Source organism: Pseudochaenichthys georgianus, chromosome 15, assembly GCF_902827115.2.
Source record: "Pseudochaenichthys georgianus chromosome 15, fPseGeo1.2, whole genome shotgun sequence".
Taxonomy (NCBI): Eukaryota; Metazoa; Chordata; class Actinopteri; order Perciformes; family Channichthyidae; genus Pseudochaenichthys; species Pseudochaenichthys georgianus.
In genome coordinates this window covers 3,497,405-3,641,583 of record NC_047517.1, presented here as the reverse complement: position 1 = coordinate 3,641,583, position 144,179 = coordinate 3,497,405, and the positions used below count along the sequence as shown (strand labels likewise).

At 43.0% G+C, this 144,179-nt stretch overlaps 2 protein-coding genes and 2 long non-coding RNA genes across 5 annotated transcripts in view; 1 reads left to right on the top strand and 3 right to left on the bottom strand.

The window, feature by feature from the left end:
• The window catches only part of LOC139435209 (uncharacterized), a 2,297-nt gene extending 666 nt beyond the window's left edge, over positions 1-1,631 (top strand). The window contains exons 2-3 of the long non-coding RNA XR_011644490.1: positions 1-923; positions 1,286-1,631. The exon at positions 1-923 is cut by the window's left edge and continues 286 nt beyond it. This is a non-coding gene — a long non-coding RNA (uncharacterized lncRNA). The remainder of the gene's footprint in view (positions 924-1,285) is intronic.
• The window catches only part of galm (galactose mutarotase), a 75,493-nt gene extending 44,261 nt beyond the window's left edge, over positions 1-31,232 (bottom strand). Inside the window, exons 1-8 of the mRNA XM_034101153.2 lie at positions 31,147-31,232; positions 30,839-31,022; positions 30,428-30,582; positions 29,291-29,404; positions 28,878-28,970; positions 22,538-22,619; positions 17,138-17,288; positions 16,873-17,044 (exon numbers count right to left, since the gene is read on the bottom strand). Coding sequence (XP_033957044.1) covers positions 16,873-17,044; positions 17,138-17,288; positions 22,538-22,619; positions 28,878-28,970; positions 29,291-29,404; positions 30,428-30,582; positions 30,839-31,016 — 945 coding nt within the window. The 5' untranslated portion in view covers positions 31,017-31,022; positions 31,147-31,232. The remainder of the gene's footprint in view (positions 1-16,872; positions 17,045-17,137; positions 17,289-22,537; positions 22,620-28,877; positions 28,971-29,290; positions 29,405-30,427; positions 30,583-30,838; positions 31,023-31,146) is intronic.
• Positions 25,049-28,859, bottom strand: LOC139435179 (uncharacterized). Its single transcript, XR_011644439.1, has 3 exons — positions 26,678-28,859; positions 25,887-25,966; positions 25,049-25,335 (listed from the first exon to the last, which is right to left on the bottom strand). It is a non-coding gene; the product is annotated as an uncharacterized lncRNA (long non-coding RNA).
• A 17,066-nt stretch (positions 31,233-48,298) lies between the features above and the next one.
• On the bottom strand, positions 48,299-127,363 carry LOC117459993 (rap1 GTPase-GDP dissociation stimulator 1-B). Of its 2 annotated transcripts, XM_034101189.2 has the most exons (14): positions 126,973-127,363; positions 116,831-116,935; positions 116,259-116,381; positions 114,949-115,074; positions 61,146-61,274; positions 60,146-60,271; positions 59,512-59,655; positions 59,047-59,178; positions 58,172-58,306; positions 57,976-58,101; positions 57,275-57,414; positions 57,065-57,191; positions 56,624-56,752; positions 48,299-51,343 (listed from the first exon to the last, which is right to left on the bottom strand). In XM_034101189.2, the coding sequence occupies exons 1-14, from the start codon at positions 126,983-126,985 to the stop codon at positions 51,216-51,218; spliced, it is 1,683 nt and encodes a 560-aa protein (XP_033957080.1). In that variant the 5' UTR covers positions 126,986-127,363; the 3' UTR covers positions 48,299-51,215. The 2 variants fall into 2 exon arrangements, with proteins under 2 accessions (XP_033957080.1, XP_071061787.1); XM_071205686.1 differs by lacking the exon at positions 116,831-116,935.
• Positions 127,364-144,179: the final 16,816 nt, after the last annotated feature.

Sequence of the window (144,179 nt, the reverse complement as noted above, 5' to 3'; positions counted from 1 at the left end):
GTCAGGTTGCAGGCTAAGAGCTCAACTCAGTGAAAGCACTGCCTGCTGACCAATCAGAGCTCAGTGTGCGGAGTTTAAAGCGATCAAGTCATATTACAGGAGAAAGGAAATACAGAAAAGCTGCCGCTGCAGGAAAGACGGCCGGCAAAAATCAGCGACTGTGTGAACGTGAACATGAATAGAATATCACCTCCATCTTCAGAGCAATCTGACTATTATAACATTAGCGTTAAGAAAGCTTACTTAAATATCTGCCTCAACATCAGTAACCGGATCAGAGTACATTAAGTACAGTCCGCGGCACATCACTTCATAATGTATCATATATCTCCTTATCTGAGTCAGCTGAGCCGTATCTGGCCGTGCAGCACTCACAGCGTCACATACTGTATGCAGAAGCATTATTTTAAGCAACACATTAAGTTGAGGAAACACTCGAGACAAATGTAATTAAAGTCAGATGGTGTGTTAGACGGGGCAGTGATATCATGAACCTGTTGATGTACGCATTCAAACACTTTTTCTTTTTCCAGCTGTGTTCACCTTGCAGGTGCAGCTCTGTGGCTTTGATCCTGATCAAGTGTTTAAGTCATGGATGTTTAAAGTTTAACTTCTTCATATTTGACTAGTATTAAAGTGCACTTTTCATTCAGGAAGTATGACGCTGCACTGTCAGTACGCTTCTCCATGTTTGTGATTGGTCTAATGCTCCAGATACCACCCCTTTCATGTGAACGCGCACCTAACTAGATAGGACACGGCTGGCTGAGCGATCCACTTGATAACCAGCGTCGAGAGCGCGTATGTTTGGGATTAGGCCAACCGGCTAACTCAAACATATCCAGGTTAGGTTGAACCGGCTTCGTAGTACAGGCCTCTGGACCCTATGACTCGGACACTAGTTCTACCAAGGCTTATTAGAGGTAAGAGTGGTAGGAGAGGAGTGGAGTTATCTTTGTATTTAGGCTGAAAGTCGACAAAGGTGATCAGATGCTAATAATGATCCGATTCATTTGATATTGATTGTCTGCCAATACCGAATCCTGATCCGATTCTTCTATTTCCCAGATAATACAGCTGCACCGTGTACACTAGCTCTATTTGTTTTTGCCATTGTAATTCACCATAAGCAATTGTTGACTGTAACGTCTAGACTCTATGCCAACCAACTGTAATTTGTAATGTATTATACTTTAACGGTTCTGGCAACCACAGCAGCCCAAATGTTAACGTAAATATTAAGTTTTCTTTTACAGTGTACTTATATCTGTACATTTCTTTTCAGTTTGCTTCAAGAAGTGGCTTCAACAGACAGAAGTGCAGGTCAGATTGGGAAAGGCTGGACGCTACACAACGGGAAACATTATAGACATGAACAAGGAAAAACAACAAACACTTTCTTTGTTGCCTTGTTCTTATCATACATAGTGTTACGGTTTTTGTTACCATTTAAATATTGAATTCTATGTATTACTTTTATTTTAAATCAAATGCACCGGTTTTAGATAATATATTTATTTTGATGTGTAGGTTGATTTGCAGGTTGGTTGTTATTTGTATAATTATTGTATTGTTACTGTGTATTTTATTATATTAACTAGCTATTTATTAAATTAAAATACTATTGTGAACACTATACAATGTCTTTATTTTGTAGATACCAGAATACATGACACAATGAATCTTTGTAATATATTTATGTTCTCTTGTTTAAATAATCATACCAGTATTTAATGTATGCTGGTCACCTGGAATCCTGGTAAGCTCCCAGCAGGGTATATTCAATACTATTATTAAACATAAGCTGGTGATAGATGGATAAACCAGCCATCCTGGCCAGCTGAAGTGTCCAAAACCCCTCTCCAGCCAACCATTCCAGCCTAATACTGGCTGGTCAATTTACAACAGCCTGACCAGCTACATGTATCTAAACTGGTTATTTCAGCAGAGTCATTATTATTTATTTACTATTTTTTGAGAATCTCTGAATTTTAGTCAAATGTATATACCAGTCTGTGTTCTGTTGCCTGAGCCAAGTTTGCCTGCTACATTACGATGTATTATTATTTATTTACTATTTATTGAGAATCTCTATGAATTAAAGTCAAATGTATACCAGTCTGTGTTCTGTTGCCGCATCGGATCTCCGCCAAATGAGTCTTGACTGTCACTCGATTCTGTCTCCAGAGTCCGACATCAGCCACAGAGGTAGTGTATTATTCAACAGGTGTTCTACTCGTGACGTGCGTGACGTCACTAACCGGCGAAAGCTGTTTTGTTCGGAGCGGTCGTGTAACATCGGAAGTGAGCATGGAAAGTTGTAATAAACCACGATTTATAAATACTGCGGGCATATTGTCATGAATGACATGATTTCCCATTAATAATAGTATATATATTATCGTAATAAGAACAGTATTGTCCTTCATTTCGTAAGCTCTTTAAAGGGGACATATCATGCTATATTTGAACAATATATTGTAGGGCCATACCTATATAAAGTATATAAATAGTTTTTCTTTCAAAATAACAAACAGATCCTGCATTTTGCCTTCTGATGTGATTTAGCATGTTTGGCGTGTGTTTCCATTAGCATACCACACCGCTATCGAACAAAGCCGACACACCGTCCTCTTCCGATCCACTGCGCATTGCTTATTGTTTTATAGATCTATTCTCATACACCATCTTTGTTTGTGACGTAAAGAGTGTAAGAGTCATGTTTCTGAATCGGGCACTCTGAGTGGATGCAGTCACAGCCAATCGGATTCAGACTGTTGCCTGTCAGTTCCGTTGCTATGGTTCCGTTGTTATGTGTACTGAAACCAGAGCCGGTATAATTCCACGCGGGAAAACAAAATTAAAATTGGAATAAGTTATTTTAGTGTCTTAAAAGTAGACTGAGGTATGAAGGGTTAACGTTACATCTTAGAATAATTTGTAGTCATGTTCTGTATACATACTAACATATAGGGGTATTGACATAGTGTGGTTTATCTTTTTGTCGCTGCTTTTAATTTAAACTGAGCTGTTGTGTTCATCAGTAAAGTGGAACTTCTGTGTGAACTATTCATATCTTAAACTGCACTGTAACTTCGTATTCATGTATTTTTTCTTTTAATGTTTCTTTTATTATCTTTTACTGTTTTTAAATGCCTTTGTCTGAATGTCTTTCATTTTTGTAAAGCACCTTGAATTGCCTTGTGTTGAAAGGTGCTATATAAATAAACTTGCCTTGCCTTGGTTACTCCATGTTTACTAGCTATAAGATTAACGTTACAGTACATCACTCTTTTTCACTTCTTACTCAGTCAGCCAGAGTGCAGATATCACCATTATATTCACACACCTGAAACATCATCCATTTCTTCACTGCTGGTGATGACATTGTTGTCAGTTGCTGATACTGCTGCTGCAGCTTGTGGCGCCTGCTTCGATGAAAATAACTTTCTAATATCCATAACTTAGGCTATTAGCTTAAAACTCGTCAGGCACTAGGAAGGATCACTTCTTCTTCAGAGCAGGGAAGGCTACGCAGTACGCAGGCTAATGTCACGTAGCGGCTGCCTCTCTGGTGGACTCCGGTACTGCACATTACTCCCGAGACATTTAAAAAAAAAAAAAAAAAAATCTAATCTTTTTTAAAAAAAAATTTTAAGTGAAACATCCGGGGCTTTTCAGAAAACATCCGGGGCTTGAGCCCAAGTAGCCACCCCCTAGCGCCGCCTCTGCTGAAATCTCTTTGAACATTCTTCTACAGGAAGTAGGCCACAACGTCCCCAACAAAGGTCAGGCCAAATTAGTGACAAAGATGGCGTATTGATCACAGACACCTCTTTCTAGAGACATTTCACATTTTTAAGGGTGCATTTTTATTCAGATGTGGGAAAGCATAAACAGACACAGAACTCTTTATTTTTTGTATTTACCACACACCAGTGGCGGTTTTGTTTTGAAAGAAAAGTTGTGGCTCATCGGATATTTATGAGAGAAAACCCCTCCCCCCCTGGCGCGAGCATGGAAATATGATTGGCGGCGATTTCCTTTGAACGGGGGACAGTGCAAAACGAGAAGCATTTCGGATCCAAGTAGACGGAAGGAATTAGTTATTTGCAGTCAGGGTATGGCTGGGGTAGGCTACAGCCATACCAAGACATTTCTTAGCCCCACCTTAGCCCCACCATGAACAATGATGTTAAAGTAAGCAAAATAAAGTCTGCCAACTCGCGCGGAGTAAATTGCACAGACAGTAGTTAGTAAGATTGATTTCAGTAGCCGTCTTCTCAATAGAACATCTTTGATAATGTCTTCTGACCAATCAGAATCACGATAACGGCGTGGTGTTGTTGCAGGAAGTCCCGACACATCGTACATGTATACATCGATACAAAATTACGTGTTGATTTCTGAAATAAGACCCCACGGTTTGATGATTGATAGGTGTGTGGTCTGTCTTTCATTTTGACACAGAACAATGGGGGCTAACTATGGGATTAGTTTTGTATCATAAAGATAAAGCAACACTTTCTCAGAATAAAGAAAAACTATGAGTTTAAAAGAAAAAAAAACTAAGTCAAGCAAAAAATAAAATACATTTCAAAAATAAAACTATAAGTTGGAAACAAATCTTTTGTGTAATCATGTAAACTATAAGTATTTTTTCTTTGTTTTAAAGATGGGGTAGGTAAGTTTCAGAAACCGGATCGAGTGCACTACAATTTAAAAGTACACAGCCGAAAAGAATCCGCCCCTTCCTTCAGACTTCCTTACAGAGCACCTCCTCCAAAACACATGAACGCGTACATGACGTCAGCAGACTGGTGAAAGTGGCCGCCTGTTGCTGGCGAGTCATTGAAGTACTGCTGCAATGCACGCCCAATGACGGCACGAGATACATTTCTGCGTGCACGAGATGGAAAGCTGACAGACAGGGCGGCAGTTGTACTTTTTACAGTATTACGGCTTCCACAGATGAAGTTTTTTTATGGATTTTTTGTCAAAGCACTTAAGATATTCATTGCTATCGGGATGTTAAGAGCATTCCATGGAATATAACAAAAAGTGTATCTCGAGCCGGTTTCTGAAACTTACCTACCCCACCTTTAACATAGGTTTTTGTTTTCAGTTCTTGTTTCTTCTTTCTCAATGATCAGACTTTTGCTCTCGCTGCAGCTCTCTCGTTTGCGCTCCCTTATTTTTTGTTTGAGATTTTGACACAAACATCCCAGGTGGGCGGGACTTTCATGGGTGTGTCCCCATTGGGTACTCAGCTTTTGAGTGACAGCCCACTACACCACAGATCATACAGTGCAACTCATGCAGCAAACTCCGGGCTGAAGTCGAATAGTCCATTTAGCTTAGGAACCTTCCTAAAGGAGTGAAATGACCCGGAAGTCCCTCAGTGGCAGCCATGATAAGTGCCGTTCGAATTCTCTGGAATGATGAGAATGATAGGAAAGGAGGTTTCAAACTTCCTTTATAACCTCCTTTAGCTTAGGAACCACTGGACCTCCCTAACTGACAGGAGAAGCGAAAATGCTGCCCCACAATGCCTTGCAGCCGCAGCATTTGCCGTCATTCAACAGTCGGCCGTTCACGGAAACAACCGATTATGACCGAGAAATGATATCATGAAAGTTACGGTGCTTATTAAGCATTTTAAAACATAGGTGATAAGTTGCCAAAGTGCTTTGTTTTGAACGTTCAAATAGTATTATAATCAAAAAGAGAAATATGAACGTTAGTTTTTACTGAAATTATCAAATAAAGTCAACATTTCACAGTCTTTACTGAGCTGTGTGGAGTTTGTTCAACTTTTAAAAGATGTTTGAATGGTGATATACACAGTGATAGGTGTTAAGGACTAACTTTTATAATAAATACATTTGTATTGATTTTAAGATCTTTAGTTCATACAATCATACGTATTGGGATCATTGGTATTAATGTGGACCGGAGGGAGAGGGTGACGAGCATAAGTTTCACTTTCCTTTTTTATTTCAATTCCAACTTTGGTCCTGAAGAATATGTTTCTCTGTTGTCCACGTTCATAAAGCAAAGCAGCAGCATCAGAGCACGGAGCAGAGTCTCTAGATGAGTTTACAGTAGTCCCTCGTTCTTATTGAACATCCATGTTGTCGTCCACTGTATAGAAAACTGTAGTTTCCATAGTTCCCCCACAGCAGCAGACGCACATTCATGACGTCCGCTGGCGCATCATAAACACGTCGGATAGTGAAAGTGCATTCGGATTCTCTAAAGTACCGCAGTCTCTTCTCCTAAGTCCTTTTGAATTCTCCTATCCACTATCCCTTAACCCTGTGACGTTTCACTCAGAGGTCAAGGAATAGACGATAGGGTTAGAACTTAGGAGCTGATCTTTGGACTATTCGACTGCAGCCCAGATGTGTTCGGGCTACCAGATATGTTCGGGTGTATTTCCGTCACCAGTCATCCATCATATCCCTCTACCAGAGTTGGGTGTAACGCGTTACTTTGTAACGCATTACTGTAATAATATTACTTTGTCGGTAACGGAGTAGTGTAACGCGCTACTTTTATAATCCAGTAATCACACTACAGTTACTAACATTGCCCCGACACGCGTTACTTCGTTACTTTCTAAAATCAGTCATAATCAAACCTCAACAAACACCTGCAAAGAACACATGCTAGGTGAAGCTAACGCACACAGCTGTTGTTTATTTATATCACACACACGTAGTTCTTCTTCTCTGTTTTCCGGTTGTTGCTTGTTTTGAATGACGAATACACACTACCGCTGCCTGCTGGTAAGGAGAGTTATTGCCACTCATGCATGCGCAGTTCGTACGTGCTCGGCTGAAGTCTGGCTCCAGTGCAACACATGGCCAACACCCAGGAGAACACGCTGACGCAACAGCGTGAGCAGAGATAGACTGCGCAAAATATACAGATAGCAGGAGACAGAGGACAGCCACGGTCAGATAGCAGGAGACAGCCATGGTCAAACATTCAGGAGCTATCTGGATCAGTCTTATGCGACAATGGAAACTGAACTAAAGAGAACATTTGAAACTTTAGCAGTCTGCGTGATCTGCCTGTAGGGAGGGGCGGGCCGGCCCTGCGAGTAAAGTAACGAATTACTTTATGTAGATAGTAACGAAGTAGTGTAATATATTACTTTTTTTTAAAGTAATATGTAATATGTAATATATTACTTTTTTTTAGTAACGACCCCATCTCTGCCCTCTACTCACCTCCCTCTGCTCCCAGCGCTCTGCTGCCACACACCGGCCGTCTGCGGAACTGCAGCCGGAGGAACTCGGTACAGCTTGTTATGTGTGTGTACTTGTGCACATAAATAATGTTTCTAATTATTTACAATTAAAAAATATATATATTCTGCGTTACTTTAGCCAACACTTTTATAAGGCCACTAGATTAGATCATTACGAAATGTGTAGATAGAATACATATCTTTCAGGTTGTTATTTTGTCATTATGTTTCATGTTTTATTTACCTTTTAGTATTTTTATATAGTATCTGAACTTTGGAGAGGAGTTGGGAGACACACGACACATCAAATCACATCTACAGATCAAGACAAAGCGAATGGAAGTACTCCCATACTCCTAGCGAAAATGTTTGTGAAAACGTGTGCAAAGTCTCCGAAAATCCTAAAAATAAGCTCATATTTGAATTCCCCATAAAAAAACAAATCATTCAGTAAAAACAAGGCCCCACTGATCATCTACTCTCTGAGACGATTCCAGGGATGTCTGGCTTGAGTTTCTACCACCAGGGAAAGTGGACAAAAGTGCCCGAGATCAGCCTCTTAATTTACCCAGGGCCTAGTGCTTGGCTTTGGGCATGAAAATTCAGGAAACTCCCCTGAGTATTTTATTAAATATCTGAACTTTGGAGAGGAGGGGGACACACGAGACATCAAATCACATCTACAGATCAAGACAAAGCGAATGGAAGTACTCCTAGCGTGTGAAAAGTTTGTGAAAAACGTGTGCAAAGTCTCTGAAAACAGAGCAGTGGCTGTGATGCTAGCTTTGCGGCTAGCAGTTAGTTGTTGTTGTTTGAAGTTGTTGCTATGGAAACAACATGACGGAGAAAAAATTAATATCTTCTACATATAATAACGGACAAAGTAAAGAATGAAGTGTTGGCTATGTTTAAATATTCGGAATTTGACCATCATGGCCCTCTTGAGTTGCCGTAAAATATGACGGATATGACGGATGCGACGGAAATACACCCGAACACATCTGGTACCCCGAACACATCTGGTACCTACACCGGAAATGAATTTCAGCGCGCCATTTTGAAGGACGTCTCATTTCTCTAAATGCACACCGAGGACCGAGGATCGAGCATCGAGGAGGCTCTCTGGAGGAGCTATAACCGAGGATACATTGATGGTTCAGCTCCTCCGCGGATGCATTTCCGGGAACGGTGGAGGCGTGACGCACGGCCGGACTTATCTCAGCCAATGACAGCTCTGCATGCATCCCCTGGATATTATTTTAGCAACTGCTTTCATAGCGTCGTGCTATTTCCAGAGAGAACAACTGTGAGGTCCGTGCAGAAAGCAGAGCAGTGTGTAGAATGTATATCACTCAGTATAACAGGCCTACTCTCTTTATTTGCTTTAGTTTAGTAGATATCTACAAACAAAGAGTCAATATTTTTCTAAAACCATTTAGTGCTTCACATAATAAAATACACAACGGCTGTAGCCTGATTATGCTTTAGGAGCTGTAGGTGTGTGTGGTACAGTGTATAGGTGTGTGTGTGGTACAGTGTGTGCGTAGATGCGGCGGATAGACGGGTCTCAGTTGGTTTGGTGTCCTTACTTTTAATACTTGTAAATACAACTTTTGGCCCGTAATTTCAATTCCCCATTTCAGCGACCAGAGAGAGGGGGGGGGGATATATCCAGTCGCTGATTGTGTTACGTTATTATGAGAGTGCTCTCATACTTTAAATTGTATATATTTATATAAATATATTTGTGTGTGTGTGTCCGCATCTGTAGTCTGGTATTGTCTCATTATACCGCACTCTCAATTAATTCAAAGTAAATATGTGGGGGAACAATGTTCAGCTGATCTAACAGAGATTATAAAATACAGCTCTATGACAAAACACTGGACAGCTGATGCAGCTGTTGCCACGTAATAATTAACGGACGTCGCTTTAATATGACCGCTCAGAGGAGAGGAGTTCTCATTTCTTTAAACGTCTGCTGCTTCCCCTCCTCTCTCCTCGGTTCCCCTCCTCGGTCCTCCGCTCGCATCTCCTGTGGGCGGGACTAAGTCTCGAGGAGGGGAGTCGAGGAGGGGAAATTTAAGAATTGAGAAGCCTCTACAGTCACTGTCACTACCCGATCCGTCCCCCTGCCCGATCGGTACTGCGCATGTGCAAGATAGTCCGCCATATTGGACAACTCCGGACGGCAACCCAAGATGGACACTTGACACAGTGGCTTTTAGCAAAGCTCAAAAAGAAAACTAGAGAGAGATGAGTTATTGTTATTACAACGTGACTTCACTATTATTTAAAAACTCTTTTTATTGGGTTCTTTTATTTGGGGTTAAGTACATTGTCAGAATAAGTGAGGAATGAATTTAACTTCTGTTAGACAGCCATATGCCATACATTTTTGCATACATTCACAGTAAATATTTATTCAGTATGATAGCTGTCTAACAGAAGTTAAATCTATTTCTCACTTATTCTGACAATGTACTTAACTCCAAATAAAAGAACCCAATAAAAAGAGTTGTTAAATAATAGTGAAGTCACATTGTAATAACTCATCTCTCTCGAGTTTTCTTTTTGAGCTTTGCTAAAAGCCACTGTGTCAAGTGTCCATCTTGGGTTGCCGTACGGAGTTGTCCAATATGGCGGACCATTTCGCACATGCGCAGTACCGATCAGGCAGGGGGACGGATCGGGTAGTGACAGTGACCATGGAAGTGACAGAGGTAATCGTCGTAACCAGCAGACTTCATCCGCCTCTATCCAGTCTTTGACACTTGGAAAACAAGCACATGTGATACTGGTAAGGATAAACTAATGTATATATATTAATATAATTTCACATACCGAAACGTTAACGCTTGTCTGAGTATATCTTCCGTTGACTCTGGCTGTGGATCTTACCGGTGTTGCAGTATAACTTGAGTCATGACAACTGGCGACATTCTATTATTTTCGTCATAGGAATCCGGGGCGTGTACATTGAGGACCCATTGTTGACTTACCATGTCGATCGCCTCATTTGTCGTTTACGTTCATCTTTTGCTATATCTGCCTTCCTAAGATCACTTTGATGCACATTCAGTACTCGTACGTGAGGTTGTGGGTGAGAGGTAGATATCGTGACGCTTACAGGGAGGTATCGAACATTACAAAGTAGGTGCCTGTTCAAAATATTGCAAACTTGAATAAATCATTTAAATTATATATTTGTGTCCGACTTTCATTTGTACATCGTTCTTAATGTGATGTATAGTAGCTTTGATAGCTGTCCATACCTTCAGACAGCCTAAAAGTAAAACACAAGTTGTTTATTCACAGCCCGAACGCTCATCGACATGACTGGATCACTCATGACAAGTTGTGATCAGCTCCGATTAAATTGTGATATCAATTCTGTAGCTATTCTCCAGGGAGCACATTTTTTTTATGAAATACCTGTATCCCTCTCATCACAACAAGACTCTACGCTGTGCAGGAAAAACAATTACATACATGAAAATAACCTTGATACATGGGAATGAAACACACAAACTATCTTCTGTGGCTATACTGATATGTCACAGTAACGGTAAACTACAGAAACGTAAGTCCAGCGGGGCACCCGTTGAATACTACAGTAGTTCTATTATGCCTTTAAGCCTATACGTTTAACCCATAAGAACCCGGACCCATTGCACCCTGGGATATGGTAGGCCGCGGAGTGTACATCAGATGTATCCTTCAAATTGGGGAAAAGTAGGCTGCATTCGTGGGCCGCATTCAGAGGAGTCTCGTCTTTTTTTTAAATTGGGACAGCCTTCTTTCGGCGGAAGTGACGTATGCGGTCTACGAATGCACCCTTCTAAGGATACAACCCCTGAATTGAGACAGTGGGCCCTTCTTAGTGATGGCAAAATGAAGCTTTGAATGAAGCATCGAACCACTTGGACAATTGTGTCGGAAATAGGTTCATTTCTCGAAGCTTCAGTTACAGCGACCTCTCCTGGCGAAGTGCAAGGCTGCAGTGGGTTTAACGTATCTTTGCCTTGAAAAATATTCGATGCACACACACACTAAAACTGAATATCATGTTCTATTTGCAATTAAAGATTGATAATTGTGTGTATTGGGTTATTGAGAAGAGACTAGAGAGTGCTGGATTTTTTTTTGGGAGGAGAGGGCCTTTTATCAGTTATTAAAGTTGAAAAGCAATGATTAAAATACATCCATTCCGGGCTTTGAACCAGCTGCGCGGAGGACATCGCTGCATTCGGGCCACCGGCTCTACCCACTGGGCTATCTATTCCCTAAAATATTGAACTGTTTTTATATTACTGATATTTATCTTTTTGTTCACAACTTCTTCACATTTCGATGTGTTTCCCGAGCCAGAACGACCTATCTTTCTTCCTGGCTTGCTCTATAATGATACTACAATTCAAATGCAATACCAACAACAACTCAACAGCAACAACGCAAACTACGACAACAACCCACACATTGCGCATTGTTTAGAGCGGTCATAAAGTGTTGAAGCACTCAAATTTGAAACTGTTTCAACCTGTCACCTGTCAGAATCGAGACGAGGCAGTGCATTGAATCGCGTGAATGGACCGCGAACCAGTCAAGTGATTCATTCAGGAAATGAAGCAGTTGCTGCTTCTGACGTCACATGTTACGTGATTTGAAGCAGTTGCTGCTTCGGACGTCATATATCACGTGATTTGAAGCAAGCTTCGAAGCACTGCTTCTATGAAATAGGAAGTCCAGGGATGAAGCTCCGTTCGAAGCTTCAGTTTCAAACTGCCATCACTAGCCCTTCTCACTTCTCTTATTTTTCATTTCCTCGCTCCTCGGTCTCGGTCTCATCGGAAGTTGATTTGTCTGCGCCATCTTGAGTAGCGTCCCAATGGCCTTATTTTTGACGGAGGACCGAGGAGCGATAACGGAGGAGCTATAACCGAGGAACCACCAGACCATCCTTCGATGAAATCCTCAAACACTCGCCCCGCCCCCTTACTGTGTATCGCTCACTGATTGGACGATGCAGTGCATGCACTGATCTGATGCTTCTTGACATGAGAGCAGTTTCCCAGCGGAGTGAAGAAAATACATGAACCTCACGGGAGTCACTCCTCAGTTTATACCGTGTTTTGTTTCAATGAATGTATCATTTAGTTACAAATATGGGATATATCTGAACAACAACGTGGTCAAAAATCATTTTCTTCATTTATTGTTAACATTTTCATGATCGCTTTTTTCGTTTATACATTTTAACAATGGCATTTAACTTTTTTGAGAATGAGTTCTTATTTTATTTAATGTATTTGGGTCTACAACAGATGATACAAATGTTTGTGTCAGTAAATGTGTACTAACGTAGGGTACTAACAGAGGCGGGGGTGTGTGTGGAAATAACGGGGACAGAGCTGGCTGCTGTCAGACGATCAGCGTCATCACAAACGGACGTCGCTTCACGTGACGCTCCGGAGGAAAGGACGTGCTCTTAAAACTAATTTCCCTGCTTCTCGTGGTTTCCTTGCATCTCTCCATGCTTCCCTGGTGGGAGGGACTAGTCGCAGGGAAACGACGCAAGTGAGGGACGCAAGGAATCCATTTAACCGACGTGAGAAGGACCCAGTGTGCATTTCAGCTATTGGGACGTCCTTCAAAATGGCGCGTCTTGATCGATTTCCGGGTCAAGTCCCGGAGGAGGGGAAGAGAGGAGTCGAGGAGGGGTATTGGGATGAGGCTTGAGACTCCTGCCTTCTATTTCGTATATGGCTTCGCCCTCTAAGGCTATCGCTATTGGGCAATCCCCCTGCGCCCCCGCGCAGCACTGAAACACTTGTAGTCCACGCCCATCCGCAAGGTGGGCCCCACCCTCGGGCTTCCTTCCGGTAGGCTATAAATAGGAAGGAGGCCCGACAATCTGCTCCCTCTTTTCTTCAGCAAACCAGCACAGTTACTGAAGCACAGCAATTGAGAATCACATGAGCAACAACTGTGGCTCTGGGTTCATAATGAGTTATGACCAGCAGAGATAGAAGCAGTATACGAATCCTGCCTGGGGTCAGAGCACGCGTACGCGGCTCTAAACCAGCAGGTATGCACACACTGCGCTCGTCTCCCCTCGGGCGACAGGAAGCGGAGAGCGGACGCTCTTGCTGCTGTGGCCGAGGAGGACGATTGGCCCGTCCAGACTTACGAGCCCGCGGACGGGGCCTCGTGTCCCTGGGGCCGAGTGCCGGGCAGGAGTCCGAAGAAAAAAGGAACTCCTGCCCCGCCTCCCTCCACGGTTCACCGTTCGGTTCTCCCCTCCCTCCTCTCCCCCGGACGGGGGAGACAGAGTCGGAGCAGGGTGCCAGCTTGGCCGAACATGCTTTCCCCCTCTCCGTCACCACAGCGTGGCGGCGAATAACATCGCGCGGCTCTCCAACTCGGTGGGGACACTGGTAGAGCGGTCCACCACCGAGGCAGAGGAACTCGGCAAGGCGACCAGCACGGCGCTCATTCTGTGCGCGTCCGTCGCTGTCTCCCAGGCTAGGATTTCCGCGTGGGTGACACAGATCCAGCGCCACCTCTGGCGGAAGCAGGCGTCTGTTACGGAGACGGCAAAAAAGTGCTACTGGACGCTCCAATCAGCCCGGACGGGCTGTTCGGACCCCAGTTCCACGCCATGGTGGAGTCCATGAAGAGGGCCGCGGAACAGGCGGACGACATTCGCCAGCATGTAAAGCTGGCTCCAGCCGGCTGAGCTGCCACAGCGGCATCAACGCCCGCAGCAGCCGCGGCGTCCACACCGGCCACAGGAGGCCGCAAGCGGAGAGACGCCCACAGCAACCGCCTCGGTGTCAGACTCGCCCTTCGGCGGCTGCAGGGGCTCCGTCCCACGTCTCCACTCCCCCGCCACCCCAGAGACAGGGTCTCCCGGCGGCGAGTCAAAGGGGAGTGAGGCTCCCCCGCTCCTGGTCTGCTCCGCGAGAGCCTCTGAGGAAGCAGAGTCGGTAATTAAGCCGGCTGCCACTAATCTGTTGATTAAGTAGACGACCTGCTGGTTTTAACCTATCGGTTAATAACCTGCAGAGCTCGCGGCATTCCTCTGTCCAAGATACATGTTTGCTATGTTCCAGGGACGGTGATGCTCCATTACGCATGGCACAACAGGCAGGGGGTGTTATTGAGCAGGTGTGTCTGTGCTTCTAGTGCTGGACGGACCCAGTGGGGCGCAGACTACATCATGCTTCGCCTCTTATCCCAATAGCGATAGCCTTAGAGGACGAAGCCATATACGAAATAGAACTGAGGTTACCTACTGTAACCCAGCTTCTATGAGTAATGGCGCAGCCCTCTAAGCGCTGGGCCCCACTGGCTCCATGAATAGCTGAAGAAAAGTTATGTTGTATGGGAGCAGATTGCCGGGCCACCTTCCTATTTATACCGGAAGGAAGCGTGCACTACAAGTGTTTCAGTGCTGCGCGGGGGATTACCCAATTGCGATAGCCTTAGAGGGCTGTGCCATTTACTCATAGAAGCTGGGGTTACAGTAGGTAACCTCAGTTCCAGTGGGTTGCCAGGTGTGCGCGCATGGCGCTATAATGACGTTTTTCGAAAAAACTAAACGTAATATCTCACTACAAAAACAAACGCATATATTTAATTTTAAAAAGTCAAGTCTCAAGTCATGAATACCAAGTCAAAGTCAAGACTTTTATCAATGTTAGTCAAGCAAGTCTCAAGTCAAAAAAGATGCGACTCAAGTCAAGTCATGTGACTCAAGTCCCCACCTCTGGTCAGCTGGGGTCAGCGGCAGGGTCTCTGTGGCAGTGAGGCTCACACCGACCATTACATTTGATTTAAGCCTCTTGGATAGATGACGTATGTTGCAAAGCTACACAGCATGTCTCTCTCAGTGTAAGATGTCCTCTCACCAAAACCCGCCTCCTCACTTGATGTTATAGGAATAGCTCAGCCTGTGGAGGATGTTGAACACAGGGAATGCTCCTAACAGAAATGATGGCCCTCTAATTATTAATACTGGACCACAATATATCCATAGACAGGGACTGATCTGTTGCTATAAAGAACACATTACATCCAATAGTAACAACAACAGCAGCTTGGTTGAGAAGGCTCTTTATGTATTGTTTGTTCAAAGTAATAATTGTATGGCACAGGATGATACATCATTATAACTAACAGAGTTAGTCAGAGTCCCTCTCTGCATCACAGCTCGCTGCACTGAAATCATCCACATTCAAAACATCTGCATCACATGACACAGAGGGGAAGTGAGAAAGGCACCGTCTGATGAACACGATAGCCTCATCCCAATACCCCTCCTCGACTCCTCTCTTCCCCTCCTCCGGGACTTGACCCGGAAATCGATCAAGACACGCCATTTTGAAGGACGTCCCAATAGCTGAAATGCACACGGAGGAGTCAAGGAGGGAGGAGGGGTGAGGGAGGAGACGAAAGGAAGGATACATGCGAGCAGACTACGCGGAAGTGTTTTCACTACTCGTGTATAAAAGCCCCGCCCCCACCTTCACAGCTGGTCGGTTTCAACAGAGGAAAACGGAGAACTGGAAGATGAGTGGAAAAGCGTCACATAAATGTAGAAGTGCTCACAGCTCCGTGGGAATTATTATGTGCAATTCATTTCTAAAAGGCTTTCACATTACTATAATTATATTTTTATTTAAATGTAGGCTACATTTTACACCAAAACGGAACACAAAAGCAGGACCAACCATCATTGAATTCCTTGACTAACAAGAGAAAGACGGGCCGGTTCTAAGGGTTCTTCAGTTCAGCCCGATGAGAGGGGATACAGCTGTGCACATGGCATCATTAACAGACGTCGTTTAAAAGTGACGTTTGAGTGAACGAGGACATCCCAATTAATACCTGAGGACTCCTCTGTCCTCGCGCCACCTCCTCGTGTCCCTCGCTCGCATCTTACGGAGGCGGAGCTAAGATGCAAGGAAGGGACGCGAGTGAGGGAAAGGAGGAGTCGAGGAGGGGTATTGGGATGAGGCTTATGCTTCCTGATCATACTGCAAACAATTATATGTGCAATCAACAATTGGACGTCCTTCTCTAGATTTATTCTTGTCTGTCCTGCTGGAGGTCACACAGTGGTGAAGGTGAAGCGAGTCACATGATGGTAGTCCTCACCGGGACACAGGAGACAGGAAGGAAAGGGAGCCTTACGACACACACACACACACACACACACACACACACACACACACACACACACACACACACACACACACACACACACACACACACACACACACACACACACACACACACACACACACACACACACACACACACACACACACACACACACACACACACACACACACACACACACACACACACACACACACACACACACACACACACACACACACACACACACACCATTATATACAACATTATGATTCTGTGGAAACCAAGGTTGCGATCTATTGGGTCAACCCTATTCGACCTGTAGGATTGGAACACATCACCTGTACCAAAGCACCGATCTCTAACAAGGCAGCCTTTATAACGGATACAACAGATACAACAGGACCCTCTCAGTAACATGCAGTGTGTGTGGATGAGGAGCCTCTCACCTGGTTCACGGCATCAGGCCAGTTCTGCGTCTCCAGACAGAAGGCGCTGTGCTTCCTGTACCTCACCCCCCCCTTTCCTGTCAGGCCATCCAGGAAATTGGCAGTGTAGAACTGGACTCCAGGTTGACTTGTAGAAACCTCTAGGACCCGCCCACTAGCTGGGTGACACACTCTGAGATGAAGAAAGAAGTATTCCTGCTATAGACTTCATTAAAGACAAATGTGTGTGTGTGTAGTGTGTGTCAATGTGTCTTCTGCAGCAAACCTGGCAGCATCTCTCTCTGTCCAGCTGTCTCCAGGGAACGACAGGCAGAAGTTATGGTCAAACCCAGGACCCGGAACTTCCTTCAGCCGAGGGCCAATCAGAACAGGCGTGGTAAGGTCAAAGGGTGTGCCTTTCACCTGGCGGATCTCTCCTGCAGATAGAGGACATATGGTGAGAGAGTGTATCGCTGGAGCAAAGCCGACAGGACCCTTCTGTTCTCTGAAAGGAAGCAATCTGAGCAACATCACAGGACTCATGGGTTACTCAGTTATGTGTCTTAGCTAGAAGAGCCTTGTGTTACGTCTAAACTGGAACATACAGTAGACCAGGGGAATCCAAACTACGGCCCGCTGGCCATTTTTAATCGTCCCTCAGCAAATTAAAAAAGTATAATGACTTAAGTATAATAAACTTCTGCTCGTCTTATATTGTACTTCTTAAATATGTTCAAATATATTACAAAGTATTCATGTGTTAATAAGCCCAATTTTCAAATAAACTCAGTCAATTAAAGTTGAAAACATGTTCCAACAATTCTAAGTTGATAAGAAAAAGCCCAATAACTTATTTTCACAACAACCTTGATGTAAGGGAAACTTCTGCAGCAATGGAGAGTCAGGACTCCGGAGGAGAGCTGGAGCTTTGATGTCAAACACTGGTAGCTTATTACAGGTATCGGCCGGAGAATTCACATCACAAGTCACAGCAGCAAGAGGTTCTGACTGCCCGGGTGGGTTGCCACATCAATTCTGCCCAGCCTCTCCCTCGATAGACCTTTTAACTAGTTCACAGAGAGTTCTGGGAACACTGGAGATAGCCCCAACATCTGCAGACACTCAATCACTTGTCTGACTCTTAGGCTCTGTGACCGGTCACAAAACTAATATCAACATTATAGCTGAGGCCTCCCATTCCTTAAGACAGATAACAGAGTCAGGGTCGGTCACACGTCAACAGGCAGAAAGGTTACATATCTTAGGAGTAAGACAGAATTATTCCCTCACACTTGAAATATACCCTTCATGTTTCCTCTTATTATCAGCAATCTGAAGCTTCTGTTTTAAGAATGAGCTGCTAACAAAATAAATGAAACCCTATGGAAAGCTGTGATGTCGGCACTTTTTTTCTTAAAGCATTTTGAAGTACCTCTATCAAGAATAATTTACCTACATTGGAGGACTTTTTTCAACTTATAACTGAACTTACGAGGTAATAAACCTCTAGTGAGTGACCCAGCCCTTGTGTATTTTTCTGTATGTGGCCCTCGGTAAAAAAACTTTTTTTACCGAGGGCCACATATTACCGAGGGCCACATATGGCGACTGTATTGCGCCCAAGGAAGTTGACATACCATTGAATTGTTAACCCTGCTGTCACACAGCCCCCAGCTGGGACGAGGGTTCACACGCAGCCAGCCACACACACCCTGCAGCAGCAGCGGAGCATCAGGATGTTACCATCCCTGTGAGACTGCGTAGTGGTTCTGACTGACAGCCTCCTTAGCTTCACTGCCACAGACCTTCAGTGGGCAGCTTACCTCATTGTTTGTAAAACAATACACTGAATGACACAAGGCCATTATCAGATTGGTACTGCTTAAGAGAAGCTCCTCTTTGGGTGGGAAAAACAAAACTCCTCCTCACACTATCCTCCTACTTATCTGCAGAGAGCACAGAGGAAGCAGGCAGGCTTACTGCTTTACCTCTGCATGGCACAGCATTGCTTCCATATATTTCAAATCCGATTCTTATTCAGCCCTGGAGGTGGATTTCCATTCTAACAGAGATGCTGTGATAAAGATAAACAGTCATGCGCTCCTCTGTCTCCCGGGGAAACCAGAGCTAATTGCAGGGTAATAGAATGTTTGTCTGACAGAGCATGAAGCCCCCAACACAAAAGAACAAGTGATTCCACACTGCTGTACTCGCAGAACAAAAACCCATCATTAGTTTATACTGTGCATAGCACAGGGTGATGGTTGATTTAACATGAACACAGGGTATAAGGACTGAGTTAAGGACAATAAGACAAGGGGTGGTTGTTAGAGGAGGAAGTAAAGATGGAGAGGAAGCAAAGTCAGTCAAAGTGTTTCGTCTGCCAGCTTTTTGTGTCACTAACTGAGCTGTTGCTCCAACACAGTTTGCTCTGGGTGACGGCCGGCAAATAGTTGGTGCCCGAGTTGAACCGACTTGAGAGCCACAGCGGGCTCTGCTGCAGAGGACACACCAGAGGTTGCGCTCGACTTTTTCACTGCCTGTCATTTTGACGGACAGGATCGTAACATTTCCGTCAAGATTCAGTATTACCCGTCGGTCTTTATACTCTGGGGGGGGGGGGCACAGTCGTGAACTGTCAACGGGGGGCGGGGCGCACGCTTGTGAACTGTTAGCGCCGTGTTATGCCCACTGCACCTCGCGAGAGTAAAGCCAAAGCTCACAGACAGTTCAATGATTTGTAGGGCAAAGTTGGGTTTGGTATCATTTCCTTTTTGGCCGGCCTGCTTAACACCGGAGCCTCGCTGCGGGGAAACTTTAGCGCTGTTCCGAGTTTGTTTTAATCCGTGAAAATGACGGACTGCTTTCAGATATTTTTTCATAGACGGAAAATCTTCGGTTAAGCGACCTCTGGGACACACATCTCCAAATTGACTTGGAAGTGCCTCAGTGGAAAAGGGGTAACTGTTGTGGCTGCAGCTGTTGGAACAAAGCAGAGCAGGGCCAGCCCCATGCAGCGCCTCAGGGAGTGATGAAGGGACCCCATTGGTCGCTCGACTTTAATGTTCACACATTGGCCGCTGCTCTTCAAAAACAAAAGACGTGAACAATCCTCTGTGGGACTTCAAGTATCCATGTGCGGGATACTTCAAAAACTAGCATTGATGGAACCACTATAGGCACATGAGGAAAGAGTTTACATTATGACTAATACACACACTGAGACACACTGCCCACAGTCCAGCCATAGAGGACACCTCTTTCAGACCACGTGTCTTCATCTACATGTTAACACACACCCATTGTATTTTATTAAATGTATAATTGATATGATTCAACTTTTTGATATAACATCTTCGTCTATAAAGCTTGGATGCAAGATGTTACAGATTGTTTAGCGCCATCTGCCCTTTGTATTGGCTCGTTGCACCCAGTGATGTACCTGAACGCGTTCAATGAACGATCGTTCATGAACGCGTTCATATTTTGGGCGAACGTGAACTGAACGTACTGTATTTCCGCTAGATGAACGTAATTGAGAACGCGTTCATTCTCAGCGCTGTATAACGGCGTTCAAACGTGCGTTCATTCTCAGCACTGTATTATAACGGCGTTCAAAAGTGTGCCAGATTTCATATGCCTTTCAGCCGAAAACCCAGTTAAAACACACCGTAAACAGGCTTCAAAATAATGCGGAAAACCACCCAATCTGGCAACAGCAAGCTGCCTGTGACGCGTACGCGCCTGTCACCCCTGGCTGTCGCACTAAAATATAAATATACTAAATATATCAGACTCCTCACAACAAACAATGTGGAACCGCGGAACCGGCGAGCATTGAATGAATGAATGAATGAATGAATGAATTAGTATGGACGAAGCCGAGAGCAGCTGCAGCAGCACTCGCTCAGAGTGAGACTCTACGGCAGGGGTGGGGAACCTCCGGCCTCCGGCCGTATACGGCCCGCGAGACAATTTGGTACGGCCCTCGAGGTAATTTATAAACACACGCAAAAAATAAAAAAATGAAAGAAATCTAGACCGCAAAAAAATTAAACAAGCGAGTACCTGTTTTTCCTGGCCAAGGTCAGGGTCCTTGAACACAACACGAGCCTAACGTGTCATCACGTGGTATATGTCTCGACTGACAGGGGTGCAGTTCTGACGGAGAGCACCAGAACGCCACTCCAGCACTTCAGAAATTGCAGTACCGATAAGTCCGTACACATGCCACAGTTTCTGCGTGTCTGTGTCTTTAGTTGTAAGCCCAGTGGCGATCTGCTCATCTGTCATACTATAATAACTGTGTTGTTGTCATTAGCATCTGGTTAGCTAGCTATGCTAACGAATATAAGAAGCTTTGTCTACAACCAGTGAGGTAAAGGCACATCTTTATATGATCATTATAGTTATAAAAAAAATAAGAGAATAAAGTAAACAGGTATAAAATACTATAAGACAGTTATTAATAAAGAAGAATACAGTTTGAAAGGGTAGTGATTTGTCAAATATCCATAAATTAAAAGAAAATCTGCTTACAGTTGTGTTTGGGTGTTGAGAGATGTGTCCATAGATCTCCTAATGTTGCTCTCAAAGTGCAACACATCTTGCCAGGGGAGCATGCCCCCCGGACCCCCCTAGAGGAGGTTAGGTCCCCCCCACTTAAACCATGTTCACATGGATAGGAAACTAAATACATTTGCACACATCTTGTGTCCATAAATTATCTTTCTGTTTAAATGGTAAATGGACTGTACTTATATAGCGCTTTATCCAGTCTTTAAGACCCCTCAAAGCGCTTTACATACTACATGTCGTTCACCCATTCATACTGAGCAGTGTATGTTAGGACATGCACTAACATACATACACATTCACACACCGTTGGCCATGCCATCGGGAGCAACTCAGGGTTAAGTATCTTGCTCAAGGATACATCGACATGTTGACTGCACGGGCTGGGATCGAACCCACAACCTTCTGGTTGAAAGACGACTGCACTCCCTCGCAGCCACAGTCGCCCCAGTTTAGGTGGTCACGCCACACCCTGCACGTGCATGCATACGCGAGTCATGGTGAGATATCTGGATTAGGAGGTTGCTTTTTCTTTGCACAGAATGAAATGAATGAGCTGTGATTTTAGTTTTTTTAAGCAGAGGTCAATAACTTGTACGGCCCTCTGAGGATATTGTAAAAATTGAAATGGCCCATTAACATCGTACAGGAGACAAATAATAGCTCGCAGCAACGTATTGAAAAAAGAACTATGAACTATAAATTAGTTCATTTTTGAAACCATGAACTTTAGTTCAAAATGTTGAATTATGAACTATGAACTGAACTAGTTCATTTTAAAATATGTGAACTGTGAACTGAACTAGTTCATGTAGAAAGTGAACTTTCCCAACACTGGTTGCACCGAGCTGTAGTTTGCAGAAGTTAAAGAGCCCGATGACAGATACACATACATAATGAAACTGGGTTGAGCACATGTCGTGTCACTAATCTTTACTTAAATAACAAAAACTCACAAAGTCTATTTCATTTTATTTAATAATAAAACATATGGGCATAGTAGACTTTTCTTTTTGTTTAGGGGGAATCATTTTGTTATTTTTGTTCAAAACATGAACTTATTGTGGTAGTTAAGAGCATTGTAGATAATGTATTATACTTAGACATTTACCAGTTGGAATGGATGAGTCGTCCACAGGAAGGTAGGACTGAGCACTGATGGACACCTGATGGTCGTAGATATCCGCTGCAGCCTACACACACACACACACACACACACACACACACACACACACACACACACACACACACACACACACACACACACACACACACACACACACACACACACACACACACACACACACACACACACACACACACACACACACACACACACACACACACACACACACACACACACACACACACACACACACACACACACATCCCAAGTGCCGGTGGGAAACAGCGCGGGGGGTTAGGGAAGGTTTGAAATCAATATTCAGGGTTTAACATGTCAGAAAACAAAGTCTCAGATGCACATGTTTACTTCGATTTACGTTATATACATATTTAAATGTGTTTTATTCTAATATGGTGCATGTTTCACAAAACCTAATTCCTGCCTGGGAATAATGAAGTCTTTTGATGAATTCCTTGGTTTGGGTTTAAACTAAGTGCTGACCCTCGTTGGCAGGGATTGATGAAGTTATAAAAAGTTGAATGTTATAATATATCAAGAATAGTTTGGATAGAGGAGTTCTTACTTGAATGTATAAAAGTGTAGTTGACTTCTCTTTGAAGGTCAAATGTTAATGTAGTTTCTGTGTGTGTGTCAACATATGACCTTGTGTGTTGTTTGTTCTCGGGTTTCTCTTTCTCAGCAGATCTGAAACACCTACTGACCTCATCTCTCCCAGCCTACCTTCTTTACCCCCTAAACGCACCAGGAGCGTCTGCGCCACGCTGCGCTACGGCTGCGCCACGCTGCGACCTCCTCCTGCGACCTAACACACCAGGCGCGTTTCAAAACGTTGCGGAAGCGGAGCGTCGTGTGTGCAGCCTCGCAGTTGTTGTTGATTTTGGAATATTTCCTGGACATTTTGTACTTCTACAAGTCAGTAGGCTACGTAGTTAAATGGTTTATGTCTGTTTAAATCGTGTTTATTGTTGTTATTTCCTATGTTGTTGTGTTGTAGACTACAGACACAGTTAATAATAATTGTAATATTCCAGTTATAAACGACATGAATTAAAGATGTGTTGCTGTATTTTAGTGGTAAAAAAATATGCATTCATCATCATAATTATTGTATATATATTAGTGCTGTCAAAATTATCGCGTTAACGGCGGTAATTAATTTTTTGAATTAATTGCGTTAAAATATTTAACGCATTTAACGCATGTGCAGAATGGCCCGCCCCATACGTGCCACCAGTGGCAGCGCCAGGGTATGGCTGGGGTAGGCTACACCCATACCAAGAAATGGCTTAGCCCCACCCATAGACTGTATATATAAATGGACGTAGGGTCCGTGACGTCACCCATAGGATTCTGCAGAGTTGCCGTGAAGCCCTTAGTAGGCGGAGTCGGCCACTAACGGCTCAACAGTGAGGTCAGAGTTCAACTCCCGCCTTCTCCAGCCTGCTCCAAATAAGGGCAAAGAGGCGGAGCCGAGGCGGGACCTGCTGCCACCCAGCTGGAAGTTCCAGAGCTAGCTGAAGCTACCAAGCTAAGCTAACATGCTCCCCATCTGCACACAGCCGTCGCATTTTACGTTTCTAAGGTAAGCGGCCATGAAACTATTCAGCAAAACTATAAATAATAATCTAAGTTATTGAGTTTTTAGCATAATACTTCAGAATCTTAAAACCCCTTAACATTTGTATGCAATTGTGCTAAATTCAACTCTGGAATCAAGCAAATATTAATATGTTTGCATGACATTAGTTATTTATATTTTGATATCACTTAACCATACGTTTAATACATTTAAGTCAAGCTAAGGTACATGTGATGGTAGCTAATTAGTGCTCTTACCTGTGATGCCTCCTCCAAACAGCATAATAACCAGACTATCATTAAAAATAAGTACCAGTTCTAGATCCTTGACTTTAGACAAACAATTCAAAAGACAAAATGTATTTAAAGACCAATCTTTATTTGAATGTGCCTCTTAACCTGAGATATTAGTTATACAGTAATAGTATTGACAATCTAAAAAAACTGAGCAACTCAACAGTCAACTTTATGTTTCTTATTGTCTAAAGCATTTATTATTTTCATTTCCTCCCTCTCATATTCAGTGTGGACGGATTGAGACAGCATGGTGTCCAGAGAGCTGCAGAGACTTCAGGGAGAAACCTCCGTGTGATGGACGTCCTGTCTGTTGGTTTGGAGAGGACTGAGGGTCTTTCCTCAGCGAGGAGGACCAGGCCTGATGGAGGAGCCCATGCTGGGCAAAGCTGATACCAACTGCACAGGCCTAGTCTGTCACTTTATTTGACTAAATGTGTTTACTTATACATTTAATAGGTTTACACCTTCTGTCCATATGTGCTTTTTATTTAAAACATTTGATTAACTTTTGGTTCACATTTCAATAAATTGTATTTGTATTTGCACTCCTTTTGTCCATTATTCTTACTGAAAGTGTTAGATTACACATTCACGTCTGACTGAAGATTGGCCCCATTTATTTGTGACGTTGCAAACTCTGCGGTACAAGGCACAAGCAATGTGAAGCTCATAAAGTGAGGCAAATAGAAATAATCAGCTGATGGAGTGTAGATGTGGAAATAGGTGCATTCGATCAGCTGACTGTTTTTACAATAAAAGTAGTTTCTTAGTGAATGTCCTGTACTGGTCTTAAAATCTCATAACATCAGCCTTTAATGATCCTCTTGGATGTTCTTCTGGACCCTCAGAGAAGGAGAACATGTCGTGTCTTTCAGGCATGTCCTTTCCTAACAAAAATGACAGGAAACATAAAACATATTATTGCAGAACAAGTGTGTTATTTATGAAAGCGGTGTGTTTTTGTGTTTAGGGGCTGTAGATATCATTATTTTGTAATTGTAATGTTTTTTTTTTATTTAAACAATGAGCTACAAAGACAATCAGATTATGAATGAACAGTATGAAGTTCATCAACATTGAAATATATGTTATTATCAAAATAATATTTAACTGTTATCAAAACGTAGTGCAACTGTAGAAGCTTGCTCTGTTGTCTCACTGAAAGAATAACTTTTACCACGTTTTTTACAGACAATATTGAGAGATAAATCTTTGCCTTCAATACATTACATTAGAAAGCTGACAAAGTCATATTGCTAAATATCTAAATGTAACTTTTTGCATGGAATAAACCCTCAACTTAACTGATGTGTAGGTGATCTAGTATTTAGTATTGTTTATTGGAATGTATATCAGTGTATTCAAGTCAATACTTCATTCATTTAAACCAATATCTTTCTTGATTCTTTGTACAGTAAGAAAAAAAGAGTCGTTGTACCTGTGCTGAAGTTCACTGCTGTGAGGAGTCCAGTTCTGTCTCTCACTCTCTGGTCCAGCCTGTCTGCATCACCTGGACACCTTAAACAAACAGATATACGTAAAGTACCATGTGTACAAACAATATAACTGATTCTCTTCTGTTGAACATGTTGGATTGTGTATTGTCCGAGTCAGGGTCCTTTTTATTTTACTGTAACTTTGGAAGTTGTGTTACCAATGCTTACTGTTTATTTGATACCCATTTGGTAATGCAATTAATAAAAACAACAAGGTTTGGGTTCGTTCTTCAGATGACTGTGACGTTAACTTGTAAGCTCGATAATGAACTCCAGCTCAACCAACCATATTGTAATATCTAAGTAATCATCTTGAAATATGACATTAATAATTGTAATATACACATATCTTATTGTGAGGTTGATTTCACATAACTACTTCGATATTAACTTGTCTACATACTTGAGCATAGCCAATTTAAATTAACCTTAGCGGTGCATACAGTTCCTCCTACATAATAAAATATCTCTAAGTTAGGCTACAAGGATGTAACCTTATTTTATCAACCTCAAACAGAAGCCGTTTGTTCAACAGTATTATCCCACTTAACACTTGTCTATTTCGTTTTAACCTTTATATATACAGTCTATGATTTTAACTTGGAGGGTACGATTACAATCGTTAGCACCGATGTAGCTACCACTAGCTTACATGCTAACCCAAGCCTTACCATTCATTACGTAGCTGATTAAAATCATTAACACATAAATAAAGCACTCGAATTTCACTTACCGCAAAACCGCATTCATGCACCGTCTGTTTTAACGGCAGAGCGAGTCACAATAGTCCGATATATAAGCATGAAGAACAAACAACCACGGCCGGCTACAGGTTGTGTTTCCTGGATGAGCTGAGCAGGCAGAGTCCCTGTAGCTTCACGGAGCAGCTAGCAGAGAGACAAGAAGCTAACAGCGGCAGGCACTTGACAGAGCCGTCACTCAATGTGAGCACGCCCTAATTTATGCCCAAACTTTAAGACCTAATATAAATAAAAGGGTCGCGTTAGAAAACAATTCACTCACAGATCCATAATCATGAAGGTGGAATCTAACTATATCGATAATAAAATGTATGGAGCCAGGGAGAGAAACATGTTTTTTTCTGCTGTAAAGTTGGGCATTTTAACATGGGGGTCTATGGAAATTGCTCCTTTCTGCAGCCATCGCCTATCGGCCAATATATGAACTGCAGTGTGTGACACTTCCGTATTGGCTTCCCGGCTCTACCCCACAGTTTGCCGCTTGGCCCCACCATGAAAAATGATGTTAAAGTAAGCAAACTAAAGTCTGCCAACTCGCGCGGAGTAAATTGCACAGACAGCAGTTAGTAAGATTTATGATGATGATAGTTTTGTCACGTAGTGATCGTCTTCTCAATAGAACATCTTTGATAACGGCGTCGTGTTGTTGCAGGAAGTCCCGACGGAGAATACTCTTGCTGTAGTACAGGGCAGAGCCATATAATAGTAATAATATGGCTCTGGTACAGGGGTGCACATAACTGGTACGCAGGTTATGTGCGTAATCTGAAATGCGTACCGTCACATGTGTCACAAAGCGCATTTGCGTACCGACGTACTTGTGAAGCTTTTCCAGAAGGCGGTTAGATCACCGGACGACAGAGTCGGTCTCCGTGTGCACAGACAGGGCTGCTGTTAACGTCGGTCTGTGCCAAAACTACGCCAACCGGCTGCGGAGGGAGACCCCCCCCTTCACTGGAGAACTGCGCTAAAACAGCTGATCACAACGTTCACACACTGTGGTCACAAAGTACTCCACTAGCCCCCCCCTCTGTCGACTTTCCTGAAGTACTCCCCCGTTGATAGAAATCAACACGTAATGAATTAAGACCCCACGGTTTGATGATTGATAGGTGTGTGGGTTGTCTTTCATTTTGACATGCAGAAAAATGTTATAATAAACATACGCATGTTAATGGGTATATCCGCCTGCTTTCATTTATCTTTCCATTCCCACAACAATATACATAAATAAATGGCATATTTTGGACATAGTTCGAATGGTGATTAATCATGATTAATTAATTTTTAAGCTGTGATTAATCTGATTAACATTTTTAATCGTTTGACAGCCCTAATATATATATATATAATGTACAGTGCCTGTGAACCGGAGGAGAACGCTGGCATGTATTCTCCTACTTGAAAGACGGTGGTGGGGGGGAGGAGAAGGAGCCGGTTTTGGGTGCACCCGGTGCACCCCCTCAACCAGCAAAGCAGACAACAAGGTGATTTTCATCACTTCCTGCCTGCGCCTCGCTGCGCCGCTTCAAAAATAGGATTCATCCTATATTTTAGAAATTCCTTGCGACGAGGAGCTTCTGGGACGCGCGTCTGGTGGAACAGCACCCATTGACTAGAGTGGCCGCGATCTTTGCGAACGCCGCGGCGCAGCCGTAACGCGGCGCAGGCGCTCCTGGTGCGTTTAGGGGGTTACTGCTGCCTTCCTCGAGCTTCACTTTCCTCATTCTAACATGTTGGGGACATATGTTCCAAGGCCCTTAACGTTGACCCAGTGTATCAGTGTGTGTTGCCCTCGCTGAGCACAGCTGCCCTCTCAGTGCTCTGTCTCCCTGCTCCTGCCTGCTACCGTCAGCTGATGAAGGTGCTGTCATTCCATCTTGTTATGCACAGTGTTGATTCTTCTCTCAGAACTAGCTGAACACATGGGTCTGGGGTAGAGACTTCAGAATCCTTTGGCATCTACCGTGTGGTCAACTCATGGCACTTGTGAATTCTCCGGCCGAAGCTCCAAATAAATCATCAGTGCTTGCCATCAGAGTTCCTGCTCTCCTCGTGTCTCTCTGAGTTTCCTTTCCTTTGCTTCAGAAGCTTCCTTCACATCACAGGTGATCAGCATTATGATGACTGAGAGTGTATGTGGGATGACCTTCAGCTGATCGTGCATCTCACCTGTCCCGCCAGGTTGAAGTATGAGTGGTTGGTGAGGTTGATGGGGGTGGTCTTTGTAGAGCGGGCATGGTATTCAGCAGTTAGCGTTTCCCCCTGAACACACAACACAAACCTTACCTCTGTAAATAACTGGTTCACAATTCAAACCAATTTCATGTGTGGGTTAAAACATATTGTTTAAATATAAAGTCCAACAAGTTTCCTTTTTAATTAGTGGAACTAAATACACATTGAAGATGGTTTCTGCTATGTCTAAGCTAAATGTATTGAGGACATTAGAGGTCTTGCTCCTACTTTTATAAACAAATACTATCATTCCTCCACATCCTGGTCATCCAAAGTTGTTTGCACACTGTGCTGAAAAATAGAGAAGTGTTGGGGATGCAGGGGGGGGGGGGGGCAGATGTGCTCACCTGCAGGGTGTAGCAGACAGAGACCTGCACCTCTCCAGGATAACCCTGGTCCCCATCTGGACTGGTCAGACTCAGCTGTACTCCGCCTTCCACTGCTGTAGCCAGCCAGATCGCCTGCAGAGATGTGTCAAGGTTCAACGTTCTTTATTGTCAAACTAACATAGCTACAGAGTCATTATGTCGTTGATTAGGTCACAGGCTTCTCCAACCATGCAACACAATAATAAGATAAGCAGACAATATTCAAGTATATTATATTAAAAGTAATACAAAAGTGGAATAGTGCAATACGAGTCTATATACAAGTTATTGGAATGATATATTAGATAATTACTAAGTAGCAGATGAATGTTATGAAATAGTTTTCGGACACATACAGCATTATGAAGGGAAGTGATTATTATGACATGGCCCAATCCAAAGCACCTTACATGCATACACTCAATCCCGTAGACATGCCTACAGGAACAATGTGGGGTTCAGTGTCACGCCTAAGTACACTTGGACATGTTGACTGCAGAGGCAGGTTTGCAAGCTCCAGCCGGATCAAGGGATACAACACTGGTCCTGTCAAATGAATACAACACTAATCTGTGTGTAGCTCAACTTTCACTGAAGTGGATGTACGTGTACCTCTAGTTCAGCCATTTAGTGTTGTAGTAATATGAGGCATAAGAATGTACACACTCAACAGTGTGTGTCCCTCTGTTTCCCTGATAAAGCCAACGCAGCCCCAGCAGCTGCATGGAGCCCCCTCATGTGTGCTCTCAGATGGGGACACTGCCCTCTTCTGTCTGGTGTGCAGCTCGGCACCTTGGATGTGCACCGAGTCCCCGGAGGTATACTTACAGCCTAACAGCGCTGTAAGCATAGCTGATTAATAAAATGAATACATGATTATATGGCTCAGTCTGAAGTTATAGGGAGCACATTTGTTCCACATGGATTAATGAACATCTATCCTGATAATAGACGAGACCCAGCAGAATGTCTGTGACGCCATTCCACAGTTAGAAAGCAACATTTAGTGAGCAGTGTTCTCAGTAATAACATGTCGTATTACAGTACAGCAAAAACAGGTGAGTATTATCAAGAAATCCCCCGTCTGCACGGACGCTCATCCACTTCCTGTCTTACCTTATTGAAGCCTCGCAGCCCTCCATGCAGTGCATTGGGTCCATTATTGATATCTAGTCGGTACTCTTCCCCCTCCACCACAAAGCGCCCCCGTGCGATCCGGTTGGCCACGCGGCCCACCGTAGCTCCAAGGTAGCGCTGATCTGACAGATAACCTGAGACACAACAAGGATCTTCAGCCTCACCGCAGACATGCTGCCTCCTCTGAGCTCCACCGAGACACATCACTATAGCCCCACTATAATCACTGTAGCTCTCCCACAGGTTTCACAAAGAATAAATACATTGGAGAAACAACCTAAGCCTGAAACACCTCTTAACAGCACCAATATTAATGTAACGTTTTATATTTCAATCTCCACCAGGGACCACCTGACTCAGTGGACTCAGCCTCTGGAAGGTTCCCCTTACCTTCCAGCTGATCGAAGCCCAGCACCACGTCCTCCATGTGGCCCTCCCTCCCTCTGCAGCACACAGATCTGAGGATGGACCCCAGGCTGAGGACCTCCACCCGCACCTGGGTCGACTGCAGCACCCACAGGTCCACGCCCCCCACCTCACCCCACTGCTGCACACTCACATCAGTCATGGTGGGCTTCAAAGACACACACACGGTTTATATAGCACATTTCAACAAAAGTCAATTGAAAGGGCTTAGTAAAACATTAAGCATTAACAGAAAATTATAAAATAACATTTGAATAGAATATGACACTCACGCTAATTCACTTGTCCTCTCTTTATAAAGTCTCCCCGGTCATGAAGAGACTTCGGACCGGACTTGTTTACATCCGGCTTCTCCTTCTTCTTCTCCTGCTCTATTAGCGGAAGTAAACGCATGGTTTGAGGGGCATTAGCGCTACCTACTAAACTGGAGTGTGGACCAGAGACCGCTATTGCTATCTTTAGTCTCAGTAAAAAGAAAAACGATCTCCCAGTAGATTTCACAAACACAAATAAAGCCTTATAATTATTATTTACCATCCTCAATACTAATACATTATAATATTCTACACATACACCCCATTATTCTTCCACTCTTAAAGTGTGCCCCTTACACTTCCATGAGTGTGCTCATATACTAAAATAATAGATTTCAGTATATCTGCTCTGTTTCATGGTAAAGAATAAGATACCAGCACTGATATTAAATCACTGATAAGTGCCTTTCCGTATTTCTTACTTGACATCTGCACATTTTACACCTTTTAAACTATAAACTTAAAGCAGCAGAGTTAAACCCAACCCGGTATCATGGCAAAACGTGAACATGTGACGATTTACCATGCTGGGAGACATGAAGATGTCACGATTGGTAGATAGGCTGTATTTACACCATAACGGTGCACAGCTGATAGAAAGGGACACATAGTGGTTAAAGCACGTTATTGAATTTTATTATTTGTATTATTAGATATTAATAGGATCCCTATAAAGTATATTCATTACTCGTTATTCTATACTAATAGTTCATTAAAGACTGTATATAATGACTATTTTGCACATCCCTTTCAAGATTTCAAGATTTTCTAAGGTTTATTGACATATCATATTATACACAACTACGGTGTAAGAATGAATGAAAAACTTGGGTCGCAGGTTCCTCAACAGTGCATTACAAGACATCTATCAATATGTGTGTATACCTCCACCATTAAACTGTCATATTCTCCACATTTATTATACTATCTACATACATCTTATTCAAAAGAAGACCTTAACCTAAAGTATTCTTTGATGTTTGAATTAAGCCTTATTAGTTTGTCTGTTTTGCACATCCTCCTATTAATATATTTTTTTATCTTAAAAACAAAGACCGTTATGGTGTAAATACAGCCTATCTACCAATTGGATCAAATATAAAAGTCAGCCGAATTAGTGTTGATACTGTAAGGTAGGGGTGGGGAACCTCCGGCCCCCGGGCCGTATGCGGCCCGCGAGACCATTTGGTGTGGCCCTCGAGGTAATTTATAAACACACGCAAAAAAGAAAAAAATTAAAGAAATCTAGACCGCAAAATAATTAAACAAGTGAGTACCTGTTTTTCCTGGCCAAGGTCAGGGTCCTTGAACACAACACAAGCCTAACGTGTCATCACGTGGTATATGTCTGACAGGGGTGTAGTTCTGACGGGGAGCACCAGAACGCAGCTCCGCTCCGGCACTTCCAAAAATTGCAGTACCGATAAGGAGCCGTACACATGCTGCAGTTTTTGCGTGGCTGTGTCTTAGTTGTAAGCCCAGTGTCGATCTGTTCATCTGTCATATTGATCATACAGTCAATAACTTTATTGTTATTAGCATCTGGCTAATCTGGCTAGCTATGCTAACGAATATAAGAAGTTTTTTCTACAACCAGTGAGGTAAAGGCACATCTTTATATGATCATTATAATTATCAAAAAATAAGAGAATAAAGTAAACAGGTATAAAATACTATATGACAGTAAAAAAAATTGTGATTTGTAAAATATCCATAAAGAAAAAGAAAATCTGTTTACAGTTCTGTTTCATGTGGGTGTTGAGAGGTGTATCCATAGATCTACTAATGTTGCTCTCAAAGTGCACCAGATTGATGCTTTTAACTTCAACATTTAAAAAAAAATCTTCCCTGACCCCCCTAGAGGAGGTTAGGTCCCCCCGACTTAAATCATGTTCACATGGATAGGAGTCTAAATACATTTGCACACATCTTGTGTCCATATCTTTCTGTTTGGGTGGTCATGCCACACCGTGCACGTGCATGCATGCGTGAGTCATGGCAAGATATCTGGATTAAGAGGTTGCTTTTTCTTTGCACAGCATGAAAGAAAGGTGAAATGAGTGGGCTGTGATTTTAGTATTTTTAAGCAGAGGTTAATAATTTGTACGGCCCTCGGAGGATGTTGAAAACATTGAAAACATTGAAATGGCCCTTGAGAGGAAAAAGGTTCCCCACCCCTGCTGTAAGGAGACGTATTGTGTGAAAAGAAATGTAAAATGTTGTTTAATTGCTTATATATTTATGATCTACGTCACGTTTTCAGTTTTGGCGGCAGTTGTTCCTGTTTGTCTAGAGGTCTTCTCATCAGGGCTCTATAAATAGAGAACTACGGCAGATATGTAATATTTAATGCAGCCGAACCGTGTATTACAATGCCGTTATATGATGACTTCCAAAGAGAAAAGCAAGCACACTCGGAATAAAGTATTATTTTATTTAAACATTTTTTTTTCAGATTTCACTTCGCATAAACACCAAATCCCAGCGTGCATTGCGGCTAAATCATACAATCATAGAGCTGAGGATCTTGCCTACGTCTGTTTCCGGTTTCGTTTATCAACGATGTATTTTGTTATACACACATTCCTTCACATTTAAATTTAAATTTACATTAAAGTATTTCGTGAGGCCTTCTAACATGTGTTTAAATATAACTACGATTGTAGTTGAAGAGTTTGTAAATTAACATGAACCGAAGCTGTTGCCTGGCAACGCAATCGCACGACGTCACGTCCGTTAATTCCACATCCACACGCATGGATTAACAAATCGATTTAATACATTAATGTAGCCTTTGTTTCTGCTAAAAGAGGTGTCGACCATGGGGCAACAGATACGGCTCAAGAAGCTGACTCAGATAAGGAAATGAAATATGATACATTATGGTGTGATATGCCGTGGACTGTAATGTTACTCTGATCCGGTTACTTATGTTGTGGCAGATATTTAAATAAGCGCTAATGTTAAATAGTCAGATTGCTCTGAAGATGGAGGTGATATTCTATTAATGTTCACGTTCACACAGTCAGTGATTTTTGCCGGCCGTCTTTCCTGCAACGGCAGCTTTTCTGTATTTCCTCTCTCCTGTAATATGACTTGATCGCTTTAAACTCCGCACACTGAGCTCTGATTGGTCAGCAGGCAGTGCTTTCACTGAGTTGATCTCTTAGCCTGCAACCTAACCTGCTCCGGAGCAGGTTGGCCGCTCAGTATCAGTTACCATGGAGATCTATCCCGCTAAAAAGAGAACCAGCGTCGTAGGACCGGAAACCCTGAGTTTTCCCTGAAGTTAGCCCGCTAAGCGAAAATCCGTCTTCGTAGTACAGGCCTCTGGAAATACAAAATAACTGGTTTCAACAATTAACAAAACATAACAATTATTTCATGTCGGATGTACAACAGTGGCTCTTGGAAACTGGGAGGAGGCCCTTTCTGCAAACAGGTCATGTGCCAATAAACCAATCGCTGCAAACACAGGTATTCCTCTCATTCTACCAGACGAGGCACCCGCCAATATAAAGGAGCAATTTGAAGACACTGAGGCTCAGCAGGATGTTCTCTTTCCCCCGTTAAACATGAAGGGTACATCATGCACACACGATGATATACAACCTGGTGACAGCATATCAAACATTGGTAGCAGAAAAAGCAGGCAAAGCTCAAGATCAAGAGTTTCCAGCACCGCATCGGCACACATAAAAGCTGAGGCCGAAGTGGCAGCCGTGAAAGTACTCCAAACACTCCTAAAGGACGAACATGTCCTGGAAGCACAGGAGCAGGAGTTGAGGAGGAAAAAAGAGCAAATGGAATTAGAAGGAAACATTGCTGCCACCATTGCAACAATGAAAGTGTTAGCAGCCCCCAGGGGATCAGCTAATTGTTCTATATCATCCAATGGCATGCAGTCATATTTTGAAACGGGACAAAGGGAAATACAGTTTGTAGCATTAAAACAACCAATCATAACCCCACAGACAGAGCTGTCACTAACATTGATACAGCTCCCTAACACCCAATGCAGGCATCAGGAATCTAGATGAACATCTATATGTAACATCTCCACATCCAGTAACTGCCACAAGCAACAGTGACAAGTGCAATATATTTTCAGTCATGGAAAAACAAAATGAAATAACCGCTTTATTAATCCCCCAGAGACTGCCTCTACTACCTGGACAGTGGCGACTGGCCATTAGGGGCAGGTGGGGCACAGTCCCACCCAGGCCCTTTCTCATTTCTCTAACTCCCCTCCTCGACTCCCCTCCTCGATTCCTATCCTCGATACTTAGTCCCGCCCACAGGAGATGCGAGCGGAGGAGCCGAGGAGGGGAACCGAGGAGAGAGGAGGGGAAGCAGCAGGCGGTGAGAGAAATGAGAACTCCTCTCCTCTGAGCGGTCATTTTAAAGAGACGTCCATTAATGATGATGCTAATGCTAATGTGAACAACTCATACATATCATGTAAAAGAGTAGGTTTTTGTCACCACCGTCAGACATCACCACCGTCAGATTTTCTGTCTGACGTGGTGACCTACTGTCTGACGGTGGTGACAAAAACCTTCAAATTGTACTCAAGGGAGGCTAAAGTATATTTATTTACCACAATAACAATACACTGCATGCTACTACCACCATTGATGAACCATATATATATATATATATATACCATTGGTCTATTGCTCAATCCTAGGGGATGAGGTGTGCCTTCTCTCTTTCTAAATTCACTATTATGCCATGTTCATTTGGCTTACGTCATGGGGAATGCACATAGTGCACCTACTACCTACCTACATAGCACATAGTACACCTACAATATCCCTTGTAAGCTATGCATCTCCAATGACTAAAGCCAAATGAAAATGGCATGACAACATTTAACCAAATATATGTTAAAACAATATATTTCCACACTTGAATTTGTCATCTGGTATTGGTAAGACTACTCTGACTATACCTTATAGGAGGCTGAATTTCCACTGGGGTCTGTAAAAAGTAAAATGTGTCAGTGGTAACTGTCAAACCTTAAACTCTTAAGTCAATGTGTTCAATAAGTCGCTTATATAGTCATTACACTCAACTTTGACTTTATGTATTTTAGGAAGTTATGGATAGGCAGCAGCTATCTGTGGAGGAGAGAAGGAGAAGAAACAGGGAATATCAAAAAAGGCGGGGAGAGAGAAAATACACAGTGAGGCAGAGTTAAAGGAGGAATACCTCAGAACGGAAAGACAAAGATGGAAGAAGAGGGTGGAGGAAGGGAAGCTAACAACTGTCAATGACATGAATGAAAGGGAAAAGAGAAGTCAGAGAAAGGCTTGGAAACGTAGACAACAGAAATCAAGAGAACGTAAGAGAAAGGGCTCAGATCACCCCGTAACTCCCCCAGATAGTCCAGTGGATCAGGCCATACACGAGCCAGCTCGGAGTAGGCAGGCTATAGTAGGAGAAAGGGAAATAAAGAAAACAAGAGCAAGATACTCTAGAGAGATGAAAGCTTTGACAAATAAACTTCAAGAGGTAACAAAGGATAGGAACAAAATGAAAAAGCGTAAAAAACACAAGAATCACCAAGAAAAAAAACAGAGCAGCTGCTGCGGGGAAGCCAACTCAAAAACCCCTCAATCAAGAAAACTCTGCTGTTCCACAATGCACTCATTCATGAACTGAATCAAAACAAGTCTGCTCACAAGAACAAGAACTTGACTCTGTCAGGCAAGGTTCTGAAGAAATATCGTCTAATTCACCAGACAAGGCAGTTTGGCGTAACATATAACACACTGCGGAAGAGGAGGCTTACTGACAAAAAACCTGCATACATTCAAACAATAACTCAGAGGGTTCAGGATTTCTACCATAATGCAGCACGAATGACGACTGACAAACAGGACACAATAACACGGAAGAAAATAAAGCATCAGAGAATGATTCTGACTGATACAGTATTGAACCTCCACAAGGAGTTCATCAAGAAGGAACCAACAATGAAACTCAGTTACTCATCATTCTGTGCCTTACGTCCATTCTATGTCACAGCACCAAGACCATCAGATCGCAAGACATGTCAATGCCAGTACCATGAAAATGCTAAGCTGATGCTTGAAGTCCTAAGAGAAAATGGTGTTGTTAAGTCTAACAAATTGGAGGATAGTTTTGAACTTGTCTGCTGTTCACAGACAAGCGAGGCATGTCTTCTGCGCTCCTGCACACGGTGTCTCTACAAACATACACTTCCCACACCACAGCAAGAGCAGACCAATGTTGAATGGCAGCAATGGGAACGAGTTCAGGACCAAACAGCAGATGGGCTCCACTTCAACACAAGACTTGTAATGCACAGTGGCACGCTGGCAGAGCTCATCCAACTATATGAAGACAAACTGAAGAGTGAAACAACAACACATGTGTGCTCGGTTCAGAACCAGTCCAGAGAATAGAGGAGCATGATAGAGAACTGCAATGATAGCACAGTAATTGTGCATGTGGACTTTTCTGAGGCATGGAAATGCAAGTATAGTTCTGAGGTACAGTCATGCCATTTTGGTCAGAACCTCCCACAGCTCAACCTGCACACTGGCATGTACTACACAAAAGAAGAGAAGACAGGATTTTGTGCACAGTATCAGAATCAAAGTGACAAGATGCGTCTGCCATTTGGACTCACATGGAACCAGTCCTGAGAGATATTCGTTTAAAGTTTCCAAAAGTTGATACTATTCACTTTTGGTCAGATGGCCCCAGCAAGCAGTACAAAAACAAGAACAACTTTTTTCTTCTCTGCAGTGTCCCTCCAACACTAGGTTTACAGAGAACAACCTGGAACTTCTTCCCTACCTCACGTGGAAAGGGAGCCCCAGACGGCATTGGAGGAACTGTGAAAAGGACTGCAGACAGTCTTATACTGCGGGGGAATGACATTGTGGATGGCAATATCTTCCATGAGATGGTTGGCAGAAGCCTTTGCAGTCCTAAGCTCTATATTATTAATGAAGCTGACATGCCATATGATGCACTCCTTTCTCAACCACTAAAACCTGTACCTGCAACAAGGAAACTCCATCAGGTCACACCGACACACCAAAACAACTCTGAGATCCATTGCAGATCACTGTCCTGTTTCTGCAGTGAGCCACAGATGTGCGAGTGTTTCTGCCCAACAATATTCCAGTTGATTGCCAACACACCCAGGGTACAGGTTGAGGATGATGGTCCTATACCAATGCAAAAGAAGAAAGGTCCTTTGGAAATGTTGATGGAGGAAATGGAGCAGGAGGAAAGTGAGCAACAGCCAATGACCAGGAGTGGTCCTGACGGGACTATGACAGATCTATCTGCTGATGTAGTTCATTGCGGAGATTGGCTGGCGGTCATTTATGACCAGAACTGGTGGTTAGCAAAGGCTGTCACTGTGGATGCACCTCATCAAGATGTGAAAGTGGAATTTTTACACCCTCATGGGCCCAACACACGATTCTATCCAAAAGAGGTGGAAGGTGGAAAGGATATGTGCTTCATACCATTTGACCATATTCTGGTCAAACTTGTGGAACCGTCATCACCAGGTCGTGCAAGCAGGACGAGGGAGATATACAACCTCTCTGCTGAAGTCATGGACTTCATAGAGGAGAAACATATACACCATATAGGCCTACGTCCTGATAAACTGAATGAGTGGTGGAGTGATGTAGAAACAGTCAGGGAATACTCACAGGAGTTCACTTATGAATTATTATTATTTTTGTGCCAGATGTGTTTTGTGATGTTTACACAGAATGCTTTCTGTATTTAGAAACATTTCAGTTTATGGAAAATAGACTGTAAGATGTAGTTATTCATTTATCTGTTCTTCACGTCCAATATACAGTTTATAGTCCAGTTTACAGAAGAATATAATGTATATTATTTTTTGAGTGGGGGGCACGAGACGACAGTTCACAGTGAGTGATGAATTCTTATCTTATTGCTACTGGTATTTTTTACTATGATGATTATTAATGGGGATGGGGTACTTTTATTAATGATAGCTTATTGCTTCATTGAACCTATATTTTTCTTATTGAATGTTTGCCACAGTGTTCACAATTGTTATTTGTTATCTGTTCTTCACGTCCAATATACAGTTTACAGAAGAATATAATGTATTATTTTATGAGTAGGGGGCACTAGATGACAGTTTAAGATGATGTCAGTAATGAATTGTACATTATTGCAACTGGTAATCACTTTATTTTTTAACTATGATGATTTGATATTTATGATATGGGGCTGGGGTACTTTTATTAATGATATTGCTTAATTGTACCTTAAGTTACTTAATTAAATGTTTATCACAGTTCTCACAATTGTTCTTTGTTGTACCAAATTGTTAAATAAAGTTGTTAAGCAAGGTATTGACTTGAGTGGTATACATTTTGGAATTGTATGTTGTAATGAGGCCAGTGTCACCACCGTCAGATTAGTGTCACCACCGTCAGTTCCAAAGTCACCACCGTCAGAGGGAGTTTTATTTGTTTTAAATGAATATGCTTGTAATCTGTTTCCTCAGTGCTGTTGAGTTATTAAAGTAATACTCTCTTTTAATACAAAAATGTGTTTTTTAAGTAAAAAAACATTACTTTGTCTGTTTAAGCTAAAAGTAAACGTTGTATGATGTAAGATCTTTTAAAGGAGCACACGTGAAAACAGTATAAAAAATGAGCAAAAGTGAATATTCAACATTTTACAGCATATATGTGTACTTAGAATGCCGGATAATGATTTAAAAGCTCTAAATACATATTAGACTAAATACAAATAAAATATAAATCACTTTTTATTGTGTCTGACGGTGTTTACAAAAACAAAGTAATGACTGGAAAAACCTATTTTATGAAAAAAATACAAAATGAGGAGGTTGCACCGGTACATTGCTGAACAGCCAATACCTTGGTCTATAATGATATAACTTCAGATTTTGTAATTTAACAAACTTTTTATTTTGATAATTAAAACCTGTTTTATCCAAATTCCCAAGAATCAGTGAATGACAAAATAACAACCTGAAAGATATGTATTCTATCTACACATTTCGTAATTATCTAATTGAAGAGAATTAAATTAACATATTATAGCAGGAAAGTTTAATACAGTGTAATTTTTGGTATATTCATTTTAATGTCCCCTGATATATAAGAAGTGTGTTTTTATATATTCATGTGTGTACTTAACTACTTTGTATTTAATAGTAGCAGTTTATATGAACAAGAAGCTGGAAAGATGAGAAGTGAAAACTTCCCTGTCAGGAGAAAGGGACAGAGAGGAAATACCCTTATATAGACATATGCTATAGGCAGCAGAGAGAAGGGTGTGTGTGTTGCAGTAAGCCATGGTCTGTATAATAACTGCTCAATTATACTGGTGCTTGTGTTTTTATTGATTTCTTTCTGTTTCATTCTTTCATGTTGTGAGTACTAAATGTCCACAACATTGTGTAGTAGTTGGCTTAAATGTGTTTAAATTACTTATGTGAAATAAGGAGCAGGTTGGCATGACAGGAGACTAAATATGTGGGGAGAGGATACATTATTCTCTAAACACAGAATGCCAAGTAGCTAGAACGATACATGTCTAAAATATATGTGTGTGTGTTTAATTACTTTGTATCAATAATAATAGGGAGTTGTAAATATGAGGAGTAAAACCATTATTTAGAGTAAGATTACATTACATTGCATTTAGATGTGAGCAGGAGAATGCCCTTATTTGAAGATAAGCTCAGATCTCTGAAATGAGTGTGCGTTCTCTGTATATGTTATGAAGGGTTCGTGCAGGACACCCAATGTGTCTGTGTTACCTTAAATGGTAAAAGAAGGAACATGAGTGTGCGTGACACAACCTAAGGGAAAATGAGGGTGCGTGACACATCGTAAGGAAAAATGAGTGTGCGTTCTCTATAGAGGCTGATATTCTACTATTTACAACTATTTACAGCAGCTACATTCTACAGCTGTGCACCTTTATGGTGTAAATACAGCCTATCTACCAATTGGATCAAATATAAAAGTCAGCCGAATTAGTGTTGATACTGCAAGGAGACGTATTGTGTGAAAAGAAATGTAAGATGTTGTTTAATGGCTGATATATTTATGATCCACGTCACGTTTTCTGTTCCTCATGTTTGTCTTCTCATCAGGGCTCTATAAATACAGAACTACGACAGATATGTAATATTTAATGCAGCCGAACCGTGTATTACAATGCCGTTATGTGATGACTTTCAAAGAGAAAAGCAAGCACACTCGGAATAAAGTATTATTTTATTTTTAAAAAATGTTTTCAGTCTGTTTCCGGTATTTGTTAATGACGATGTGCTGTGAGATGTGAGAGTGGAATTGCACAGGGGAAAATAACGTATATTTAGATGCGGATTTTGTTAAACTAATATGTTTGCACTGTGGACCAACACTATACATTGACGGGGAAGGGGGTAGCAATAAAGACCATTAAACAGTTACACAACATAACAGAAATAATATCGATAGCAGCGTCCCTAGCAACCACCATGGTAACAATGAAAACGTCGCGATTTCCTGAAGTAATCTTCGTAATAACTAGCAAACTAAAGATCATGTACATCCACTGCACACATAATCTGAAATAACAACTCATATTTCTCGCATCAAATGACATCAAAACGCATTTTAATGGCCAAACTAACTTTAAAATAGGCATTTTCCACCGAGAATAAAACGAAGTTCGGCCATGTCTTCTTTTTCTGCAGGGAGAAATTTGAAGATCACGTGACATAGACGCCAGCCATTGGAATGAATGGTGAAAAAAAACGCTCCTGGACGCTTAGGGAGTGAGAGTGTGTTGCACTGGTCCCCTGTGTACAGAGAAAAGGCAGTGGTACAATCTCATCAGAGCCACCTGTCATCGGTGAAACCTCCTCACTGCATAACGTCTCATTATGTGTTATAATGTTTTTAATGCACGTTGTCCGATTTATAATCCTATGCGCCCGCCGCAGAGTCTGTTGATGTACTCTCCAGATTAACAGCAGTATGAAAATAACCTGCCAATGTTCCATGATGCAGGCTACTGTAGAAATTGCTGGGATCTGCATTTTATCCGCTTAATGTCCCGCCAATTGTTGAAAAAGCATCTCCGTACAATGACTTTAGTTTACAGTTCATAGTCTGTTTGAGGTTGCCTCGGTGAACGCCAACCCAACCTTCTGCAAATGAAACAATGTAATACACTTGCGTCTGGTGTAAAGACGCGGACTATTCGGCATGAATGCAATCTTAGAGATGGCTATTGCTCAGATCTTTGGTCCTTAGCCCCGCTGCGACGAGTGGAAGGTTATGTTCATTCTTTTATAATGACCTTGCGGTGTCCTCAGATCCTCTCTAGTTACTTACAGATGCTGCGCCTTCTGCTGGTTCGGGGGATTTCACAATGAGTGGTTTACCCCACCAGCTTGCCATGCCCTTCGTTCAACCAAATGACTCTGGATCTACACGTCAAGCCCTCAAGGATTTCCCATATTCTGCCTCCAACCAAAAGCATGATTCAAAGCATACAATTCAGCTAGGTACTTTATCTTCTTCTGTCCCAACCTCCTCTGTGTACTTATGCAATAGATATAATAGTTGATCATGCATTAATTGTATTTTCATTCGAATCCTGCAATCTTCAAGTGCTAAGTATTAAGCCACGCTAGAGTTCATTAATTTGCTCCTCAAGGGCCTTAAGAAGGCACGTCCTCCACGCAATGATAAAGACTGCCTCATAACTTTGCACCCGTGCAAAGGTTAATGTATAAGTTCAGGCAAAGGGGTTTCACTATACATTGATAAATGTCAGATGTAGTTGTTACAGCTTTCTATTGGTTTCTCAGGTGGTGAATATACACAGACCTCTCACCTTTTAATCCTCAGCATAATCTCTCCCTTACTGAATTAACTTTGGAGATCAAATATACACACTTTTTTGAAACATTCAATGTCTGACATTTCTGTTTGGGGAATGAATGAATGAATGAATGAATGAATGAATGAAAACTTTATTACAGACTCAGGGTCCAGATAAAAGACAAGACATTACATAGACAAAAGATAAGGCATTACATATAATAAATTACATACATAGCATAAAAAGAATTCATAGTTTAAGAATAATTTAATTCAGTGTCCTACAAAGAGACAACTATACCAATGTCTCCACAGCTGCGATGGGAGTCAAGGAACCCCGAATAATCATTGCTAAAACTAACACGGTTTTCTTTGTCCTTTATCTTCCATGCTGAACTTCTCGCATCATTGCCCTCCAGGCCCGGACTGGCCATCGGGAGGACCGGGAGGTTTCCCGATGGCCTGGCCTGTTAAGTGGCCTGCTGGCCTGAGAATCTTTTTTTTATGTATGGATTGTGAACGCAACGCTGCGCAAATGTGGGTCTGACTCTGCCTCACAGAGGGTGACTGGCTGTCTACATGATGTGGCCTGCCGACATGGCCACTTTCATACAGACCATACTAATGCCCTCGATTGGTCTTTGTGTGTCATTCAAGCTCGGGAGGGTGTGTGTTAGTGTGGCGCGAGAGAGAATACGCGTGCACCGGTTACGTGTATTGTTGTTGTTAGCATCTGGTGCTAGCTAGCTGTGCTAACGGATATAATGAGCTGTCAACAAAGTGGAGGAGAGTCCTCTGCTGTCAGACTGAGAGACTGATAACTACAGCTCAGGTGAGGTAAAGGACTCAGAGTGTTTAGATAGTTAACTTAGTCTAAGTTCTCTGTGGGTCTCAAACGGTTTGGTCACCATTTATGTAAACACATATTTCCATTTGAGGGGGAGTGATTAGTAAAATATGCATGAATAATAACAAAAAAATGTTAACTAGGTGAAAAAAGGTAAGATAAACTTTATAAACTTGTTGAGAGCTAAAACTAGTCTTTGCTGCTGCCTCAAAGAGGAGCAGGGGGAGAGGGGGGAGAGGAGGGAGACAGGTGAGGCTGATTCAGGAGCACAGACACACTCACAACTATAAATGAACCAAAAACAAATAAATAAACAAGTTTCAGTGTTTTACATATTGGATATGGTATGTTATTGGTTATGGCCATGTTCTTATGATTTTATGATTATTTAAATGTATACAGTTATGTTTCATATGGGTGTAGTCTCTTTAGTTCCCCCTCAAAGTGCACCAGATTGATGCATTTAAGTCCAACATTTAAAAACAAAATCTTACAGGGGGGGCAAGCCCCCGGACCCCCCTATAGGATTTGAGGTCCACCTCCACTTAAAATATGTTCACATGGATAGGTTCCTAAATAGATTTGCACTTTTAAAAAAAAATAGTAACCCATGTCCATATGTTTATTCTGGGGTAGTAGATTTAAAGTTTAGGGTTCTCTCATGGTCAGCAACGCTGTAGATATTGCCAAATAAATCCAGGAAAATGGTACAAAAGAAAACTGGTAGTGGCCTGGCTAGGTGTATAATTCCCGGCCTGACTTATTGTCCCAGTCAGGCCCTGTTGCCCTCTGACACATGGGTCGGCACCCATGTTTATTCGATGGCTGCAAACCCAACGACGAGGGTTCTCCTCCAAGCTACGTGATCTCTGCCTAAACTGCGACCTGCCCCCAGATCGATATTCCCACTGTTTAAGAATCTGCACAGCCACAACCGCAGCTCTATATCCGCCTACCTCAACCCTGAGTATCCTGGGCCGTTGGTTATCTTCTGCCCACCAGCGCTATATCATGCCTCACATGAATGAGATCCTTGCAGCACAAACAACCATGAGCTCTTGCGCTACTCGATGATGAGTAACGTTCAAAAATGTATATCTGTAGAATTCTGTTATTGCATACCAGGTGGTTGCTGGGTTAGATTATATTTATTTCATTATAGTATATTCCCCTCATAGCTGCATGCTTGGGGGGGAAAGCTCATTGTTGCTGCCTTAAAGACGTAGACACAGCAGTCTTGATAGGTAGTATATTCCCCTCAGCCGCGGTGCTGGGGTGGGGGGGGGTCGGCACTGGTCACTTCCAGGCCTACACATAGCAGTATCTCTAGGTAGTATATTCCCCTCAAAGCCGCGGTGCTGGGGGGGGGGGGTCGGCACTGGTCACTTCCAGGCCTACACATAGCAGTCTCTCTAGGTAGTATATTCCCCTCAAAGCCGTGGTGTTTAAGGGGAATGGCTTTTCGGGCTGTTCCCGGGCCTTCACATAGCAGTCACTAGGTAGTATATTCCCCTCAAAGCCGCGGTGCTTAAGGGGGATGGCTTTTCGGGCTGTTCCCGGGCCTTCACATAGCAGTCACTAGGTAGTATATTCCCCTTAAAGCCGCGGTGCTTAAAGGAATGGTCCACTCATTAGATAATTAATCAAAACTTCAGTATTTAGTGAAACATTATGTTTAAACCATACCCTGAAGAAATCAGCGATATTCCCCGGTAAATAATGATTTTATAGCTCTTTTTTATCAAAACCTGTATATTCCGTCTGGCCGCCGCCATTTTTGCCATTTTCAGTAGTCACGTGATGGTCGTGACGTCATCCATGCGTTCACTTTGTCAACACACGGAAACATGGCGGAGTATTTGAGTTCGGACTCGTCAGCAGAGGAAGAAGTTTTGACCAATGTGAAGAGATTGGATGGAGGAATTCGGCCATACATATCAGTATGACAATACGACACCCTCTGTCCTTAGACCCTCACATCGTACAAGGAAAAACTTCCGAAGAAAACCCACAGTTTAAAGGGAACATGGGAGAAACCTCAGGGAGAGCAACAGAGGAGGGATCCCTCTCCCAGGACGGACAGACGTGCAATAGATGCCGTGTGTAAATTGAAAAGATAATACATTTGCAACATAGGTAGTCCAAATGTTTGGAAATGCATGTGTGTATAATAGGAAGATGATATAAGATACTAAATGCATGCATGTAGTACCACCCTTGCTAGCGATTCCCTCTCTAGTTTAGCATACTCAGCTTCGTTGTCCCTGGCCATAGAATCACGATTTTATGGGGCCGGAAAAAAGTGGGGGAAAATACACACTAGCCGGTACTACGCTATATGGAAAGGCCACCCAAAACTGTCCTGGCCTGGACGCTAAAGGACGTTAAAACGGGGCTAGCCGCTGCAATGGAAATGCGCTATAACATACCTTATTCTTACTCCGAGCACTACTTCTGCTCCTCTGTCGCTTCACACTTGCAGAGGGCGATTTCTCAACTGGCCGAACTGGTGTCCTGGTCGGTGATGACACCAGAAAGACCGATGGTACTGCATCTCCATTAAGTAATGGTTGTTCCATAAATCCCATGTTATGTTTTATCATACTCTCAGAGTAGTCGTCCGGACATTTGAAATGTTCGCTGCATACATGAGCCTGTGAATCTTTCGGTTCGGGCCGGCCACATTTCGCTAGCCACTGCCTCCGAATGTACTTCTTACGCTTACCTTTTGGCAACAGATGGAACCGAGCATTCCGTGGATTGTTCCTATCAGAATTGTGGCAATATTTCGCGATACAGTGAGGCATATTTGAAGAGAGAAACTACAGTAAATAACATGGAGATCAACGTGTCTTCGAAAACCAAACGCATGGTTTACGTCACGTCCGGAAAATGGTGGCGCCCACAGTGTTGATGTTATTACGGTATATAATCAGTTTAAAATCACTGATAATGTCTCTCCATGCATTGCTTGATGCTGCTATTGCTGCAGCTACCTCTACGTCGCTGCTGCTTGCCTGCCCCACCACCACCCCAGCTTCCACCCCAGCTTCCACCTGTAGGCTCGGGGGTTAGTTATTTAATCATCACTCATCGTGCTATGTATATCTATGGAGTGATGATGCCCGAGCCTAGTCGCCAAACTCAACTATATGCTGCTTCTAATAAACATGACTGACATTGCTGCATTTATTTGGTCAATTTAAACGGTAAGTAACGTTATTATGTCAGGTGCGCGTGACCTGTGCCGCTGCGCGTTCCTCATCTGCAAGGTGCTTACACAGCAGTCAATGATGGACATCAGAAAATGGTTAAAACAACCAGCCCTTATCGCCAGCAGTAACACTGCATCTACTGCAGGTAATAACAGTTCAGATGATGGGGACATTACGTTACCCGCGGCCACTAACACTAACGTCCGACTCACCAGCTTTGCCCGCTTCCGCGCAGCCACAGCCGTCTTCGTTGCCCCAAACACCGCCACCCCTCGGCGGCCCGCAAGTGCCAGAAGACTTCAGCAAAACAGAGCCTGCCCAGGTATATTTAAAAAAGTACCCAACTCGCCTGTACAGTGGGGTGAGGCGATCATTTTGCAGCTCATGGTTTCAAAACAGAGATTGGCTGGAATATTCATGTAAAAAAGATGCCATCATCTGCTATAGATGTAGACATTTCGGTCTTAAAAGGGGAGTGATTTGTAAAATATCCATAAATATAAAGTAAATCTGCTTACAGTTCTGTTTCATATGGGTGTTGAGAGATGTATCCATAGATCTCTTCATTTTGCTCTCAAAGTGCACCAGATTGATGCTTTTAACTTCAATATTTAAAAGAAAAAATCTTCCCGGGGGAGCATGCCCCCGGACCCCGCCAGAGGAGGTGAGGACCCCCCTAGAGGGTGTTAGGTCCACTCCCCACTTATAAAAATAGCACTTTACCACTGAACCCTCTCTAATCTCAGATGCACCCTGAGTCATTTTGTTCTGGAACCGGGCCTGGAGAGGGCAGCTTGAAAAACAAATGGCCAGTCAACAGCTGATGGTACACGGATTAATGAGTCTATTTAAGTCACCTGTTTCATGTCGAGTGCGGATGACAGAGGGTGAGCTTGTGCTGTAATTTTTTCTGTTGACCGTTTTGTCCATTTTGTTTATTAAATATCCCAAAAACTATCTTGCTTCACTATGGACTTTCTCTTCGAAAACGTGTCACAGTTTATAGCCAAGTTTAGCCTCTCGGTGACTCAAACGTAACTGGGGATTGAGCCGCCACATGGGGTTTGTGCAGAAAGCCATTCTTGTGCATACTCTTTGCTAATATATTGTTGCAAATGAAAGAGAAAAATTATGAACAGACATCATGTGGGGGAAGACATTGCATATATTTATTCTGCAGTTTCTAGAACAAAGCTTACATTTTTTTTAAATATTCCCTTACTTTGAAATATACAGATTTTTCACAAATGTTGGTGTTATATATTAATGTATAGAGAAATACATCTTGATACAAATATAACATAAAATATGACAGTAAAACTCTTGTCCGCTGCATGATTGAATAGAACAGACACTCATCATTTCCTCTGGCTGCCAAACTATAAATGTACACTGCATTGCTTATTGCACTGTAACACTGTTATGTATTATGATAATGGATGCAGTTCAGATATGTTGTGCATGTGTCTTCTTCACATTGTGCTTCTAGGATCCCTCTGAGGGATTACAAATGTATGTTTGCGATATATCATCAACAGGAAGCTTTATTGAGAATGCGTTAGTGGTGGATTTTGCTGTCACGCTGCAGCCACATGTGCAGGCAGTTTGATAAGTTATGCTTTTGATCATCCCCCTATGGGTTAGATCTCCCTTCAACTGTTGATGGAAACACAGTTTCAATGAAGATGTCCATGCACCTGTCACCATGAAGTTTTAATAAGGATTTTCATTCTAATGTGCTGCAGGTTCTTAGCCCCCCACTCACACCACCTTCGGTGTGCATCACTCCTGTTACTCTGTTAGTGTGTGTGTGGTGTGCACCTGCACTCTTCTCAATGATCCTGTATATACATACAAACAGACCGATACTTCTAGTATATTTGTAACACAAACAGCATCATTTCTTTGCATGGCATTAAAGCCAGTACCAGAATCTGTTTACCCATGACCAACGATACACAGCTGCTTGTTTCCTTCCAGATGACAACAGCACCTCTCTTAGCTTACCCAAGTCGTTGTAAAACTCAAGTCATAATGTTTCACCACTAGAGAAAGTCAGTGTGTATTACTTGAGCACACAGTTGTGTTGTTTGTGAGTATGGCTACATTAATAGCTCTGTTATTCAGAATGACAGTGGTGAATTACAGTGGTTCGGTCCTATCGACTGTAAGACCAGGCTTAAGCCTGTAAGAAATATCTCAGTCTTGAACTCAATTGTATGCAGTTGATTTGCATCCATTCAGTCTGATACCAACAATATTAGCCACTCATTTTATTTGTAACTGAAGTCATTGAAATTCAAATTCATTCAAAAATCATTTTAACTCAACAATGTTGCTGCACAGATCCTTTTTAACGTTCATAGGTATTTTGCTTTACGCATAGATTAATGTCAAACCCCGTCCATTGATTGAGGCTATGAGATTACATTTTCTTTTTAACAAAAATTCCATCTTGTGGTCGTCTCTTCGTGATTTGGGTGCACCAACATATTGTGGTTCATTTCAGAAATCTGTGGGGCTCTTCATGCATTCAATACATTTGGCCAGAACTGACACTTGTGTATTATGTCAACTGATTTCACAACTCTATTAGGTTAGTTGAAAGTGCAATAACCAATATTAGGTTCAACTTAATATGATTGCTTTCAACTAACCTAATACAATTATGTGAAATCTGTTCAATATTACATTTAGTTAATGTCAACGTTTATAGATATCAACATTAAACGTTTGATAATATGACATTTCTGTATACATTATATATTAACATGGGCTAGCATCACAACAAGTACATCTCAAAGAAGGTGAGGTCAGTTCATTCATCTATCCACTAACCATGGTCCATGGCAGCAAAACACAACAACTACAGGCCAGATTACAGACAGAATAATGTGTAGATGTTTTGGTTTCCTTCTTGAAATTCCATTTTAGTGCCATAAGGCGCATTCACACTGCGGTACTTTTCCCACAAAGGTTCATGCGAACTTAGTTCATGATCGCGTTCACACCAAAAAGAGCCGGTACTAAAAGTAGTTCATGCGAACCTTTTTACCCCCTCGAAAGTCCCTGCTCTCTAGCAGGTAGAGAGCAGGGACTTTCGAGCGGCTCTTTTGTGAGAAAAGAGCTATATTTCTGATTGGCTGGGCGGATTGCAAACCACGCCCCGCAAAACTCCCAAAATGTTTTGTGAAGCCGCCATTTTATTATCCTCACATTAGCATTATTAGCATTAGCCCAGCGCAGAAACGCAGAGAGACTAACTTATGGCAACACAAAATAAAACATGGGAGCGGTGGAGATGAGGAGGTGTCGGCGTTCTGGCGATTTACTCGGAAGGCTTCAGTAGAAGCTGCTGGGACTCCCAGCAGCTTCTACTGAAGCCAGTCCCCAACTCCGGGGACTTCCGGCCGGGGACTTTGGGCGGCATTATACGCCGTGAAGTGGTTTGCGGCCTGCCAGTAAACCCAAAGCAGAAGGAGAGGAAGTGACTTCAACGGCTTCATTTGCCTAATCCACCCCCAGGGACTTTTTCTGGTGTGAACGCGATCTGTACTTAGTTCATGCGAACTAAAGAGTTCGCATGAACTAAGTTCGCATGAACCTTTGTGGGAAAAGTACCGTAGTGTGAACGCGCCTATAGTTGTGGAACCTACTGCTGCAGGTCTCCCTTGAAAAAGAGATAATTGATCTCAATGGGATTTTACCTGGATAAATAAAGGTTTTGAATTTGAATTTGAATTGTCTCATGGGAAGTACTATCTGACTTTCTCCTTTCTAGGCCTACAAGAAATGTCAAAACAATGGAGAGGTTTCATGTGGACACTGGCAACTTTCCTCTACTTCCACTCTCAGTCCAAGATGTCAATTTAGCACATGTTTCTCATAATCTATTTGCTAGATTGACACACATTCATGCTCCTGGTTGATGAACCCCTTTTAGTTTTAAGTCTTGCTTATCCAAAATAAGTAATTATTGCCAAACAACAGGATACATTTTGTCAAGCCATTTCAATAGGTAGCAGTAGGATAATTTGAATGAATTTGAATAAGCCGGACGGAAGGTGTTCTGATTTAGCTGCTGTCACCCAGAGAGGCCAGTATGGAGATGGCCTGCGAGGCGAGTTTACTGTTGCTGTGCTCTGCCAGTTTACTGAGGCTCTCCTTCATATTCACAGAGTGCAGCTCCTCCTTCATCACACCTACAGCAGACAGGGGTGGAAGGGAGAGCAGAGGAATCAGTGTGAGATGGATTACAACTGGGAGTGTAGAAGGCCTCTCACGCTGACTTCGTTGCACCTGTGTGAGCACAACTTTTATCCACTGATTTCAGCATCATCATGACAAAATGTGCTCCTGGAGACACGGACCATAACTGGAAGTACCTGGAGTTATCCCATCTAAACAGGGTCTCTGGCTTTACAGCGATTTTAAACATAGCTCTGCTCAGCTTGTGCAGAGGCTTTGACTGGAGACTTGTGTAACACATTCAGTCTTAATTGATGAAAAAAGGATACGTTTATATGATTTATGTTTGTTCTAGGCACTTTTCTTTTTCTAAAGCTTGTATCAATGACACATTTGTTTGGTACCTCCGCAGTGGGCATTGGACAAACTGCAGTTTTAGAGCCTTGTGCTTGGGGATCACCTCTCGAGATGTATGGTTTCAGGTTTTCTGTTTTAGCGTGCTTTACATTACATAAATTAGACATGGAATATAATGTAATAAAGCAATTTGGGGTGAAGTGTCTTGCCCAAGGACACATTGACATACTGGCCCCCGTGGGGGTCAATGTGGGATTGAACCGGTGCTTTCTTGCTCCCCTGATCTGAGGGTCACCCACTAACCCACTGCGCCATGGCCGCCCCGCTTGGCTAAAGCAGAATCGTTTCCTAAAGTTATTCATAAATACCAGATGCTGGAGATGGTTTTGGTAGTTTTATTGGCTGCTGCTAGATTCAAACCTCAACAAACACCTGCAAAGAACACATGCTAAGGTGAAGCTAACGCACAGCTATTTGTTGTTTGTTTATATCACAGTCTGTTCTTCTTCTCTGTTTTCCGGTTGTTGCCTGTTTTGAATGACGAATACACACTACCGCCGCCTGCTGGTAAGGAGAGTTATTGCCACTCACGCATGCGCAGTTCGTATGTGCTCGGCTGAAGTCTTTGCGGTGTCTGGTTCCAGTGCAACACATGACCAACACGCAGGAGAACACGCCGACGCAACAGCGTGAGCAGAGATAGACTGCGCAAAATATACAGATAGCAGGAGACAGAGGACAGCCACGGTCAGATAGGAAAACATTCAGGATCTGGATCAGTCTTATGTGACAATGGAAACTGAACTAAAGAGAACATTTGAAACTTTAGCAGTCTGCGTGATCTGCCTGTAGGGAGGGGCGGGCCGGCCCTGCGAGTAAAGTAACGAGTAAAGTAACGAGTAAGGTAACGAGTAAAGTAACGAGTTACTTTATGTAGAGAGTAACGAAGTAGTGTAATATATCTTGGCAAAATGGCTTTGAGCTGGTTTAAAAACGATCTATCTGAAAGAACTCAGTGTGTCTCAGTAGAAGATTATACCTCAGCTGCTCTTACTATAAACAAAGGTGTTCCACAAGGCTCTATTTTGGCCCCTGTCTTATTCTCCATCTTTATAAATGAACTAGGAAATGGGATAAACCCAGCACGGTTTCATTTATACGCCGATGATACAGTTGTTTATACAGTGGCTTCCTCTTTAACTCAGGCTATAGAGCTTCTACAGGATGCTTTTAATACACTGCAACACTCCTTGCTAAGGCTAAGACTGGTCCTTAATGCAAAAAAGACCAAGTACATGACCTTCTCTCGCTCTCGAGCTAATACAGCTGTCCCTCCGATTCGTACACTGGAAGGGACATGCCTTGACAAAGTAGCATCCTACAAATATCTGGGCATATGGATTGATGAAAAGATGGCCTTTGATGTTCATATTGGGAACCTACTGAGAAAACTTAGACCTAAACTGGGCTTTTTCTTTCGTTTAAGGAAATGTTTCCCGTCTGAAGCCAGGAAGAGAATTGTGCAGAGTTCCTTTCTGTCTGTATTAGACTATGGCGATGTGATCTATATGCATGCTTCTTCCTCCCTGCTTAAAAAGCTGGACTCTGCGTACCATACTGCTATACGTTTTGTAACGGGTGCAGGCTCTCGCACCCACCACTGCACTTTGTATCAGTCCTTAGGATGGTCCTCTCTGTACCAAAGAAGACAATCACACATGTTGATTTTTATCCTTAAGTCATTGCTAGGTAAGCTGCCCTTATATATCTCCAGACTTCTGTCATTTTATACTTGCTTTTTTAATACTAGACGAGCAGCAAATGGGATGCTTTTAAATGTTCCTTTGATGCAGTCAGAGCTTGGTAAAGCTGCATTCTCCCACTATGCTCCCTTTTTATGGAATACGCTGCAAGTAAAACTTTGTCTAGAGGCACTTCCTACTGTAAATGCTTTTAAAGGTATGCTACGATTAGCCCTTCATGAAACATGTAACTGTTTTACCTGATGCTATTGCTGATGTGATTATGCTTCTTGCCACTGCACAAATGGCCTTCTGTATTTATATTTGAATTGTATGTTTTTTTTGTTTAATGCCTTTGTTTTATGTTGAAACTTGTTGTGTGCCGTGTTGGTCAGGACTCCCTGGAAGAAGAGATCTTGTATCTCAATGGGACATTCCTGGATAAATAAAGGATAAATAAAATAAAATAAAATAAAAATATATTACTTTTTTTTAAAGTAATATGTAATATGTAATATATTACTTTTTTTTAGTAACGACCACATCTCTGCATATACATAACTACGGTGTAAACAAATAACAACAATACAAATACTCATTATTAAAAAGATGCTGATAAACCAAAAAACAAGTGTTCAGCACAACATACTCTCACTCCCTAAGCGTCCAGGAGCGACGTTTGGTCAGTGTCCGTGGCGTCCAATTGTGACGCTCCTAGGCTCCTTCAGCGTCATAAAGGGACGCAAATAGCTTTCAACTGATTGCAATGTATTCCCATCTGCGTCGGGATTTGACGCTCATGGAAGCACGGCATTCGTTTATGTCGGCTGCCCTTAAAGGTAATGTGAGCGTCCATTCCCATTGGATAACGGAGAATTGTACAACCGGAAGTAAGTATTCCTCTTACTGTCGATTGATTTTACAGTGATATCTGCACTACTCATCGACTAAAAAACACCAGATTATCCTTGTTAATTACACAACATTGATTGGTTTAAATTGTGTGCAATGCTTTTGTATTTTTCCCCTTCGATTCGGAGAAACAAATATTTTTTCGGAGTAAAGGATGGCAGAAGACACTACACTACCCAGAATCCCCAGCTGTCGTTTGGACTACACCATGTGCTCTGTTTGACAAACCCTGTTTTTTTCACCATTCATTCCAATGGCTGGCGTCTATGTCACATGATCTTCAAATTTCTCCTTGCAGAAAAAGAAAACATGGCCGAACTTCGTTTTATTCTCGGTGGAAAATGCCTATTTTAAAGTTAGTTTGGCCATTAAAATGCGTTTTGATGTCATTTGATGCGAGAAATATGAGTTGTTATTTCAGATTATGTGTGCAGTGGATGTACATGATCTTTAGTTTGCTAGTTATTATGAAGATTACTTCAGGAAATCGCGACGTTTTCATTGTTAACAAGGTGGTTGCTAGGGACGCTGCTATCGATATTATTTCGATATTATTTCTGTTATGTTGTGTAACTGTTTAATGGTGTTATCTTTATTGCTACCCCCTTCCCCGTCAATGTATAGTGTTGGTCCACAGCGCAAACATATTAGTTTAACAAAATCCGCATCTAAAGATAGCCTACGTTATTTTCCCCTGTGCAATTCCAGTCTCACATCTCACAGCACATCGTCATTAACAAATACCGGAAACAGACCGAAAACATTTAAAAAAAAAAATAATGATACTTTATTCCGAGTGTGCTTGCTTTTCTCTTTGAAAGTCATCACATAACGGCATTGTAATACACGGTTCGGCTGCATTACATATTACATATCTGCCGTAGTTCTGTATTTATAGAGCCCTGATGAGAAGACTTCTAGACAAACATGAGGAACAGAAAACGTGACGTGGATCATAAATATATCAGCCATTAAACAACATCTTACATTTCTTTTCACACAATACGTCTCCTTGCAGTATCAACACTAATTCGGCTCACTTTTATATTTGATCCAATTGGTAGATAGGCTGTATTTACACCATAAAGGTGCACAGCTGACATAAAGGGACACCTGGTGGTTAAAGCATGTTATTGAATTTCATTAGTTTTATTATTAGATATTAATACGATCCCTATAAAGTATATTCATTACTCGTTATTCTATATTAATAGTTCATTAAAGACTGTATATAATGACTATTTTGCACATCCCTTTCAATATTTTAAGATTTTCTAAGGTTTATTGTCATATCATATAGGCCTACACAACTATGGTGTAGTTATGCATTGAATGAAAAACTTGGGTTGCAGGTTCCTCAATAGTGCATTACAAGACCTCTATCAATATGTGTGCATACCTCCAGCAATGTTAACTATGTTGAAGCACTTATTTTAACTGATATTACGCGGTGGACCCGTTCAAATCCAGTTTTGGACAGTCTGCCGTGGTTCCATCCCATTTCAAGTGCTGTTCGAGAATCTGCGTAACCCTCGGTGCACACTCTCCAATCACAGAGCTTGAGGACTATCACGGGGTTTGTCAAACAGAGCACATGGTGTAGTCCAAAGATAGCTGGGGATTCTGGGTAGTGTAGCCATCCTTTACTCAGAACAAATATTTGTTTCTCCGAATCGAAGGGGAAAAATACAAAAGCATTGCACACAATTTAAACCAATCAATGTTGTGTAATTAACAAGGATAATCTGGTGTGTTTTAGTTGATGAGTAGTGCAGATATCACTGTAAAATCAATCGACAGTAAGAGGAATACTTACTTCCGGGTGTACAATTCTCCGTTATCCAATGGGAATGGACGCTCACATTGCCTTTAAGGGCAGCCGACACAAACGAATGCCGTGCTTCCATGAGCGTCAAATCCCGCCGCAGATGGGAATACATTGCAATCAGTTGAAAGCTATTTGCGTCCCTTTATGACGCTGAAGGAGCCTAGGAGCGTCACAATTGGACGCCACGGACACTGACCAAACGTCGCTATTGGACGCTTAGGGAGTGAGAGTGTGTTGTTCAGCAAGATAAAACATCTGCATTGCATCAGCCTAGTGTCCACAAACAATTCTGTATGTCCCCTACCTGCTGTGTGACTGCAGATATGTTTTGATGATTTGTGACTGAAAGGTGGAAACTGAACAGTACAAGAGCTTGATTGAAAATACTGCAGGTTGCAGAGATATTGCTAAAAATGTGATGAATCATCATGGGGCTTGTGAGGTGGAACACTTACTGGAGTTAGCCAGGCTGCAGATCAGACCTAAAGCACTGAACTTGACTTCGATCGCCCCGACAGGATCCTCCAACATCTCCTTCAGCATGGTGAGCAGCTCAGAGTCCCTAAACGCTTCCTTCATAGACTCTGTGACACACACACACACCCACCCACACACACCCACACACACACACACACACACACACACACACACACACACACACACACACACACACACACACACGCACGCACGCACGCACGCACGCACGCACGCACGCACACACACACACACACACACACAGTTAGCAAACATTACAATTTCAATATTTATGTATTTACAATGTTCATTGTGGCTGGAATAATTTGTTCTTCCTTTTTGCAACAACATACAAAACTATATATTGCATAGTAATGCAATTAAGGTTTTTTGTTGACTTAAAGTGTCTCAAAATGCTTTACCAATGTCAATGGCAGATGCTATTGCCAGGGAAACCAGGGCCTCGTTCTGCATGATGACATGTTCACTTGTTGCCATGGAGATAAGGTGCCGAACCCCATCTGCTTTGGCTACAGCATGGACCACTTCCTGTCAGATAGAGGACATGTTCAGTGCTGCACGGTCATGACGTTAACAGACAGGAATGATGAGCCAGCAGAAAGAGGTCTCACTGCGCTGCGACTGTGTCTGATGAGGGCAGCCAGGAGGCGACTGGACTCCCCCCGGACCCCTGCATGGTCTTTGGCCTCACACCACTCCATGACCCGGGTCAGCAGCACAGCGTCCCTCCCCAGCACCAAAGCTGCCTCCTCTGCAGCGCAGCACAGAAAAGAGAAATTAGGATTGAAGACGTCGGTATAGAAGCTGTCAGATTAAAGATAGCAGTGGGGAACCCTTCACTAAGGAAACCGTTTTCATAAGAGTGATTCATATTTGAATGAATTAAATTATCCCCCTGTGGAACTGAATGTTATCAACAAACATGTTGGACTGGACAGAGGGATACGTGAGAATGTAAATGAATCCAGGGAAAACTGCATACAATAGCAAAACTGGAAAGGTTATTCTGTTCTGGGTGGGACGCCTCATATGGGGAACAAAGGACAAAGGATCATAATCCCTGGTGTTCTTTCTTTTACATTCTTCTTCCTTTCAGTCTAGTTTCCTCCTCAGACAGATCAAACCATGCTCATTTGTGTTTGATAGTTATTGCCTCACTGTTTGTTTGTCTGTTCATTTGTCTATTGTACAAATGTGTCTGTTAGGCACCTGAGGAATATATCAAGGTTCATTCTGTGGAACATGGTACTCATGCATTATGTCTGTTACATCGAAACATTCCCTGTGTGTAACTATAACGTGCTGTGCTAACCGTGTCCGTCCACCATCATGCGCAGTGTCCCCAGCAGTTTGAACTGCACCGGCGGCATGTCGGAGCGCAGCAGGCTCTTTATCCTCTCCGTCACACCGTCCTCCAGCATCCGCACTTTGTTAGTGGCTGCAGACACAGAGCATCCTGTCAGTTGAAGTGTCACAGCAGCGTACATACTGTTTCCTGTGATCAGTACCAGGAATGGCCAGGTTTCTGAGTGCGCTCAGTCCGGCGTGTTGAACAGACACATCTCCTTCGTCCACATGTTGCTCCAACAAGGTCAGGATGTGAGGAACCACCCCAAGGTCCAGCATCTTCACACAGTTACTATCTGAGAAGCCAACACACATGTTCTGTATTACAGCACATATACATTTCAAAATCCACAACTCTCACACAGGCACTAATATGCTTGACAATAAACATTGTATTATTTAAAAATAACAAGAATTTCTTTTCAAGAAGATATTAGATCTGAGATCTAAAACAACCGTTTTTTGGCCACTTGGTGGCAGCAAAAACAAGCAATAAACTAAACTCTGAAACACCTTCAGCTGTTAATACACACACATCATACTTTGATTTGGTGCACTTGTTACATCAAGCAGGTTCAGATCAACCTGATCAATCACTGGGAGTCTTTGTGTCCACCTGAATAATGTGAGCTGTTTATGGTCTCTGCTTAATCCTGAGTTCATGAGCTGCTAAAAGCTCATTGAGCTTTTAGGCAGTACACTGCCTGCTGTTGAGCAGGCAGTGTACTTCTCCACTGAAAAGAGGTGTCTGCGGCTGCTGGAAATGACACTGAGTGTGGTGAAGTGGAAAGAGTGGAGTGCCGTAGAAAAACAAACCATGAAGTAAAAGGAGCTAAAAGGCTCAGTGGAGCTGAGCGAGCTGCAGAGTTAGAGAACATTCTCTTTGGGTTTGCTGTCCGTGCTTTTCTGATTCTGTTATAAACTTGGTCATTGCAACTTTCAAGAAAATTGCTGTGTAATCTGGGGGTATGTTTTGCTTGATTGACAATTGTGGATTCATAACCACATGGGTGATCTTTCCTGAAAAATGTCTCACCATTTCTGGCAAAGTTGGCGATGGCCAGGGCTCCGGACAGTTGCAGCTGTGTGTTGGAGCTCTGCAGCCAGGACAGAACATCCTGATACACCACACCAGAGCCCTCCCCAAAACACTTCTGCATGGACTCATCTGACACACACACACACACACACACACACACACACACACACACACACACACACACACACACACACACACACACACACACACACACACACACACACACGCACGCACGCACGCACGCACACGCACACGCACACACACACACGCACACACACACACACACACACACACACACACACACACACACACACACACACACAGTTAGCAAACATTACATCATCTCAACACTTTGATCAGCAGAAAGAGGCTTCAGTCAGAACGACAACAAAGGAAACAGGTGTCTACACTGAGACAGTGGTTGCTACACAGATGTTCAGGTGTAACATCAGCATTGCTCACCTCCTAACAGCAGAGACACGATGAGGTTGGAGGCGATCTTGATGCTGCAGAGGTCGTGGGGGTCAGATCCTCCCTGCAGACTCCGAATCATCTCTGATAAGGCCTCCGGTACTCCTGACTCTGCAAACTGCAGCTTCAGTGTATCTGGGGGTCCAGCGCAGTTTAATTGATCATTAGCTTACAATATCTTCCAAAATAGGTACAACATCTTTACAAAACAAAAGACAGCCCCAGGTGGTAGGTGGTCCTTAGCATTACCTTATGATGGAAACCCGGACATCATAAAACACACAGCCCTTGACAAAAATTAGCAACCATGCTAATGCCGCACTGGGGAAGATTATTTTGAAATCTGTATGTCGATTCTGTGGAACTAGTCTCATCAAAGGGGGGATTTGGCAATAGCACAGTTCCAGCACGACAGCTGATTGTCCAGTTAGTACAATCAATGTGATCACTGATTGATTGGTTGTATTGCCCACAACAGCCTGACTAACACACCCCAATTCTGATGGCTCATGGTAAAGCCTGACTTTATTAAAAGCTTATTTGAGAGGTTTAGAAATGGTTCTAGAAAGAAATATCAAATCAATATTTCCCAAGCCTTCTTCCTGAAGCAACCTTGAGCTCTTACCACTCTCGCCCAGAGCCCCCAGTATTTCCAGGATGACATGTCGGCGCTCAGCGTCAGGCGCCCGTTTCAGCTGGAAGGTCAGCACCTCTGCCACGCCTTGCTCTGCCAGGGCCTCCCTCGCTGAGTCTGCAAACACATAGCTCTACACATGTGACAGTGTGCAGGCACCTGGTCATCCTGACCACCACTGATAGCCATCGTACATCTGCAGCTTTTAAAAATGGTTATTATTCTGGCTTAGTATTTAGTTCTAGTTCCATGTGACAGGAAGTTAGTTATTAGTTATAGTTAGTAGTTATGCTGCAGTGAAGCTGATGTCTGTTCGTAGCCCTTGAGAAGGCCTTACGTGTAAGTTCTTATGTTGTGACATTATATTTCTTTACTTTGAGTGCATTCTTGTGATTAGATGCAGCGAGTTATAGAGATTGAGCACGTTTAATTTCATACATGTGTTCTAGCATCTACAGAATGTATGTTGCCATTTATTTGAAGTATTCATATCTCAGTTCAGTTCAATGACGTATATTGTGTTTGCATATTCATATTTCATATGTTGTGACCAGTTATCTGAGCTAACATTTGTGTAGTTGTTTGTGTATGCAATATAGTCGCGATAATAAAGGTTTGAAATGAAATTGGCCTAATGTCATGCTGTCCTTGTGTATGTGTTGTTATTGAGTCATGGATTTTTATGGACTTTTATTAATCCCTCGTGGGGAAATTGTTTCTCTGCATTTGACCCATCCTAGTGTTAGGAGCAGTGTGCTGCCATTTTGAACGGCAGTGTGGGGAACGGTGCCTTGCTCAGGGACACCTCTGTAGCACTTGGTCCATCCATCTTCTATCTCTTACCCGAGTCGGGTCGCGGAAGTAGCAGTTCCAGTAGAGGGCCCCAAACTTCTCTTTCCCTGGCAACATCAACCAGCTCAGACTGGTTGATAGTTTACAAATCATGTTTAGCTAATAATAAATGACTGACAAAAAGTTACTAAATAATCACCCATGTCTGCCAGGTTACAGAGGGCCAGCAGGCAGACGTTGACCAGGGGGTCGTTCTTCGGATACTGCCTGATGATGGACACCAGTCTGGGGACGACCCCGCTCTGTACCAGCTGGTCCTGCTGGAATGCTGGGCCAAAGAGAGGCAGTGAGTTTACTTCCCTTTAACTTCAAGCTCATGATTTCATCTCATGGTCTCAAAGTTGGCTCTACCTTATATGGAAATGATAACTGAGTATAAATCTGTGTAAAAGATAGAAAAATAAAAGATAATTTCACGTTTGGTAATCATATATATAGTAGTTTCACCTTAACTGTCACTAGTGGAGGAAAAGTAACTAACTGCATTTACTCAAGTATTATAAGCAGCCAGTTGTTAGCGGAGTATTAATAAAATGGGTAAGAAATGGAAGGATGTCTGGAGCAGTAGACTGTGAGAGGGGAGGGGGTCCAGAGGCAGGTGAACCTCATTGTTAGACTGTGGATGGGAGATGTGGAAGGTGAGTAGGAAGTGTCAGTGGGAAAGTTGGGAAATTAAGAGCACCAACTTCATGAAAACAAATATTGACGGTCTAATACAACAAATTACTATGCTAGTAAATCAATCTATCAGCACGAGGGAAGTTCCATCATCCTGGAAGGTGACTACGGTGACACCGATCTTTAAATCTGGGGATAAGGCAATGATGTCCAATTACAGACCAATCAGCATCCTCCCCTGTGTCTCTAAGGTAGCTGAAAAATGGGTGTGAAAACTAATCACCAAACACTTAGATAAAGGTTTCGCTCCACTCCACCCAATGCAGTTTGCTTTTCGTGCTCACCACTCCACTGAGACAGCTAACTGTGTCTTTGTGGAAAAGGTTAAATGTATGTTGGACATGAGCCCATATGTAGGTGCTGTCTTCCTTGATCTCAGGAAGGCGTTTGACTGTTAACCACCAAGTGCTCCTTACAAAGCTGACTCATTTCAATTTTTCGGCAGATTCAATACAGTGGTTTAAGTCTTACTTATCGAACAGAAAACAGTGTGTTTTGGTCAACGGAGCCAAATCCCCGTACCTTGTCAACCCTGTTGGGGTTCCACAAGGTTCCATTCTTGGACCATTACTGTTTTCACTGTACATTAATGACTTGCCTAATGTATGTCCTGAGTTGAATGTGCAAATGGATGCTGATGATGCGGTCATCTTTGTACACAGGAAGAACACTGCAATGATCTCATGTTGTCTCTCAAAAGCTTTGGACAAGGGTCAACACTGGCTGAACAACATTTGCTTACAGTTAAATGCAAAAAAAACAGTATGCATGATGTTCAGTAAACGACCAGTCAAAATCGAAGGATCCAATGTGTTTTTAAACTGAGCAGAACTAGAACTAGTCTCCCACTTCAAGTATCTTGGAGTCATACTGGATTCGAACAGCGTTAAATTCAACTTGCAACATTTTAAACAAATTAGACCTTTCTTAAGACAGAATACCAAGATGGCTGATGGTGTGTGTCGTGGCTCGGTAGCTCCTGGTTCAAACCACCGGTCTCGACTAAAACCTACAATATACAAGACTGCAGAGATGGGGACTCGAGTTTGTGACTCGGACTCGAGTCGCACTTAAGTCGCACACACAGAGACTTCAGACTTGACTTGGACCGGCGGCACCAACAAAAGGAGCGCACACTGCAAAGTCTGCAATATTAAATTGTACTTCTCGGAGACTTCAACCTCCAGACAGGGAAGATAGACAAACTCACATCTCTGTTAACTGCCTTTGCTTTCTCACTGTCTCCGTCCCCACCAACTCATAAAGCTGGCAGTGTCCTTGATCTCATATTCTCAAGGAACTGCACTACTTCTAACCTCTCTGTAAACCCGCTCCACACATCCGATCACTTCTTCATTTCATTCTCTCTACCCCTTTCCAAACATAACAAACTAATCTCTACTCATCCTGCACCTGTCCGCCGTAACCTTCGTTCCCTCTCCCCCTCTACCTTTGCCTCATCGGTGCTCTCAGCCCTCCCTTCCTCTGACTCGTTCCAACTCCTGCCTCCGAACTCTGCTGCGGAAACTCTCCTCTCTACTCTCTCTTCCTCTCTGGACTCTCTCTGTCCTCTCACATCTCGGCAGGCTCGTCAGTCCCCTCCTGCTCCCTGGCTAAATGACGCACTGCGTGCTAATAGAACCGTCCTTCGGGCAGCAGAGCGGAAACGGTGGAAATCCAAACATCATGACGACCTCCTAACCTATCAGGCTCTCCTCTCCTCTTTCTCTGCTTCGATCTCTCAGGCAAAAAGCACTTTCTTTCAAGATAAGATCCAATCTTCCTATTCCAATCCCAAACAACTATTTTCTTTCTTCTCCACCCTCTTGGACCCTCCCAAAGCCCCTCCCCTCTCCTCACTTCTGTCAAGCGACTTTGTTAACCACTTTGAAAAAAAGGTTGTTGATATTCACTTTTCTTTTTCTGACTCACCTCTACTCACCGCTGGGTCACCAGACCCTCCTTCCACCTACACACTAACCTCCTTTTCCCCTCTCTCTCCAAGTGAGGTTCTTACCCTCATTACCTCTGCCCGCCCTACCACCTGTCCTCTGGACCCTATCCCTTCAAACCTCCTTCAGACTATCGCTCCTGATATTCTACCATTTCTCTCCCATTTCATCAACACTTCTCTAACTTCTGGTCACTTTCCAAACAGTCTCAAGGAGGCAAGAGTAAATCCTCTCCTAAAGAAACCCTCTCTCAACCCGTCAGATGTTATAAACTACAGGCCGGTCTCTCTCCTCCCGTTCCTGTCTAAAACACTTGAACGCGCTGTCTTTAGACAACTCTCCTGTTATCTCCATCAGAACAACCTTCTGGATCCACACCAGTCTGGTTTCAAGGCAGGTCACTCCACAGAAACTGCCCTCCTTGCTGTCACTGAGGAACTGCACACTGCCAAAGCAGCATCCCTCTCCTCTGTCATCATCCTGTTGTCTGCTGCATTCGACACGGTGAACCATCAGATCCTCCTTCACACTCTCCAAGAACTTGGAGTTTCAGGCTCTGCACTTTCCCTCCTCACCTCATACCTCAAAGACCGTACCTACAGGGTAACTTGGAGAGGGTCCGAGTCCGACCCTTGTCAATTAACTACAGGGGTCCCTCAGGGCTCTGTTCTTGGTCCCCTCCTCTTCTCCCTGTAAACAAACTCGCTCGGATCAGTCATTAGCCCACATGGTTTTACATACCACTGCTACGCTGACGACACCCAATTAATTCTGTCCTTTCCCCGCTCAGAGACCCAGGTCGTCGCACGCATCTCTGCTTGTCTAGCTGACATCTCTCAGTGGATGTCTGCTCATCACCTCAAGCTCAACCTTGACAAGACTGAACTGCTTTTCCTTCCGGGGAAAGATTGTCCCACTCTTGACCTGACAATCAACATCAGCACCTCTGTTGTTTCCCCGACTCAGACAGCAAGGAATCTGGGTGTGATCCTAGATAACAAACTGTCCTTCACTGCAAACATCGCTGCTACAACCCGCTGCTGCAGATACACGCTTTACAACATCAGGAGGATACGTCCCCAGCTGACACAGAAAGCGACGCAGGTTCTGGTCCAGGCTCTCGTCATCTCACGCCTAGACTACTGCAACTCCCTCCTGGCTGGTCTACCTGCATGTGCCATCCGACCTCTGCTGCTCATCCAGAATGCAGCGGCTCGTCTGGTCTTCAACCTTCCTAAATTTTCCCACACCACTCCGCTCCCTTCACTGGCTTCCGGTAACTGCTAGAATCCACTTCAAGACACTGGTACTTGCTTACCATGCTGCGAATGGATCTGGCTCTTCCTACATCCAGGACATGGTTAAACTGTACACCCCAGCGCGTGCACTACGCTCTGCATCAGCCAAACGACTCGCTGCACCCTCGCTGCGAGGGGGACCCAAGTTCCCATCAGCAGGAACACGTGGGTTTGCTATCCTGGCTCCAAAATGGTGGAATGAGCTCCCCATTGACATGAGGACAGCAGAAAGCCTGCACATCTTCCGGCGCAGACTGAAAACTCATCTCTTTCGACTCTACCTCGAGCGATAGAATTACTAACTGAGAACTGCTAACAGAGCACTTATATACTAATAAAGGACTGGCTTATCTATAGCCAGTTGAGTAGCACTTGAAATGTTTGGCTCTATGAAACCTGATGTACTTATATGATTCTGTTTTCTTCAAGGTTGTATTTTCCTGGTCGAATGTACTTATTGTAAGTCGCTTTGGATAAAAGCGTCAGCTAAATGCAATGTAATGTAATTAAAATCAAGGATGCTGGTGCAACAACGTCAAATTTCATCAGGCACTTGAAAACTCACCCGGAGAGGTCAGTCACATTAACGCATATGGACGGTTAGCAAACATGTTTAGCTCAGCATCAGCTATGTAATGTTAACTTAGATTGCTGCTAGCTTTGTAACTGAATATTTGAAAAGATGAGTGAATGTTTGCTTGTCACACTTGTTTGCATTGAGTGGCGTTGACATCCAATTCTTGACATGACATAAAAAAGGTCGGTAACGTTAATCATTACGTTCCGCTGCCACCATCTACTGGCTAAAGTTAAACGTAGAAAAATACATAGTTACATACATCTGTCGGTTTATAGGCAGGTTACAGGTTTATTGTTGACTACGTAACGTTAATGTTACAGGTTTATCAGGTTACCATTACACTGGGTTTGAGTGAGAGAATAGAGGAATACATTTATTTATAGTAAACTTAAAAGATGTCATTAGAGACCCAGTGTAATTAAACAATACGGTTGCAGAGGTCACATTTTAACATTTTTATCCACTGGCCAAATGGCTAGCCTAGTGAATGTTGAAATGTTACCAGCCACTCAATAGATTGCCATTGTTATTTTTGGCTGGTGTGTGCAACATACAGTACCAGCCATTTGCATGATTTACCAGCATTTGGCTGGTAAATGGTGTTAATGGTAGATATCTCTTTTGGAACAGGTCATGTTTTAACCCTTTGGAGTCGGTGGACGGCCGGCGCGTCCAGGTGCGCATCATTTTACGTAATTAATTATATATTTTCGATTATAAGGAGTAGAAACATGATTCAGATATCCGCGGAATCGTTGGAAGGGTAGCTTTCCAGCGGTATCTCCTGTGAGACTGTAACCAGGGCACAGCAGCCAATATGGCCCCTCAAAGCAGCTTGACTTTACACTGTGTGGGATTGGTGGATTCGTGTGTCCATCAAGGAAATCTCGGCCGGCAGCCATCATGGTCTGAAATGACCAATGGACATCGAGAAATCACTAAGGACCTACCCACCAAGTCGAAAAAACATAAACCACGTGTCTCCCATCAGTTTACCTCTGTGTGGAGAGAGAGAGAGAGACAGAGAAAATGGCTAAAAAAAACTTTACAGTTACCGACTTCGCTAGAGATTTTTTTCGCTTGCAGCAGTGAAGATAGAGCCTCAGAACCTGAAGTCTTCGACTCTTCTGAAGAAGAAGAACACAAAGACAACAACAAGGATCTATTTGGACATGGGTAAGTGTAAATATTACAGTAATAGTGTACTGGCAATGTGTGGGGAATACCGCAAAAATGAACAATAGGTTTATTGATATATATTTTGTATCGATAGTCATGAACTTTTTCTTGGGACAAAATAGACTCCATGAGCAAACGTTTACTCTGTGTTAACGTTATTTTGGTGTGTAAAAGTGAGATTACATGTGTAGATGATTTAAATTAATCATTTATTCATCCCACAACGGAGACATTTACAGTGACATGTTTTGGCCATCGATTATTGTATCATACTGTTCTGTACAGATGAGACTTTGTCATAGATTTATTTATATATGTGCTTGTTATTATTTTACCGTCCTGTACAGATGAGACTTTCTAATCAGATGTAGCCTATGTATATGTGTGTCTGTGATTTTATACTGAATGTAAAGTGTGTGTGTGTGTGTGTGTGTGTGTGTGTGTGTGTGTGTGTGTGTGTGTGTGTGTGTGTGTGTGTGTGTGTGTGTGTGTGTGTGTGTGTGTGTGTGTGTGTGTGTGTGTGTGTGTGTGTGTGTGTGTGTGTGATCGAGAGAGACTCCTTCTGCAACCTCCCAAACTTTCTTTTTATGTGTGCATTGTTATTCGTGCTTGAGCAACATTTTACTTGAACTTTATTTAAATGAAATTAGTTGTAATTATTGTCCTACATTTTTATTTGTTTTACAGAGATGTTTCACAGCTGTCTGGGCCTAGTGGCACACAGGCGGCGTGTATCCAGCAGCCACAACATCCATCTGTGCTGGCCCCCAGGTCAAGATCTACTGTTGCTCAAGGGCCTTCAACAGAGCCATCACCACCAAGGACCAGCAGACCAGCATCACTACAGCAGCCTCCACCTCCATCTGCGGCTGCCACCAGGTCAAGATACACCTCAGCACAAAGGCTCCACCACAGCCATCACCTTCAACCCAGCCAGCAAGGAGGTCTCGTGGAGGTCTCGTATAGCACTTGTACACCCCACCTACACAGCAGCCCATGCACCATCACCCCCACCTGCACAGCAGCCAGACCCACTGTCTTGGAAGACAGACAAACACCTAGACACTGTCTTGACATTTATAATGAATAGTTGGTTGAAAGTTCTGATGTTCAATTTTGTAAATAGTGAGATTTTCCAGTTTCTTATATTTATATAAATAGTTGGTTGAAAAAAACATATTTATAATAAATTGTTGGTTGAAAAAAAAAGGTTGAATGCTCAATTTGTATTTGTACACATCAAATGAACCTTGGTATGTAATATGAAGTCATTATTCAGTCCTAATGTATCTCAGTCCCTGCTGTGGTGAAAGTAGAGTGATAAACACCTGTTTTACTCAAAATTCGAATACATTTTTTTTTTCATTTTAGACATGAATTACACATTTATATACAGTGTAATTCAAATATTTCACTGCTTTTGTGATCCTAAGACTTTGGTAACAAAATCTAAAAGACCAAAAAAAATTCGATCACATGAGTACATTTGTGTTTTCACAAGAGTTTTGAAGATTTTCCGAAAATCGGATGTAACATTTTAAGCTTTTGAGCTACTTATCTCATCAAACAGTGCTCTAAGGTGAGTAATTTGAATATATAGCAATACCAGAGATTGTCCTGAACATCTTGATATGGGGTGCCATGTTAGAAGAAATACATTTAAAAGGGGATTTAAGAAAACATAAAACATTCGAGAAAATACCCTTAGACTCCAGAGGGTTAATATCACCAGTTCAGTATATTTCAGATAATATTGCAGCAATAGTTTTTTAGTTGCAAATGGCACAGAACAAATGTTTACTTTTAAGTACTTTTAACACAGTTTCCCTGCGGGGGATTAATAAAGTATTTGTGATACTGATTTTTGATTCTGAAATGTTTTGCTTATAAGTTGTTTGCATTTAGCTAAAGTGTGATGTTTTTCCTCATATTGCATTGCAATAGCCTGTTTAAAGTGATCATATAACAAACAACTAATCCGTACTGATACTGTATGAGTAGTATTAATCATGCCCCTTTCGTCTCATTAGTATGCATGAAAAGTGACAGGTGAGCACGCCCCCAAGTATGCAAATGAGCTAAGTCCCGCCTCCCATTGTTCGATATCCTTTGATGTGAGGGTACAATTATGTTAATGAGCTAAGTCCCGCCTCCCTTTTGTTCGCGATCCTTTGATGTGAGGGGTGAGGTGTCATCACACGTAGGTGTGAAATGCCCCCCTGTGTAGTGCCTTTGTTGTCTAATCCTTTGATGTATTGATTAAGGCAGTCTCTTTGAAGTTATGCTGTCTGGCCCCTGTCCCCTCACACCCCTTTGTAGTCTAATCCTTTGATGTGAGGGGTTGAGGTGTTATAACAGGTAGGTGTGATATAAGCCTCTGATGTTAATCTAGGTGTTGATTAAGGCAGTCTCTTTGAAGTTATGCGTGAGACTGTCTGGCCCCTGTCCCCTCAGAGCATTTGTTGTCTAATCTAATTAGCCTTTGATGTTTGCCCTTTGATGTGAGGGTTGAGGTGTTATAACAGGCAGGTGTGATTTCACACCGGTGTGTTATAAGCCTCTGATGTTAATCTAGGTGTCTCTTTGAAGTTATGCGTGAGACTGTCTAGCCCCCGCCCCCTCCCAGCCTCTCCCCCTTTCTCCACCCCTTCCTGTCACACAATATGAGGCCAGCAGATAGTGGGGGGTGGAATTAGGTGAAAAAAGAAATACGCTCAAACTAAATAACAAGCCAGAGAATGGCCAAGAGACGCCTCGATATGGGTTTAATCAGCGAGACGCCTGTGACAACTTACCGCCATCCGTCCGGAGCGCCAATCAAGAAACGGATGCAGTATCTGTGCCGGGTTCAGACGCCTCCAGCCAAAGAACTTCATGAAGAATGGACTCTGAAAAATGGCGATGTTTGGGGTTATGTATTCAACTATATGGCGAATGAACTGCATTTCTACAATCTGAAGAATGGAGAAACGTATGGACCCCGTAGTGTTAAAGCGACACTGACCTCAACAGATTGGGCTGTGTTAACTCTGGTGTCTTCCAGAGATCACCACCCAACCAATGCATCGGAAGAAGTAGTGCATCAAGAAACCACCGTGGAACCAGCGGTGTACAAGATATTTGCAGTAAAAAGCAAAGAAACGCAGACAGCATGCGAGATCAAAGAAGAGTTTGCACCGCTGCCCCTCAATGTGGAGGAAGAAGAAGGAGATATTCCCCTGCCGCAAGAAGTAAGAAGAGTCCTGACAAGCACCGTCTGGGAAACTAAAAGTGGACCATCAGGGCGATGGTATTACCGTGCAAGCCGGTTGGTGACGCTGGGGAAGGACCCCTCTGATAATTTTGTTTTGGAGTATTTCAACTCTACATGCGGGGTTTTTCAGACATCCTTGCGGGTGCCTCTGACTGCTTGGCTGAAAATCATTGATGGAAAAGCTACAAAGCTTAAAGAACTTTTAAAACAGAGTCAGACATCGATGGACATTATACTGGTGAAAAAGACTCTCACTTTTTCAGAGGACTCCGCCTCCCACTCAACATAACAAGTCACACCCTCCTCACCAGATCATTTAAAACTAAGGACCCCTCAAAGAAAAGCATGTGTTTTTCTACCTATGTAAAAGAGCGTCGGGGTTGTCCTACGAAAATGTGTTATCTCTGTATCAAGATGATGTGTTTTAAAATGAATTTTGTGAAAAATAACACGGTGTGAGAGACGTCATAAAGACACTCATTTTAACCACAGTGTTTGTTCTCTACAAATGTTTAAAGATTGTTACAAAATGTAAAAAATAAAAATAAAAAGGTCAGGAGACAACATTAATTCAGGTGACTCTGTCTATTATTGCCCTGCGTCTGTTTGTATCTTTGTAGGAATCTGACTTTTGTGAACTAATCTTTTTAATTATTTTATTAACTACAAGGAATTCTCTTTGAAGAGGGTATTAATAGTTTAAAGATCTTAATGCCCCCTTGATCATGTCTTTTTTTTAAAAGACTGTTTCTCTAAAAGGCAAGTTTTGTGATTTTAACACTTCTTTTACTGCCATTAGGCAGATTTTGGCATTTGTTCTCTTTCCAAGATACTTTTAGACACACTTTGAGGTATGCAAAACCTTAAACATTTCTGAAAATAAAATACTTTATCCGAATACATTTTCCTTTTGAAATTATTTATTTATTATTTCAGTGGAACAATCCAGTTTTTGTTAACATCAATGCTTTTTTGTCTTTTCTTGTGTTACTAAGATACTTTTAGACACACTTTGGCATATGCAACACTTAACAACCGGTAGAATATGAAGTACTTTGTAAGGAATTCGGTTTATTTTTAATGGCAGGGTTTTAAAAAAAAAACACTTGTTCAGTTAAACAAGGTTTTTTTCTTTTCTGATAACCTTACATATTTTAGTTATTTAGTTACTTTAAGATACACCTTGATGTACGCAACACTTAACAAAGGGTATAATATGAAGTACTTGGTAAGGAATGGGGTTTTTCTTTAAGGGGTGCAAAACGTTAGAACTGGGTAAAATATTCATTAATTTGTAATGAATTGTGTTTCTTTCTTTTGATTTTCAACATACTATTTGTACACAATGACTTTTCCATATTTCTGACAAACTATACTTTTGACTTTTTCCGTAAAATCTTGACAAACTATTACTTATTCTTAAATTTGACCTATTGCTGCTTGGTTTGAAATGATAGATGAAAAAGCTACAACGCTTAAAAAACTCTCAATTCTACAGACGACTTCCCCCATTCAACGCAATAAGTCCCACCCTCCACTCAGCAAATCATCTAAAACGAAGGACCCCACTAAGACGACCGTTGTAAACTAGCCATGTTCCTGGCTGCAACTCACGGGGGGAGTCTTGGTTTTTCTCCTTGACTACCATCATCACCACCATTTTGGACACCCGAATCTTGCAGTACTACTGCTGCTGATTTTGCTCCTGGGGCCAAGACGTTTCTGTTTATGGACACAGTGAAATCGGTGTTGGTTGATATTATGGAGAGGGTGATACATCGGTACAGAGAAGAAATCTGCAACGGGTGCCGAGTCAGTCACCCCGGCCAGAGGCAACATGATTTTCTGAATGACATGAAACAATTTCAACACGTTAATGAAAAGACTCTGGCTCACCGACTTCATTACTGAAATCGACCAGACTCTTATTGATAAAGACATTTTCACGGATGATTGGAGGATCCAAGGCGCTTCGGAGGCTTTTCTTCACAATCTCAAAAATTGCAGACGCCTCAAGAAGAGACTTGAAAAGATCCATGCAGAGTTGGATGGAGAAGAAGAAGACTAATAACTAGCAGTTGACTGAAGCCAGGGATTTGTTCGATACATTGACTTTTTGTTTCTTTAAAGTAAAATAAAAATGGGAAACTACTATGCAAAACGCTCTATATATAGTGATCATAATGTAGTCAATACCCTTTTAATAAGTGTGGTGATGAGGACACTTGAAAACAGAATGAGTAGTGACCGCTGTGTAAAAAGAATGGCTGAAGTTTGTAAACTGGAAGACATTTTGGATATCGTTCGTTCTGGCAGTACTATTCCGGGTCATTGGGAAACGATTGTAAACGAAACATTTAAAGTGGTCCTGGAATCTTCATTTTCCGAAACATTCTGTAACATTACCTCAGAAATGAAACAAACATCAAAAGTGTATCATGTGCTCTCATTGTATGCTCTGTTTGTAGATGTAATGCATCTTTGTGTCGAAAACAGCATACACATGAATATTTTGACTGAAGTGAAAAAACTCCATCATGATATTTCCAGTAATATTGGGAATTCTAAGCTGGAGACGGTCCTGGGGATGTTACAATCAGTATAACTATTGATTTTGTGTGTGAAAAAAAAAATGTAAATAGGACATTTTTTAAAAATAAAAAAAGTGTTTTTTTACATTTAAAAACTGTTGTCTTCATTATAGCAAGGGGAGCGTGTCTGATACATGTGTATTACAGTCCTTCACATGCACTGTTGTCTTCATTATAACAAGGGGAGGATAACAGGGAAGACGTAGGATAAATGTGTATTGAAACGTGCGCATTATACACCCACAGCAACACAGAAACGCAGAAACACAGAAACACAGAAACGCAGAAACACAGACACACAGAAAACACTAGTATGGTTTTTGTTTTTCAGTGTTTTCTGTGTGTCTGTACACACAAAGCACATATCATTTAAAACAAACCCTGAATCAAATGTAGAGAGGACCATTAAGAGTCAGATGCTTGACGAAATCTACTAAAACAAAGTACTTCATTAACTACTTTTCAGCTTTTATACACAAAAGTGTATCTTTCAGTAACTTTCTCAGAGAATTTAAGCATAAATCTGTCAAATTTTCAAAACAGCCTTGTTTCACTGAAATAGCCTCAAAATCACAAACTGCCATTCAGAGTCAGAATCCTAATTAAATCTACTAAAACAAAGTACTTCATGGTAGTGGTCAGCTTTTAAACACAAAAGTGTATCTTTCAGTAACTTTCTGAGAGAATTAAGCATAAATCTGTCAAATATTCAAAACAGCCTTGTTTCACTGAAATAGCCTCAAAATGACAAACTGCCATTAAGAGTCAGATTCTTAATGAAATCTACTGACACAAAGTACTTCATTATCTACTTTTCAGCTTTTTAAATACAAAAGTGTATCTTTCAGTCTCTTTTTTAGAAAATTAAGCATACATCTGTCAAATGTACAAAACAGCCTTGTTTCACTGAAATAGCCTCACAATTACAAACTGCCATTAAGAGTCAGATGCTTTACGAAATCTAACAAAACAGAGTACTGTCATGGTAGTGGTCAGCTTTTAAAAAGAAAAGTGTATCTTTCGGTAACTTTTTGAGAGAATTAAGCATAAATCTGTCAAATGTTCAAAACAGCCTTGTTTCACTGAAATAGCCTCAAAATGACAAACTGCCATTAAGAGTCAGATGCTTGACGAAATCTAATAAAACAGAGTACTTTCATGGTAGTGGTCAGCTTTTTAAAAAGAAAAGTGTATCTTTCGGTAACTTTTTGAGAGAATTAAGCATAATCAATCAATCAATCAATCAATCAATCAATTAATCAATCAATCAATCAATCAATCAATCAATCAATCAATCAATCAATGTTTATTTATATAGCCCAATATCACAAATGTTACATTTGTCTCAGTGGTCTTCACAGTGTGTACAGAATATCAGTATGACAATACGACACCCTCTGTCCTTAGACCCTCACATCGTACAAGGAAACATTTCCGGAGAAAACCCACAGTTTAAAGGGAAACATGGGAGAAGCCTCAGGGAGAGCAACAGAGGAGGGATCCCTCTCCCAGGACGGACATACGTGCAATAGATGCCGTGTAAATTGAAAAGATAATACATTTGCAACATAGGTAGTCCAAATGTTTGGAAATGCATGTGTGTATAATAGGAAGATGAATCCACGAGGATATCCATCCAGGACCGATGATCCAGGACCACAGCCACAACTCACGATCCAGGGCTCGCGATCCAGGACACAGGACCGCAGGATCATCTATGACTCCGGATCCCGGCGTATATAGACACCAAAAAGAAAGACATTTGGGGAAGCTGGGTTAATTGGAACATGAGAGTACACAGGTATAGACAGAGAGAAAGAAGAAGTAAGATGTCCCCAGACAAACTAAGCCTATATCAGCAAAACTAGGGGCTGAATCTAATCAGCCCTAACTATAAGCTTGATCAAAAAGGAAGGTCTTAAGCGCACTCTTAAAAACGGATAGGGTGTCTGCCGCCCGAACACAAACTGGAAGCTGATTCCACAAATGTGGAGCTTGATAAGAAAAGGCTCTGGCTCCCATTGTACTTTTAGAGACTCTAGGAACAACCAACAACCCTGCATTCTTGGAACGCAATGCCCTAGTAGGACAGTAGGGTATAATGAGTTATTTAAGGTAAGATGGCGCCTGCCCATTAAGGGCTTTGTAGGCGAGAAGAAGAATTTTAAATTCTATCCTGTGTTCTATAAGGGAGCCAGTGTAAGGCAGCTAGAACAGGAGTAATGTGGTCCCTTTTCCTAACTCTGGTTAGTACACGAGCTGCAGCATTTTGAATCAGCTGAAGCGACTTGACTGACTTCTTGGTACTCCCTGATAATAAAGAGTTACAATAATCCAGCCTAGAAGTGACAAATGCATGGACTAGATTCTCTGCATCGTTTTGAGGCAAGATATGCCTGATTTTTGCAATGTTACGTAGATGGAAGTAGGCTGTCCTTGAAATTGATTTTATGTGGGCGTTAAAGGATAAATCCTGATCAAATATAACACCGAGATTCCTTACAGTCTCACTGTAGGCCAAATTAATGCCATCCATAGTTAGTATATCTTTAGATAATTTGTTTCGTAGATTCTTCGGGCCAAGTACAATAACTTCAGTTTTGGTCGTCGTGTTTAACATCAAAAAGTTTAAGGTCATCCACGTTTTTAAGTCCTTAAGGCAGTCTTGAATTTTATTTAGATGATTAATTTCATCAGGCTTCATTGATAAATATAGTTGAGTATCATCCGCATAACAATGAAAGTTTACAGAATGATTCCTTATAATATTGCCTAACGGAAGCATATATAATGTGAACAAAATAGGTCCGAGCACTGAGCCCTGTGGCACTCCATGGCTAACTTTGGTTTGCGTGGAAGATTCATCGTTAACACGGACAAACTGAGAGCGTTCAGATAGATAGGACCTAAACCAGCCTAAAGCAGTTCCCTGTATGCCAACTAAGTGCTCTGGTCTTTGCAATAGGATATCATGGTCGATAGTATCAAATGCAGCACTGAGATCGAGCAAAACAAGACCCTTGTCTGAGGCTATTAGAATGTCATCTGTGACTTTAACCAGAGCTGTCTCTGTGCTATGATGTGTTCTAAAGCCAGACTGAAAATCTTCAAATAAATCATTGTTTTTTAAGTAATCACACAACTGTTTTGCGACCGCTTTCTCAAGAAGTTTTGAGAGGAACGGAAGATTAGAAATAGGTCTATAGTTGGCTAAAACCTCTGGATCGAGGTTGTGCTTTTTAAGAAGCGGTTTTATTACTGCAACTTTAAATGATTGTGGTACATAGCCTGATAATAAAGACATATTCATAATATTTAATAAAGAAGTGCTAATTAATGGAACAACTTCCTTCAACAGCATAGTTGGAATTGGGTCTAACATGCACGTTGATGGTTTAGAAGAGAGAATCATTGAATTTAATTGTTCAAGGTTTATGGCTGAAAAGCATTCTAGTTTACTATCTAGTGTAATATTAGAACTTACGTTTTCGGGAGCTGTTGATAACACTATACTGGTCAAAGGCAAGAGGTCATTAATTTTGTTTCTAAGAGTAACAATTTTATCGTTAAAAAAGCACATAAAATCATTACTACTGAGTGCTATGGGAATAGAAGGCTCAATCGAGCCGTGGCTCTCTGTCAGCCTGGCTACAGTGCTATTAATGAAGAGTAGTAGGCTGCTCTCGCTTTACGCAGTGCTTTCTTATATTCTTTGAGAGTAATATGCCGAATTAAACGAGATTCTTCAAGTTTAGTGGAACGCCATATCCTTTCAAGTTGTCTAGACTTTTGCTTTATTTTGCGGGTTTCGGCATTATGCCATGGAGCTAATCTATGTTGTTTTATTTTCTTCTTTTTCAAAGGAGCAACAGAGTCTAATTGTATTCGCAGCGCATCTGTAGCACTATCAACAACATGATCAATTTGGGGTGGTGTACATTTTGTATAAGTATCCTCCCTTACATGCAGACATGCTATCGAGTTAAGTATTGGTGGAATCTCTTCCTTAAATTTGGCTATAGCACTAACAGATAGGTTTCTGCTGCAAGAGCTTTTGTCTAATGCTTTGTAGTCTAGTAACAGTACTTCAAAAGTTACTAAGAAATGGTCGGATAAAGCAGGATTATGCGGTTCGACTAATAGTTGCTCAATTTCAATACCATAAGTCAGAACAAGGTTGAGAGTGTGATTATAGCAGTGGGTTGGTTTATTTACACTCTGACAGAAACCAACATAATCTAATATAGAGTTAAATGCAACAGTAAGGCTATTTTTATCATCGTCAACATGAATATTAAAGTCACCTACGATAATAACTTTATCTGTTTTATGTACGAAAGTTGATAAAAACTCAGAGAATTCTGATAAGAATTCTGAATAAGGACCTGGTGCACGATACACTGTAACAAATAAGATTGGCTGCAAAGTTTTCCAGGTCGGATGCGTAAGACTAAAAACGAGGTTTTCAAAGGAGGTATAACTTAATTTTGGTTTAGTATTGATAAGTAAACTTGAGTCAAAGATTGCTGCAACTCCATCTCCTCGGCCCGTGCCTCGAGCAATATGAGTGTTGGGTGGAGTGGCCTCATTTATGCTGACATATTCTTCATGTCTCAACCAAGTTTCAGTGAGACAGCATATATCAATATTATAATCTGATATTAAATAATTTACCAATATTGCTTTAGATGCTAGAGATCTTATGTTTAAGAGACCACATTTAATCTTCCTGTTTTGTTGCACTGTAGTAGTTGTTACATTTACCTTTATTAGGTTATTATGTATGACACCTCTATTAGGTTTTACCTTAAATTGTCCTTGGGCAGACACACACACCGTTAACATTGGGTATTTTATTGGGTTCGGGATTCCTATGGATGACTGCCTAGGAGAGAGCGCAGAGAAGCGTGTAAGACTGCGACTCCGCCTCCTGGTCTCAACTCCAGTTTGTCATGGATTAAGTCCACAAAGCCCTGAAATGTTTGCCGAAATTAGATCTGCACCTTCCAAAGTAGGATGAATGCCGTCTCTCTTAATCAGACCAGGTTTTCCCCAGAAGGCTGTGTGACTGTGCTTCGGTCTCTAAATTCACATGTCTCATAATAGAGCTACCAATAACCAGAGTTGGCTTCTCAGCGGGTGTCTCGCTGAGTGGGGAATATCTGTTAGATACGTGAACAGGTTGGTGGGGACCTGCGGGTTTCGCGTTATGCCCCTTCTGAACAGTCACCCAGTCTCCCTGCTGCTCGGGAGTTGCCGGGGGACGGCTAAGAGGAGCTACCTTTTGCCGGTCCGCACTGGCTAACATGGGCTTTACTGTAGCTGAGTTACTTTCTAAGATGCGGAGCCGGGCTTCTATGGCTATGATTCCCGCCTCCAACCTAACAACTATACTACATTTAACACATGTATCGGTACCAGTAAAGGAGGTAGGGAAGTAACCAAACATGAGACAGGAAGAGCAGGAAATAACACCCGAGGGTGGGGAAAGAGCCATGGCTAGCTATCAAGCTAAAGTAGCTACCATTAGCAAACCCGAAAAGAGTGTAGGCAACTGTGGAGTTACAGCCTCTAAGAGAAGGAGAGTTGTGAGTGCTTAACCCTCTGGAGTCTAAGGGTATTTTCTCGAATTTTTGATGTTTTCTTAAATCCCCTTTTAAATGTATTTCTTCTCACATGGCACCCCATGTGTTAAATATCAAAATGTTCAGGACAATCTCTGGTATTGCTATATATGCAAATGACTCACCTTAGAGCACTGTTTGATGAGATAAGTAGCTCAAAAGCTTAAAATGTTACATCCGATTTTCGGAAAATCTTCAAAAACTCTCGTGAAAACACAAATTTACTCATGTGATCGAAATGTTTTGGTGTTTTAGATTTGGTTACCAAAGTCTTAGAATCACAAAAGCAGTGAAATATTTGAATTACACTGTATATAAATGTGTAATTCATGTCTAAAATGAAAAAAATGTAATTCGAATTTTGAGTAAAACAAGTGTTTATCACTCTACTTTCACCACAGCAGGGACTGAGATACATTAGGACTGAGTAATGACTTCATATCACATACCAAGGTTCATGTGATGTGTAAAAATACAAATTGAGCATTCAAACTTTTTTTTTCAACCAACAATTTATTATAAATATGTTTTTTTCAACCAACTATTTATATAAATATAAGAAACTGGAAATTCTAACTATTTACACTATTGAACATCAGCACTTTCAACCAACTACTACTACTTCCAGCGATTCCGCGGATATCTGAATCATGTTTCTACTCCTTATAATCGAAAATATATGATTAATTACATAAAATTATGCGCACCTGGACGCGCCGGCGCGTCCACCGACTCCAGAGGGTTAAGCTGTAGTAACGTGTGATTACAACGTCAGGCAGTTGCCGTGACCAAGAGTTTTAAAACGATCGATTAAATTAAGATAATAAGCTATCAGCAACAGAAAAGGCACACGGGATACCCGGAGATGACAACAACAACCGGAAGTTACAACATGCTTACCGCAATAGTGGTCCGTTTAGAAACAGTCTCAGCAGTATAAATCTGTCAAATGTTCAAAACAGCCTTCTTTAACTGAAATAGCGTCAAAATCACAAACTGGCTGAAACTGTACAGTGAATTGGAGAAATACTATTACACAGATAGTATAATCTATGTGACAGGGGGAGACTCCACTGCCCATGGGGGTTTATCTGGGGGATCCCTAAAAGCTATGCTTACCAGACCAAAAATCAAAAAAAGGTTGTGATGCGTTTGTGTAATCCCTTTCACATGCATATTTTTTGATTTTTGGTTATTTCAGTGAAACAAGGCTGTTTTGAACATTTGACAGATTTATGCTTAATTCTCGCAAAACGTTACCGAAAGATACACTTTTCTTTTTAAAAGCTGACCAATACCATGAAAGTACTCTCTTTTGTTAGATTTCGTAAAGCATCTGACTCTTAATGGCAGTTTGTGATTTTGAGGCTATTTCAGTGAAACAAGGCTGTTTTGAACATTTGACAGATTTATGCTTAATTCTCTCAAAAAGTTACTGAAAGATACACTTTTGTATTTAAAAAGCTGAAAAGTAGATAATGAAGTACTTTGTGTCAGTAGATTTCGTTAAGAATCTGACTCTTAATGGCAGTTTGTGATGTTGAGGCTATTTCAGTGAAACAAGGCTGTTTTGAAAATTTGACAGATTTATGCTTAATTCTCTCAGAAAGTTACTGAAAGATACACTTTTGTGTTTAAAAGCTGACCACTACCATGAAGTACTTTGTTTTAGTAGATTTCGTCAAGCATCTGACTCTTAATGGTCCTCTCTAAATTTGATTCAGGGTTTGTTTTAAAGGATCTGTGCTTTGTGTGTACAGACACACAGAAAACACTGAAAAACAAAAACCATACTAGTGTTTTCTGTGTGTCTGTGTTTCTGCGTTTCTGTGTTTCTGCATTTCTGTGTTTCTGTGGGTGTATAATATGCACGTTTCAATACACATTTATCCTACATCTTCCCTGTTATCCTTCCCTTGTTATAATGAAGACAGTGCATGTGAAGGACTGTAATACACATGTATCAGAAACACTCCCCTTGCTATAATGAAGACAACAGTTTTGAAATGTAAAAAAACCCTTTTTTTATTTTTAAAAAATGTCCTATTTACATTTTTTCACACACAAAATCAAAAGTTATACTAATTGTAACATCCCCAAGACCATCTCCAGCTTAGAATTCCCCATATTACTGGAAATATCATGATGGAGTTTTTTCACTTCAGTCAAAAATATTCATGTGTATGCTGTTTTCGACACAAAGATGCATTACATCTACAAACAGAGCATACTGTTACGAATGGGTGAAGCAGGTAGGACTCAAATGCAGAATAACGAAAAGCGAGCTTTATTAAATAATAAAGCTGTGGAAAAAACAAGGCAGAATCCAAAATATCCAATAAAGCTGTGGCAAAAACAAGGCAGAATCCAAAATATCCAAACCAACACAGACCGTGGAATAACATGGAGGGGAAACAATGAACCGACATGGAACACAGGGGAAGACTAGACTAAATACACAGAAGGGTAATCACAGAACAAGACACAGCTGGGCAAGGGAGGAGAAACACAAGGACAACAGGTGAACACAATCGGGTAATCAGGGAGGGAAACAGACAGAAAGCAGACAGGCAGGAAACGGGGGTGAACACTTTACACAATAAAACAGGAAACCCAAAGACAAGAAAAACACCAACACAGACAAAACTACAAACGTGACATAACATGAGAATCGTGACAGAACCCCCCCCCTCAAGGGACGGATCCCAGACGTCCCAAATAAAGGTCCAGCAGGGTGGGTTGAAGGTAGACCGGAGGGAGGACACATAACTAGGGCCAAGAAAGGGTGGGTGGAGGGGTCTGGAGGACGGGTGGAGGGCGGACGGCCCGGGGGAAAGGCAGAGACCAAGGAGGGGGTCTCGGGCGGAAGGCCCGGGAGAAAGGCAGAGACCAAGGACGGGGTCTCGGGCGGAAGGCCCGGGGGCAAGGCAGAGACCAAGGAGGGGGTCTCGGGTGGACGGCCTGGGGGCAAGGCAAAGTTCAAAAAGGGGCGAAGGCCACAGCGGGCAAACTCAGGGGGCCGTGCATGAGGGCAAAAGCAGCGGCAGGAAGAGTCAGGGGGCCGGGCCCGAGGACGAAGACCGCGGCACTCAGGGGGCCGGGCTCGAGGGAGAAGACCGCGGCTCTCAGGGGGCCGGGCTCGAGGGAGAAGACCGCGGCTCTCAGGGGGCCGGGCTCGAGGGCGAAGACCAGACAGCTCCGGAGGCCGGGCAGGACCCGGTGTCAGCCGAACAGGAACCGGAGCCAGTGGGACAGGCTTCGGCAGGATCCCCCACGGAAGAGGACCAGTAGTTGGCAGGACCCCCGGTGAGACAGGTGATGGTGGGGCCTCCAACGGAACAGGACAAGGGGTTGGCAGGACCCCCGGCAGGAGAGCAGTCGGCGGGACCTCCAACGGCACAGGACATAGGGTTGGCAGGACCCCCGGCAGAAGAGTAGTTGGCAGGACCCCCGGCAGGAGAGTAGTCGGCGGGACCTCCAACGGGACAGGACAAGGAGCTGGCAGGACCCCCGGCAGAAGAGCAGTCGGCGGGGCCTCCAACGGCCCAGGACAAAGGGTTGGCAGGACTCTCATACAATGAGAGCACATGATACACTTTTGATGTTTGTTTCATTTCTGAGGTAATGTTACAGAATGTTTCGGAAAATGAAGATTCCAGGACCACTTTAAATGTTTCTTTGACAATCGTTTCCCAATGACCCGGAATAGTACTGCCAGAACGAACGATATCCAAAATGTCTTCCAGTTTACAAAATGCAGCCATTCTTTTTTCACAGGGGTCACTACTCATTCTGTTTTCAATCGTCCTCATCACCACACTTATTAAAAGGGTATTGACTACATTATGATCGATATATATAGAGCGTTTTGCATAGTAGTTTCCCATTTTTATTTTACTTTAAAGAAAAAAAAGTCAATGTATCGAACAAATCCCTGGCTTCAGTCAACTGCTGGTTATTAGTCTTCTTCTTCTCCATCCAACTCGGCATGGATCTTTTCAAGTCTCTCCTTGAGGCGTCTGCAATTTTTGAGATTGTGAAGAAAAGTCTCCGAAACGCCTCGGATCCTCCAATCATTCGTGAAAATGTCTTTATCAATTAGAGTCTGGTCGATCTCAATAATGAAGTCAGTGAGCCAGTCTTTTCATTAACGCGTTGAAATTGTTTAATGTCATTCAGAAAATCGTGTTGCCTCTGGCCGGGGTGACTGACTCGGCACCCGTTGCAGATTTCTTCTCTGTACCGATGTATCACCCTCTCCACAATATCAACCAACACCGATTTCACTGTGTCCATAAACAGAGACGTCTTGGCCCCAGGAGCAAAATCAGCAGCAGTAGTACTGCAAGATTCGGTTGTCCAAAATGGTGGTGATGATGGTAGTCCAGGAGTCTGTGCCTGGCTGCAACTCGCGGGGGGAGTCTTGGTTTTTCTCAGGAAAAACCAAGACTCCCCCCGCGAGTTGCAGCCAGGAACATGGCTAGTTTACAACGGTCGTCTTAGTGGGGTCCTTCGTTTTAGATGATTTGCTGAGTGGAGGGTGGGACTTATTGCGTTGAATGGGGGAAGTCGTCTGTAGAATTGAGAGTTTTTAAAAAAAGTTCTTTAAGCGTTGTAGCTTTTTCATCTATCATTTCCAACCAAGCAGCAATAGGGCTGTGCATCTTCACTGGTCTCACGATTCGATTCGATTACGATTATCCTGTCAACGATTCGATTCAATTCGATATCCCGATGCATCCCGAAGCATCACGATTCATACCAATGCGTTGCATCCTCAATTTTCTATATTACTGCAAATGGCTTATTTTTCATCAATGCATACATGCAGTAAATACATATGAACTCTCTTTTTATTATTTAGAAAGTGCTTCAGAAATCAATAACATAAATGTCTTGACATTAATTTATAAACCAAAATAAATTAGTTGTATAGGTCTAGCCTCCCTATATCTGTGTGTGAAGTTGTTCCATCCTCAAAAACAAAAAAAATAATGCTTCTGCAGTCTAGCTGCAGCTTCTAGCGACAGTCTTCTGTTAAAAAAAGGACACTGAATGTCCTGAATGTGGCATCACACACAGGACTTGAGTCTGAACACAGCAGACAACATGAGTATTTACAACAGCATATACAAACAAAAATACTGCATGTGGGTGCACAATTACATTCTCTGTCTTACTGTTTCATAAATCCCATGAATGTATGAGATTAAATTAGCTTCATTATATCTCAGTGATTAAGTGAATAATAACGTTTCTATCGGGTCACTATCAGCCTGTCAATCATTATTTTCAGGGAGGGGGCGGGGTTTGGAGGAACGGAGAGGAGACGGTGATCGCGGAAGCTTTTTTCCTCCTGCCTTCACAAAATGTACACAAGTATATATCGTCTGAAAATTGCTAGAGGACATTCATATTCTGCAATCCAAGACTTAATTAAATCCACCACAAACCTGACATGATTGTAATATTTTTGAAAAACATAAATCCCTGTGCAGCAGCGACATGGAGTGATTCAGAGCGGGTCCTTCTGCTGTTGGTTCTGGACTGGTGGTGTTGTGTTGGTGGATATAGCAGACTGCTCCGTGTTTGGTGTTGCTGTGCCGCTGTGCCGCTGTCACGTCTGTTCCCTGATCTCTGCGTCACCGACCGATTTGATATTAAAGTGACAGAAAAAAAAAACGTTATAGTAAAGCCGCGGCTGGAAAATCAGGAAGCAACGTTACTACGCTATAACCGATTATCTTCCGTCACTGCATCGATACCGAATCGTCCACGTCCGCATCGCAATGCATCGTAGAAACGATTATTTTCAACACCCCTAAGCAGCAATAGGTCAAATTTAAGAATAAGTAATAGTTTGTCAAGATTTTACGGAAAAAGGCAAAAGTTTAGTTTGTCAGAAATATGGAAAAGTCATTGTGTACAAATAGTATGTTGAAAATCAAAAGAAAGAAACTCAATTCATTACAAATTAATGAATATTTTACCCAGTTCTAACGTTTTGCACCCCTTAAAGAAAAACCCCATTCCTTACCAAGTACTTCATATTATACCCTTTGTTAAGTGTTGCGTACATCAAGGTGTATCTTAAAGTATCTTGGTAGCAGAAAATAACTAAAATATGTAAGGTTATCAGAAAAGAAAAAAACCTTGTTTAACTGAACAAGTGTTTTTTTTTTTAAAAACCCTGTCATTAAAAATAAACCGAATTCCTTACAAAGTACTTCATATTCTAGCAGTTGTTAAGTGTTGCATATGCCAAAGTGTGTCTAAAAGTATCTTAGTAACACAAGAAAAGAGAAAAAAGCATTGATGTTAACAAAAACTGGATTGTTCCACTGAAATAATAAATAAATAATTTCAAAAAGTGCGTTTAAAAGAAAATGTATTCGGATAAAGTATTTTATCTTCAGAAATGTTTAAGGTTTTGCATACCTCAAAGTGTGTCTAAAAGTATCTTGGCAAGAGAACAAAATCTGCCTAATGGCAGTAAAATAAGTGTTAAAATCACAAAAGTTGCCTTTTAGAGAAACAGTCTTTTAAAAAAAAGACATGATCAAGGGGGCATTAAGATCTTTAAACTATTAATACCCTGTTCAAAGAGAATTCCTTGTAGTTAATAAAATAATTAAAAACATTAGTTCACAAAAGTCAGATTCCTACAAAGATACAAACAGACGCAGGGCAATAATAGACAGAGTCACCTGAATTAATTTTGTCTCCTGACCTTTTTATTTTTATTTTTTACATTTTGTAACAATCTTTAAACATTTGTAGTAAACAAACACTGTGGTTAAAATGAATGTCTTTATGACGTCTCTCACACCGTTGGCATTTTTCACAAAATTCATCATCTTGATACAGAGATAACACATTTTCGTAAGACAACCCGACGCTCTTTTACATAGGTAGAAAAACACAATGCTTTTCTTTGAGGGGTCCTTAGTTTTAAATAATCTGGTGAGGAGGGTGTGACTTGTTATGTTGAGTGGGAGGCGGAGTCCTCTGCAAAAGTGTCTTGGAGAGTCTTTTTCACCAGTATAATGTCCATCGATGTCTGACTCTGTTTAAAAAGTTCTTTAAGCTTTGTAGCTTTTCCATCAATGATTTTCAGCCAAGCAGTCAGAGGCACCCGCAAGGATGTCTGAAAAACCCCGCATGTAGAGTTGAAATACTCCAAAACAAAATCATCAGAGGGGTCCTTTCCCAGCGTCACCAACCGGCTTGCACGGTAATACCATCGCCCCGATGGTCCGCTTTTAGTTTCCCAGACGGTGCTTGTCAGGACTCTTCTTACTTCTGGCAGCGGGGGAATACGGTTCCACGGTGGTTTCTTGATGCACTACTTCCTCCGATACATTGGTTGCGTGGAGATCTCTGGAAGATACCAGAGTTAACACAGCCCAATCTGTTGAGGTCATTGTCTCTTTAACACTATGGGGTCCATAAGTTTCTCCATTCTTCAGATTGTAGAAATGCAGTTCATTCGCCATATAGTTGAATACATAACCCCAAACATCGCCATTTTTCAGAGTCCATTCTTCATGAAGTTCTTCGGCTGGAGGCGTCTGAACCCGGTACAGATACGGCATCCGTTTCTTGATTGGCGCTCCGGACGGATGGCAGTAAGTTGTCACAGGCGTCTCGCTGATTAAACCCATATCCCACACAGACTTGAGACTTGACTTGGACTCGTGACCAAAGACTTGAGACTTGACTTGGACTTGCAAAAAAAGACTTGTGAACATCTCTGCAAGACTGTGAACGGCCTAGTTATTGTAGAGGATGAGTTACTTAACTTCCTGGCGGTTAAAATTAAAACTATGACCCAGGATGAGCTAGTCCAGTTGTTCTCTAACTTTTTCAGGCCCCCCCTTTGGAGAAAAAAATAAGTCGGGGCCCCCCCCAACACAAGTCAGGCTCAGTGGCGGCGCCATATATTTATTTTGGTGTGCTGTGGGGTAGCTTGACGTTTCATAGAGGGTGCTCAAACATTTAGGGTTTCCCATTAATGTACCGGTCGCTACAGTGGAATTTTCTACTGCAACACTCCCCACGCAAATACACAGTGTGACAGTTACAATGAAGGCTCGCCGCATTTAGGTGTAAGCAGGGGTAAAGTGCTATTTTTATAGGTGGTGTGTGGACCTCACATAGGGGGGTCCGGGGGCAAGCTCCACCGGGAAGATTTATTTATTTGAAGTCAAAAGCAACAATCTGGTGCACTTTGAGAGCAAAATTAAGAGATCGATGGATACATCTTTCAACACCTATATGAAACAGAACAGATTTACTTTTTCTTTATGGATATTTTTTTTACTTTATTCTTTTTTTACTGTCATATAGTATTTCATACCTGGTTTTCATTTATTCTCTTATTTTTTTATAACTATAATGATCATATAAACGTGTGCCTCGGAAATAATTGTTTACATTAATGGTGACCAAAACGTTTGAGACCCACTGAGATAACTTAGACTAAAGTGAACTATCTAAACACTCAGAGAGTCCTTTAGCTCACTGAGCCTCTCAGTCTGACAGGAGAGGACTCTCCTCCACTTTGTTGTTGAAGAAACTCTTTATATCCGCTAGCGTAGCTCGCTATCACCAGAAGCTAACAACTACGATCTCCGGTACCGGTGCGCTCTCTCTCACACAAAATGGCTCGTTCCACACACACACAGAGCCGAGCGTTAATAAAACACAGAGACCCAGACGTAATAGTACTGTATCATATTATTTTTTAATCAATACCTTTTCAAATTATGATTTTTTTTTTTTAATCTTTTTAAAAAAAATGTAATAACAATTTTTCCTCCTGGTCTCTCGCGCCCCCCCCCTGTCATGCCTCTGCGCCCCCCACTTTGGAAACCACTGAGCTAGTCCTTGTAGCCTCCAACACCTTCGATTCTGAATGGATCGAGACTTCTAAAAATACGTTGTTTGAACTCTGTCCTGAAACCAAGCAGCTGTGTGTGGCCTTTAAAAGCAACCAGAAGGATGCAAACAATATCAAAAGCTGTCTAAAAAGGCTAAATGAGTGTGGTGAAAACATCCCCCGTTTTGTCTCCCACTACCTGGATGAGCTGCCGCCTGTTACGTTTAACAACCTGGATGTGTCCAACCTGCTGAGCAAGATGGAGCGACTGCACAGCGAGGTTTGCGCGTTAAGAAATGTAGTGGAAGTTCAGGCAGATATCGGTGAGGACCTGCGTGCTGTGGCTGTGACCATGGACAGCAGAGTTGCTACCGTAGAACGCCAGTTGGAGCCGAGTCATGGTGGAGGACTGGCTGTACCGAGTGACGCTGAAACCGCCTGTGGGAGCACTCAGGGTGATGGCCAGGATGGTGCGGTGTCGGTGAAGGATGCGAGCCCCCCCGGCTCTTCTGCACATACATCCCAACTGTGTTGACCCAGTAGCTGCATCAGGGACCGTGAGTGCCTGTGTGAGCCCTGGAGGAACTGCAGTAAATTCGCAGATATGGAGTCAAGTTGTGAAACAGGGCCGAGGTCGGAGGAATAAGGCTGAGGGTCAGTTTGCCTTATCTAAAGAGCTTGTTGGGAAACCTGAACGGAGGATGCCTAAGCCTATTGTTGGCACTGCTGCACAAGGGAATATAAAAGTGGTCCATACGAAGTAGGTGAGTGTTTTTGCTACCAAATTCTCGCCAGACCTTGATGCTGAGACACTGTCCGAATATCTAACTGAACAACTTTGCCGTGACGTTAACTGTCAGCGTATTGACACTGCAAGCAACAGATATAGCTCGTTTAAAGTGTGTGCTGAGTGCAATGAATTTGCAGAGATGTTTAACCCAGAACTCTGGCCTGAAGGCTCAGTTTTGAGGCGATATTATGAACCACGTAAAACGAAGGTGATAGGGTCTAGCAGAGCTAGACCTTTTTCTGGGGCAAGGGTACTGAATGGGGCTACGGCTGTACTGCTTAGCTAAACTTTATGCGGGTTGGATAATGTAACTGTCGCGGGCTGCACCTGGGCAACAGCGCTGCTGATAGGATCCGGCGTGCAGTGGTGGACAACTTGCTACAAAACTGTGACATTCTATGCTTGCAAGAAACTTTTTTACCAAAGCAGGATTTGGGAAAGTTGAACTCTCTTAATGACAATTTTCACGGGGCTGGTGAGTCTACTACAGACCTATCTCTGGGAATAGTAAGAGGAAGAATAGCAGGGGGCGTGGCTATCGAACCCAGTCTCACAAAAAAACGTGTAATAACTACGTTGGTCCACAACTTGGGACGTAGTATTTCTACAAAAACGCCACTGAAATTGTAAGATCCCTACGGTTTTTTTCACCATTCATTTCCAATGGCTGGCATCTGTGTCACGTGATCTTCAAATTTTTCCCTGCATAAAAAAAAAACATGGCCGACATTCGTTTTATCCCCCGTGGAAAATGCCTATTTTAAGATTAGTTTGGCCATTAAAATGCGTTTTGATGTCATTTGATGCGAGAAATATGAGTTGTTATTTCAGATTATGTATGCAGTGGATGTACACATCGGGTCGTGGCTGAACCTGTCTCTGCGGTCCTGCCTTGGGTCTCGTCATGCTGCTTCCCTGATGGCTTTCACAGGATTGTAGCTGGATTCATCTTCTTATTACAGACACATGCATTTCCTAACATTCGGTCTATATGCTGTAAAATGTATTATCTCTTCGATTTACACACGTCATCTATTGCACGTCTGTCCGTCCTGGGAGAGGGATCCCTCCTCTGTTGCTCTCCCTGAGGTTTCTCCCATTTTTTCCCCTTTAAACTGTGGGTTTTTCTCTGGAAGTTTTTCCTTGTACCATGTGAGGGTCTAAGGATAGAGGGTGTCGTTTTTCTCATACTGATATTCTGAACAAATCTGTGCTGTTGTATTTGCTGTAAAGTGTCTCTACTGTAGCCTATTTTTATTATATGTACAGCACTTTGGCTCGACCAAAAATCGTTTATACATGTGCTATATAAATAAAACTTGATTTGATTTGATTTGATTTACATGATCTTTAGTTTGCTAGTTATTACGAAGATTACTTCAGGAAATTGTGTCCATTGAACGTTTTCATTGTTACCAAGGTGGACGCTGCTATCGATATTATTTTTGTTATGTTGTGTAACTATGTAATGGTGTTATCTTTATTGCTACCCCCTTCCCCGTCAATTTATAGTGTTGGTCCACAGCGCAAATGTATTAGTTTAACAAAATCCGCATCTAAAATTGTGGCATACGTTATTTTCCCCTGTGCAATTCTCCATTTACTCGACAATAAAACATAATTATCCTTATGTTTATTTATTTGTTCGATTAATAATCACAAGTTGGAGTCCGTCAGGACCGAGGGTCGGAGCGGCTCATTTGCTTTAGAGAATATTACACCCGGAAGTAAGTATTCTCTCCGCTTCGCTTGACAAACCTTGTGATAGTCCTCAAGCTCTGTGATTGGATGTTTGAGTGTGCTCCGAGGGTTAACAGCATTTGAAATGGGATGGAACCACGGCAGACTGTCCAAAACTGGATTTGAACGGGTCCACCCCGTCCCCCCTCCCCCACCCCGTCCCCAGAACTACACATGCTGGCTATTGTGTGTTTCGCAACATGTTCTCTACTCTACTGGGAATTGTAGTTTTAAAAGACGTTTTCGTATTTCCCATAATAAGAAGTTGCCAGAATTAAACTGTGTACATCCCTGGAGGTTTAGGGGACAGGAAACACTCACATTTAAAACATATAATTAATAAATGGGTGAAAATTGCTTGTGCCCATAATGGGCAGCATTACCCACATGCCAGCTAAGGTCAGAAGAGCTTTATGTAACAGCTGGTCTTATGTCTGTGACCCCTCCTGTTGTTAATTGATAAGCCTGAAACATGCACTTGTCAAGGTTCAGAGGCACATTTTGCAAATATGGCAGTAGCCATCGATCATCTTAAGATAAGATATACTTATTGATCCCAAGTTGGAAACATTTGCGTTACATCAGCATGTGTAACAGTTGTAAATATGCAGTGGTGTTTATTTGTAAATAATTTAGTATAATCACACAAATTCTGTGTTTTATATTTAATAATTCTGTGTTCTTTATTTATTGATTGTTGTTCAATACCTGACAAGGTCGGAGATGAAAAACTTGGGTCGCAGGTTCCTCAACAGTGCATTACATCTATCAATATGTGTGTATACCTCCACCATTAAACTGTCATATTCTGCACATTTCTTATACTATCTACATACATCTTATAAGAGTATAATACATATGTATAATATCAGTTAAAATAAGTGCTTCAACATAGTTAACATTGCTGGAGGTATACACACATATTGATAGATGTCTTGTAATGCACTGTTGAGGAACCTGCGACCCAAGTTTTTCATTCAATGCATAACTACACCGTAGTTGTGTATATGATATGTCAATAAACCTTAGAAAATCTTGAAATCTTGAAAGGGCTGTGCAAAATAGTCATTATATACAGTCTTTAATTAACTATTAGTAGAGAATAACGAGTAATGAATATACTTTATAGGGATCCTATTAATATCTAATAATAAAAATAATGGAATTCAATAACATGCTTTAATATCGGCTGTGCACCATTATGGTGTAAATACAGCCTATCTACCAATTGGATCAAATATGTGACCCGCTCTATCGAAATCAGTCGGAAGTCGCAACGGCTCATTTCAGAATAAACGTGGATTTACGTAAAGAACTATTTTTTCAGGGTTCGGGTGTTTTGTTCGATTTTAAACAAACAAAGTCTTGGCTTTCAGAATATGAAACTTATATTTCCAAAATCACACGATAAATACATTTTTGAAGCTTGTAAAGGGACGAAGACAGGCACCTCTCACTCGCAATCTGCTCTTCCAGCAGCGCCGCCCCCCCTCCCTCCGGCTGAAATTATGAACGTAAGAGTATAGTAATCATAGATAACACGGCAGGGTCCGTTACAGTTTGTTTTCATCTGATTTAAATTAAACAAAGTCTTGGCTTTCAGAATATTAAACTTGTTTCGGCAAATTCAGATGATAAATATAACTTTGAAGCTTGTAACGGCATAATTACAAGCGGAGAACGGAGTAACTTAACGTCACAGCAGGCATAACAACAGCCGGTGTTTCTCGTGAGGGTTTCCCATGAGGGTTTCCCCGGGAATCAAACACAATACACACAAATGCAAAAATACACACACACACACACACACACGTATACACACACACTCGCGAGCTTCCCCTCCAAACGAAAATATCTTCCCTCCGTAGTATTTTGATAATTTGCTCCACTCAATCAGATCGATAGATTCCAGAGAAGAGGAAACTTTAAAGGCCTTTTTCTCAAAATGAGGACTCGGTGACAGTCTTATATAATGTGACATATTTTGCTTAATATTTGGAGTACAAAAACAATCCTGATATCATTAGAAAGCTAGGAATATCCTCTTTCCAACAGTGTATACAACTCAAAATGTGTCTTCGGGTCAATGCGACTGATTTAGATGGAGCAGGTCACATATAAAAGTCAGCCGAATTGGTGTTGATACTGCAAGGAGACGTATTGTGTGAAAAGAAATGTTAGATGTTGTTTAATTGCTGATATATTTATGATCCACGTCACGTTTTCAGTGTTGGCTGCATTTCCTCATGTTTGTCTAGAAGTCTTCTCATCAGGGCTCAACAAATAGAGATCTACGGCAGATATGTAATATTTAATGCAGCCGAACAATTTTATTTTTAAAAAATGTTTTCGGTCTGTTTCCGGTATTTGTTAATGACGATGTGATGTGAGATGTGAGACTGGGTTGGAGAATTTCACAGGGGAAAATAACGTATCCATGCCACAATTTTAGATGCGGATGTTGTTAAACTAATACGTTTTCACTGTGGACCAACACTATAAATTGAAGGGGAAGGGGGTAGCAATAAAGATAACACCATTAAACAGTTACACAACATAACAGAAATAATATCGATAGCAGCGTCCCTAGCAACCACCTTGGTAACAATGAAAACGTTGAATGGACACAATTTCCTGAAGTAATCTTCATAATAACTAGCAAACTAAAGATCATGTGCATCCACTGCAAACATAATCTGAAATAACAACTCAAATTTCTCACATCAAATGACATCAAAACTAATTTTAATGGCCAAACTAACCTTAAAATAGGCATTTTCCACCGAGAATAAAATGAAGTTCGGCCATGTTTTTTTCTTCTGCGGAGAGAAAGTTGAAAATCACGTGACATAGATGCCAGCCATTGGAAATTAATGGTGAAAAAAAACGTAGGGATCTTACAATTTAAGAGGTGTTTTTGTAGAAACACTACGTCCCAAGTTGTGGACCAACGTAGTTATTACAGGTTTTTTTGTGAGACTGGGTTGGGTAATCCTGAGGCACAAAAAGCTGGACGCTGGCATTAATGTCATCAGGCTTGAAGTTGACTGGTGTATTGCTGTGCAGATCAAAATGAATAACAAGGAGTTTAGTATTCTCAATGTATATACATCGTATGAGTCACAGCATAATGAAGATGAATACCTGAACAGACTTGCTTTTATACATTATTTTATTGTTGATTATCATTCCACCAGTGTTTATGTAGTGGGTGATATGAATGCTGACATATCAGGTCCTTGTTTGCTAAGCATATGCTACAGTTCTGTGATGATAACAATCTTATATCAAGCCAAATACTTTTGCCTACAGATAGCTACTCATCTATAAGCGAGGCCTGCACAGAACTTCATGGCTTGACCATTGCATAAGCACTGCTAATGCCCATGATATTTTAAGATCAATTGAGATTGTGTATGAGGCATCAATGATCAAAGAGAGCACCCCGTTTATTGTTCCCATTTTATTATCCAGAATTACTGTAAACCTTTGAATAAAGTAGTTACTATTAGTAGTTTGTTTAAATGCATTACTTATGTTGTTTTTTTCATTAACATAAAAATAAATCTCACGTACCCCCTGCAGTACTGCAACGTACCCCTAGGGGTCCGCGTACCCCCATTTGAGAACCACTGAGAGAGTGTGTTGCGCCACGGACCTGTTAGGTAGCACACCTGTGTTTTTGTTATCATTCTAGCTTGAGTAGCATGTAATGAAGTTGTTCCTACCTTTCTGTAAACTAATGGAAAATAAAGTGTGGAGTGTCATACTCAACACGCCGCCTCCGACTCCCATTCATGGGCTCTACACTTTGCAATATTTAAAACTATGAACCTTGCCCAAAGTTATGCACATTAAACCGAGCTCAGTGTGGAGGTAGAGTCATAGCCGATGGATGAGCTTGCGGCGGCATGTTTGTGGTACGTCTTGTTTTAAATTGTTGTGTCATGTCTGCTGTCAGGCGGTGTAGAACTTTACTGCGTCGGTACAGCTCTGCATGTCTACTCTTGTGCTAACTTTTAGGGGCGCTGAGGCAGGTTGTACGGTAGTCGGCTACGTTAAGCGACCATCTTTACCCATTTAAGATGTTGATTGTTAAAGATATATTACAATATTGTCTGTGGGACCGCAGTGTTTTCCCTAAAAAATGGTCTATGTATCTGCTTTGATCCGCTCTGTGTTCATGTAAATACCCTAAATACACACAGAGCAGATCAAAACAGACACAATATTGTGTGTGGGGGTGTGACCCGGAAAGCGACACTTGACACTGGAAAGTGGAGGATATTAATGATTGTGTTGATATGAATATGGGGGACATGCCGGACAGATCTTAAAGTAAGGGTTACGATCCACCGGCTGTGAAATGAACTTATCTTCCATATTTGCCGTACACTTGTGTTTACGGAAGTTGAGATGTTTCTCGGTTGTGATTGGTTGTTCCTCGTCACATGACGAGCGGTGCGCGCTGCTGCAGTGCACGTCTCCATTGAAACCAATGGAAATGAGCTCGCAACGCTGATGTGTATGGCTCCGTTCAAAGTTGTACTCATTGCATTAGTATAGGCTATTGTAGCTTTTTACACTGGAGGCGCCCATCTCGGCCGAAGTCGGTTCATATTAACCTAAAGGTACATAATTAAATGGTAAATGTTGCCTGTAAGGAGCAGACATTTTTTGTTTTATTTGTGTGTGAATAATGAAATAATTTCAAATATGTTTTTCTGTGATAGGTAATTGGTGTGGAGAAGATTGACCTCCGCCTTGCTTTGAACATTGTTCCAAAGGCTCTGTAGTAAATGGTGAGTATTCAAATGTTTTGTGTGATTTACTTGACTAAATTAAACTTGATCTTTAACTAATTGAAAACTGGTATTAGTGATACTAATTTTGTTTGTTACATTGTTTCATTTTTCAGAAGGTTCGGTTTGCGTTCACACGGGCAAAACTTAAACGGACTATAAACTTTAAACACAAGACATGTGCACGGAAATGCTGTTCAACAATTGGTGAGACATTAAGGGGATAAAAACGCAAATCCCGGCAATTTCTACCGGAGCCTCCGGCATGGAGCTTCGGCACTTTCGGCAGGTTATTCTCATGCTGCTGTTAATCTGGAGATCAACAGACACTAGTGGCAGTGGCGCCTCCAGAAATGTTTCATAGGTGTGGCCAAATGGGGTCATTGAAAATCTTGGGGTGGCCCACCAAAACCAAGAATTTAATTGTTGTAAAAGTATAGACTAGATGAAAACAATGGCAAAGAGAATCACCTACTGATATACTTTGGTTTCTTATTTTACATGTTCTGATACTATTCATCTGAAGTGAATATAATACGGATAGTTAACATTTTACTTCAAACAATATTTAAAAGAACCTTGTTTTGTGTTATGTATACATGTGTTGGTGATTTATTGTTTTGTTTTTTATATATGCTAGTTGTTCTTTCCTTTTTAAAAAGACAAATGCAGCTTAATTTAAATAAGTTCCTTTATTGTAAGGCACAACATGTTCAGCATTCTCAACACATACAATACACAACAGCAACACAACATGTTCGTCAGTTGTATTATGTCTCTAGGTTATAAACAGGGTTGGGAGGGTTACTTTGTAAATGTAATCAGTTACTGATTACTGATTACATGGCTCTGAAAGTAATCCGAATACAGTTACAGTTACGTGTCTTAAAAAAGACGTAATCAGATTACTTTTAGATTACTTTTGGATTACTTTCTTTTTCCATCACAGATGTATGTTTTGGTGAACAGGAGACACAAAAAGCAAAAGGAAACTGAACGTGTTTTACTGTTCTAATGGCTTATCAAGAGCACAACTGAAACATAACATCTTAAACGGTGTAACAACATAATAAACTTGTTGGGGATGCAGCTTGGGATGTGAGGAGTGAGGGACACGGCTCAGAACGGGCGTGTCGCCTTCTGTCCTGCCAGTGTTGGCAGGACATGAATTAAAATGTCGAACTCGGACTTCATTTTAAGGACATTTCGGCCAGGGGTGTATTTTTGTTTAAGCACCGGATTGGCAAAACAGAAGAGTGTGTGCACCAGTCTGCCTTGATCTATGAATTCATGTCCATGCCACTCACAGTATCTGCTGCCCACAGCTGTTTTATAGAAGGAAAATCTCCTTCACTTCATGAAATCTCTGCAGCGCCAGGAGGCAGCGGGAGGGTTAACTCAGCCTCTGAGAAGACGAGCGCGCAGTGCCTTTCACGCACCGCCTTTCACGCACCGCCTTTCACGCACCGCCTTCACTGTGTTTACCTTCAGAATCATTAGAAAGGCTAAAGAGCGGTGTGGCTGATGTGTTTTAACCACACACACCTCTACACACACACACACACACACACACACACACACACACACACACACACACACACAGACGCGCAATTTAAACGCAGACTTTTGTTCCTCCATGTTTCGTTGTTATCGTTTCATTGAGCGGACCCGCCCCTTTTTTTCAAACGCTTCCTTTTTTGGATCATCGCTGTGATGATTCGGCTGTACCTTTAGTAATGAATATTAAATGTTGTGAGGAAATCTTTCCACCAATAATTCCAATAAGTAATCCAAAATGTATTCACTTCAGGTTTACGAAAGTAACTGTAATCAGGTTACTCGTTTTTCAAATGTAACGTGAGCTGAATACAGTTAGGCCTACTTGATTTTTGTATTCTGATTACGTAACGCCGTTACATGTATTCCGTTACAACCCAACCCTGGTTGTAAATTGTTTTAGACTGAACAAAGCTGTTTGTGTCACACTGGGATCAAAGATGATTGACATGACTTTATTAAATCAAGTTTTAAAACATGACTATTTTATTTCAACAGGACCCAAAAACACAAGGGGTATAACATGGTAATTAAATACTGTGATTGAACACAAACACACCATCTATTATTGACCTTTATAGCAAATTCAAAACATTATAAATACAAAACACCACCTTTTAGTATTAGACAGAAAATAGGTGACGAGATATTCTATTTTTTTAGATTAGGCCACTGTGGTGAGAGTAATACATATAGCTTGTATTACATTTGTTTTGAAAATGTATATTTATACTTTATAAACAAACTGGTTACCCTTTTTTAAATTAGCACACAGAACATTATGAAAACAAACTTGACTAATGGTCAGCTCATAACCTCAGAACACAGAAGAGGAAAAACTGCATAGATTCTCGTTTCATTTTGAAGGAGCTGCAGACCTAAAGTGTGTAGAAAACTTAAATGATTACAAAGGTCACAATCACATTAATAAAACTGTACTTAGGTTTTAGTTTCACTTTTACAAAACAGAGTTCCACATGCACTTTCTAGCATGTATGGCCATCTCCTCACTAGCCCTATGCTGCTGCTCCCCTGCCAGCTCTGTCTCTGACTCATCTTCGTAAAATAAGAAGAGATGTCTGTTGACTTTCTCTTCATTTTCTGCAAATTGACATTACACACAGCAGTGATTAACAGTAGCCTACGCATTACACCAGCCCAGCATACCGACATCAACTGACGTTAGCTTAGCAAGCTAAACTAACGCTAACTAGGATAGCCGCCAAAGTGTGTATACAGATGAATTATACCAGAGGCCTGCACTACGAAGCTGGTTCAACCTAACCTGGATATGTTTGAGTTAGCCGGTTGGCCTAATCCAAAACATACGAGCTCTCGCTAAACGGTACTACGACGCGGGTTATCAAGTGGATCGCTCAAGCCAGCCGTGTCCTATCTAGTTAGGTGCGCGTTCACATGAGAGGGGTGGTATCTGGAGCATTCGACCAATCACAAACATGGAGAAGCGCACTGACAGCGAAGCGTCATACTTCCTGAATGAAAAGTCAACTATATAATTAGACAAATATGAAGACGTTAAACTTTAAACATCCATGACTTAAACACTTTATCCAGGATCAAAGCCTCAGAGCTGCACCTGCAAGGTGAATACAGCTGGTAAAAGAAAAAGTGTTTGAATGCGTACATTAACAGGTTTATAATATCACTGCCCCGTCTAAGACACGAGTGGATTTGATTTGATTTGTCTCGAGTGTTTCGTCAACTTAATGTGTTGCTTAAAATAATACTTCTGCATACAGTATGTGACACTGTGAGTGTTGCACGGCCAGATAAGGAAATATGTGATACATCATGAAGTGATGTGCCGCGGACTGTATTTAATGTTACTCTGATCCGGTTACTGATGTTGTGGCCGATATTTAAGTAAGCTTTCTTAACGCTAATGTTATAATAGTCAGATTGCTCTGAAGATGGGAGGTGATATTCTATTGATGTTCACGTTCACACAGTCGGTGATTTTTGCCGGCCGTCTTTCCTGCAACCGCAGCTTTTCTGTATTTCCTTTCTCCTGTAATATGACTTGATCGCTTTAAACTCTGCACAATGAGCTCTGATTGGTCAGCAGGCAGTGCTTTCACTGAGTTGAGCTCTTAGCCTGCAACCTAACCTGGGGCCTGTACTACGAAGCTGGTTCAACCTAACCTGGATATGTTTGAGTTAGCCGGTTGGCCTAATCCAAAACATACACGTTCTCGCTAAACGGTACTACGACGCGGATTATCAAGTGGATCGCTCAAGCCAGCCGTGTCCTATCTAGTTAGGTGCGCGTTCACATGAAAGGGGTGGTATTTGGAGCATTCGACCATTCACAAACATGGAGAAGCGTACTGACAGCGCAGCGTCATACTTCCTGAATGAAAAGTCAACTATAATATTAGACATATGAAGAAGTTAAACTTTAAACATCAATGACTTAAACACTTTATCCAGGATCAAAGCCACAGAGCTGCACCTGCAAGGTGAACACAGCTGGGAACAGAAAAAGTGTTTGAATGCATGTATTAACAGGTTTATGAAATCAATGCCCCGTCTAAAACACGAGTGGATCTGACTTTAATTACATTTGTCTCGAGTGTTTCGTCAACTTAATGTGTTTCTTAAAATAATACTTCTGCATACAGTATGTGACGCTGTGAGTGTTGCACGGCCAGATACGGCTCAGCTGACTCAGATAAGAAAATATATGATACATTATGAAGTGATATGCCGTGGACTGTACTTAATGTTACTCTGATCGGGTTACTTATGTTGTGGCAGATATTTAAGTAAGCTTTCTTAACGCTAATGTTATAACAGTCAGATTGCTCTGAAGATGGAGGTGATATTTTATTAATGTTCACGTTCACACAGTCGGTGATTTTTGCCGGCCGTCTTTCCTGCAACCGCAGCTTTTCTGTATTTCCTTTCTCCTGTAATATGACTTGATCGCTTTAAACTCCGCACACTGAGCTCTGATTGGTCAGCAGGCAGTGCTTTTACTGAGTTGAGCTCTTAGCCTGCAACCTAACCTGGTCCCGACCAGGTTAGCCGCTAAGCATAAGTTACCATGGAGATCTAGCCTGCTAAAAAGAGAACCAGCTTCGTAGGCCCGGAAAGCCGGAGTTTTCCCTGAATTTAGCCGGCTAAGCGAAAATCCTGCTTCGTAGTATACCCCCCTGGTCCCGACCAGGTTAGCCTTACAGCATAAGTTACCATGGAAATCTAGCCTGCTAAAAAGAGAACCAGCTCCGTAGGACCGGAAACCCCGAGTTTTCCCTGAAGTTAGCCGGCTAAGCGAAAATCCTGCTTCGTAGTATACCCCCCTGAAGTCAAGCCAGCCTTTACTGAGCCCTGAGCCTGTTTTCCAGGTCTTCCAGCGTTTTTCTCGTTTTAATGCCATTGAACACACATTTCGATCAGAATAACAGCTAAAGGTAAGCATATCTCCGTTTTTTGCTACCTAAAGCTAACACACTAAAGCCTTAAGTGTTGTGGGGCTTAACCGGCAACGAACGTATACGACTTACCTTCTAGAAGTCTGGTGGATTTTTGTCAAGTCAGTAGAAAGAAACGTTTTGCTGCAACCTGCTGCTGTCTGTGCGAATCTCAGAGTGGTGGGCGCGAGTATCAGAGTGTTACCATGGTAGCAGTGGGAGAGGCTGCAGTATGAGCGTTGGAAGCTCAAATCAAGCGACTCGCTGGCTGTGTATTTGTTGTTAAATATCAGATAAACTACTACGCATACGTGACTGGCGAGGCGGTGTGTGTGGTGGGGGGGGCCAGTGGGGAGGCCAACACATATATCAGGGTGGCCATGGCCCCCCCTGCTGGCGCCACTGACTAGCGGCCCGCGCATATGATTATATAATCAGACTGTTAGGATTTGTCTGTGTTAGTATTTTTTGTGTCCTTTTCTATCTTTGGGTTTCCTATTTTATTTTGTAAAGTGTTCACCCCCGTTTCCTGCCTGTTTGCTTTCTGTCGGTTTCCCTCTCTGATTACCCAATTGTGTTCACCTGGTACCTATGTGTTTTCTCCTCCCTCCTCACCTGTCTCGTGTTTATGTGATTAGTCCTGGGTGTATTTAGGTTGTGTGTTTTCTGTCTCTCTTTGTCGGGTTGTCTTGTGATTTGGCTTGCCCTCGGTGAGTGTTCTGTCTGTGTATATATAGCCGTGAAATAAAGGAATTATTTTGACTTTAATCTGCATTTGGGTCCTACTTGCTTCACACACCTTAACATTACAACCCGACCCTAAATATGGGCCCAGCAGATCCTTTTGAGCAGGAATTATTGGATTTTACTTTTTCTTTGGCTACCTGCTCTGATCAATGGATAGGAGCGGTCAGGGTTCAGCAGCGAGATGCTGCTCTGGCAGAAGCAGTCCACCTTACACTGAGGAATCAAAGTTTGGTGAAATTCTTACCTGCCAGGCTTTTGGATTACCTCACAATTTGTTTTCCCGATACTGACAGACCCAGGTCTCCCAACTCCTGTTTTGATACCACACGCATTGGTGTGGTCCGTCTGGCGTCAGCCCCTGCTTCTCACCCAGTGTTTGCTACTGTCCAGGAGCCATTCGCTGGTACTCGTCTGGCCTTTGGAGGTCCACGGAGCCTCCAAACGGCTCCTAAAGGAAGGGGTCGCAAGGCCAGGTTGGCAGCACGAGCCCAAAGAGCCAGGGTTCCAGAACCAGTTCAGCCCCCAGCAGCCATGGTTACGGACCCAGTTCTGGCCCCAGCAGCCATGGTCCCGTGCCCCAGTACCATCCCACATAGCCATGGTACCGTGCTCCAGTACCACCCCACACAGCCATGGATCCGTGTTCCGGTTCCCTGCCCTGCAGCCATGGTTCCGGCTCCAGTCCCGGTCCCAGCAGCCTTGGTGCCAGACCCAGATGTGGCCCCAGCTGCCACAGTCCCATCTCCAGTTCCCCCTCAAGTCCCCTCTCCAGTTCCCTCCTTTAGTCCCTCCTCTGGTCCCTCCTTTAGTCCCTCCTCGAGTCCCCTCTCTAGTTCGCCTCTCGAGTCCCCTCTCAAGTTCCCTTCTCTAGTCCCTCCTCTAGTCCCCTCTGGAGTTCCCTCTCCAGTTCCCTCCTTTAGTCCCTCCTCGAGTCCCCTCTCTAGTTCGCCTCTCGAGTCCCCTCTCAAGTTCCCTTCTCTAGTCCCTCCTCTAGTCTCCCCTCTCAAGTTCCCTTCTCTAGTCCCTCCTCTAGTCTCCCCTCTAGTCCCCTCTGGAGTCCCCTCTCCAGTTCCCTCCTTTAGTCCCTCCTCTAGTCCCTCCTCAAGTCCCCTCTCTAGTCCCTCCTCAAGTCCCCTCTCTAGTTCCCCTCTCGAGTCTCCTCTCGAGTTTCGTTCTCTAGTTCCTCCTCTGGTCCCTTCTCTAGTCCCCTCTGTAGTCCCTTCTCTAGTCCCTTCCCTAGTCCCTCCTCAGGTCACTTTCCTAGTCCCTTCTCTAGTCCCTTCTCTAGTCCCATCTAAAGTCCCTACTGAAGTGCTGTTGGAGGTCCCGCAGACTACTCTTCTGCCGGGGGTCCTGCCAACCCCAGGTCCTGTGCCGTTGGAGGTCCCGCAGACTACTCTTCTGCCGGGGGTCCTGCCAACCCCAGGTCCTGTGCCGTTGGAGGTCCCGCAGACTACTCTTCTGCCGGGGGTCCTGCCAACCCCATGTCCTGTGCCGTTGGAGGTCCCGCCGACTGCTCTCCTGCCGGGGTTCCTGCTAACCCTGTGTCTTGTCCCGTTGGAGGTCCCGCCGCCTACTCTCCTGCCGGGGGTCCTGCCAACTCTTAGTCCTGTGCCGTTGAAGGCCCCGCCGACTACTCTCCTGTCGGGGGTCCTGCCAACCCTTTGTCCTGTCCCGTTGGGGGTCCCGCCTTCTACTCTCCTGCCGGGGGTCCTGCCAGCTCCTTGTCCTGTCTCGTTGGAGGTCCCGCCGACTACTCTCCTGCCGGGGGTCCTGCCAACTCTTTGTCCTGTGCCGTTGGAGGCCCCGCCGACTGCTCTCCTGCCGGGGGTCCTGCCGGCCCTTTGTCCTGTCCCGTTGGGGGTCCCGCCGTCTGCTCTCCTGCCGGGGGTCCTGCCAACCCTTTGTCCTGTCCCGTTGGGGGTCCCGCCGACTACTCTCCTGCCGGGGGTCCTGCCAACCCTTTGTCCTGTGCCGTTGGAGGCCCCACCGACTCCTCTCCTGCCGGGGGTCCTGCCAACTCTTAGTCCTGTGCCATTGGAGGCCCCGCCGACTACTCTCCTGCCGGGGGTCCTGCCAACCCTTTGTCCTGTCCCGTTGGGGGTCCCGCCGTCTGCTCTCCTGCCGGGGGTCCTGCCAACCCTTTGTCCTGTGCTGTTGGAAGCCCCGCCGACTGCTCTCCTGCTGGGGGTCCTGCCAATCCCGTGTCCTGGTCCTCTTCCGTGGGGGATCCTGCCGAGGCCTGTCCCACCAGCTCCGACACCGGGTCCTGCCCGGCCTCCGGCACTGTCCCGTCAGCGCCTTCCTGCCCGGCCTGCGGAGCTGTCTGGTCTTCTCCCTCGAGCCCGGCCCCCTGAGTGCAGCAGTCCTCGCCCTCGGGCCCGGCCCCCTGACTCTTCCTGCCGCTGCCTTCGCCCCTCCATGGTCCCCACCTTGGACTCTGTCTTGCCCCCGGGCCGTCCGCCCGAGTCCCCCTTTTTGGACTCCGCCTTACCCCCGGGCCGTCCGCCCGAGACCCCTTCCTGGTCCTCTGCCTTGCCCCCGGGCCGTCCGCCCGAATCCCCCTTTTTGGACTCTGCCTTACCCCCGGGCCGCCCGCCCGAGACCCCTTCCTGGTCCTCTGCCTTTCCCCCGGGCCGTCCGCCCGAGACCCCTTCCTGGTCCTCTGCCTTGCCCCTGGGCGGTCAGTTCAGTCCCGTCCTCCTGACCCCCTCCTCCCACCCTGGTGGCTTAGTGATGCGTCCCTCCTCCGGACCCCCTCCACCCACCCTGCTTGAGTTTTTGGATTTTTGTTTTTTGTTTTGGGACGTCTGGGATCCGTCCCTTGAGGGGGGGGTACTGTTAGGATTTGTCTGTGTTAGTATTTTTTGTGTCCTTTTCTATCTTTGGGTTTCCTATTTTATTTTGTAAAGTGTTCACCCCCGTTTCCTGCCTGTTTGCTTTCTGTCGGTTTCCCTCTCTGATTACCCAATTGTGTTCACCTGGTACCTATGTGTTTTCTCCTCCCTCCTCACCTGTCTCGTGTTTATGTGATTAGTCCTGGGTGTATTTAGGTTGTGTGTTTTCTGTCTCTCTTTGTCGGGTTGTCTTGTGATTTGGCTTGTCCTCGGTGAGTGTTCTGTGTGTGTGTGTGTGTGTGTGTGTGTGTGTGTGTGTGTGTGTGTGTGTGTGTGTGTGTGTGTGTGTGTGTGTGTGTGTGTGTGTGTGTGTGTGTGTGTGTGTGTGTGTGTGTGTGTGTGTGTGTGTGTGTGTGTGTGTGTGTGTGTGTGTGTGTGTGTGTGTGTGTGTGTGTGTGTGTGTGTGTGTATATATAGCCTTGAAATAAAGGAATTATTTTGACTTTAATCTGCATTTGGGTCCTACTTGCTTCACACACCTTAACACAGACAACGTCCGTTGAAAAGACGTTCTGCAGTAAGGAGGGGGCGTTTCACCAACGACAGGTGTTCTTAATTTTATGTAGTTGACGGAGCATTTTTACTTTACACAACACTGTTCAACACTTAATTCTGCTTCACTCTTTAAATTAACAACCGCGTAGTATTTACATGTCACAAGAACGCGGATGTCTTCATAAAAATCTTTAGCGAAAGAGTCTTTCAAGACATCCGCGTTCTTCTGACACGTAAACACTACGCTTCCTATATTTTTGTGCGGACTGCGTTCACACCAGCAATCAACCGCTCCAGAGTTCGAAAGCAAGCATTCCGAGACCACCTATTTTAGGGGACCAGAGTCCGGTTGTTTAGTTCACTTCAGAGGTCTCGGACTGTGTTCACACCGACCCAAATGAACCGTACCAAGCAGCTAAACGCACCAGGGTTAGATTCAACCGGACTATAAAAGGCTGGTGTGAATGTGCCGTTATCTCAGTGGGTCTCAAACGGTTTGGTCACAAATTATTCAAAAGATTATTTCCGTGGCACACCTTCATGATCATTATAGTCTATATGGCAGTAAAACAAGAATAGAGTTTGAAAGGGGAGTGATTTGTAAAATATCCATAAAGAAAAAGAACATCTGCTTACAGTTGTGTTTCATCTGGGTGTTGAGAGATGTATCCATAGATCTCTTAATGTTGCTCTCAAAGTGCACCAGATTGATGCTTTTAACTTCAATATTTAAAACAAATCTTCCCGGGGGAGCATCCCCCCGGACCCCCCTAGAGGAGGTGAGGTCCACCCCCCACTCATAAAAAATAGCACTTTACCCCTGCCTATATGCCGTGAGCTGATTATCGAGCCTTCATTGTAACAGTCGCGGGTGTACTGTGTGTGCGTGTGGGGAGTGTTGCAGTAGAACATTCCACTGTAGCGCCGCAGCCGCCGCCACTGTGGGCTAAGCCCCGAATGTTTTCAGGTCCAGGCGACGCCCCTGGTGAGCAGATACCATGGTTTTGAACTACAGTATTGAATTTGACAGAAAACAACAATGAAACGCCAGCAGAAGAATAGTCTAATGAGTTGGGTGAAAAAAAACAGGAGATCTGAGTTGGTTTATTCAGTAAATTAGCTCAGGATGGATGTTCTGTCTACACCTGTTGATGTGAGGCTAATGCAGGATTTGCTAGCTTGATGCTACCGGCATTTAGCGGCAGTGACTCAACAAATTGCCTCTTAAAATGTATCGTCAGCAATGTATGACAAGCATGAATTAAAATGTCGAACTCGGACTTCATTTTAAGGACATTTCGGCCAGGGGTGTATTTTTGTTTAAGCACCGGATTGGCAAAACAGAAGAGTGTGTGCACCAGTCTGCCTTGATCTATGAATTCATGTCCATGCCACTCACAGTATCTGCTGCCCACAGCTGTTTTATAGAAGGAAAATCTCCTTCACTTCATGAAATCTCTGCAGCGCCAGGAGGCAGCGGGAGGGTTAACTCAGCCTCTGAGAAGACGAGCGCGCAGTGCCTTTCACGCACCGCCTTTCACGCACCGCCTTTCACGCACCGCCTTCACTGTGTTTACCTTCAGAATCATTAGAAAGGCTAAAGAGCGGTGTGGCTGATGTGTTTTAACCACACACACCTCTACACACACACACACACACACACACACACACACACACACACACACACACACACACACACACACAGACGCGCAATTTAAACGCAGACTTTTGTTCCTCCATGTTTCGTTGTTATCGTTTCATTGAGCGGACCCGCCCCTTTTTTTCAAACGCTTCCTTTTTTGGATCATCGCTGTGATGATTCGGCTGTACCTTTAGTAATGAATATTAAATGTTGTGAGGAAATCTTTCCACCAATAATTCCAATAAGTAATCCAAAATGTATTCACTTCAGGTTTACGAAAGTAACTGTAATCAGGTTACTCGTTTTTCAAATGTAACGTGAGCTGAATACAGTTAGGCCTACTTGATTTTTGTATTCTGATTACGTAACGCCGTTACATGTATTCCGTTACAACCCAACCCTGGTTGTAAATTGTTTTAGACTGAACAAAGCTGTTTGTGTCACACTGGGATCAAAGATGATTGACATGACTTTATTAAATCAAGTTTTAAAACATGACTATTTTATTTCAACAGGACCCAAAAACACAAGGGGTATAACATGGTAATTAAATACTGTGATTGAACACAAACACACCATCTATTATTGACCTTTATAGCAAATTCAAAACATTATAAATACAAAACACCACCTTTTAGTATTAGACAGAAAATAGGTGACGAGATATTCTATTTTTTTAGATTAGGCCACTGTGGTGAGAGTAATACATATAGCTTGTATTACATTTGTTTTGAAAATGTATATTTATACTTTATAAACAAACTGGTTACCCTTTTTTAAATTAGCACACAGAACATTATGAAAACAAACTTGACTAATGGTCAGCTCATAACCTCAGAACACAGAAGAGGAAAAACTGCATAGATTCTCGTTTCATTTTGAAGGAGCTGCAGACCTAAAGTGTGTAGAAAACTTAAATGATTACAAAGGTCACAATCACATTAATAAAACTGTACTTAGGTTTTAGTTTCACTTTTACAAAACAGAGTTCCACATGCACTTTCTAGCATGTATGGCCATCTCCTCACTAGCCCTATGCTGCTGCTCCCCTGCCAGCTCTGTCTCTGACTCATCTTCGTAAAATAAGAAGAGATGTCTGTTGACTTTCTCTTCATTTTCTGCAAATTGACATTACACACAGCAGTGATTAACAGTAGCCTACGCATTACACCAGCCCAGCATACCGACATCAACTGACGTTAGCTTAGCAAGCTAAACTAACGCTAACTAGGATAGCCGCCAAAGTGTGTATACAGATGAATTATACCAGAGGCCTGCACTACGAAGCTGGTTCAACCTAACCTGGATATGTTTGAGTTAGCCGGTTGGCCTAATCCAAAACATACGAGCTCTCGCTAAACGGTACTACGACGCGGGTTATCAAGTGGATCGCTCAAGCCAGCCGTGTCCTATCTAGTTAGGTGCGCGTTCACATGAGAGGGGTGGTATCTGGAGCATTCGACCAATCACAAACATGGAGAAGCGCACTGACAGCGAAGCGTCATACTTCCTGAATGAAAAGTCAACTATATAATTAGACAAATATGAAGACGTTAAACTTTAAACATCCATGACTTAAACACTTTATCCAGGATCAAAGCCTCAGAGCTGCACCTGCAAGGTGAATACAGCTGGTAAAAGAAAAAGTGTTTGAATGCGTACATTAACAGGTTTATAATATCACTGCCCCGTCTAAGACACGAGTGGATTTGATTTGATTTGTCTCGAGTGTTTCGTCAACTTAATGTGTTGCTTAAAATAATACTTCTGCATACAGTATGTGACACTGTGAGTGTTGCACGGCCAGATAAGGAAATATGTGATACATCATGAAGTGATGTGCCGCGGACTGTATTTAATGTTACTCTGATCCGGTTACTGATGTTGTGGCCGATATTTAAGTAAGCTTTCTTAACGCTAATGTTATAATAGTCAGATTGCTCTGAAGATGGGAGGTGATATTCTATTGATGTTCACGTTCACACAGTCGGTGATTTTTGCCGGCCGTCTTTCCTGCAACCGCAGCTTTTCTGTATTTCCTTTCTCCTGTAATATGACTTGATCGCTTTAAACTCTGCACAATGAGCTCTGATTGGTCAGCAGGCAGTGCAGTAGTATTTTTTGTGTCCTTTTCTATCTTTGGGTTTCCTATTTTATTTTGTAAAGTGTTCACCCCCGTTTCCTGCCTGTTTGCTTTCTGTCGGTTTCCCTCTCTGATTACCCAATTGTGTTCACCTGGTACCTATGTGTTTTCTCCTCCCTCCTCACCTGTCTCGTGTTTATGTGATTAGTCCTGGGTGTATTTAGGTTGTGTGTTTTCTGTCTCTCTTTGTCGGGTTGTCTTGTGATTTGGCTTGTCCTCGGTGTGTGTGTGTGTGTGTGTGTGTGTGTGTGTGTGTGTGTGTGTGTGTGTGTGTGTGTGTGTGTGTGTGTGTGTGTGTGTGTGTGTGTGTGTGTGTGTGTGTGTGTGTGTGTGTGTGTGTGTGTGTGTGTGTGTGTGTGTGTGTGTGTGTGTGTGTGTGTGTGTGTGTGTGTGTGTGTGTGTGTGTGTGTGTGTGTGTGTGTGTGTGTGTGTGTGTGTGTGTGTGTGTGGCCGTGTGTGTGTGTGTGTGGCCTTGAAATAAAGGAATTATTTTGACTTTAATCTGCATTTGGGTCCTACTTGCTTCACACACCTTAACACAGACAACGTCCGTTGAAAAGACGTTCTGCAGTAAGGAGGGGGCGTTTCACCAACGACAGGTGTTCTTAATTTTATGTAGTTGACGGAGCATTTTTACTTTACACGACACTGTTCAACACTTAATTCTGCTTCACTCTTTAAATTAACAACCGCGTAGTATTTACATGTCACAAGAACGCGGATGTCTTCATAAAAATCTTTAGCGAAAGAGTCTTTCAAGACATCCGCGTTCTTCTGACACGTAAACACTACGCTTCCTATATTTTTGTGCGGACTGCGTTCACACCAGCAATCAACCGCTCCAGAGTTCGAAAGCAAGCATTCCGAGACCACCTATTTTAGGGGACCAGAGTCCGGTTGTTTAGTTCACTTCAGAGGTCTCGGACTGTGTTCACACCGACCCAAATGAACCGTACCAAGCAGCTAAACGCACCAGGGTTAGATTCAACCGGACTATAAAAGGCTGGTGTGAATGTGCCGTTATCTCAGTGGGTCTCAAACGGTTTGGTCACAAATTATTCAAAAGATTATTTCCGTGGCACACCTTCATGATCATTATAGTCTATATGGCAGTAAAACAAGAATAGAGTTTGAAAGGGGAGTGATTTGTAAAATATCCATAAAGAAAAAGAACATCTGCTTACAGTTGTGTTTCATCTGGGTGTTGAGAGATGTATCCATAGATCTCTTAATGTTGCTCTCAAAGTGCACCAGATTGATGCTTTTAACTTCAATATTTAAAACAAATCTTCCCGGGGGAGCATCCCCCCGGACCCCCCTAGAGGAGGTGAGGTCCACCCCCCACTCATAAAAAATAGCACTTTACCCCTGCCTATATGCCGTGAGCTGATTATCGAGCCTTCATTGTAACAGTCGCGGGTGTACTGTGTGTGCGTGTGGGGAGTGTTGCAGTAGAACATTCCACTGTAGCGCCACAGCCGCCGCCACTGTGGGCTAAGCCCCGAATGTTTTCAGGTCCAGGCGACGCCCCTGGTGAGCAGATACCTTGGTTTTGAACTACAGTATTGAATTTGACAGAAAACAACAATGAAACGCCAGCAGAAGAATAGTCTAATGAGTTGGGTGAAAAAAAACAGGAGATCTGAGTTGGTTTATTCAGTAAATTAGCTCAGGATGGATGTTCTGTCTACACCTGTTGATGTGAGGCTAATGCAGGATTTGCTAGCTTGATGCTACCGGCATTTAGCGGCAGTGACTCAACAAATTGCCTCTTAAAATGTATCGTCAGCAATGTATGACAAGCAGACTGCTTGTTTAATGTTAGACTCACACCAATAGCTCAATATGATCATAACACGATTGCTTTCATATCAGAGATCAGATGAGGTGAAGCTGCCTCCAGCAATAGAGGATGAGGCAGAGAGCAGCAACACAGGGTTGCAGTAGGTATGTTATATGCTGTAGTCAGGTGATTTCAATGTATCAATGAAAGGAAGAAGTGGAGGCTACATGCAGGGTTTTCGCTAGGATTTTTTCTCGCCGGTCAAATGTCCGGGCAGAATTTATTTTACCGGACTAATTTGAAACTTACCGGTCATATTTCAATAATAATAATAATAGTTGTGTAGCAGAGTTTCCGTTAGCAGGTAATTACCGGACTATGAGCAGATATGCTTCAGTTTAAAACTCAGTTCACGGGGCTCATTGTTATATTGCTTCAGTTTATAATCGTAACAGATCGAAAAATTCAGATTCATTTTTCAATAAATGATTCCACAAACAACAAACAACATGATTATTACATTCAAACAAACTACTTGTAGTAGATAACGTACATTATTCAGAGGTTTACATCAACTTTGAATAATAACACGGGAGAAACGGATCCTCTCTTTTCCCCTCTCCCTCCCTCTCTCTCCTGACAGCACGTCCGTTTCTCAAGCAGCTCCTGCAGCTCGCTAAACAGAGGGCGGGGCTTCAGGTGATCCTGCAGAGCTGCGTGTCTCGGTCAGACTCAGCAGCTGATCTGATCTCTCTCTCTCTCGTCCGGTTACACTTCACTCGCGTTTCTGTCCATATCGATCAGATCCAGCTCTCCTGATCGGCCTTTATAGAGAGCACCGATCAAACTATTAAGAGTGAATATCGGCCGATAATGACCGGCGGCCGATCGATCGGAGCCTCCCTAATTATTACCAGACATTTTGACCATCAGGTTTTGAATTTACCGGTTTTTTATAAATTTTACCAGCTAAAAACCGGTAATTACCGGCTAACGGAAACCCTGTACATGATAAGAAGGGAATACAGTTTGAATAAAGTACAGTACAGTGTAACACTGTACTTTATTACTTTTTAATGTACAAATACTTTGTTACTGTACAATATCAATAACAATAATCCACAGCTCCTCTCTGCTCCAGAGGATAAAAAAATATATATTGGGGGGTACCCGAGCAGCACCCTGCCAAGGCAGTAAACCTAGGATAAACACTGTAGTTTAAACAAAACATTAATGTGGCTTTAACAGGTACAAATGAAATATACTGAGCATATTAAAAGCCTAAAATGAACATTAAAAAGTCATGTTGGTTAAACATATGGTAAATGAATATACCAAATATTAAAGGAAATATTCACATTAACATAACAATTTAATGTTTCTTTGACATAACATAGTTGTGTGTCTTTAACATAATGGAATAGTTTTGAGTACACATGTTTTTAATATGTGCAACCGATGTCCATGTTAAAATCATGTGAATCCAACAGCCTTTTTTTTCAGTGTAGGTATATTCCTTGGGTTTCGTGAAAGGCGCTATATAAATTGAAATTATTATTATTATTATTATTATTATTACATTTTCTAAATAAATGGCCAGTGAATGAATATATATATGTGTTTACTTATTTATTTGGTGTAATATTATTCATTTATTGTCCAATATTATCCTTTTTATGTATTACTTTTGTGTTTGGTGGAACTGCATCACAGTGTTAGCTTAGCCAACAGGAATGATTAGCCAAAATGCTAAATAGTGTTACTTGTCTTTTTGGAGTTACATTTTCTAAATGAATGGCCAGTGAATGAATATACATGTGTTTACTTATTTATTTGGTGTAATATTATTCATTTATAGTCCAATATTATCCTATAAGTATAAGCCAGTGAATTAATCTAATCTCTTTGTTTTTCCACATTTGTTAGATGAGGAGTGACCCCAGCAGGACAAAGCCACACACCCAGAAGACTTTCAGGGAGCAGCTTGCTGCAGAATTCTTGGAGTTTGCTGAAGGCCCTGCTGAAGGCCCTGCACCTCCACCACCCCCTCCTCCACCACTCACATGCATGCCCGAGTATTATGGGGAAAATGCCACCAAGGTCAGGAAGAACTGCAGGAGGGGCCTAGATGCTGGACTCAAAAGGGTGAAGACACCTGTGTACTGCAGGAAGTGCCAGGCCCCTCTGTGCTTCACTGTCAAAAAGAACTGTTACAGGGAGTGGCACGACCTAAATACTGGAACATTCAGGTAGGTATAAAGTTCAGGTAGGTATAACATTTTGCGAGTGTTTATTTAAAAAAAAATACTTTTTGTTTTTATATACCTAGTGTGATTTTATTGTATAGTACGTTGGTAAAATGTTTCTTTTTACATGCCTATAGTGGGTTGGTAAAATGTTTGAAATAAATCTGCCCCAGTTGGAGTCAAACGTTACTTATGTTTCCGTTTTTTTTGTATTGTGCAAGTACACCTACACACAATGACCTACAGTGTAGTTTTATTGTATAGTGCGTTGGTACAGTTACATACACACACAGCTACACTTACACACACCTACACACTCACAAAAATATTTGTAACAATTTTTTATTTTTTTAAGAAATATTTTTATTTTTTAAAATATTTTTTTAATTTTATTTTTGGGTGGAATGAATACCTATAGTGATGATTCAATGTAATACAATGATTTTTATAGTCTGGTACCTGAAAAAGGTCAAATGGCACTGATGGAACCAAATGTGCCCAAAGCTTATTCCGCCTGGACTTTATTTTCATAAACCTCTCTAAAAAGGTCAAATGTCACTTGTTTTGCCTCAATCTTGAAACAGGGTACTTATTATATGTTATACTTTGGATTCCTAAAGCTTTTAGGCTACCAACCCATCATTCAAGGTTGGTCTTCACTATAAGTAATGGGTTTTCTTTAGGCGGAGACAGGAATTTACATTTTTTTGCTATGTTCCATCTGAATTTACTCTGACACAGAACAATCTATATTGATTCTGACACTTCTACATCCAACTCACAGATGTAACCTTGCTTTGATAACAACAATTATTCATATAAACCTTTTAGAAGTGAAGTTATAGTTTGTTCTGGGAATGTCATTTTCGAGCCTGAAACCTGATAAACAGGCTCAGGGTTTAAAAGGTTAACAGAAAATGTCAACGCCTAGCCGAAAAAAGGAAATGTTCTTGCAAATCCATTATGTAAATAGTAACCTGCTAATATGAAAGGGCACTTTAATGCAAAAAAAGCAATGGCATTGCTTTGGAAAAATACATGAATGTATAAAAATTGCCTGGTTTCTCACCACATATGCACTAAAGAAAGTATTACAAATAACAACAAGAACTGACATTTTGAAGTAGCGCAATTAGTACATTCTGAAACACATGACAAGTGGTACATTCTGAAAACACATGACCCCAGGAAAAACACACATTTCTGAAACATGCAAATCAAGCAAAAAACATGAGCAAATGAAGTGCAGGACAGTTGTATCGATGAAAGTCCAGTATGAATGCTGTAAAAGTGCACAATGGTCCATGGCAACAGCTCACTTAAACAGTTTGTTTTTAAACGCTTGGGCTTTCTTGGAGAGCATGTTGCCGTCTAGCTCCATTAACATTTGCTGGAGCACTTCGAATGGGCACTTCAGTTTAGGGGGGTAGTTCAGGTTTATTGCATATATTAGTCCAAACAGCTTGGTAGCAGCTAATGCAATGTTGTCCACATCAGTTAGTAGGCTACCTGTTAGCCTTCCAGAACAATCTGTCCTCTGGTCTCATCTGTCCTTTATATGGGGGACATTTCATGTCAATTTCCTGAGTTTTGACAATTTTAAGTCTTTGAAAGTATGTGTTTTATTTATAAATGTTTACATGGACTGCTCCCCCCCCCTTAGGGGAATTCATCCACAGAAAACACACTGGACACTGCACTAGGTCAGAGACCAGAGGAGACTGTGAGGTCCACCGTAGACGGACCACTTTTGGACAAAATGTCCTCTCCATTAACGGCAGCTCATTCTGGAATAGCCTCCCAACAGAGATACGGGATTGTCCCACTCTCAATAGCTTTAAAGGTCAACTCAAAGAATGGTTGAGAAACAAACAAACGTGTAATCACCGCTAAATGCACTTTAATACAGGGGTATCTCCTCTTCCACTTTATGTAGCTCTTTTTTTGCACTTGATGTAGCTCTTTTATCTCCTCCCGCACTACATATCGTAGCTGCTACATTGTACTGCCTTGTGGTAAATGCTTATATGCTGCTCATGCTCTTTCTGCATATCATGTATTTATGTTTGCCAAGTATATAAATGTTATGTTCATAAATGTTGTATATGACAGGACTACGGATGGAAATTAGCTCAAAGCTCAAATCCGGCTCATTTACATTTGAAAGCATTATTTTGTTTAAAATGTTCATTAATGTGCACTGTCCCGGTTCAAATAAACAATTACATTAAATAAAAAGAGCGATGTCATCTATTTTCTTCTCAAAATAGTTGACAAAAGTGCAGGGCAGAAGGGAAGATGGGGGTAGGAGGCTGGGGGGTTGAAGAAGAGTGAAGATGGAGAAGAGTGTTTTGGGTTTGGAGAAGCAGGATTGAATTTCAGATTGAAAGAAAGTGTGTTTGGCTGTGGGAATAGAAAGAGGATAGGAGAGCTTGATAGGATTGGAGGTCATCAAGGTGTTTTGATTTCCACCATTTCCTTTCAGCAGCCTTTAGCCGGACTCTGCTTTGCCCCGCTCTGTGTATGTGTGTGTGTGTGTGTTTGTGCGCGTGTTTGTGCATGTGTGCGTATGCTTGTTTGTGAGAACCCTGGCACTTTAGAAACAAAAGTTGAGGATATTCATTATCGTGTTACATTTTATCAGCGGTGCTCATGACATGAATGCAGCTGAAACACTGGACAGAACTTAAAGTCAGGGTAACGATAGACTCGATGAAAATAAACAACCTATTTTTTCTTGGACTAATATTTACAAAAGTCCCGGCGATCTCTCGGCCTCACAGGAATGTTGTGATTGGAAGAGGGTCCCTCTGTTATCACAGTACTATGCTAATCCAAGTACCTTTCACAGTTAATACAATGTTTTCAAGAGGATCTATTCCTGTCTGCAGTCCTAAGGCAACTTTCTAATTTGAACAACATCTTCAATGTTCTTACCTAACTTGATAAACAGTCATAATATCATAATTACAAAAATACGTTATTTTGTAAAATATGGTCATATGACTGTATTTCCAAACACAGTGTATTTAAGTTCCGATTCCTAAACACATTAGTCTCTCACTAGTTAACTAGTAGACATTTTGAGCCCCGTTAGTTAACTACTAAGGTAAAAAGAGGCGTCAACGCAGTTAACTAGTGAATATTTTGGCTCCACTAGTTAACTCATGAGTGATTTTGGATATTTCTAGTGAACTAGTTTGCTCATGTTCTGCTTCTTTTTTAACTAAGTAAGATGTCAGAGCTTTTGCAGTGTAATAGTTGACTTGTAAGACTTTTAGTGTCACTAGTACGGTCAGAGGGCCACTAGTTCATCAGAAAAGCTGACTACTTGGGACTTTGGTGAGCTAGTGCCGCTCCTGGCGTCACTAGTTGCAGAAAAAGAGTGACTAGTAAAATGTTTGCCAAACTTGTGACCATATATCTAACAAGTGCTAACAAGGAGCCAACTAGTGTGGCAACTGCCGTCTGATATCAAGGATTTGGACCCTACCCGAGGGTGTGAGACTGTGCACTGGCTCGTAAGGGCACGACAAGTCAGTGAGGTCATCAGGAGAACTTTAGACGTAATCAGTAAAACCTTAAAATCATTCCAGAACAGACAGGTAGCCAGTGAAGAGAGACACTCACAGTTGTCGAAGCAGATGCGTCCGATGGCCCTGCCGGTGTTCAGCAGCATCTCCTGGTCGGTGCTGCTGAGGTGGGGCAGCAGCACCTTCACCAGGCCGGCCTCGATGCACGGCTCTCTGACTGCAGCTGCAACACACCAGGAACACCATCACCTGTCTCTCAGCTGAATCCTCTCACCCGGCTTGGGGAGTAACGGATTACATGTAACGGGATTACGTAATCAGGATTCTTTTTAAAAGGTAGCTGTATTACACAAAAAAATAACTGCCTGAATCTACTTTCTTTGCATTATTTGTTCTGTTTTTAATTCAGCAGATGAACCTATATTTTCATGAAATAGTGTGTGTGAGCTTAACTGTGTGTAATAAACTAAAACGGAGCATTTTCTGTCAGCTCAGATGTTATTTCTGCTTTTTTAAACTGTAGTATGTGCTCATGTGTTTCAGTGTTGGTGTGTAGGCTGCTGCCTCAATATGCTTCATGAAAGACAGGTTTCCCTGTCAATACAATCATTTTTTATCCTAAAATATCTTGGTGTCTTCTTGTAAGGTCACATTGTTCTGTTGTCTTACATTATAATTAAAAACATCTTATTCATATTTAATTGTATTGATTTTCAATGCATTTGACATTGCGGTAATCCAAAAGTAATAGCAAGTTACATTACTTTTATATTTTGATACAAAAATAAGGTTAATGCTTACATTTCTTTTTACAGGTAACTATTCATTGAAACGGATTACATTGTTTAGGTAACCCTCCCAACCCTGCATGCTAGTGCCATGCTGGATGTTAATATTACCCCTCGCCTCGGCTCCGCCCCCCCTCCTGTCCTCAGAGATCCCCTCTGCACATTCACCTGACCCCTGCACTCCCCCACTGCACACCTGCTCCCCATTTCCTTTATTCATCTTACACTATACCAGCCTGTTTGTAGGCTGTCGGATTGTTTAGTCTTTCGATTCAAGACAGTACAACCTTTGATTCCCACCTGTCTTTCTTCAGTTGTGCTACCTGTTTCAAGCCTGCTTTTTCAATGAGCCACGTATGAAACGACAACTGGATAAACTGACTCTGCTCAGGAAGATTGTGTGATATAATGGAAAGCTCTGGAACAGCTACTGAATACATCTCTTGTCAACAATATGGTGGCATAAGGATCAGTTGTGGTAGCATAATTGCCTAAAGTGATTTATTCAAATAATGATTGTGCTGCTGTCTTTGAGTTGCAGCTGAAAAATCCCTAATGTTATTTTCTTTTATATAATCCAAGACAAAAATGCGTGCTAACACCTGTAGCAGTATCCTACCTTCTCTGGCCATCTCTGCCACCAGCAGCGCCACCTGGCAGCTCAGGGGGCTGCTGCTCCGTAGGACCTGGGCCAGGGAGGGCAGGACCCCACTGCTGGCTATCTCCACAGCAGCATCCTTCTCTGTGGACACATGTTCATTTGTTCAGAGCAATAAAGACAGGATATCCCATCACATTTACTGTTAACATGCAAAGTTAGTGTTGGCTAATGGTACACAGTAAAGCCCAGTTCTGACTTAAATATATATAACAAATAATATAACTGTAGGAGCTACGGTACAAGGTATCTGAACTGTTTGCAACCTGCTCTAATATAGTGTGTGTGTGTGTGTGTGTGTGTGTGTGTGTGTGTGTGTGTGTGTGTGTGTGTGTGTGTGTGTGTGTGTGTGTGTGTGTGTGTGTGTGTGTGTGTGTGTGTGTGTGTGTGTGTGTGTGTGTGTGTGTGTGTGAGTGAGTGAGTGAGTGAGTGAGTGAGTGAGTGAGTGAGTGAGTGAGTGAGTGAGTGAGTGAGTGAGTGAGTGAGTGAGTGAGTGAGTGAGTGAGTGAGTGTGTGTGTGTTAGATGACTTACTCTTTTCCAAAAGAGCAGCCAGCAATGTCTCCAGAGGAAGCTTCAGCTCCTCCTCAATCAGCTCTGTACTCACACGGAGAGCCTGTAGAGCCCCGCTCAGAGAGTCTGCAATACACACAACACACACAACTGAGGTTACCTACTGTAACCCAGCTTCTATGAGTAAATGGCGCAGCCCTCTAAGGCTATCGCTATTGGGTTATCCCTCTGCGCCCCCGCGCAGCACTGAAACAATTGTAGTCCACGTCCACCCGCTAGGTGGGCCCCACCCTCGGGCCCCCTTCCTACTCATACCGGAAGGAGGCCCGAGGGTGGGGCCCACCTAGTGGGTGGGCGTGGACTACAAGTATTTCAGTGCTGCGCGGGGGCGCAGAGGGATAACCCAATAGTGACAATAGGCAATCTGCTCCCATACAATATAACTTTTCTTCAGCTATGCATAGAGCCAGTGGGGCCCAGCGCTTAGAGGGCTGCACCATTTACTCATAGAAGCTGGGTTACAGTAGGTAACCTCAGTTCTATTTCGTATATGGCTTCGCCCTCTAAGGCTATCGCTATTGGGTTAAGGGCGAAGCATGATGTAGTCTGCGCCCCACTGGTTCAGCCCGGCACTAGAAGCACAGACACACCTGCTCAATAACACCCCCTCCCCTGCGAAACGTAACCATGGTCACCATGGTATTCCATTGCCAACCATGGTAATACCATGGTTGACCACAAAATACCATGATGGTCACAGTACCATGGGGAAGAAACCATGGTCTACCATGGTCAACCATGGTCAGCCTACCATGGTCACAATGTCATCTCCAGAAACCATGGTCAACTTTTGAATATTTGAACCATGGTCTCCAGAAACCATGGTCGACAATCATTCTAATGATGCTCATGCAGGCACCATCACCTGATGGAGGTATATAAAATAGTCTTTACATTTTCACCAACTGTTTAATGAGCATTTAATGAGTGTGTGTGCAACTATAGAGTGACAGTGTACTGTAGATGAAATTAAGTGCAATTAACATGATCTATACACATATTTTAAAATTAAATGCTTGAAACAGTTTAAGGGGAACCTGATCAGGTTCAAATGGGGCATTGCTTTAGTGCGCTTAACACCAAAGCCAAATCCCACTGAGGCACCAGTGTGCGTGACACAGGTCTGAGTCTCCATACTCCTCGCATACAACGGCTGCTGCGTTCTGCGAGCCCCTCGGTTAAATTAGCTGGGGAATATACATTGCTCTGATGGAGAGCAACGTGTGTGCGTGCCCAGAACAGCAGCCGCCTGGCTGCGTTCAGAAGCTGCGCGGATCGTACTCCTCCCTGGCGATTGAGGTAGGCTGCTTCCATAGCCGTGGCCTGTTGTCTGTGCAAATCAACACATGTTTGAGTGTACAGCAACGGGGCGACTCCCCCGTTCTTTTCCGAGATTTAGAAAAATAGCGGGAGTAAACCGCGCAAGGCACTGTTCCTGGGATAACGGGAGTGTTTCTTGTATCCCATGGAACTGCTGGGGGGAGAGGCTTCTCTGTGAGGTGCCATAATGGTCGTCATGGTGACGAGCCACGCCATCGCCACCGCTGCCCGTGAGACAAAAGGGCTGCGAAGGGGTTTCCACACGCTGCATTTCACTCCGTCTCTCATCATGAGGCGCGTACACGCCCAGAGGATGAGAGGTGTGTGTATGCTGTCCACACGAGGCGTTATAACGGTGCTCGTGGATTTATTGTGACCGTGTGTAGGAGGCATATCTGGGACAGAGGAATGCCGCGAGCTCTGCAGTTTATAAACCAATATGTTAAAAACAGCAGTCTTCTGCAGCGAATGAACCACCTCTGGAGTGTCCCCCTGATGGAAGAGACCCAAGGGGATCATCACGTGACCAGCTGACGCCAACGCCGAGCAGCTGCGTCACGGAGAGGGCTGTGTGGGTTGTGACATGCCGGAGGAGAGCTGTCAGTTCCTCCACTCGCTGCCGCGAGAGCCACGCTCTGCTGGCTGAGTTTAATTCCACTCCAGATAAACATTTGTCTGAGAGGGAAGAGGACAGCTGTTCTTCCAATTTATTATGAAACCCAGGCTTTGACAGATGCAATACGAGATGTACCGTCTGTAAAGCGACTTCCTCCCTGGAGCGAGCCAGCAAATAGCAGGTCGTCCAGAGGAAACCACCCTCTCATCCCTCCTCTGTGTAGTGGCTCCAGCCTTCTCTACACAAAAATGGGAGGAGCCAGGGAATATCCGAACGGCAGACGATTGTCTGGTCTGATATTCCCTGAAATGAGAAAACGCAGGAATTTCCTGTGTTTTGGGATGAGGGGTACGTGGAAGTATGCATCCTTCAGGTTGAAGTGAACAAGTCGTCCTGGTGAACACATTCCAGCACCTGTTTGATCGTCAGCATGTGGAATACTGACAGATCGAGGATGTCTCATTGCCCCAGTCTTTTTCGGGATTAGAAAAATAACGGGAGTGAAAACCCCTGATTTTCCTCCCTTTGAGGAACCCTGGAGATATCCTCTTTCAACAGGAGTTCCAGCAGCTCGGATTGGAGTGCAAGACATAGCTTCTGGGAGGACAGGAGTGTTTCCTGTATCCCATTGAACTGTGGGGGGGGGAGAGGCGAACTGCAGGACGTATCCTCTGCTGATCAGCCTGCTCATCCATCTGTCCATCAGCCCCACGCGCTGCCACTCTGAGAAAACCTCTGAGAGCGGGCGCACATGCTCGAGATGTGTTTTTTTGGTCGTCATGGTGACGAGCCACGCCAGAGCCCCTGCCGCTGCTGCCCGTGAGGCAACCCAAGCTGAGCTTGGACCGAAAGGGCTGCGCGGGGGCCTCCACATGCTGCGTCTCACTCCGACTCTCATCATGAGGCGCGTACACGCTCAGGGGATGGATGGAGGTGTGTGCAGTGCTGCCCACATGAGGCGTTATAACGGCGCTCATGGGTTTATTAAGGCCGTGTGTACGAGGCGTATCTCGGACAGAGGAATGCTGCGAGCTCTGCAGGTTATTAACAGGGGATAAAACCGGCAGGCGTCTGCAGTGAGCCCTGCGGTCTACTTAATCAACAGATTAGTGGCAGCCGGCTTAATTAGCGAGCTCTGCAGTTTATTAACCGATAGGTTAAAACCATCAGAATTCTGCAGCGAGCCCTGACGCCGTGGCGCTGCGGGCGCTGCCGCTGGGGCACTCAGCCTGGAATACTGCTCCTTCCCCCGTTCTGGCTTCTCTGTGATGTGCCGTAATGGTCGTCATGGTGACGAGCCATGCCATTGCCCTCGCCGCCACTGCCCGTGAGGCGAAAGGGCTGCGAGGAAGCCTCCACACGCTGCGTTTCACTCCGGCTGTCATCATGAGGCGTGTACACGCTCAGGGAATGAGTGGAGGTGTGTGCAGTGCTGTCCACATGAGGCGTTAAAATGGCGCTCATGGGTTATTATGACCGTGTGTAGGAGGCGTATCTCGGACAGAGGAATGCCGCGAGCTCTGCAGGTTATTAACCTATAGGTTAAAACCGGCAGGCTTCTGCAGCGAGCCCTGCTGTCTATTAATCAACAGATTAGTGGCAGCCGGCTTAATTAGCGCGCTCTGAAATGTATTAACCGACAGGTTAAAACCAGCCTTTAGCAACAAGCCCTGCTGGCTATTAACCGACAGGTTATCGGCAGCTGGTTTACACAGGGCGTGAGGTAACCCCAGGTGGGCTGGGACCGAACGGGCTGCACGGGGCCTCCACACGCTGCGTCTCACTCCGACTCTCATCATGAGAGTCGGAGCGTACACGCTCAGGGGATGGATGGAGGTGTTTGAAGTGGGACGTAGTGGGACGGAGCCCCTGCAGCCGCCGAAGAGCGAGTCTGACGCCCAGGCGGTTGCTGTGGGCGTCTCTCCGCTTGCGGCCTCCTGTGGCCGACGTAGATGCCGCAGCTGCTGCGGGCGTTGATGCCGCTGTGGCAGCTCAGCCGGCTGGAGCTAGCTGCACATGCTGGCGAATGTCGTCCGCCTGTTCCGCGGCCGTCTTCATGGACTCCACCATGGCGTGGAACTGGGGTCCGAGCAGCCCGTCCGGGCTGATTGGAGCGTCCAGTAGCACTTTTCTGGCCATCCGTAACAGACGCCTACTTCAGCCCGCGGAAATCCTCGCCTGGGAGACAGCGACGGACGCGCACAGAATGAGCGCCGTGCTGGCCGCCTTGCTAATTTCCTCTGCCTCGGTGGTGGGCCGCTCTACCAGTGTCCCCACCAAGTTTGAGAGCCACGCGATGTTATTCGCCACCGCGCTGTGGTGACGGAGAGGGGGAAAGCATGTTCGGCCGCCAAGCTGGCACCCTGCTCCGACTCTGTCTCCCCCGTCCGGGGGAGAGGAGGGAGGGGAGAACCGAACGGTGAACTGTGGAGGGAGGCGGGGCAGAAGTTGCCTTTTTCCTCGGACTTCTGCCCGGCACTCGGCCCCAGGGACACGAGGCCCCATCCAAGGGCTCGTAAGCCTGGACGGGCCAATCGTCCTCCTCGGTCACAGCGGCAAGAGCGTCCGCTCTCCGCTTCCCATCGCCCGAGGGGAGACGAGCGCAGTGTGTGCATACCTGCTGGTTTAGAGCCGCGTACGCGCGCTCTGACCCCAGGCAGGATTCGCATACTGCTTTTATCTCTGCTGCTCATAACTCATTATGAACCCAGAGCCACATGAGAGACAATCACGGACGCAGTTGTCCTGATGATTCTCAATTGCTGTGCTTCAGTAACTGTGCTGGTTTGCTGAAGAAAAGAGGGAGCAGATTGCCGGGCCCCCTTCCTACTTATACCGGAAGGAGGCCCGAGGGTGGGGCCCACAAGTGTTTCAGTGCTGCGCGGGGGCGCAGAGGGATAACCCAATAGCGATAGCCATATACGAAATAGAACACACACACACACACACACACACACACACACACACATACACACCCCAAAACAACAACAACATAAGTTAAGTTATGCTTCTTTATGCCACTTTATATAACTAACACATGAACATAAGACTGTAGTTTAATTGAAAACAGCGTCTCCTTCAGATGCACGTGGTTTATGTTCAACTTCTTAAAAGTAATTGCAGTATTTCAAATTATTTGTGAATGCTATAGTGTATTAAAGCATAACCATATATTATTTTATAGTCTATGCTCTGGGTATGGCTGTCAACAAAACCATAGCGTGCTTCATGTTTTGTACACATTGTGCAAAACGTGTGTGTGTGTGTGTGTGTGTGTGTGTGTGTGTGTGTGTGTGTGTGTGTGTGTGTGTGTGTGTGTGTGTGTGTGTGTGTGTGTGTGTGTGTGTGTGTGTGTGTGTGTGTGTGTGTGTGTGTGTGTGTGTGTGTGTGTGGCAGACTGAAAACTCATCTCTTTCGACTTCACTTCGAGCGATATAATTGCTAACAAAGCACTTATATACTAACAAAGGACTGGCTTATCTAAAGCCAGTTGAGTAGCACTTGAAATGTTTTAGCTCTTTGAAACCTGATGTACTTATATGATTCTGTTTTCTCCAAGTTTGTATCTTCTTGGTCGAACGCACTTATTGTAAGTCGCTTTGGATAAAAGCGTCAGCTAAATGTAATGTATGTGCTAGAGATCAGGAAAGGATACGAAAATCCTGTACAAAGCAATTTTCCCTCCATAGATAATGTATATTTACATTTTTTGTATAGCTGTAACAGTTTATATGTTAAGGGTGGACGAGCATTAATGCTCGACTTTCCAAGTTGTAATCTTGTCAATGACGGTCATCCAGGGTGTGTAGAGTGTATGTACTTGGAGGTTTACAAGGTTGTTGTTGTTGTTGTTGGTGAAAGGGTTGAATAAACTGATCCCAGTTTCTTTAGTCCCAGGATCATTCAACCTGAAACGTCTAAATCAGGGGTGCCCAACCAGTCGATCGCGAGATGTGTCTAAAAATAGAACAACAATATTCAGTTTTATCATTAATGTCCTATAACATAATCTTCCTGTGCCAGAATAATGCACTTGAACGCATCAAAGCTTTGTGATTGGCCGGCGTGACCCCATGTGTCGGGGCGTGGCTGGTGGGCAGTGGGCACTAGTTCGCTAACGTTGTCGGTGTCAACAGGAGTGACAGTCCGCACACACACAAGACCGCAATCATGGCAGAAGCAAAACATATATAATGTTCACTCCGAGTGGGAGGATGATTATTTTTGTATCTATTCCAATTCAAAGTCCATCTGTCTCATCTGCAATGTGAGCGTGGCTTTATCGAAGAAGGGTAATTTAGGAGCGGCATTTCAAAACAGTGCACAAACGCTACGAGAAGGAATTCCCTCCTAATTCTGCCCTCCGCTCCCAAAAGGGGAGGGGCCTGAGAGGACAGCTAAATGCACAGCAGTCCATTTTCACCAGCCCAACAACAAGAGCAAGGCTGCTACCAGAGTATGGAGTCAGATTTGGGTCAATATTCTAGCGCGTAAAACAAGCTACTCACGAGCGGAAAATGTGCTTTTACACGCGCATAAAATGACCCTTGCGCGCAGATTAAACCCCCGCGAGCGGCTCTGGCACTTTGGGGCGGAGCCACTGGACTTTGATTGACAGATGCAAGGAAACCCGGAGTTGCCAGGTTTGATAAATGCCTGAACTACCAAGAGCCGAGGAGTGACGCCAGCAAAATCAGTTGGACGAGATTGAATGGTAAAGTTGTCCATATGTGTATATATAACTGTTGCATTTAAGTGATATATTGGTTGTAAAAATTGTTTTTTTATTTGCTTGATACAAAAGGACATTCTTTATAACCAATTGCTTTATTATGACGCATTTGTAATATTTGTATGCTAGAACTTTTTGTATTCTTTTTGAAAAATAAAAAATAAATAGCTCACTTGTCATTCATTTTTGTCCTTAATTATCCATCCAACACTGAAAAGGTGGTCCTTGTGAAGAGTCTCATCACTATATTCCCTCAGCTGAAAGTCATTTACAACAATAGTTTGCTGAAGATTAAGTTTGTTTTAACCAAGGTATAAGGTTTTTTTAGGTGTGATTTTATGAATTATCTATTCTGTCAACATTTGATGAATTAGAAAAATATTAATGTTTTTAAATGTTAACAATTATTTTCTTAATGACATATTGTGCTAATGAAATCCTTGTAAATAAATGTCCAATGAATTTATTCTTGCATTCAATTTTTTTTAATAAAAACCATATCCACCACCTGGTACTTCCAGTAATCGTCATTGACACACAATGTGCAGATATAACACAATCAAATGTTAATTCTGGTTAAAGAAATATAACACAAAATGTGCAGAAATAACAAATGAGTGTGTTCATCTTGGTTACACATTTATGACACACACTGTGTAAAATGTGCACATTGTGTGTTAGGGGCATGCAACACATTTTGTGTGTAAAAATGATGTACACATAAATAAACACAACACGTGTTGTCCCTGAGCACACTCTGTAGGTGTGTTGAAATTCAACACATGTTGTGTCATATTGTGAAAGAAGCATTCCTGGAGGCTGCCGATGCGTAATAAAAATAACAGCAGCATTTCAACAGGTTTTTGATATAATAAAAACTCAAGTTAGATACCGTTATTAATCAGCTAAGTTTTAGTTTGTTTGAACTTATTCATTATAATCATTGTACAAAATGGTATAAGAATGCAAACTTAAATTGATTATAGTCTATTATCAATTCAGGTTCAGAAACTAGTGTTGCTTGCATCCTATTTTAAAGGCATTTATTGTTATAATCTACTAAAATGCAACAAAAAAGGTTTTGATTCTATTAATTTTGTCTTTTTTATTGCACTTTGGCAGCAGATTCCTGAGTAGCTTTAGATCTGAGTTGTCTTATTAGTAAGCCTCATTTATACTTTTGTAGCAACACTATTTTTATATAATGGCAAAGAAAGGGTTCAGAGTCTTTTCTTTGTCTCCGTGTCATATGTGGCAGCACTGTTCAATGTTTCTTGAAAACATCACCCACTGTAGTGACGTGTGCATAAACTCCAACTCTGTATCAACAACACTGTTGTGTGACTTCAGTTAGATACTTGTATGTGTGTAGATTAGAAAGAGGTAAGATAAAGGATCTGCAGTATTTTATGAAGTATTAATCGTACAAAGGTCAGTTTTATACAAGTAGAAGTGTGTATTCACCTGGTAGTAATGGCTACGCCTCTCTATTTGGACTGGTAGATCTCAGCAGACTGGCTACTTTAAAAGTAGCTCTCGGTTCAAAAAAGGTTGGGCACCCCTGGTCTACAGTATCTCATCTACTGCTACATGGAAGACAGCTCAGACACACAGCTTAAACAATACACATGCACACACACACACACACAACACAATCCTTTACATTCATTACATACAGTAAAAACAAAAACACACACACACACACACACACACACACACACACACACACACACACACACACACACACACACACACACACACACACACACACACACACACACACACACACACACAAACACCCAAAGGAGGAGACACCTGCAAATGGTAATCACCCAGGATAATCCCTACTAAGTCAAATGAAAATAGCCCGCATGGAGGGGGTTGATACACAGCCTGCTACGTCAAGATCCAACCCAAATCTCCTTCTCTGTCTGTGTGTGTGTGTGTGTGTGTGTGTGTGTGTGTGTGTGTGTGTGTGTGTGTGTGTGTGTGTGTGTGTGTGTGTGTGTGTGTGTGTGTGTGTGTGTGTGTGTGTGTGTGTGTGTGTGTGTGTGTGTGTGTGTGTGTGTGTGTGTGTGTGTGTGTGTGTGCATGTGTCTGTGGGCTACTTTGAGTGCTTGACAAGAGAGTAGGCAATTTACAAATCGGTCCCACAGAGAGCTGCGAGGGAGTCCCTATGGTGCTTATTATAAATGCTGCGATTACACTGTATGTTTCCACATTAAACAACACAAAGGCCTGTGTATTGACATATGCAGTATATGCAGGGGCTTGACACAATGTCAGCAATACCTGCAAACCTCCAACACAACAGTCCAGCAATACATCCCATCACTGACTGTCAGACTGTCTGAAAGCTGATGGTCCACCTTCACCATCACTTCATATCTGTATGTTTATGATGCTGCCTATGCGGGCCTCTGATCTACAGTTTAAAAGACACATTGCAGTAGCAGTAGCTTCAGATGAGGCTGTGTTGTTGTGCGAGGCTGTGTCCGCCCCAACCTGCAATGCATGACTGAATAGCTTCTAGCTGAACTGTGCACTCTTACTGCCCAGTGAGACAAACAGCTGGGTGTTCTGGCATTATCTGTGTGGGAACAACAACACATACAACATATAAAAACATTTGACATTGTCTAAGTCCATGAAATTATGTTTGGAATTAATGTTTTTTTTATTTTGAATTGTATGAATGTTGGAACTGTCTCTTCTCAACACAAATGAATTCAACACCAAGTGACGCTCTTAGAAACTAAATGTGGTTTAGGTTGAACATTTCAACCATATTTCTGAAGCAGTTTAATTAATATGCTGAAATATAAATCAACAGTGAAATCTGACATGTAATCAGTTTGGTTTCAATGTGCCTATACTGCCAACTTCTTCTGCATAAAAAAGAAAATCTAAATGAAATGAGGTCTGGGGACAAACCACTGAAGGTGGATATGGCTATGCTGTGGAGAAGGCGTGAGCTATGATGTATACTTGTAACTACGGACAATGCTAGACTCATCCATAGCGGCAATATTGCCTGGGAAATTGTTCTATTGATTATAATAATGTATCTATCTACCTATCCATCTATCCATCCATCTATCTATCTATCTATCTATCAACCATCTATCTATCTATCTATCTATCTATCTATCTATCTATCTATCTATCTATCTATCTATCAACCATCTATCTTCACCTTGTACATCCTTATCCATGCACACACATTCACACACTCATGCCTGGTACTGTGATGCCATCAACACCATACCACAGATGTATCATACGTCATCACCTACATTATATGGAACCACACACACACACACACACACACACACACACACACACACACACACACACACACACACACACACACACACACACACACACACACACACACACACACACACTAAGGGATGTCAATATGCAGCTACTCACCAATGTCTGTCATGGCTGCTGGTCGACAGGCTCCTCTCTGCTGGCTCACCGCCTCTGCCTGTAAGAACTGTGTGTGTGTGTGTGTGTGTGTGTGTGTGTGTGTGTGTGTGTGTGTGTGTGTGTGTGTGTGTGTGTGTGTGTGTGTGGGTGTGTGTGTGTGTGTGTGTGTGTGTGTGTGTGTGTGTGTGTGTGTGTGTGTGTGTGTGTGTGTGTGTGTGTGTGTGTGTGTGTGTGTGTGTGTGTGTGTGTGTGTGTCTGTGTGTGGCTAGCAGAGAGCTACACTCCTTTCTTAAGGTCAGGTGTCCCCCAATGCTGTCTCCCACTCGGTCTGTCGTTTCTCTCTCTGCCTCGCTCTCGCTCCCTCAATCCCATTATCACTCAACACGATCTCTACCGCCCCCCCACCCGCACACACTGCGCCTGCGTTCTCTGTCTCTGCTCATTTGCTCTCTGTTTCCACCTAGCTGTTTCCCTCTGACATTCAGACTGCAAGATGTATTGGACTTATCATCTGCTGTATATAACAACATGTGTGATGATAAGTGACGACCAAATAATAAGAATAACACCAATAATAAATAATACGTAATCCCTAAAAATAGCGCACACATAATATTGTATTTTAAGTGGAACATTTGTTCTCACTATATTTTAAGAAACCTTATTTCAAATAGTTGGAAAAAAGCAAGCCTCTATTTCTCACATGAGATTTAAAAAAATCATGTGTTGCATAAAGACGCAGGCTCTGTGGAGAAATAGTTTTTACCTGGATGTCATTGTATTCACTTCTTGAGTCTGACTGGCTTCCCTGGGGGTTTCCTCCATCCAGACCCCAGCACCTTTAGATACATGTACTCACCCCCCTTGTATGTAGCATGTAGTACAATCCCTATAGAATGACTGCCCTGTTGACAGTCAAGGGCAAACGTGGAAAAGAAAGGAACTCCTTTGTCCTCTTCCTTAATCATCCGTATCAGAGGAGAACAAAAAGAACAAAAGAAAAGCAACAGATAACCTCTAACCCCCAGTGCTTTCTCCGGTAGGTTTGTTATCGATCAAACAATGAGAGTACACCTTCAGTCAGGAGGTTCAGGTGCGTGGGGGGTAATTACATAGACTGTATATGTGGGTAATTACTGTTCTGCCCTCCAGCCAGCTGGGGAAGGGTTCTGGTTTGCTTTAGCATTGCTCTCTGGTTGGATGTGGTATTGCAGCAGCATGAAAAGGAATGTGAAAGTAGGACCAGGGAGCTGATCAACATAGTTCTCCTAATATGTTGCAATCTTTTAAATGGATTAATTGTAAGCATTGGCTGTACGTTATGTTATTTGCTTTGCAAACATTTTGGTATTAAAGAGTAAGTTCATTAGGTTATTGCTAGATACTGGCTCAACTGGTTATACTCAGTGTTGGACATTACATTACACGTCGTCAGAAGTCGTCGCAGGATGGCCAGTTCCCACATCCGGACAACTTTGATTTATCTCGCCCAGAACAATGACCTGAATGGCGCCAGAGGTTTCACCGCTACAGGATAGCAGCGAAGCTACATAAATAAGAGGGAGAGGTACAGGTTTGTACGCTGCTCTACTCGCTGGGGAAAGAAGCGGAACAACTTTTCAAGAAGATGATGAGAAATATTCAGATAATTAGAAGACTGTTATGAACAAACTGGACAATTACTTTGTGCCGAAGGTAAACACCATTGATGAAAGCGCCCGTTTCCATCAGCACACCCAGAAGCCAGGTATATACATATTTTTATATATATTTGTTTTTGTATTCGGGATTGTGGGAAACGGTATTTCGATCTCTCTGTCTGTAAACGCAAACTGAAAGATTGACAATGAAGTTGACTTTGTTTCCCGTTACAATGCTCAGTAACGCAGTTACAACACATTTTAACCCGAAATTAAATGGTGTTTTGTTTTTTAACAATGTACTAACATAGCGAGACATTCCGACACCAGACAAATTGTGGGTAGATTAGTAAACCTGGTGTTTACTCTTCAGGCTTCGCGCCGGGATCTTCGGGCAGTTGAATGTTATGCACCCTCTATTCAAAAAAGAGAACGGAGCGAAAAAGACTAACAACAAATCGTGACCTGCTCCGCTGCGCGTGCATCATCTCCAAAGTGCTTCCACAGCAGTGACACACATCTGTGGATAATCATTTATGCGAACATGGTTAAAGCAACCATCACTAAACGCCAGCAACACTGCATCTACTGCAGACCGTAGCAACAGGTCAGATGGGGACATCACGTGACCCTCCGTTGTGGACACTAGCTGACTCCCGCCTGACTCGCCGCCCTCGCCCCCGGAGCAGCACTCTTCGTTGCCCGAAACTACGCCGCCCCTCTGCGGCCCGCAGGTGCCAGCCAGGATACCACGGCAAAACAGAGCCTGCCCAGGTAGATCTAAACAAGTACCCGCCTGTACAGTGGGGTTAGGTGGTCATTTTGCAGCTCGTGGTATACAAATAGACAAGGGCTAGAATATGTGAAAATAGTGCCATATTCTGCCATGCCTGTAGAAATGTTGGGTCAAAAATAATGCATACAATAGCACAGATGCCTTCACCACGAATGGCTACAAAAAGATCTCATATCCCAAGCTTATCAACAAGCTGATGTTGCAGCTGAAATGATCTCCAGGTCACAAATTCAACCTCACATGATGATGTACCAGTTTTCAAGGACAGTAAATATTCTCTTCCCAGAGTATATGATGGGACCAAAGTGATGATTTAGTAGGCTACATGGTTTTAATAATACTTTTGCTTTTCAATGTTTGCCATTTCAAACCATGAGCTGGTTCAAATAATATTTGCCTTGATTTACAATATGTTCTCATTTGTTTTATCAGTACAGTGTTGAAGCTGTTGTGCTTTTCTTTGCCACAGTCCACTTTGGACTGTATGAGATATTTCAGGATTTCACTAAAAGTGCACTCACTTGAAATGTTCTCACTTGCTTGGTTTCAAAACATAATGTTAATGGCATAATCTGTTCATTGGGACCATCAATGCTATTTTTCATTGCTGTTGCCGGTCACTATTGCTCATGTAAACCTACTACTGCTGCGCCCCCTGTAATCTCAGATTCACCCTGAGTCATTTTGTTCTGGAACCGGGCCTGTACACGGCCATATACTAAACACACTACAGAGCCCATTCCGTGTCCTGTTAGTGTTTACTTCCTCTCTGCCTTCTTCTGGTGATTTATCTGACGTCCAGCGCTCCGTCTTTTAACCTCTTTTCCTTTCTCTTTCTTGATCCTCCTTAGCAACCTTCATTATAGTCCTTGACAGTGGTCTGTACTGTGTTAACAACATGTCACATGTTAAGAGTTTACAATCAGAATCGAGTATTCAACTAACCCGTGTAATACAAGTTGTTAGTAGCCTTAAGGGCCTACACAGTGGTTATGCGATACCACATTGCCCTTCATATAATGAGCTGCACTAAACTACATTTTAGCATTTAAAATACCTAGCCATTCTTTTGCGGTTATTTTGGTGAAAGTAACTAGAAAAGTAACTAAAGTAGTGTAACTCATTTCATTTCAGAGACAGTAATTTTGTAATGTAACTTATTACTTTCAAAAGAGAGTAATAAGTAATATGTAATATATTACATTTTGGAAGTAACTTGCCCAACACTGATTTACAGTGACAGGTACCATGAGTATCAAACAGCATGTCACCCAGCCGAGTTTTAAAATGATGCAGGGGAACCAAAGTGCTCAGTTTTAAACAGGTTTGCAGACTGTTCGAATTTAGTGGAGATGCACAACTAAAAGCTTTCTTCCCTAAGACAGTCCTAGCACTTGGCACATTTAATAAAACAACATCATGAGATCTCAGGCAATACGTACTTTCAATTCGTCGAGAGATCAGAGAGCAGATATAAAAAGGTAGTTTACCCAACATGGCTTTATAAATGAACATGTACCAGTGACTGAGCCTCCGTACAGTTAGTGAAGGCAGACCTGCCTTGGTATACAGGGTACAGTGATGAGTAAGTGCTTTACAGTTAGTAACAAATCTCAGAGCACTGTGATACTCAGCATCTAACTTTTCCAGGCAATGGGCAGGTGCATTCATATAGACCAGATCCCCATAGTCCAGCACAGGTCAAAGGTCACAGAGCCTTTTCCTGGCCTCAAGCGAGAAACAGGACTTGTTCCTGTAGAAGAAACCTAGCCTAACCCTCAGCTCTTTACGCAGATTAGTGACCTGAAGTTTAAAAGTAAGACAATCATCAAGCCAGATACCAAGGTATTTGTAACAGGCAACAAATGAAGCTTAGCGCAAGTTCAATGAGGAAGACCAATACCCCCTGGTGTTACATGTCACTTCAATCTCCTCTTCCATTAAGTAATCAGGGGCGTTACTCCCCAGCTAGCCAATCATCGCACCTGCTAACCCCTTTAAATCTGCTCTTCCCTCTCTGTCAGTTGTCATTTCAGGTGTCAACGCACAACCCTCCTCCACCCCTTCACCTCCTGTCTCCTAATTCAGGGCTAAGCTAATCCTTCTTCCTTCAGACCAGACCGAACCACTTATCACCACCACCAGTGTCTAGACCCCGAGGGGGTTCATCGGAGCGGTTTTCCCCTCCCGAATGATCATCCTACAAACCGGGGCCTAATCTCCAAACATCAGTTAATTCATTGTTGTAATCTGTCAATCATCATTTTCTTATACCACGTGTCCCGGTAATAAACATGTATTTCATACATCACGTCTCTCCTGATTGAACTTCAAGTGTTGTTCCTTGCGTAGTTACAATATGAAAAACAGGCTCTGGTGTCTTTTTTGCTTTTGAAAAGAGCATTACCTTGGTTGTATCCACATTTAAAAGAAGCTTTAATTCAGAGAGCTGAGTCTGAATAGTGTTAAAAACAGCCTGTAATTTAACAACAGCCTCTTTAATGGAGGGACCTGCATAATACATTACAGTATCATCCGCATAAAAATGTAAAGTAGCTTCATCCACATTATCACCTACACTGTTAATATATATGGAGAATAAAAGTGGTCCTAAAACAGAACCTTGTGGTACACCATTAGAAATGTTTAACCACTCAGAAGACAGTCCATCAAAATGAACACATTGGGACCTTTCAGAGAGGTAGTTCACAAACCACCCCACTGCAAGGCTGGATATGCCAATACTGAGTAGCCTCTGCTTTAAAATGCGATGATCAACGGTGTCAAACGCTTTGGAAAGGTCAATAAACAGAGCTGCACAACTCTGATTATTATCTAAAATAGTAGTAATGTCATTTACCACTTTCATTGTCGCAGTGATGGTGCTGTGTTTCTTTCTGAATCCTGACTGATACTTAGTGTAAGGGAAACTTCTGTTGCAATGGAAATCAGGACTCAGAGAGACACTTGCACTGTTACTGCAGGCTGCCAAATCAATTCTGCCCACACAAAGAAAGAACCGCTCGGACCTGGTCTCTGAGAAGGGGCGGAACTTAGAAGTGCGGGGCTTTTACTCTAAATAATAACAGATGGACAAACAAAGATTGTTTGTCTCGTAACTGCATTGGGCAGTTAACCCTTCCTCCCACAGGAAAGGGAGCTGTTATGTGCCAACATTACCGCATGGTGTTCTTCCTCTCATATTATGTGGTCCGGAGTGACTCTTACAGACTGGACCGCTGGTGAACAACTGTTAGAACGGGCCGTTCAGGTGTTCAGGGCAGAGCTCCCTGTCGGAGCGGCAGAGCGTGAAGTGAACTGAAAAATGTTCTGGCTAACGTTAGCTTTAGTACTCAGATCTTGTTCTTGAGTAGTACCAGTACCAGAGTGTAGGAATACTATGTTACAGTAAGAGTACTGCATTCAAAAATGTTACTCAAGTAAAAGTATAAAAGTATTCACTCTGTGCTTCTCCCTCTCTGTCTGCTCTCCGCAGGGGGTGGGGGTGAAATCACACACACACACACACTCCCTGTAGCAGCCGCAGGTGGATTGGAGGCGATGCCTGCTGTTAACTTTAACCGGTTGACCACTGAGACCTCTAGAATTCGGCGATTTGTTTCAATACAAATCTATCACATTGCTCCTAATGCAGAAGCTCCACTTTACTGATGCTCTCTTTCAAAGTCTCTCCGAATATTTGCTGTGTGTAATTGTCTGGTAATTTAATTCCGAGAATCACACACAGAGGAAATCGATGAAAGTCGATATTCCCAGGTTATTTATTAGCCCCAAATGTAAACGAGTAGAGAAACCAAAAAATAAATTGCAGCAGCTCAGTTTTCTTCAGGTAATTTATAATGCCGTCAACCACAGACACTGGGAAGCGACGTGGAGCGTTGCTGACGTTGCTCGCTTCGAAAGTTGAGCAATGTTCAACTTTTGGCGCCTCGGCAGGAGCGTCAGCCAATGAAATCCCGTTTATGCAAATCTGCCAGTACAAGCGCTATCCAGTCAAACCGCGTGTATGCTGGGAGAGACTACGCAGGTCATTTCCTCATATTCCAAAAAAATGGAGGGAAAATTCATTATGGCGGTAGTGAATCACCCGGTGCTGAATGATCGGTCTCTGTTAATCTACCGGGATACAAGCCAGAGGAGCGAGGCATGGAGGGAGGTGGCAGAGACAATGGGTGAAACTGGTAGGTTTTCGCCAGTTTACTTCGTTTTAACGTTGCTATTGCTTTGTATGTCGGGGGCAAGAAATTCATGTGATTGGTTGTTGGTCACGTTGCTCGCAAAAAAAATCCCCAAGCTTCAGACACGCCGACCGCCAACGTCAACGCACACTGCTGTGCGGACCAGTAGCGTAGGCAGAAATGTACTTTAGGGTGGGCCTGTAAAAATATAGGGTGGGCCAGATTTTTCTTCTGCGCATCAGAAGCTAACAGTCCCCGCCGGTACCGGTGGCAGATTACTTTTAGAATACTTCCTTTTCTTCTCTTTTCTCTTATTTTCTTCTTCTTCTTCTTCTTCTTCTTCTTCTTCTTCTTCTTCTTCTTCTTCTTCTTCTTCTTCTTCTTCTTCTTCTTCTTTGGAATACTTTCTTTTCCATAACAGATGGGTATGTTTTGGTGAACGGGAGACACGTATTTTACTGTTTTAATGGCTTATCAAGAGCACAACACAACATCTTAGTGTCATTCTGGACAGCTCTCTCATCTGCACCACACATAAAAATTCACCCAGACTGCATTCTTGTACTGTCTTAGAACCTTTCCTTGGAATATGTTATGCATTGTAAGGTGTCATTGGGTGCTTTGAAAGGCGCCCCTAAATAGAATGAATTATCATTATTATGTATTATCTGAAATGATGTAATAACTTTTTCCAGTCACTTGCCCTATGCATTCAGCAGCAGCAGGCCATTCACTTCGACAATAAATAAATGCTACATAAACGTTATCTTCCACATTTTATCTAGCCATCTCCGTTTTTACCTTTCAATATATTTTGAAAGAGAATTCTCTCTCTCTCATCTGCGTGCGGGGGCGGGGCCTCACAGACACGCTGCATCTCTCGCTCACAGACACGCTGCAGCGCTGTGCAGTGTGCACACGGTTCTGCCACATTACATTTTGTGAGGAAACTTTTCCACCAATAATTCCAATAAGTATTCACTTCAGGTTTACGAAAGTAACTGACTCAGATTACTCGTTTTTCAAATGTAACGCCCGCTGAATATACTTGATTTTTTGTATTTCTGATTACGTAACGCCGTTACATGTATTCCGTTACAACCCAACCCTGTGTAAGGGTGAGTGCAAACATTTTCGTTAACACTAGTACCTGAGTGCCACGGAAGTCGAAGCTCCTGTGACGGAGTCTTCCAGGGCCTGGAGGCGAGCATCGATAGCTATCATGGAGCTAGCCAGGGATTGCAGGGAGCCGGCCACGCTACTCTCCATAAGCGGTGTGTTAGTGACACTCCCGGACTGGCGAGCCTGGGAAGGGGTGGATTTTGGAGGTGGACGGGATCCTGGAGGGCTCGAATTCCTGTCCTTTTTTACCTCCGCGGCTGCGGCTGTGTCCTCGCCCTGCTCTCTGGGGAGCTGACTGGAGCTGCTGCCCCGGACTGGGGAGCTGTGCTGAAGACCTGATCCGAGAGCTCTTGGAGCTGCGAAAGAGTGAGGCCTGGGGCTGTGGGGATGCTCTGCTGCAGGAGCCGGGTGATGAGGAAGTCTGCCTCTGGTGATAGGCCGCTGTGGGGAGCCGAACCGGGCTCGAAGATTTCCATACCAGGTTCGTGATCTGAATTGTCCGAGTTGGACATCTTGAGCTAGTTTTTTCTTGTGCTTTTTTTTTCTCACGAGGAGGAGTATTGTAGTACTGCTACTGCGTGTGATCATCTGCAATGACAACTGACAGGGAGGAAGAGCAGGCATTTAAGGAATTTAGCATGTGCAGCAATTGGCTGCTGAGGGGTGACGCCCTCGTATTTAATGAGGGGGGAAGGGAGCCATAGAGTGACGTGTACGTGACTCGTGTTAGGTCTTCCTTATTGAACTTGCGCTAAAGCTTTCATTAGTAGTACTATAAGGAAGTGAGTTTTGTACCAAGTTGCAGGAAATGTGGGAATGGCTGTCCCAATGAAAAGTTAGAGATATCTTGAAAAGTATAGTTGTAATCGTGAATTAATTAATGATGGCGCTCCATATATGACACATTTTTGTAGACAAAGGATACTGGCCTATGCTGACATATCAAAGTCTCTGCAGAGCACGACACATTGTGACAGTTTACTTATGTAGGTTATTTGGGGTGCCAGTCAGGTCTCTCTCCTGACGTTTCAGATTTGGCTAGTCAGTCAGTTTTTGTAAATCTGCACAAAGGTGTATACATCTCACTGTAAACACCCAACATTGAATGACATTAAAATATAAGAAAAGACACAACTCAAAATCATAATCACAAATAGTAAGTGTATTTTTGTATATTCCCCCCCCCCAAACAATTCGTTTTCCCACAGTTCAATATTAAATCCAAAACGTTCCACTCCGGGTGTCCTTCAAAATAAAATAAAACAGTCAATTACCACAGGAGAATGTCAGTCGGTTTTAGCAATCCAGTCCTGGTTTTTAAGGTTTTGTGAGATGAGCGGCTCCTTTCAGCTTTGTAGTACACAATAATCCAACAACGTGAAGCAAGGGTATGATGCCGGATGCCGGATGCCGGATGACGGTGGACGGTGGATCAGACAAACGGTACGGACTTTAAACGACCTAACTGCTGGTTGCTAACAGATGAGCGTGTTGCTCCGCCGATCGCTCTTGCTGCACACACCTGCTCCGCCGATCCCTCTTGCTGCACACACCTGCTCCGCCTAACTAAATAGGGGAAATGGGAAATGGAAGCGCCAACCAACAGCGAATCACTGGCTGGGTGGGCGTTACCGTGAGTGACTACCGGTCACATAAACACCGGTTGTTACACTCCTTCCCCCATGAGAGAAGCCTGACATAGGAAGGCTTTTCCATTTTCCTTATCCCTCCTTATTTTATTTCCGATAGTGTTGTTCCAACTTTAATCTGGAAAACCCACAAAATCCTCTTCATCGCTTTCCTCTTCAAAAATCTTGAGGATACGCTGATGTTGCTTTCTGTCCATCTCTTCAGCAGTTGGAAAGCATGGTTTGATTTGAGCCACATTAACAACACGAATGTTCTCTCCAGTCTCTTCTAGGACCACCTCAAAGTTTAGAGGTCCGACTTGCCTGATGACACGATAGGGACCTTTCCACCTCGGTGCCAATTTGGCCATATAGGATTTATCAGCCCTTGAGTAAGGATGTGCTTTTATCCACACACGATCCTTCTCTGAGAAATCCACATCCCTTCTTCCTTTGTCATAGTTTATTTTTTGTCTCTGCCTTGATTTTTCCATGTTGCCGTTTACCATTTTCTGAAACTCGGCTATCTGTTTAGCTGTAGTGTATGCAGAGGTGTCAGGATCACAGAGATGGGGCTTTAGCTCGACATCCAATGGGCCTTTCAAAGGACGACAAAGGTTTAGCTCTGCAGGGGTGACTCCTGTGGACTCATGTACCGCTGAATTCAGTGCAAAGCGGAATTCTGATAAGTATTTGTCCCAAGCTTTGTGTTTTTCTTCCACATAGGAAGCTATCATAGCTTTCACATTCCGGTTAACTCTCTCAGTCAGATTGGTTTGAGGGTGGTACGGTGAGGTCCGTTTCTGCTGAAGGTTCCACCGCTTGCATGTTTCTCCAAAAACAGCTGAAACAAACTGGGGACCTTGGTCCGAGAGGATGAAGGTCGGTACACCCCAGCGAGTCAGAATCTCCTTTGTTAATATCTGGGATACTGCCTCTGCTGTTGCTTTACGAAGTGGAAACATCTCAACCCATCTGGTGTAGTAGTCCACAAAGACAATGAGATAGAGATTACCACTAGAGCTTCTTGGGAAGGGTCCCATGAGATCAACTCCTAACATCTCCCAAGGTCCATGTACCACAGTCTGCTGAAGTTTCCCTGGAGGTTTTCGGGTCTGAGGTTTGTAGAGCTGGCAAACCTGACAACAACGTACATACTCTCTCACATCAATGCTCATTTTAGGCCAATACACAAGGGCTTGTAGTCTTTTATACGTTTTATATCTTCCGAAATGGCCGGACACAGGATCATTATGATAATGGTGGAGTAGTTGTTGGCGTAGTGAAGATGGAATATACACCTGGTATAACGTTTTGTGAGGTAAGTGCACCACTCTGTATACCTTGTCCTCCAAAACAGTAAACTTGGTAGTTGCGTTTTCAACGACTTCTCCTTTTTCCATGATTGCATCGTACAGAGTCTGGATGACAGAATCCTCCTGCTGGGCTTTCCAGATGTCCTCATCAGTAATTTGGAGGTTTCTATAGGTGTCCCTCTTGGAGAGCAGCACAGCAGCACAGGTGGCAGGTTGTGTCTGGGCATCATCCACAGGAGCTCTTGACAGCGCATCTAGAACTGTGTTGTATTTTCCTTTACGGTACTCCACAGTGAAGGAAAATTCCTGGAGACGGAGAGCCCAACGAATAAGTCGAGTGCTAGTTTTTTGCGTTTTGAAAACCCAGACAAGTGAGGAATGATCGGTCACTACTGTAAAGTGTCTGCCTTCCAAGTAGTACCTCCACTTCTCTAGGGCCCATACGACAGCGAGGCATTCTTGCTCTGTGGTCGAGTAGTTCCGCTCTGCCTGGTTTAAAGTTCGGCTGGCAAAAGCCAGGACCTGCTCTGTACCGAGACCAGTCTGTTGAGCCAAGACTGCCCCTAAACCGACATCACTGGCGTCAGTATAGACGATAAAGGGGAGTTTAAAGTCAGGATGACCCAGAATTGGCGGTGAAACCAGATGTTTTTTTAGAACCTCAAAAGCAGTCTGACATTGAGAAGTCCAGAGGAACTTGGCTCCTTTCCGTTTAAGGGCGTTGAGTGGTTCGGTTAACTGTGAGAATCCAGGCACAAAGCGATGATACCATCCAGCCATCCCAAGAACCCTTTGGAGTTCCTTGATGTTCTGGGGAACAGGGAAATGCTGTACTGCCTTTGTCTTTTCAGGGTCAACTTCAATACCAACAGAGGAAACAACATGGCCCAGAAATTTCAGAGAGGTTCGAAAAAACTGACTCTTTTTCATGTTGACTGTAAGATTAGCCTCACGTAGTTTGTCCAGCACCGCTTGTATATCAGATGTGTGTTTTTCGAAGGTGTCAGAATAGATGATGATGTCATCTAAATATACAAAGCATGTGTTTCCCTGTAGGTCCCGAAGTACTATCTCCATCAGCCGTTGGAAAGTAGCTGGGGCGTTCTTAAGTCCAAATGGCATTACTTTGAACTGATACAGGCCAAAAGGGCATATGAAGGCAGTTTTTTCTCGGCTATCCTTATCCATTTGAACTTGCCAGTAGCCACTGTTGAGGTCCAAGGAAGTGAATACTACAGATCCAGCCAATGACTCTAGTATTTCCTGGATGTTTGGTAAGGGATAGGCGTCAGTGTGGGTAGCTGTATTCATCTTTCTGTAGTCCACACAAAACCTTGGTTTGCTATCCTGTTTTTTAGGCACCAGGACAACGGGAGCAGCATATGGAGAGGAAGATGGCTCAATAATGTCTTTTTCTAACATTTCTTCCACATGGTCTTTTATGACCTGAAGTTTGGATGGGGACACACGATAGGCCTTCTGTTTGATGGGCATATTGTGGGTGAGGAACATTTTGTGCGTCAGAATATTTGTGTTTCCAAGTTTTTCTGTACAAACATCAGAGTTTGCTTGTAGTCGACGTAACAGTTGTTTTTTTCCGAAATCGTCTAGGTGAGAAGTGAGGGTTGCAGCCTGTAGGAGGTCAGGGCATGGTTCCAAGCTTCCAGGAGGCACAGCAGAGAAGAAGGCGAGTTGTGGTGAAAAGCCTGTACTCTGACTTTCTTTTAAGAACTGATACTGGCGCTTCTTATTGCACTTAAACCAGTAACTGTTCTCTGATACATCAAACTGCAAGCCGGAAAAGAAAATGAAGTCAAGCCCGACCACTGCAGGGAAAGCAAGACTGGAAGCAGGCAGGACGACACAAGGTAATGTAACTGTTTGTGTCTTTAATGTGAGGTCCATATCGCTCCATCCTAAAGGCTGTCTCGCTTCGCCATCTGCCAAGTACAAGGGTCCCCTTGTCCAGGGTTTGAGCGCATCTTGCTGTCCTTTAATTCCTTTCCATATTTTTTCATTTACCAGGGTGTAAGATGAACCGGTGTCAAGAATTGCAGTTCCCATCCATGGACCAATGTGCAATGGAACCATCAACTGACAGGGAAGAGTGCCCCCTGGTGGTATTGAAGAAGAGTTTGCAGGAGTAGTTGGTCCTAGGAACCCAAGTGTAGCACGGCCATCATGGGGAGTTTTTGGTTGTTGATATGGGGTTTTCTGAGGAGTAGCCCTGTTAGAGTTCCAGTGCGGGCAGGAATCTGGGGCATGACTTCCCTTACAGCGCCAACAGAACACTTGTGGGGGTCGGTTGTGATTAGGTTGGCTTGGTCGGACAGGGTTTTCTCTGTTAGGAGGCATAGTAGCAGATTTAGAGGCAACATGCTGAGGTGTTTTACTTAGCAAATTCTTTCTTTGTTCATATTGCATCTGGTTCTCCCGGTCCTTCTCCAGTTGCTGACCAAGGCGGACAAGTCCATCGACAGAGGTGACTCTGCTACTTCTCAGCTGACTGGCCAGTTGGGGGTTGATGTTTTTCAAAATCAATTTTATGATCTCCTCTTCATCAATATTGGGTTTCCAGCGCTTGCATAATGACTGGTACATGTAGGCAAAGTCTCTGACGCTTTCACCCTCTCCCTGAACTCTATTGCGCACCCTCTCTGCCAGTTCATCCTCATAGTCCTCTGACAGGAAGGCAGCACGGAACTGGTCATGGAATTCTCTCCAAGTGTGAATTTTATGGCGGCCAACATCCCACCAATCTCTTGCAGTCCCGTGAAGCACATTACGCAGGGTGGCAATAAGCTCCTCATCCGTGAGCGGATTTAGAGCCAGGAAATCATCACACCTTTCCAGATATTGGAGAGGGTCAGGTGTATCATTCAATTTCCCAAATGATGGAAATTGAAGTTTAACAGGACTCTTTCCCATGAACCTGCTCTTTACTTCCTCATGAATGGTAGACTCCCCAGGTGACCCAAAATTGTTCTCTGACTGTCCAGCCTGTACGGTGGATTGTAATCTGGGGCGGCTTGGAATGGGCAGGGGCTTATCTTCCTGAAAAACCACAGGGTGGGTTTGAACACTCACATGGCCAAAGGTGGTGCTAACTTTGGCTGCCGTCATTTCTTCTGACAATGTATCTATAGTTCTCTTGCATTTGGAAAGCTCCTCATGTAGGTTAGTTATGGTAACAGACATTGGGGTGAGAGCAGAACAAAGATCCTTGAGCAGGTCAGTATGATAGTGATTTAACCGCCAGCTAATGGATGCATCGAGCTGTGTTTGCAGATATTCAAACTGCTTATCCATATGTTTAACAACTTCTTGTTGTGTTTCATGAAATAGGCCTGTCAGGGCTTTGTTTACTTGTTCATTATGAGTTGTGATTTTGTTTGTCATTTGTTCCATGTTATCCTTTAGCTCCTGGCGATGGTGATGTTGGTCCTCAATCATTTTCTGAAGCTGCTGTTGAATCTTAGAGCCAGAATTATTTTCCTCTAAGGCAGAAGTTACAGGTTGAGGTCCTCCATTTCCATTGATGTTGTCTTTTACAGCAGTTTGAGGAGTTAAGGGATTAGCCAACTCTGAGAATCTAGTGAGCTCCATGTCCAACAGTGAATATGTTGTGGGAGGAGACTCGTGAGAAGGTACTGTATTTGATGTAGGGGACACCACTAATTCTCCTTCCATTTCCCCCAACAAGGATTCTGAATAAGCAGCCATTTTGTTGTCCTTTGTTCTCTTTTTCCCAAAAATAAAGTATAGGTCTACTAGCCACAGGGGTGGGTTTATTTATTTCGTTTTTTTTTCTTTTCTCTTTGTCATTCAACGATATTTCATTTTCGGTCCCATCTGGGGTGCCATTTTTTATGTGACAGTTTACTTATGTAGGTTATTTGGGGTGCCAGTCAGGTCTCTCTCCTGACGTTTCAGATTTGGCTAGTCAGTCAGTTTTTGTAAATCTGCACAAAGGTGTATACATCTCACTGTAAACACCCAACATTGAATGACATTAAAATATAAGAAAAGACACAACTCAAAATCATAATCACAAATAGTAAGTGTATTTTTGTATATTCCCCCCCCCCAAACAATTCGTTTTCCCACAGTTCAATATTAAATCCAAAACGTTCCACTCCGGGTGTCCTTCAAAATAAAATAAAACAGTCAATTACCACAGGAGAATGTCAGTCGGTTTTAGCAATCCAGTCCTGGTTTTTAAGGTTTTGTGAGATGAGCGGCTCCTTTCAGCTTTGTAGTACACAATAATCCAACAACGTGAAGCAAGGGTATGATGCCGGATGCCGGATGACGGTGGACGGTGGATCAGACAAACGGTACGGACTTTAAACGACCTAACTGCTGGTTGCTAACAGATGAGCGTGTTGCTCCGCCGATCGCTCTTGCTGCACACACCTGCTCCGCCGATCCCTCTTGCTGCACACACCTGCTCCGCCTAACTAAATAGGGGAAATGGGAAATGGAAGCGCCAACCAACAGCGAATCACTGGCTGGGTGGGCGTTACCGTGAGTGACTACCGGTCACATAAACACCGGTTGTTACAACATGGCCAAAAAGACTGAGACCAAATGACCTTTGACCCTGACCGACAGTGTAACTTGAGAAGGCACTGTCAATGACTGACTCTGGGGTGATCCTGATCAAACTTGACTTTACAACCTGACAGTGTGAGTGTGAATGTGAGTGTATGTCTGCATGTGATCAGTGCAACTGCATGATTTAAAACAATGACTAATCAAGCATGCTTTTGGACTAACACATTATTTCTGGGGCTCTGTGGGAAATGAGAGGTTTCCTACAATTCCAAAGAATTGAAAACCCGCATTGGTGACCCGTTTCTAATCTACTTGATGATATTTCACTCCCACAGGAGGTGGCTGTTTGCAGAATGTGAAACTCAAACTAAAACATGAAGATTCTGTTTCTTTTAGGACTGAAAGAGGGAGAGAAACACTTCATTTCACTGTGGAAAATGATGGATTTTACATTTGTGAATAATGTTCCATTATGACCTGAAGGTTTTCTTCCCATACAGGATTTTGTTACACATGAGTTCATGTGTAAAAAAGGGGAGTGTAAACTTCACAATCTACATTTTTCAATCTGACCATTGATTGACAGTTTTAGAATGAACCTGCTCCATATCTGGGGATAAGATACTGTTTGATGGATGTTGACATGTTTCTAATATTGATTGAGTTATAACAGGTAACACAGATGCAGAATCAGTGGCCAAGGGGCTACTGTGAGAGATGTAATTCCAGAAGAAGTTGACCTGTGATGATGAAACAATTGTGTAATATTTCAACAAGTATTAAAGTAACTGAGGTTTGAAATGTAGAAAGAACAGTTAAGCTAAAACATAGTAATGTAATGACACAGAATTTAATTTAAACAACATCATGTAACTAGCCTGGTAAAGAAGTAAAAGCCATAGACTTTATTGTTTAGGTCATTATGGGGATATACATTTCATCTAAATTCATAATAGAAAGACATTTGATGACTGTTTGTTGGAATTCTGTATTCATACGCAGTGGGGGATCAAAAAGCTGAGGGCCCAGGAGCCCTGAGCGTAGGCTTGAGGGATTTGTATCAGATTTCTCCACACAGGTTTGCTGGCGCCAAAAGGGGGACCCAGGAGGCCGACACAGCGGAGTTCGTCTGGCTGAAGGTCATCAGGACAAAGTGGCTCAACCCCAGGCTCTTCGGCCCCGACCGAGTGACCCAGTGGACCTCTCATGTCGTCCGCATAGGAGAAAAGGGGAACAGCTGGTGCCAGGGTGAGGCGGGGAAACCACCTGCTAGGACCGGGGACGACATCAGGACGGACGTGGCCCTCGCAGAGGAGGTCGACTCGGAAGCAGCCATCAGTGGACCGGAGGAGGAGGATCGTGCGGACATCTCTCCATCATCGACCCAGAAGGCGCCATCAACGGGCCGGAGAAGGAGGATCGGGAAGACATCTCTCCAGCATCGACCCGGAAGCCGCCATCAGCGGGCCGGAGGAGGAGGATCCGAAAGACATCTCTCTAGTAGGCAGCCCAGAAGCCGCCGTCAGCGGATCGGGGGGACAAAGACATGGCAAGCCAGGACGGCCCAGGGGACTCCACTGGACGCTAAAACAGGTTGATATAGCCGGTGTGGAGTTTGTTCAATACCCCATTTTTTTCTGTGGAGTATCAGCTTTCAGATGATATGTAGTTTCTGCAGAAAATATTAAGTTTTAAAGATCGTTTTTGCTAGTTGAAATGTGTACCTTATGTGCGCCGCCTAGTGGTTAAAGCATGTTATTGAATTATTTTTGTTGAATAATGTTATTTGATGAAAAAAATATTAAGAGTACATACTTTCAGAGGTGGAAAGTAGAAGGTCAATGATAGAAATATAGAATATAATACTGTAAGTGATCTCTACAATAAAACAGTTTAGTGCACGATGTACACAATATATTAATAGGAGGATGTGCAAAACAGACAAACTA

Excerpts from the sequence above, each read along its gene's own strand:
- LOC117459993 (XM_034101189.2), bottom strand. Across the intron at positions 58,102-58,171 it reads CAGAAACCTGGCCATTCCTG|CCACTAACAAAGTGCGGATG; the intron begins GTACTGATCACA and ends CTGTGTCTGCAG. Across the intron at positions 57,415-57,975 it reads CATGATGGTGGACGGACACG|AGGAGGCAGCTTTGGTGCTG; the intron begins GTTAGCACAGCA and ends GCTGCGCTGCAG.